Source organism: Orbicella faveolata, unplaced genomic scaffold (assembly GCF_042242905.1).
Source record: "Orbicella faveolata isolate gen_17 unplaced genomic scaffold, um_ofav_v1 contig_1, whole genome shotgun sequence".
NCBI classification, from domain to species: Eukaryota; Metazoa; Cnidaria; class Anthozoa; order Scleractinia; family Merulinidae; genus Orbicella; species Orbicella faveolata.
This window is the reverse complement of record NW_028301536.1, coordinates 4646096-4789512: the sequence shown is the minus strand read 5'-3', so window position 1 is coordinate 4789512 and position 143417 is coordinate 4646096. Positions and strand designations below refer to the sequence as shown.

Sequence of the window (143417 nt, the reverse complement as noted above, 5' to 3'; positions counted from 1 at the left end):
AAACCTGGCTTATTTTCCAGTCCATGTTTTGTGATGTGATTTCCGCAAGCTGTTTTGTTCGGCGGTGCGAATCGCTTGTAATTGTCAATAAGTGTGGTGACAGCCCATATTCAGAACCGCACTGACAATGCGAGCTGATTATCTCTTGGTTTATTACTCTAATTTTAAGAAAATTTTCTATATTTAGGCTTGAAAATACGGATAGCAGTAAAATGTATATGTGATATCGAGCTGGCCATAGAGAGCGGCTGTACTAGAATGAATAGGTGATCGAAAGCAAGAATACTTTGAACACCCATAACTTTGAAACGCATCAAAGCAATGAACTCTAAATTTCGTGACTTCTTTTTCATTTTTTTCTCCAGTTTGGAAGTTGGATCTCGAATAGCGAACTCAGTGAATGGTCAGTGAATACTCGCGGTTACATAATGATAAATAACAAAACGGTTTGACTAAATAAAGGGAAACTATGGCAAAATTGGTAAGGGTTTCAGGCCCGTTTGCACGAGGCATATTTTTTGGGTATTCTGTGTAAAACATCTGTCATCAGATCAGTGACACAAGTGAGCACTGTGATCTTTTTCTTTTTTTTTTTTCCAAATTGTGCCAAGCCTTACAAACTTAAAAGTGCTTCGGAACAAGGCAAAGTTTTGTCAGGTTGGAAAACAAACAGATTCTCCATTAATCAATGTTTATTATATGGCGCGCTCTGATTGGCTAGTTCAAGGGCATTATTCTCCCGTAATGCCCACGCGGAGCCGATTACGGGCCTGCAAAACCAAAGGAAAAAGCCATATAATAAACAACTTATTTACCTCGAACGTTCGGTCTTTACGAACAAATCTCAAACCACGCCCTTGCCGTATTAACCGCGCTATCGCTCGGTCAATACGGCAAGGCCTCAGTTTGAGATTTTCACGTGAAGACCTGACCCTCAGTTAATAAGTATGTTATCATGTTTAATTTACTACACATGCGAAGTTTCATAAGAATCTATTACAAGATTGCTGAAATATGGGACCTCAAAGCCCGGCCTAAAAGTTGCCAATTTTTACAAAGAAATGTATGCCAGGAGGCAAGCGTTGCAACATACATTTCTTTGTAAAAATTGGAAACTTTGAGGTCCCATATTTCCACGAGTTTGTAACGGATTCTTATGAAACTTCGCCTATTTTCTAAATGAGGCATGATAAAACGAACGGTGGGGCTTATTTTTGGTTGGGATGAAAAAGTCGGAACAGCATGGCATCGGCCAAAAAGTCCATTTACACACTAATCAAGTAAATTTGATCTCGATTTGATCTTTCTTTGATCTTTGATTTCGCCGTGTGACATCTTGACACTTTGTGGTCAACAAATATTTTACTTTTTTCTGAGTGCGCACACGATTATCAAATTGAAAATTTGACGGAGACAGTTTTTGTCGAGATTTTTGGTAGAGCCAAACAAATTTTGTCAGCCTGGTGGGTACGATCCTGTGCATTACTCGAAACTCGTTCTAGTTTTTCAAAGGATTTCTTGAACTCTCACGGCGTTTATACCATTGTTACCTCAACAGTCGCTAAAACGTATCTCAGCCAAACAGAAACGAAGTTAATAATGGATTTATCGCCTTACATCTATATATCGGGCCCCAGAGGCGTCCCCAGCAACCGCTATTTCGTGATCCACCATATTCTTTCCATCAGCAGTTTTGGTAAAACCTACAGCACACCAGCCTGTAGTCTTACGAGTCTTTTTGAATATCAACTTGCTGAACTCGAGAGAACAACTTGCTGCCCAAAATAGACAAAAATCCCAGTCAAATTAGTGTGTACGGTTTCTCGAAGGAAAAGGACACCGGTCTCCTGGGAAGCCAGACAGAAATAGACCTTTAAATGAGCGAAAGCAAACCGAACTAGCAAAACATTCTTGGTTAGCATGGTAAATTAAGTAGATTTAGTGCCAACTTTAAAACAGGTCTTAAAATGTGACCTTCGACATGGCATTTGCTACACAACAGTAAAACGGATTTGCTCTCCTTGGAACTCTCCCACAGATCACGACATGTAATGCCCTACCACAGCAATAATGTTAAACAAAATACAGTCGAACCTCCGGTTAAGACCACCTCTCGTAAGCGACCACCTCTCCTCAGCGACCAGTTTTCCAAAATACCAAAAGTTCCCAAGTCAAATTACTATATTTGGAACCTCTTGTCAGCGACCACCTCTCGTAAGCGACTGCGAACACTTTTAGAGCTAAAATTTTGAAAATTTTCTTTCTTTTTAACCTCCCGTTAGCGACCACTTGATAGATAATGGAGCGAAAAATGGATAATAAGATGACATTATCGTAGTTTTGGCTAGTACAAGAATCGGATTATATTCTCGAAATTGACTTTTACATGAATAAAACATTGCATCGACATTGGCACATGGGTTAAGTCTCGGCAGTTACCATATTCTAACGAGAAAAAATTTTGACCCATTATGGTCTAAGCTCTCGTAAGCGACCAACTCCTGTAAGCGGCCATCTAGGCTTGACATTTTGGGTGGTCGCTTACGGGAGGTTCGACTGTAGGTCGAAAACGGAACATGTACAAATGTTACGAGCCGTAGGTATTATGTGGGTCTAGGGAAACGATCTGCCATAATTCTTCACACAATATATAACGTGCTTACAATTACGCATGAGCCGAATATTACTTACCGCAAAAAACATTTAAACGGTATTATGCATGAGCAGAGAAGCAGTTATTTGCAGGTCGCGTGTTAAGCTTTCGGCCAATGAAAGGGTAGAAAACAATGCATCGAATGATAGGTCGATTTATTCTTCGCTTCAGATCTACTTTTTTCACAAAACGCAGCAAAAGATCTTCAAGACCTGGTGTATGTTGTATTAGATCGCGTATCGAAATCATCGGACTTTTCGTTGATTCGATATAATTTCGTGTTACCATGTATGACTGTTTTTCTTCTTTTCTTTCTTTTTTAATTTCAAAGGTAATCCATTGTTCGGGTTTATATTGTTTCTCTGAACAAAAAACGGTGTGAATAAATTGCATTTTTTTGTAGCTCTGTGTGAGACACAGGGTGCTTCTAACGACATAAACTGCAGTTAACAAACGTGCTTTGAATTTTCCACACGAGAATGAGGAACTAAATGCTCTCGTGATTATAAAAAAGTGTTTTTCGGGTAGCGCATGAAGATTATGCGGTCATGTTTTGGAAGAATTTAATCCCAGATTGCATGAATTCTTAACGACCACAAGAAAATGTAAACAATAACAAAAACCGTGTCCTTTCGTGTAAGTTGCGAACATACATCCAGTCGTCAATCCCTTAGTGAGGTATTGCCAATGATAAAACGACATGAGAAGAATTTGACGCTTAATTTTCGACAGAAACTGCAAACGGAAAGAAGAAAAAATGTTGCAAACCACTCTACACCTAACCAAATACCAAAACATTTTTCGCTAAAGGTGAAGACGGTCACATTGGTTCGTCATACGTTCTTAAATTAAAAGTCGAAATTCTTAAATAAACGTCGCCCGGCCGTGTGTTTAAGGCTGAGATTGAATGTTCGAAGCGAGAGGCTTGCTAAAACATCTTACGAAATTACCTCTGCCAAAAACGTATATAAAAACGAAAATACAACTTACATCAATATAACCCGCACTAGAAGCGTACCCAGCAACCGCTATATCGTAATCGACCATGTTTCTTCCTTCAGCAGTGGTGGTGAATCCCACAGCACACCAGCCTGTGGTTTTACAAGTCATCTTGAATATCAACTTGCTGTTGTTGTAGGTCCATTGCAGCTTGAAGTTTCCATCTCCGGAGCTAAGACTTGCATACGAGGTTGCATCGATCTTATTAACAACATCTGAGACTAGGAAGATTATCAAGACCGCATAGACAGACATGACTGTTTTGCCGAGTTGCTGCGAGTGCCGTTTCGAGCGAGAAGTTTGACGGCTTTTCTGCATACTGGCAGGTTCATCACGAATTTACCATACTGATTTGCATAACAATACAGCTAAATATGTTTAAAAATAGAGTAGTGATAGTCAGGAGCTAACATTGTAATATAAGGGTTTCACACTGACTATTTTTTTTTTTAATGTTTTGTTCAAGACGTTTCAGCTGGTGCTTGAGCCTTCATCAGTTGAAATACTAAGCTACTAACGCTAGTACGCGTGATTTACAGCGGTTATCAATCACACGCGACCTCCAGCGCAAAAAAAGTTTAGACAAAACCTAAGTTTTGGTGGACGTCAATCATCTCCGCCTCCTTGCTGACTGTATGCAAAATTTGCCTGAAAAAGTGAAACCTTTACAGCGGTCCACTCGTAAAAATTATCATTTTACTTTCGGTATGTGCTCACTAAATACATTGGCAGTAAATATTTCTTGAAATTTATAACTGAAGACGGGCAGGTCGGGTTTCTCAACGGCTATTCGCGTGCATGAATGACCCCGAGAGCAAGCAAATCTACACGCAAACAAATTATTTCTGCACGTACATTTGTCTTGGCATGGGATTATGGACTGAACAAGACTTAAACGTCTTATAAACCTTGTAATTTTGTAAGGTAATAAGTTATAAGTTTTATAGAATTAAGTATTGTTCAGTCCGTAGCCCTAAGAAGAATACGTGCAGAAATAATTTGTTTGCGTGTAGATTTGCTTGCTCTCGGGGTCGTTCATGCATGCGAATGGCCGTTGAAAAACCCGACAAACGTTTTCACTTATAAATTTCAAGGCTGTAGTTAGTGAGTTAGCCGTACATACTGAAAGTAAAATGTAATTTTTACGAGTGGACCGCTGCAGGGTCTCACTTTCAGGTAAATGAATAAGTTGCCAGTAATCGGATACCCGTGTTTGCGCAAAGAACTCTGGGATCGTCAGGGGGCAAACATTGCAAGTCGCTAGAAGGAAATGTATGGCGAAAAGTTGTTTCGAGGTACAAGAAAACGAGTTTTGAGAGAGATCAACGCTTTTTCGCCGTCATTTTTATCGCGAATGGATTTGGGCAATGTACTGGCAACTCATTCATTTTTCATACAGTCGGCATGGAGGCGGAGATGATTAACGTCCACCAAAACTTAGGTTTTGTCTAGACTTTTTTTTGCGCTGAAGGTCCCGTGTGGTTGATAACCGCTGTAAAAAACAACATGGCGAACACGCGCTAAGGAAAATTCCGCGTGAAGTTTCAAGAAAACGTAGCGCGAGACATATTTGTACACCGCGAGTGTACAAATAAATGTTATTGATAGACTGATTGATTATGGTGATTCTGTGCAGCGTTCCGATGATCTACGACGTGGAAGGACTCCAGAGAAACTGAGAATCTCACTGTATTTCTTGGGGCTAGAGGTTGCATGGTAGACTTAAGTTTAATATCTAAGAGTCGAACATGCAAACGAAGAAAACATAATGTCTGAGGTTGCAAAGTGGTTGAAAGATTTTGTAATGTGAAAATTACAGGGTAGCGATGGTTTTTGGAAGGCAAAGTGATCGAAACGTAGTTTCGTGACTGATCGACTGAGACCGTTAATTTTGTCTGTTTCTTTGTTCTTATTTATTTATTTATTTATTTATTTATTTTCAATTTCATGTATTGTTTTAATTCCAATGGTAATCCATTGTTTTTTTAACAAAGAACCACTGAAAACAGCATCATTGTTTTGTAGCTCCGTGTGCGGAGATGCAAGCTGCTAATGTTACATAAACTGCATTTAACAAACGTGTTTTGAATTTAAGAGTGAGGAACTAAATCCTACAGTACACCAGCCTGTGGTTTTACAAGCCATATTGAATATCAACTTGCTGTTGTTGTAGGTCCATTGTAGCTTGAAGTTTCCATCGCCGGAGCTAAGACTTGCAAACGAGGTTGCATCGATGTTATTTAGAACATCTGAGACCAGGAAGATTATCAAGACCGCATGGACAGACATGACTGCTTTGCCGAGTTGCTGCGCGTGCCGCCGATTCGAGCGGAAAGTTTGACGGCTATTCTGCATACTGGCAGGTTCATCACTAATTTACCATACTGATTTGCATAACAATATAGCTAATTGTCAAAGCAAGCAATTTCTTCACGGCACAATTTGCAAAACATCCCGGTTGCATTGTTTGATGTATTAATGAACGAAAATAGTTTTAAAACGTTTAGCTAAGGTTACTCCCAAGTTACGAAAAAAAAGTTGTATCTGCCTGCTCCAACAACGAAATTGTTAAGTCATAGTTAATCTGTTAATCTGTTTTTTTTTTTTTTTTTTTTTCACGGTCGACTTCTTTTAAATAGTTGTAACATAGCTGAATCATGATGTTTTATAAGCTTGTGGCCGACATTGACTAGTAAAATGAATAATAATAATCTGTATTATCGTGTAACACCTTGTAGTGAGAACTACCTGAAGTTGTAAGTAGTTAATATTTACGAGCAGAATAACTGACTGCCTATGACGGAATAGCCTAGAACAACAATGAGCTCATTGGCAGCCAATAGAGGTTTAGGTTTACTAAGCGAAATAATAGATCACTTGTTTAGAGTCTAGCTTAAGGTCATTCCTCACATTTGCATTGCGCATCCTTACTGCGCATAATTTATGGCGTCATTAGCGCGCGCTTGTGCACGCGCATATTGAAAACATGACGGATTTGCCTTGATATTGAGCTCTGTCAGTTGAAAAATGGCTCTAGCTCATGATCACCAACGAGGATGGGCACCCCAATTTTTTTTCTAGTCATTGTAATTAACTAATCATAAGCTTTGCGTGAGAAAAGACTGATCTAATTTCTATTGCTAAAAATTGAATAAATAAGGAAAACAGCAGATACACTGTGGTCTTTTTATTTTGCAGTCGGTAACCACGTCAAGAAATTTGGTTCAAATTTTTAATCAAGGATTTAGCTTTCTGTCTGAATCAAACTTAAACGTTCATTTGTGTCCGAAACAATGTATTGACTGTAGTTTAATGCGTGTTCTTATGGGCACCCCCCTTTTTATTTCAAAATTGAAGTTATCATATGACAAATATTCAGTGGACAAAGTTTGAACAAAAATCTATCGTCACTTTTATTTCAGAGGAATTACCTTAAATACAGGTGTTTTGTAAATTGTGGTGGATGAGCGCAAGCGTGTCGAGCAGGAAGACATCGAGAAAAAGGTGGGTATTTTCACGTTCTGAATGGTATTCTAGCTAAAACAAGAAATCTAATTTCAAAGAAAGGTTTTCTGGTCGTATCGTGGATTCTTAGACGGTGACGAATCGAATGGTCTCTTCGAGAATGACTTTGCAGCATTCTTCGTGCGAACCAGGACTTTCTTTAATACATATCTCTAAAGAAAAACGAGGGCGACTTGACAGGCTTTAATCATATTAACGTCAGGCCTTCGTGACTCCTGCAATTCCCAAAGTAATTTCTTATTAGGCGCTCAGCTCTTCACGGATACTCTTGAGATTGTGTTTCCGTACATCCTGGGCTCGGCGTTGTCGATTCGCCAGCGCCTAAGAATCCACGATACGACCAGGAAACCTTCTTTGAAATTACATTTCTTGTTTGAGCTAGAATGCCATTCAAACTGTGAAAAATACTCACCTTTTTCTCGATGTCTTCGTGCTCGTCGTCGACACCCTTGCGCTCATCCATCTTTCAGGTTTGAGATGTAACGATGTCACACATGTGGATCTGGGTACGAGATCAGGCTGCCATAGTAACGTGCCAAAGATCAAGGTTGGTTTTTTTTAACTTTTTCATTTATTTACTTATTATTTTACTCGTTTCGGTGGTTTCGGTCGTTTCGTTTCGTTGTTTCGGGTTTTAGTACATGCCTTACAGCTGGTATTTGGTTAACCTAATAACGAAGAGGACTGAACACTGACAAACTACCGTCTTCAGCAGGTCACGTTCTTTCTCAGCAATGATAAAAACATGAACACTCTATCTCATTTTGGTATCACTAAAGCTCGACTACCAGCCGCTGTTCGGGAAAGGAGTCCGCGCTCCTCCCCCTTTATATCACTGTGTAGTAAGTGACTGTAAAAGAAATCGATAATATCATTAATATGTATCTTCATCTTTTGGCATTAAAGAACCCTTGGCTGAGAGCAGTCTTTCTTTTGCAGTCCACGTGGATTAACGAAATATTTATATAATAATCAAACCAATGCGCGCGCTCTGATTGGTCAATCAGCTAAAAGCAGTGTTTATTATCCTTCAGCTACGTTCGCTTTTCGGAACAAATAATGTCCGCGGACAAATATCCGAGCATATTTCCGCACCAAATGGAGGCTATTGTTCATTTAAGCAATAGACCACAAGTTTCTATGGTTTATAAGCTGATAAACCACTTTACTTGGGATGTTGGAAGAACACTCGAGTGCTCTTCCAACATCCCGCTTGGTTTATCAGCTTATAAACCCTAAAAACTTGTGGTCTATTGCTTAAATAAACAATAGCCTCCATTGTGGGAGGCTATTGTTAGTGCGCTCGGCTATGGTTAGTGCGCTCGTCTCCGGATCGAGCGGTCCGGGTTCGAGCCCTGGCCGGGGACATTGTGTTGTGTTCTTGGGCAAGACACTTTACTCTCACAGTGCCTCTCTCCACCCAGGTGTATAAATGGGTACCGGCGAACTTAATGCTGGGGGTAACCCTGCGATGGACTAGCATTCCATCCTGTGGGGAGTAGAAATACTCCTAGTCGCTTCATGCTACAGAAACCAGGATAGCTCCGGCCTGATGGGCCACTTGCAATTGGCTCGCATGCAGACTTTACCTTTACCTCCATCTGGTGAGGAAATATACTCGGATATTTGTCCACCGACACAATCTCGTTCCCAGAGTCTTCGTTCTCCTTGACCAGCGGTCAGAAAACGAGAGCTCTGGGAGCAACCATTTTGATATAACCGAATTCTGGTGATTTCACTGCGTAGTCTGCATCTACGGCGCATGCCTGAAATGGTTGCTCCCAGAGCTCTCGTTTACCGACCGCTGGTCAAGGGGAACGAAGACTCTGGGAACGAGATTGCCGCGGACATTATATGTTCCGAAAAGCGAACGTTTTCCGAGAGCGTAACTGTGAGCTTTGAGGAATAGATTATGTCCAAGGGGAACGAAGACTCTGGGAACGAGATTGCCGCGGACATTATATGTTCCGAAAAGCGAACGTTTTCCGAGAGCGTAACTGTGAGCTTTGGGCAAATATCCGAGCACATTTTCGAGCCAAATGGAGGCTATTGAGTTTATTATCCTTCAAATATTTTTCGCAACACGCATGGTTTTGAAAATTAATGGGGAATATATAAGCAATAGCCTCCATTTGGCGCGAAAATATGCTCAGATTTTTGTCGGCGGACAATATCTGTACCGAGAAGTGAGCAGTTTTCCGAGAGCGTAGTTCGAGGAAGCCTGTGAGCTTTGAGGAACAGAGAATGTTCAGGGACAATATCCGAGCATATTTTGAAAAGTCAGATTTAGGCTATTGTCTTTATTATCCTTCAAATATTTTCCGCAACACGCGCAGTTTAAAATTGGGGCATATTCTCGGATATTCTCCAAGGCCGGGTTGTTCGAAAGCCGGTTAACGCTAACCCAGGAGTAAAAGTTAACCGAAGTATTTATTCTTCTTGCACAAAAATGTTTTCTACTGCTTACGTTTTGTGTAGTTTGAGCTTAGGAAAGCTCAAAACTGAAGGACAAACAGTATAAACAGAAAACCGCACCGAAAATTTACAAACTCAAATCAAACTTCTCGCTAATTCTGGGTTAGGTTAATCGGGCTTTGAACAATCCGGCCCAGAGATTTAGCTGGGAAATATTCGCTCACGTGATGCGTTTAAACCAATTGCAGGCGAGCGAAACTGTATTTAAATGGGTTATAAAACGCGATATTTGAGCGGCGAGTGGAGCGGGCACCGGAAGATTCCTCTCGAATACTCTAAAGCCCTGTCCAAACAAGAAATGTTTGGCGATCGAACACGATAAAAAATTGTTTGGCCGGACCAAGCATTTTCTCGTTTGGATACCATGTTTGATCGCGTTTGCTAAAATTTGCACGACCTGTCTGCGAGCAGAGCCCCTTTTATTTCATTTTTGTACAAAGCAAATGCACCGTAAGAAAAGGCTCTGCTTGCGGGGTAACATTTGATGAAATATTGGAATTATGAAACATTTTTTCGACCCCACCCGCCGGCTCAGCCCCCGTCAAAAAGCATTTTGTTAGATTGCGTGACGCTCCACGTTACGTGACAAACTACGCAGTCCAGTCCCCTTATCCTTCACATCTCTCAAGATGGCGGCTGTCCCAGACAATTTGTATTTTGGCGGAATTGAAGGGTAAGTTTGCCGAGATTAAGAGTTTATGATTAAGCTTAATTATAGCTAAACGATACCAACGCCGGTGTACAAATAAATTTAATTGATTGTAATTGATTATGGTGATTCTGTGCAGCGTTTATCACGATCTACTGTACGAGGTTCTAAGTGTCTCTACAGTCCTTCCACGTCACTGTATTTCTTGGGGCTAGAGGTTGCATGGTCTACTTAAGCTTAATGTCTAAGAGTCCAACTTGCAAACGAAGAAGAAGAAGATTTAGGACCAAAGTTTTGGAGCAAACTGTTTCCTTTGTTATGTTATAAAAGAATGGAGAAATCAGAATCGATAGCAGTGTTTTGACTAGTGAAGGGGTGGGGGGAGGGGAGATAGAGGGGGGGGGGGGACTCCCGGTAATAACGAAAACGAAGACCCCAAACTCCAGAACACGAACACTCGCCATGTCGGGATTTCTAAAATTTTACCTTTGTTTAGAAGTTATTATCTGCTTTGACACGGTTTTCTCCTGGATTTATTATTGACTGATCGACGTAACGTTCCTTTTCGTATTCAGGTCTTTGCTTTCGTGTTTTGGGCTCTTCTCTTTCCTGTTTTGTGTTCTTTGTTTTCGTTTTCAAAGGACTTCATTTTTGTGTTTTGGGGTCTTCAATCTCAGCTCTTCGCTTTCGGTTGGGGGGCCGAGGGGACAGGGGACAGGGGACAGGGGACAGGGGACAGGAACCCGGGAGAATAGGGGTCAGGAACCTGGGAAAATAGGGGGCGGTAGGCACGAATGGAAAAGACAGGAAGCGGGAGAGAAAAGGACAGGAAGTGGGAGTTCTAAGAAGGTGGGAATCATTTATTAAGCGTTAAAATACTTCAAAAACAGGAACCCAAAATGTTATTTGACTTACTTTTAGCCTATTTTGAGACTTCTGGGCTGACAGAAAAACAAAAATTCACCCTTGAGCTAAAAAACTGAGGCTTATTTCCAGTAAAACTGGAAACCCTTTTACGGTACCGGTGTTAACATCTGAGGTCATGAAATGTTGTCTTTTAAGCTGTCAAAAGACGTGAGTAAGAGAGGCAAGGCTGAAAACAAAGGGAAAAAGCAAAAGAAATGCCTAAGGATTGATCAGCTTAATGACTAGGATGTGTTTTGAGTCTCCTTATTTACATGGGACAGGAGCAAGATAGACATGGGTGGGAGTCAGGACATAAAGGTGCGGGAAGCGGGGAGCAGGGTACAGGAAGTGTGAGGGTCTGACCTGCCTGTCTCCCCATTTAATTGCAGGGTCAGTTAGAAAAATGAACTAAAGTGAGTTGTTTTAAATAGTATTCTAAAAGTTACCATGCTATGAGTAGATTTTTAGTAAATAAGTTTTGCGCTTACTACTTGAACTTTGAGGGAATCCGTCATAATTTTTTACCTAAATACTGTATCCCAAAAAACCCTAACAGGGCCTCTTCTGTTTCATATCTCTATAGTGGTGGAACAGGTTCAACAGCAATAATATTATCAAGTGATGGAAAAATTGTAGGCCGCAGTACTGGACAAGGCACAAATCACTGGGTATGATTCCAAAATGTACATGTACATGGGTCATGTAGTCGAAGGCAGATAATTCCTTCGTACAGAGTGCCTATAAATTTGTTATAATAAAATAGCAAATAAATTCAATTAAAATGATAATAATGAAGCAAATTTAGTTTCATCTTCAGGAGTTGTCACACTCCAGAGTTTTCACCACAGACTTAAATGTTTAAACCACCTTGTACAGCATACAGTACCACACGAAATTACTGCTCAGTAGCTTTGTTTTGAATGGTCACACACTGGGTTTTTTATCCACAGATTGAAGAGTTTGAACCACACTGTACAGCATAATAAACATTGCCACTTGGAAGTACAGTTCAGTCAGTTTTAACTTTTGATTTGAACAGTAACACTTAAGGGTTCCACCTACAGACTTAAATTTAGAGCTAACCACACGCTTGCACAGAATTATTGAGCTGACAGGCACATGTGCTTATAACAAATAATGTTTGAGGAAGAAATTTGTTTCCAAAGTAGTTATTTTTTGAACAGTTAATTCATTCACAAATGTTGATTTATCTCACAGCTTATTGGACTAGAAGAGTGTCTTCACAGAGTAAATGAGATGGTGGAAGAAGCTAAAAGATCTGCAGGAATTGATATAAATAAGCCATTGGCTTCTTTGGTAAGCAAGTGCACTTAAGCCTTTTGGAACAATCTGCAGTTCCGGAAAATATTCAAACTTCCCTCACAGAAGGGATTGGAATTTCCTGGGGGGTGGAGGGTTTTCTTAGACAGAAAAATCTAACTTAGAAATGCATTAAGCTTAATTGGAATTTCCAGAGGGGGGTCTTGGAAAAAGTCTCTTCCACTGGGGAGAGGTATGGATATTTTCTGGAACTACACAATAAGCCTTCAGTTGGTATTTCTGTAGCATGATGAACCAGCTAGGGGTATTGCTTCTCACTGGCTAGATGATACATGCTATTGTAACCCATCACGCCTGCCTCCAGTAAGGGTAGGGTTTCCTTATTTAAATATTTTCCTGAGTAGAGATATGCATTTTGACGGAAAAATGACTAACAGTGGCCTAAGAGGATTTGCACTAGGCCATTGCCATGGCCATCAGGCCATGCGCTCAACTCTGGATCAAGCGGTCCAGTTCTGAACCCTAGCGGGGGACACTGTCTTATGTTCTTGCGCAAGACACTTAACTCTCACAGTGTCTCTCTCCACCTAGGTGTGTAAATGGGTACCTTGGGTTCCGGGAAATTTTAATGCTGGGCCAGGGGGCAACCCAGCAAATGGACTAGCATCTCATTCAGGGGGGAGTGGAAATACCCCTAGATGCCTCATGCTACAGAAATCGGAGATAAGCATTGGCCTGATGGGCCACTTGGCTCGTATGCAGACATGGTTAGTCCAGCATTTGTCCATCACAATGCAAGGAATTGGACCACGAATTGAGATTCATAGATGTACTCAACACTTATTCATACACCTGGTTCTCTCTTTTTTAGGGACTTTCACTGAGTGGCCTGGAGAAGGAAGAAATTCAACAGAAAGCTATTTCCATGATGACATCAAAGTACCCCAGCTGTAGTAACATGTATCACATGTGTTGTGACACTGTTGGTGCTATTGCAACTGGTTCTGACCAAGGTTGTTACTTGTTAGTTATTAAGCATTCTGTTGCTCAGAATGAATTGTCAGTGAATTTATCAAAATAATAGTATTGAGAAGAAGGCAATTGAAAAATTGGATACAATTTTAGTCAGCCATTTGAATGTTGAATTTCCTGCTTACAATGTCCATTTTGAAATGCATGATGTTGTATCTTTAGTTTTATCTTTTGTTATACAGTTGATCTATTGCTAAAAGACACCTCTGTAATGGACGGACACCTATCTTAAGCAGTCACTTCGTCATGCTCCCAGACACATACACTATGTCGTTACAAAGCACTTCATTATCTCTATAAATTACTGTATACACTCAACGGGTGAACAGACACTTATCCTGGTCCCTAAGGCATTCCCTTATGGAAGCAGCATGCATAGAAAGTCATATCTGATAGCCTTATTCAGGGCCTATTGGATCTTGCAGTCAGGCTACTAAGTGGATTCTGTCCCTCGCGCTGCCTATTGATTTAGTCACTCTTTGGCTTATCGAGGAGAGATGCATTGGTGGATCTAGGGGAGGAGCCCATGGGACCCCCCACCCCCACCCCGTGCCCTTCTCTTATGGGTGCAAATACTTAAGGGCACAAGAGCCAAAAAATTTTTTGGCCGTCGCTTTAATTTAAGGGTTGCCTCCTTACAAAGATGTCTTGATATGCCATTAAGATGTTCTTCTTTTTAGATTCTAGCAACTTACATTTTTCTCAAAAACAACAAACAATTTGTTTGAAAGCTACATTTATCATGGAATTTCTAGGAAATGATGATGATGATGATGACGATGATGATGACGATGATGATGATGATGATGGTGATGATGATGATGACGACGATGACGACGACGATGATGATGATGATAATGATGATGATGATGATGTCACTAGTTAACTGATCCCATTTTTGTGAATTCATTTCTTAGGTGGCATAGTGTTAATATCAGGGACTGGCTCCAACTGCCAAATGCTAATGCCAAATGGTAAAACATTCAACTGTGGTGGCTGGGGTCACATGATGGGCGATGAAGGATCAGGTGTGCTAATATTAATAATTATTTTACATGTGTTACAATGTATTTAGTCATGACTAGAAATAAAAATGGTACAACACATGTATGTTTAATATTTCACTGAACCATGACACCAGCAACTAGAAGTGATTTTGATAATAGACGTATTCGGCTAACGTGTTTACATCCTTGCTGCCATCCAATTCACATCACGTGATGATTCATTTGGGAGGTTTCAATTGTTCTGTTTGTACATACTACCATGTACTCAGCTGCGAACTGTGACAATTTGCTCAATTGTAACCTCCCAAATGAATCATCTTGTGGTCTGGATTGGATGGCAACAAGGATGTGAACACGTTAACCGAATCCGTGTCAGGGAGAGGAAGAAAAATTGAAATGAACGAATGGAAATGAGGCCCATCAAGACATTGTAGCCCTCTAGAACGTTACATAAATTCTTGTGGAGAAGATTAAGCCCTGTTAAAGTGACTTCAACTGATCATACTGCCTTTTATATGCGCTATACAAATCTATTATTATTATTATTATTATTATTATTATTATTATTACTGTGACTATGACTATGTCTATGACTATGTCTATGACTATGACTATGACTATGACTATTAGTATTACTACTACTATTATTATTATTATTACTATTATTATTATTATTATTATTATTATTAGCCTGTTATAAGTGTTTTTTGAGGGAATCTAACGAGCTTTGATTCTTTTAGCGTGGTGGATATCAAACAAAGCCATCAAAACAGTGTTCGATACCGAAGATGGATTAGTCTCTTCACAACACGACATCACTTATGTAAAGAAAGCCGTTTTTGAACATTTCAAGGTATTTTAAATTACTGATTACTAACTGAATTATTAAGTATTTTTTGGAGGCAATGACTCAAAGTCTAAGCTATAACACAGCCACATATGTAGTACATTTCTTGTAATATACTAAATTACGAACGATACTCTTCGCCCCAGTAATAATAAAATATATGGAAAAGAACCTCGATACAACGAGACCTCGTTATAGCAAACATATTTTGCCAGTTCCCTGGCCTTTCGTTATATCGAGGCTTCAGTGTAATAGCAAATTTTACCAAACAGCAAGAAGGATGGCTTAAAATTGAATGGCTTTGTGAACATGAGAAAAGTGTTAATTCATACTTAGTAAAATGTATATTTCCGTTTTTAATAAGAAAATTTTCTTTTTATTTTTTTTTTTAACACCAGATAGACAACTTGTTTGGGATGTTGGATCACCTGTACGCCAAATTTGACAAGGCTTATTATGCGGGGCTGTGTAAAACTATAGCAGTTGGTGAGATAACTACTTATTTCTTAGACTTTCTCAAAGTCCTTCTCGGTCGAGCTTGCGCTCCTTCAGTTCTTCGCACCCTTTGCGTTTTGATTGTCGTAGAAATTTTTCTCCTTCCAAACTCAGCTTGTGGTGGTCTCTTACGGAGACGCTCTTTGGGCTCGTCACGAAATCCTTCTCTCACATATGGGGGAGAAGGATTGCGTTACGAGCCCAAAGAGTGTCTGCGAAAGAAGCTAGGCTTGTGGGCAATTCCTCTCATTTATGTGCTTCTATTCGGTGAATTCAGCTATGCAGAATGTGGGAATAACGTAGAACGACGTCAAAATTCGTCTATAGTCAGGCGCGCGAGAATTACTAACCTCCCCCAAGTGTTCATTTAGTTGGAGAGCAGCGCGAAAATTTAATGGCGCACTAGAAAATAAGGGAGAGGCGGGGGGCGGAAAGGTACCAAGCAGGGCGGAAAAAGGCCCTAGCTGGCCTGGCACCAAGCCTCCCTCTCCCTTTTTCGCGCTGCGCCCCAACTGACTGAACGCCTCGAGGAGGCCTTAAAATTACAGACTTGTGTGTTTCCATTGCAACCTCGCTCTCAGAATCCCTGAGGTTTTCTTGCATTCACACTTAAGATTGCAGACGAACAGTGGCAATTGTCGTAGTTTTGGTGAGAAAACGTCTTTGTTCAGCTTTTACACGGCTACTATTCCTATTTCTTTACAAGTTCCTGTTCTTTTGGTATTTCTTACAGGTGCAAAAGAAGCCAAGGATCCTTTATGTCAACACCTGTTTTTCCAGGCTGGGGAAATTTTAGGGACACATGTCAGAGCTGTTGTTCAACATATGGATAAGGTACGGCCCTGACCACATGATAAAAGAGAGTTTAAGAAAACTACGACGGCAATGGCAATGAGAACGTTAAACAAAAGATGTAATGAGCAAGAGAATGGCTGTGTACGTTCGTTATAATTCTTGGTACATTTCCTTGCCGTCCTCTGCAAAACAACGACGTGAAATGACCAAATTCTGCGTTGTCTGGAGAACGTAAACCACGACGCTAATTTTTTAAATTACTATTCCAAATTTATCGCTGTGTCCCGGATTCAGTTTTGTGATACTTTTGACAGTGATAACTAAAGTAAATTACCTTAGAGTACTACGAGATTCGTAGGTAAAATATAAAATTTATTCATTTTTTAATCGACGTTGTCTTGAGCGTTGCGTCGTGGCTACTTAAACTCCCTAACGCCTTTTGGAAACGATGCGCTTTCGGGCAAGCATCTATAGAGCGCCTTTTTGTACTGAAAACGCATCAAAATGTTCGCGTCCACACTGCCGTTTTTTAAGCATTTTCCTCGTCCACACTAAAAGACAGAAAAACGTTGCTATCCTAAAAACACACCACAATCGTCATACGCGTGTGTCCATGTTATTGAATGACGTCACTGCGTTCGCTTTTGCTGTCTTTTCTGATACGACAGGGCCATTTTATCAAATGTCTCCACTCTAAACAACGCTTTTAAATCTATGAGTTTTCGATGGATTTAATGTGAACGATAGAAGAAAACGTATCAGAAAGTATGCGTTTTCAAACGAAAACACGTAACTGTGGCCCAAGTGTTTCTCGAAACCAAACCGAACCGACGATAAAATGACATTTTAAAAAGCCTTATGATAGGTCAACATACTAGCCGTCCAGTGTACTTATGCTTATTGATACGAATCTTTTTCTGAAAGCATGTTTAATGTTTTCCAAAACCCGACCGTCTTCGGGTCGTTTTTAGTCGTCGACATGCAGCGACCGCGCATGCGGTGTAGCTCTCTCTGAGTCACGTAGTTTTAGCCCTTACGAGAGATGACGAGCGTAATATATTCGTCGGTACCTCATAGCGATACGCCTTCCGTCTCTTTTTTCCTTCAGGCTCTGCTTTCTGTTTTCACTTCTCTTACTCTTTATTGAGAGGATATTTTCATTCTACAGGAATGTCAGGACGCTTTGTTGAATGGTGAAAAAGGACTAAAGATTATTTGTGTCGGTGCCGTGTGGCAAAGCTGGAATCTGCTAAAAGATGGTGAGGAACTGGTTCGCGTTGATAAATGAACGATCTTGACCAAAATAAGATCTGTTTTTTTTTTTCCTGGCGAGGACGCCCCCAAGAAGGATCTACCCGTAAAATTTCCAGATACGTCCAGGATTGCACGCTAATGACTCGCGCATGCATGCTCCTTACGATAGGCATCACAAGGTGTCCTTAATCGTAAAAAGTCACCAAAGCTCTGGCAAATTTGAAGTAACATGAAAATGACACTTTGTGATGCTTAACATGAGGAACATAATCCTGTACATAAGGGAAAATCCCACCTGCAATTAATCACGTGGCATTAGCAAAATGGCATATTCAGTAGAATTGCAAAAAAGTGATGACGACAGCTAATTTCAAATTACATTTTAATCTGCCCACCATCGTGGCACAACATTTTGATTAGAAAAAAATGAATAATACCAACTCCCTCCCTCCCTCCCCCTCCCCCCTCCAACGTCACATTTAATTCGCTCTTTCATTTTTATTTTCTTCGTAGGATTTGTAACAGGCATTCGGTGTTCTAGCAATGCCGCTGTCCAAGTGAAGCGCTTTTCACTTGTTAAGTTGCGTGAAAGTTCTGCCGTGGGTGCGGCTGCTCTGGGAGCAAAAACCGCTGACCACCCGCTTCCTGTAGATTATGGTTCGATGGTAGATGAATTTTTCAGTCACGAATTTTAAATAATATATGAAAAACGCGAACTAACTAACGATTGTTCTATCCGAAAGACTAACAATATGAACTTCACCCTTCCCCGAAGCTTAGAGATAACTTTGTGATAACTTCGACTTCCTAATGAAATTACACCACGGATAACGATGCCATCTTTCAAAATCCGCCTCGTTCGATTCTTCTCCGGTCTTCTCGTCCCTTGCCTTGATTGTCGTAAAGGGAAACTATAAAATTGTTGCCAAGAAAGAGTAACATTTTTTATAGCCTACCTTAAGGCGGGACTTAACCTAAAATTCTGAAAAAAATTCGAAGTTTTGTCTTTTACGGAACTCGAATCTTAAGGTATTGAAGTTTTATTTTGACAAGTACTGTTACTGTAAGTTTAAAGCTCGTTTTCTCAAAACGAGTTATTTTCGCCTTCTAGAAAAGATATCTTGAGAAGGATTTATTCAATTGAGCTAAAATTTTCAGGATTTGTTGTTTTTAGTACGTTCTGTGGGTATAGAACTTTTCCATCCAGTGCATTCTGTCAAAGTTATGTATTGAAACGTATGCTAGACTTTCTGTATCAGATTTAACTGGTCATCATTTCACGTGCTTTTAACTTTTCAAAAATCTCTATGCTTATCCCAGCAAGTTGTCTGTCTTCTTTTGTAAAATGTAAAAATTATTCCTTTTGATCAGTTCTAGTAGGAGTTATCTTTTCTCAAGTAAGCCCTGGCATTCCCCAGCAGGTGGCAGATTTAATCAGTCGGTGTCAGGTTACAATACAGTTATAGGGTACACAAATATTTTTTTCATAATCTTTGCTCTTTGAGCTTTTTAAGAATGTATACTTTGCCATGGTTTGGAGTTGATTCTTAGCTACGAAAAAATGTTTGAAACATGGTGTGTTTTTAACTGTTTTTAGGTTAAGTCCCACCTTAAATTGGTCTTTTTTGCATGGGAAATATTTCACCAAGTTGTTAAAGTGCCTATATGGCCAACAGGGTTTTTGTAGTTTTGGTATCTCTATAATGTGTAGAAAGGTATTCTAAGAGAAAAAAAATTGGATTCCGACATTTTAATGCCGTAAAATCTAGCTTTAAAGTTCCCGCTTCAGCCACGCCCAATGAAGTTGACCGTGAGTCAGTGCAAACATAGAGTCTGGGTTTCTGAATGGGTCGTGACATCAAGTCAGGAATCGCCAAATCCTGCTAGTTCAGGTCACTGTTGTTTCAGTAGTGGTGAGGAGTTTTCGTCGACAAGAAAGAAACAAACTGAAGTTGGTGAAACAATGCGGTTGTCAGGCAAGCAAAATAAAAGCATGAAGCTTTGAGACGTTCCTGAAGTGACGTCATTCGTCACCAATCTTTCATTACGCGGTCAACTTTATTGGGCGTGGCCGAAGCGGGAAATTTAAAGCTTGATTTCATGGCAAAAAAAGCATCGGAATTAATTTTTTTGTTTTTTTTTTTGGTTTGAATACATTTTTAGATGTTATAGAGATACCAAAACCACAAAAACCCTGCAGGTCGTATGGACACTTTTAAGGTCATTAGAATTACTACAAGACTCTAAATTAAAAGATCTTCACAAACATATAATTTGTGTCATGAGAAATTTCGTCCGAAACCCGCTGAAAAAAGCCATAAATAAAAGGGCTGCTTAATCACTGGAAAAAACATAAAAGTTGTTTATCACGGTTATCAATATTTTTGTCCTTAAATTAGATTCTTTTGTGCAGGGGTTTTTAACGACAAGAAAAAAATACTCTGTCTCTCTAGCTGCTGATTTTTAATTCCGAAATCAATTAATGTGTAGCACATACAAAATACTGTAGCTTTCAGTTATTGTCATTAAATAAACAGTTTATAAACGAGGTTTTTGAAACTGTTCACGATATTTGAAAATATGGAAGCAATCGTTAATTTATTAGATATGATAATATGTTAGAAAATATTTTCCTTTTTTGTCTCGTTTATTTTTATAAAAAAATATAGAAATGATAACTGGCGAAATCTTAAACGAGTCAGCCAATCAGATCGCTAGGGAGGGGCCAGATATATTTCTAGATTATTATCCTTGGTAATCCTTACACAAGCAGTATTTCCGTAAATCAGGCCTTTTATCCACAATGCATCTGGGCTGCTCACCATACAGGTTTATCCTGCTTATATCACCCGTGATCCGGTATTTACCATCTTGGAAATTCACCGAAGCTTCGTATAACCCGTTTCCGGGGACAGTCTGAAGCTGTACTTGGTATAAGCATTCATCAACTGTGCCAGAACCCGTGGAAAACATTGGCTTTCTTCCGTGTATGTCAGACGACCCGATGAATTGTGCAACTTTTAAGTTTGGAAGTTTTTGATAGGCTGCCGAGATTTCGTGTAGCTGTAAACGAGAGCAAAGGTTTAAGCCCAGTGGGTCTGACGCAGTTAAGTTGTTCACGTGATCAACAACCGCCTGAGCTGCACGCTGCACGTGACTTGAGCGTGTGTTAATTTCTTTCCATTGTACGCATGGGCAGTAATGCTCGGCCACCCCAGCTCTCTCGCAGTGACGTGATTTATTAATATAGCTTAACAGACTCTCTCCTCTTAATAAGTCAACGGGAGGCTGGGGATAAGTGAGCATGTGTTTGAAAGTGGCATGTAAATCAAAAGGGGAGGTTACAATGTTGCTGTTTTCTTTGATAGTCTCCATGAGATCGTAATGTTGCTGTTGAAACCATTTTGGAAATGTCAGAGACATAAACGGAAGCCTTTCTTCGAATCTGCCTTGAAACGTAGCCCTTGTCTGGCCGTAGCGAAAGCCATGATCCGACATAACAATAAGTAACGTGTCGTTTAAAACGTTCCCATCAGATAAACCTCTTAACAATGCGAGAAAGTCACTACTGCACGCATAAATAGATTGCAAGTTGTTGTGCGAGATGTCTGTGAGGAAAAACAAGCCGAACTTGGGCTGCTGTCTGTAAGCCTCAAAGAACGACTTGATGTAATCAAAGTGAATTTGGTGCTGAGGTTGGCTGCGAACACAATGAGCTGACGTCACACCAGCTGCTTGCCAGAAATAGCGCGAGAAATGATCCGTAGGAGGCTCTGTGAAACCGTGCAGTCGGTAGTTAAATGCCCCAAACGCCGGGCAGTCCTCGCTGAATAGTGTTGAGTAACCGTGTTCCTTGAAGTCCTTGAAAATATGCGGCCAGCGGTCGAGAGGTGCTGCACCAGGAAATTGCCGACGGGCTTCGGGAAGCTCCGATTCAAATTTACCTACAGAGGAAGAGATGAAAAACCATTGGCGTAGTGTTACAAGTTGTGAAAAGAATTTTAAACCAGTCAACTGCTTAAATTATAACCTGTAAAAGATGGAGTCCGTCCCAATACTTAAGATCAATGTAAGGTTGCTAATTGGCAGGTGCTATTCTCCGATTACCCAAAATCCCCCCCCCCCCCGGTTGGAATGCTAAACCAATATTGGCTAGCTACCCTATAGCCTTATGTTTACAGATCTGTTTTATTCACATATTAATATGAACAAAGTTTCTCTTCATACAAGGAGTTCCAGGCGTGTACACCTCTCCGTTTTTAGATACAGACGAGCCAAAAATGGCTTTGCGGGCCCGAAAAGTTTCCGGGGCTTTCGAGAAACGGGTCCCTGGCAGGGCCGGGTTGATCGAAAGCCGGTTAACGCTAACCCAGGATTAAAAGTAAACCAAAGTATCAATTTTTCTTGTATAGAAGTGTTTTTCATAGCTTATTTATTGTGCAGTTTAAGATTATTCAAATTCAAAACTGAAGGACAAACAATATAAACAGAAAACCTCACCGAAAAGTTACAAAATTGAAATCAGACTTCTCGCTAATCCTGGGTAAGCTTAATCGGGCTTTGAACAACCCGGCCCAGAGGGGGAGAGAGGCACTGTGAGAGCAAAGTGTCTTGCCCTAAAACTTTACAAAAGTCAACGGCTTTGGTCAACATCGCAAATCTTGATTAATAGAGTAAATCTCTAAACCCGTTCCCCGCACGCCAAGCTTTGCGCCACCCACGGCTCCCAGCAAACCATAACATGGATTATTTTCATTATCAAACTTATATTATTATTTTTTCATTCAATAACAAGTAAGAGTGAGAAGATATCAGTAACATTACATAAGTGAAAAGTAATAATCTTTAGTGCGAGTCTTTTAGGGTAGTGATCTTTGCGCTGGATTGCAAAGCTTTGTTTTGTTCCTAACCCCTTCCCCCCTCAATAGAAAACGTATCATGCGTGAGGAAAGCGTCTCGGGCCGGCTCTGATTACTGACCTGTCATCAATGCCGTTAGAGCAGGCGTAGTGCCATCTCCAACTATGGAATAACCTTTAAGAAACACCGAGTTTAACTCGTCTGTCATAAACTTATATACTTCTGGTAGAGCTCTTTGGAAATGAACTGCTGAGAGGGAGTCAAACCCTATGATGACAACACTCAATGGGAGTCCTGCTTTGCTATTGGCCTGCTCCGGGGCTCTGGGAATGATTTGGGCGTGGTATTCTACGTGTTTGGCGCCCTCTGAAGTGGCCAGTTGCACGCGGATGAATTCTGACTGAAGTTCGAATTTGCGCTCTTGTGCTTGCAGGCTGATCTCCTTTCCCAGCTCAAATCCCCAGTCTCTCTGTTTAGGGCGGTATATAGGCTGATACATCATGGATACAATATTTCCAGCTACAAAAATAGAGGGAAAAACCACAGGCAAAATAAATTAATGAATGAGTAACCAAATAGCGAACGTCGGGTTGAATGAAAATAACAATGGAAATGAACATACACCTTTTCCCGGGCGCCTTTATAATACAGACTCCTCAATAATAGGGACACTCGTGTCTGTCGTGTTAGTGTCCATATTTCACGTTCAACTGTCCTAACATCCATCTACATCTTTGCTTTGATGTCTGTGTGTCCCTTCAATCTTTGCATAAGTAATGACTGAAGGAACAAACGAATCAAGGAACGAATGATTGGTCCAGCGACCGGCCAACCGTCTGATCGACCCACCGACCCACCCACCCGCCCACCGACCGATCAACCGACAAACCGGACCGGGCCGGCCGGACTGACTGACTGACTGACTGTCGACGACTCTACTGATAATGAACGATAACCACGACTTTTATCCATGATTCCCAGGAGAGATAACTATATCCCACCTTTATTTGCCTCTTCAGTTAGCTCCAAGATTCCTCCCCGGTAACGCGTTAGCTGGACACCTGGGCACTGAAGTGGTGTTGGTTGCCCTATAAGCTTTTTTACGTCCTCGTCGTTCGGATCCATTTCAGGAAGGCGGCATTCGCCAGCGGAGGACTGGAACTGGTTCAATGCTACTGCGCAGGTCTCATGTTGCCCTCGATAAAAGGCTTTCTTTATAAACAGCGAGTGAGCAGGTGAAGATATCATTTTACCCGTCAATTCTTGTTTAAGGCACATTCTTCCTGTCTGTAATGTATAAACAAATCCTTTACAGCGTGAACCAAAGGAATTACAGATAATTTTCGCCTGCTCTGTGCTCGAAGGTGGAAAATCACGACAAGTTTCTTCTCCACTACACTGGATGTCCCCACCGAAAAGATCCATTTGTTTCTCCTGGATAAAAAAAAAAGATGTTAAGCATATATAATAAAGTGAAACAAGATGTTAAAAACATGGGAAATGATGCTAACGAAAGAGTAAGAAGAAAAGACAGAGAAGAAGCGAACGGAGAAGACAACTAAAATTCAAACGAAAAACTTCTGATGGACTTTGTTTCTCTGCGCAAGCGCAGGACGCTCCGGCTGCTCACCAGTCCTGTTCCCTAAGTCCGCGTTACCCTTGTCCAGCGGAACGGGAAACGCTAAATAAGACAATAGTAATTTGTAACCTTTTCTTACATGAAAATTCATTTTAAACTTTTTCATATCCAGTCCTATTTAGACAACTTGAAATCTCAGCGATTCATCGTTACATTACCTCAATGTATAAAATCTCTTCTTCGCTGCTCTGTGATGATTTTACTTCTTGCGTCGTCTTTCTCGATTCGTCCTATCACAAAATCAAATTCAACAGAGTGGTTCAGTTGAAGCACGTTAAAAAAGCTACGGTCTGGGGAACCTGAAAAGTTTAGCCTACATTTTTCAAGTTCGTCGCTTGAAATCCGTGTTAGTCTTCTCAATCCTCAATTAACCATCCTTGTTCCTTTATGTATTATCTATTATCACTGTGGTGTTTTTCTATCTTCTTAAGCCACTCTTTTCAGGTTTTCTTCAATTTAAAGGTAATTTTGTACGTCGCCAAAAAAAACCCTCAAAATATCGTGACTGAGCTCCTCTAAGTTCATGCAGGATAAGAAAGGGAAAATAATATGTTTTTTGAACGCTTGTAACTTTAAAAAAATCGAAGTGATAAAAAATCCAAATTTGGAGACCTGGGAAACGATTTTTGGAAACAATTTAGCATGACATGGCATTACTCACTGAACCTGAAGTTACCATGACAGCCGTACCTTCAAATTTGCCTTTTCTCATTTTGCAATAAATTTTACCCTTTTTACATCAGTTCTGCTTTCTTCGTCGGCTTTAACTGAGTCAGTTTTGTAAAGATTCGAGATCCAAGATGGCGGAACAAAGATGGCGGCTGTTGGAAAATAATGAGGACACTTTTTCGTCATATGACTCACTTCGTATTTGTGAGTTTCACTGTCTTGTGACATGAACAGATCTATAAAGGCCATGCGGAATAATCACTTGCCTTATTAATTTCGCTGGCTCCATGGGGCTTAACGAATCCAGTTAAACCCTTGGCTTCATCAAGTTCCTGTTGAAACAAATGATCAAAGAACTCCTTATTTTATTTGTCTGACTAGCTGAAGCACGGTATAACTATTATGCAGTTTGTTTCGTTTCGGTTTAGTCGTAAAAAAACCTCACAGAATGCCTGTTTTTCAATTGAAGATACGAAGACAGATATTGTGTTGTTTGCCTGTTTCTGCTGCTATTGCTGTTGTTGTTGTTTTTTCTGTTATCGTGTAAGAAAAACTTCGCACAACACCTTGCGGTAAAGTGAAGATACAAATGACAATCTCCAGCAAGAGAATAGTACAAAATTATCCGTCGCAATATAGGCTGAACTGATCGTTCTTCCAGATTCGTAACGTTTGTTACAATACGATACATGATTTTATATGGCGCTCATTTCCAAAGCTCAGTGGTGCTTTCGTGGTCGCGAAAATTTGGAGTCATAAGCCTGCTTTGTTCACTGCTTAATGTAACTATGATCTACTCCGCGGGTACGATTGAGCCCTTTTGTAATTATAACTAGTAGTAATCAGAGATTATGAGAGTGCGTTCGACGCTCTCACTTTAATATATAATTATATATCGTAAATAAATGATTTCACTAGCCGACTTTCAACCTTTGTCTATTGCTAAAATCAACATTTTTTCAGCAGCAACCGAGGTTTTACAGTCAGATATGCATAGTGTCAAAGTCCATGCTAGTGAAGAGGTCACGATTTGTTGATACGTTGCGTGACGCTGCCAGTTTCTGTAGTCTCTCAAGTTTCATAGAAGATTTAAATTACGTGCATTATTCTAAGCTAGCATTTGCAGTCGCGTGCTCGTTTCGCGACTAATTCGAGTATTTCCCCTGATGAATAAAGTAGTCTTATGGATCTTGCCTTCAGAGTACTTTTCCACCGATTCCAAACAATAAAATTTCGACCGGATAAAGACTGAGCTATCTGTCGCGACTGGAACTAATCAACAAATGCAATCAAAATGTAGCTGTTCCCACGGTTATCATCCCAAAGCCAAGTCGTGTTAATAAACAAGGACAATTCCCTCAGATTGCGATAAATGCTGCCGTCGAAGCGTTTAAATTCGCCAAAATCTAACGCTGAGAGCACATAATAGCGAGGCGTACGGCGACTGAATGGAAAGAAGTCAAAAAAAAAGATCCATCGAAAAGACGAGCTCACATAGCCTGCTCACATACTCACATGTTCGCCACATGTCTTATCACATGTCTTAGCATTAAACGGTACCAGTTTACTGGCCTTGACATGCCCCTGCAAAAATCAAGCGGGGTGGCCATTTTGGTGTCCTTACAGGAATGTGGTTTTTTTTTTCAGCCTAGAACCGTGCACAGGGAGACCAACTCTGAAAAGCCACAGGTCAAAATTAGGTTTGCGTTCCACTTCGTCGAACGCAATTATTTTTAAAAGTAATACAATACTTACCTTATTGTGAAATCGTGGATACTCGACAGGGAAAGATACCGAAGTGAAGATGTATAACATGACAGCCACCAAACAGATTAAATTAAAGACGGAATGACGGCACAAAAGCCGCATAAAACAGCGCTTTAAAATCATCATTCTGAGGAAAAAATATAATATACATATTTAGCGTAGCTCCCATAAAACACTTATCAATTATTTACTCGAAACAATAAATTTTATAAAGAAAATTCCCCAATAAACATTGCGCCTAATCGAATTATTAAATTGAATTACAAATGACAAACCGAGGAAATCTCCCATCACTGATATGCAAAAATCCCACGGGCGAGAGTCACTTAGAAAATCCTGCGCGGTTTGATTATAAAAGTCTCAACCAAAGGAGGCCGAATGAAAACATCTTGAAGACGCCTCGTTTGAGATTCATTATCATTCAAGATAAAGCCAAGAAATGCATTTAGAAGCTGAAAAGCTTTCACAATTTCAAAGACGTGCGCATGCAGCTTTATTTACTATGTTCGAGTTAATGGCCGTTTTTATACTAAAAACGTATTATCCGTTTGGACGAACTTGGGCAAACATTTGTTCGTCTGGTTATGCGTCTCTAGTGTAAAGACGGGCACGAGGACGTATTATGCGTCTAGACGAACTATCTCTCCTAGTTCGTCTTTCAAGACGAATTTCGAAGTATAGTTCTTCTAGATGCATAATACGTCTCGTGCCCGTCTTTATACTAGAGACGCATAACCAGACGAGCTGCTAATGTTTGCCCAAGTTCGTCCAGACGGATAATGCGTCTTTAGTATAAAAACGGCGAGGACGCATTATCCTTCTGGACGGAGGATGCGTGCTCTAGTGTAAAAACGGCTAATTACTCGACGTTGAATATTTCATTTACCCAAGGCTTTGCAGTGATGTTATCGGCCTTCGCTTTGCCAGTCCTTAACTAAAGTCGAATCCAATTCGAAGCAATACTGTATGTTACAATCTTGTTTTCTCTTGTCTCAAAAGCTGTATTAAATCGGCGATCTGTATTCCAAACACAGGCGAACGCGCATGTCTTTGCGGCCGTTGTTATGAACCAAAACCACACCTTGACTCATTGACACCTGGAGATTTTTGGCAAAAACCTATTTTTAACCCGGAGATTGCATAAGCAATCTAAATGATGCAGATTATGCAAATGATATGCAAATGATGTCCTTCCATAATCTGTTAACGTTTTGGAATAATTCCGCTGACCAGTAGACAAAGCTCCTTAAATCACTGTATTCGTCAATATTGCGGGCACGTGTATCGTTTTACATTACTAGGTCTAGCTGCGATTGTTGCACTAAAAATGGAAACTTGTCTTGTTTGCTTTCTGGGTATAGTTCATTATACCCAGAAAATCTAATCTTAGATTAACAGTTAATTCTAAATAAGTCCAAATGTTGTCTTTTGTAATACGCAATGGGAACGTTTTAGGTGGCAGAGGTGAAGTTGCTGGAAGCTGCTATTGTAAATTTCCGGTTCGAAGTTTGAAGTTTAGGAAAGATTTACAAGAAGAAATCCGCTCTACATATTGATGGTACTACTACTGGATGGTTGAGCTCCTGCAATTAAATTTCGGAAATCAAAGCCAGCAATTCCGTTCAGGCCACCGTAGCATTTGTCGAAAAAGTCTCTAATAAGGAACACCGCGGTCTTGCGAGCCTCTAGAAGGCTCGTGATTACGCCAGATTATAAGTTTCAACCACGGGCGTGGAATCCACTGTGAGAAAATCCTGCTCAGCCTTGAGGACAAACTCACATAAGTCGCATTGGAAGAGGAATCCCGCATAGCAGGAGCGAGGAGATTTAGATAGAACTTCACGAACTGAAATGCAATCCGAACATTAAAATTTTGCCCAAAGACAAAAATTTTGGGGCTTGTTCAAGCTGATACTCTTTGACACTTAAATAGGCTGACGAGTTATCACATCGCAAAGTCACACAACAGTTCTCGCGAAAAGCTTTATATGTCTATTTGTGGTAGATTTAATCATCGCAACACGATCGCATTTGCACAGTTTGGCTTTGAGGTCATTTGAATTAACAAAAAATTGATTCGCGCTACAACTGTACTGCGAATTTAACTGGAAAATAGGACAAACAGGACTCCTCTGTTCCCTGTGTACTAGCCACACTAAAACTAGTTTGAAGTTTAAGAGACTATCAGTCGCATATTTGTTAGCTATAATTCGCATATTTGCTGGTCAATTTGAGATAAGGCTGAAGTACTTTGTATCTTTCCCCCTTGAAGCAAGGTTTCTTACGTGTTACTATGGTTAGCACCCACATTCCAATATAGTGGACCAGAGTTAGATTCCGGGAATTGTCGGCTTTTTTTTCCGTTTGTTTTTTTAAGGCACTGGTGTTTTTCTTTTATTGTTCAACCCTTTTTTTGGTGAAGGATATCCACAAGTGGCCACATGTACTTATTTCAAGCTTGGAACCAATAAGAACACGGTTTTTGATGTTACGCGACCTTGCTGTTTCGCATAAATCGACCTCAAATTGCATCCGATGGTTTAGATGTTGTGCGTTTGTAATTCGTGATAAAAAAAAAAAACACTCGATTTCCCTGAAGTTCTTTCGCAGCTACACTGCGAGCAGAGACGCTTCGATCTTATTCCCAACCTATTCGCCTTCGATCTAAACGGCGCTGAGTTGCGTAAAGCAGACTACGCTTTCGTCTTCAGGCGGGATGAAAAGTATGTTGGGAAAGGCGACGAGAGGTTTACAAGGTAGAGTGGCTCAATCAAGAAGGAGTAAATCCGTTGGAGCAATGCAGCTCGTGTAGTGGTTTGCCAGTTCTTGTACTCCATGTAGTATAGACGAAAAGTTATTCTTTTTTAAAACAAAAAAAAGTTGTTACTACTGTTATAACAAGTATAGCCAGAAGTCAATATGGTAATTCGTATAACTAGAATAACCCGTAAGCCACACATGTCAAACACCATCCATTGGGAAATCGACGGGTTTGCTCATAAAGCACTTTGATTTTTTTACACACTTTTGACATTTTTAGCATGAATATGAGCTAATTGACATTTTTGCTCGGGCATGCGCGCAAATCAAAATTTTAGTTGAATGAAATACTCGTGAAATTGCACGACAATGGACCCGTACGCAGTTCGCTCACTCCTCGGATGGTACGTCAATGGTCCCCCTCTATACTTCGCAACAGAGTGGCAACATTACTTACGTTGGCGAGTAACTAACGACCCCTCGAGGATATGTAGTCTCGCAGAGAATGGTGAAGGAGTAGATAACCCCACAGGCAGTGAGACAGATGTTCGAGTTGGACTTCTCTGAACGAGAAAAGGGGACAGCAACGTCTCGTGAAGATACCAAGTTCTGTGAAACGGTGAAGAGTGGTATCGTTCATTTTGAAGACCTGCATTATGAGATGCCCATCCCGTTTAAGTATCACAACATTCAGCTTCCTAACAACTATGCACAAGCAGAGAAGCGTCTGACTGGCCTAAAAAAGCGTTTGAAGGCCGAGGACAGATGTTATGCGGATTGCTGCAGTTTTATATCTGACATCATCTCCAAAGGATATCATTGCTCGCAAGGTGGATGAGGAGTTCATAGATGAAGTTGGAAGAACCTGGTACCTACCTCACCATGATATCTATCACCAGCAAAAGTCGAAAATACGAGTGCTGATCGATTGTTCGGCCACATTTGAAGGACACTCCTTGAATGACAAACTTCTTCAGGGACCAGATCTTACTAGTAACGTGCTCGGCGTCCTTACCAGATTCCGGCAGGAGCAGCACGCCTTTATGGCGGACATGGAGAAGATGTTCTTTCAAGGGAGAGTTAGAAAGGAAGATCAAAGTTTCCTCAGATTTTTGTGGTGGCCAAATGGAGACTTGGAGCAGAAAGCCGAAGATTATTGTATGACCGTGCACCTGTTCGGTGCAGTATCATCCCCTGCATGTGCTAACTGCGCACTTCAGCGTACAGGAGACGACAACGAAGACAACTATGGAACCGAGGTAGCCAACACCCTTCGAAGGAACTTCTATGTGGATGATGTTCTAAAATCTGCAAGCACCGAAGGCAAAACTATTGAACTTGCGAAGGACGTCAAGGCCGTTTGCGGAAATGGAGGATTTAACTTGATTAAGTTTGTGGGTAACACGGAACGTATCATTAACTTGGTTCCTTACGAACACAGAACGGAAAATGTGAAGAACCCGATACTTGGCCAAGATACGTTACCCACTGAGAGAGCACTAGGAATCATTTGGTGCATCAAATCAGATACGTTCAACTTCAGGATTGAACTTAAGGATAAGCCTTGCACACGTAGAGGCATCCTTTCGACGATTAGTTCTATCTACGACCCCTTAGGTTTCATCGCCCCGGTAGTACTTGTTGGAAAGAAGATATTACAAGACATCTGTCCTTCTAACAGGGATGAACCAGTTGACAATGCAACCAGAAGTAGATGGAAAAATGGCGGAACAAACTTTGAAGTTTAAAACCCGCGGAATTTGGAAAGGTTGTGTCTGCGCAGGTCCGATGCCTCAACATATGGGTATGGACAGTGCTCATATTTGAGACTCGAGGACGAAAGCGGGAAAGTACATGTGTCGTTTGTTATGGGAAAGACCTGCGTAACACCGAAGAAGACAGTCAGTATCCCGAGATTGGAATTAGCCGCTGCCGCGATTTTTGTCAATATCGGTGACAAGTTGAAGAATGAATTGGAGTATTAGGACATTAAGGACCACTATTGGACGGACAGTAAAATCGTTTTAAGCTTTACAAGTAATGAATCTCGTCGTTTTCATACCTACGTAGCCAACAGAGTTCAGCTTATTCACGAGCACTCCACCCTTTCACAAAAGCACTATGTGGAAACTACATTGAATACTGCTGACGAAGGATCAAGAGGTATGTCACCAAAGGACGTCGTGGTGAAATCAGAATGGATCAAGGGTCCTGACTTACTGAAAGAACCTGTAGAGAGCTGGCTGATAGAAGAAACATATGAAGAACAAGTGGATGAAGATTCTCTGGAGGTCAGAAACGTCAAGGTTAAAGTGCCAGTTCGATCAAATTTTCCGAATTTTATGTTTTTGCATTTTTCGAAAGTTTATGTAGCGGTTACTTTCCAGGCCAAGCCGTTTTCCAACCCAAGTACTGGAAGTCCGTTTTTTTCACGGTATTTCTCGCAATTTTGCGTCCGCCATTAATCGGCCATGTTCCTACCGGCATAGGCCGTAGTGACGTCATACTCGTATCGAAAACCTTCACATGGCTAATATGCATAAGTTCACTGGTGAATCGCAAAACTCCGGCAAGCTGTTTCTAATCTTTTTGTACCAGTGTTAGGTAAATGTTGAGTTAAAAAAAAATGCCGGGAAAAAGATGTGTTGTGCATGGTTGTAGCAATATTGCTGATCACAAAACTGGAGTATCTCCAGTACTAGAGAACGTGCGCGATAAGTGGGTGGGATTTGCAAAAACTCGCCGCACTAACCTTAATCCTGCCGGCGATTTTGCGATCTGCTCTAATCACTACGAAGTGTCTTGCTTTGAGCGACCACTATACATGCCTGGCTCTAGAAGGAAACTCCTACCAGGGTCAGGTCCGATACAGTATATATTAGATAGTTCTGAATCTTAATTTATTTAAACAGGAGCCATAATCGGGGACGGAGACCGTAAGCGCGCCATTTCTAGTATTGGGGTTGTCCCCATGATGTGGGACAATAATTCTATTTTTAGAACAAATTGCCCCATCGCCTGCAGCACACGCGCGTAGATGCTGCGAGGATTTTTGCGGATGTCGCGCGGGGAAATGGCGTCCGAAATTCCCGAAATGTTTCATATTTTTGGCCCACAACTCAACGCGTTTACGTCTGTTGGAATTTTGCTTAAGTATTTTCGTCGTAAGCTGCTCCAGTTTGAGTGAAGTAAGACAGTGTCGAATTTAGGTGTGTTCCGTTGTAAGCTCATATTTATCGCTGACCAAGTTGTGTTCCGACGGATGCATGTACATTACTCCACTTTAAATTTCACATATGTTGAAGATTAACAGCTTTTCCATTACACAGCAAAAAACTAGCTGGATATATTTAGGTATAGCAGAGCTTCAGGACTTCATAGTTTCTTAGCTTCTCTTGCCACGCGCTTGCGAGGAATTTGTCAGTCTATCGCGACCGAAAAGTAAAACAAAATAATTGCTAGTTTGAGTTTCGGTTGAATTGTAAGCAACGCTTGATGTTTCATCAAGGTCCAATAACTTTACGTCCGTAGATACTGCTCAGTTTTATTCGTGTAAAAATCCAGTAAATTTTCTGTTGTCGATGAATGAGAGCGCCCACCGATGCGTGTTTTGTACAGTCAGTAAACATGACAAATTGTACTTCCGCCGCACTTTCGTGTGAAAGCGTACATCGAACTTAAACAATAACTCTATAGTTTTTAAATATCTTTAAGATTGATAAATGTTTGAGAACATATTAAAAGCTAAGCTGAAAATATGTGAATAAAGCAGAAATAATCAGCAAAGTTACGATGACGCTTTCTTTAATCAACTTGGAATAACGATTTCGATTTTGTTGATCGAGCTATCAAAACTCCTTGTCTATTTTCATTTTCGCAGTGTAAAACTTCACTATGCTTATGTTGAAGAAACACACATGATGTTAGTAGCCTTTTTTGCGTTCGTTAAATTTGTTACAGCATCTCAGCACAAAAGATAACGAAAGAAATCTTTGTCAAGATTTGTTGACAATCGAAAACACCGACTCGGACTTGAAAATGAACGAGCTGCACTATGCAAATGAGCTAATTGTATGCGTCAGACTTTCCTTTCAAAAACGTTTGCAAACTCACCAAACAAGCAGAAACAATAAGAAACCGTCAAAACAGGTTTTGGTTATGATTAAGCATTGTCTGAGAAACTCACAAATTAACTCGATACCAGAGTAGAGAGTTTTCTTGCAATATTCTTAAGTCAGAACAAACGCAAAAACATACGCGCAAGCTTACAACTAACGTGAGCAGATCTTATTATTCATTCCCAGCGCGAGATTGAAGTCTTGTATTCGACCCTGAAAAACTCACCTTTTCCGTTAGCTCAGAGCATAAAACTACATATAAGCGCCCTGGTTCGTATTCCCTGCCTTATTCCCGGCCATCGCTGTGAAAAATACGCAAGAGAATCTCTCAACTCTCACCAGTTGATCACGCAACGTGACAACATCCACGCGAGAGCCCCCGACATGTGCGTGAATCCGCGCGGATATATGACGTCAGGATGGCGCAATTTGTTCTATAAATAGAAAAATTGTCCCATATCATAGGTGCGCGCGAATCCCGAGACTTACGGTCTCCGTCCCCGATTATGGCTCCTGATTTAAATTGATATACCTTGATAAGGCTCTTATAATTTCTTTTTTCTGTTTTTTTCGTAGCGTACCTGTAAACTGGCTTTTTCGCTAAGCGTACCGACCACGTTAAATATATTGATTGATTGATTGATTGATTGATTGATTGATTGATTGATTGATTGATTGAATATGGAGAGATAGAGAAGAAAAACCAATTTCAGCACGAAGACGTCGAAAAGTAAGCTTGCATAATTTTAGATTTCACTATTTTATTTTTGTTCTGTATTTTCAGTGACACATTCTTGTGTTTTCTTTAAAAAGATATAATGGAGTCTATAAACATAAAATAGTCTTCTTTAGGTTGTCCGAGAATTACGTTTTGCTGGTAATTTAGGAAATCCGGTGGGAAATGTGAACCAAGTTCGAAATCAAGTGAAGAGGATCGCAAACAACGAGTAAGCCATTTAAAGACAGGACGGGAAAAATGAATATTCAATATTGGCTATAGTCGAAATATTGAATAGTAGCTTATAACAGAAACGGTATTGGGAAAATAAATACTCAGAAGAGAGAAAAGAAGATTAACAGTGAGTGAAATGCGATCGTACGATTTATATTCACGAGCTGAGTAGACGAAGGGAATTAAACAAGCGAGCGTAGCAAAGACGAGTCAATTTTCCGAACTTACAGAGCATTTTCGAGGGTGTAATTTATTTATCTTATTGAGATTCTTTCTTGTAATGATTACTATGAAAAGGCGAAAATACTCAAAACAACTAAGAAGCGAAAATGATTCGAAGTCGAATATTTTTTTTTGTTCATTTAGTGTGTCTAGATACCCGGCAGCCGGGAAGTGCTTTCAAAAAACTAGATCCCAGCAGTGTGAAATTATTCGAGAATTACCTCGGAAAAACTAATTCAATTCCTCTTAGAACAGTAGATCTTTGTTTAGAAATGTCAAGTGATTTCAAGTATTATTTTGGCTTTGTAGTAAGATTCTTATAAGATTAAATTTGGAAATACAGTTAACAATAAAGATTAGCGAAAAAACTGAGCAACGACGTTTCGGTGTCATCCTGGCACCATTTTCAAGTTAAAAAATATTTGTGCGAAAAGTAAACTAATTTATACCAATGGTAGAGGTGCGAAATTGAATAAATTAAGATTAAGATAGCTGTTCAATGTTCATGTTCATTCCAATGAGGTGTCAAACACTGGTAATGAGTTCAGTGTCTGTTCAAAGCCTAAACAAATACTTTTGGGCGAATGGAGTCTGACTGTGTGTTAAGGCTCGGTTTCTTCTTGTGAATCCACAACATTTCGTGGATCAAGCAATCGAACTTTCCCTGACATTTCTTTAGGATCTTAAAGTTGTTAGTCAGGTCACCAACTGTATCAACTCGGTGTTCATTTTGAAGGTGTTTTCCGATGGCGGTAAATCGGTGTTCCTCAATGCGCTTGTAAAGATGACGGCTAGTGTAACCGACGTATTCTGCATCACACAGACCACATATATAGTTATAAACAACGCACTGTTGATTGATCAAAGGTGGTTTTGGCTCTTGTACTTTGAGATCATCGCCAATTTTACGGCTTCTGAACACCGGCTGTAGTTTGTGATCAAGTTTATTACTCAAGTCCGAGAGATGTTTCTTTACTATGTCCGCTGATTTCTGTTCTTTAAAAGGCAGGACAATGCGGTAGATATTCTCTGTTGGAGGCGTCGATCTTGTGTCTGGTGACATCACTGAATTAACGAAACGGGTGCTGGTGGAGTTCACAAGAGAATCTGAGTACTTGAGGTTAGAAAAGATCAGTTTAAGGCGTTCGCATTCTGTTGAGAATAGTTCCCATGTTGAGGACAAGCGGTAAGCACGGTTTAACATGGTTTTAACTAAAGATCTTTTATAGCGGTTGTCGACATGACTTTGGTGGTGTAAGAGGAGACCAGTGTTTGTGGGTTTACGGTAAACACTTGTTACCAGCTTGCAGCCCTTCTTGCATATTTCAATGCCGACAAATGGTAGCTTACCGTTAGATGCGATCTCCATGGTGAAGGATATGGATCGATGACAGTTGTTCAAAGTCTTCAGAAAGGCTTCTGCGGTTGGTATGTCTTTCATTGTGGCTAGTGTATCGTCCACGTAGCGTCTGTAGAAGTCTGGCAACTTGTTCTCGTTTTGTAGCTTTTCCTCGATAGAACAAAGAAAAGTATTGGCCATTAGGGGACCCAAGGGAGAGCCCATCGCTACTCCATCAATTTGTTGGTAGAGTTGACCGTTAAATTGAAATAGCTGGTCCTTTGTTGCTACTGACAACAGTTCAATTAGATCAGCTTTGCTGATGTTTAGATGGTGTGTTTTGTTGAACCAGTTGTCAACAAAAGCTCTATCAGCAAGGATCTCGATGGTTTCTTGTAGTGGGACGTTCGTAAATAGCGAAGAGACATCATAAGTCTTTGAACAACTGTCATCCATCCATATCCTTCACCATGGAGATCGCATCTAACGGTAAGCTACCATTTGTCGGCATTGAAATATGCAAGAAGGGCTGCAAGCTGGTAACAAGTGTTTACCGTAAACCCACAAACACTGGTCTCCTCTTACACCACCAAAGTCATGTCGACAACCGCTATAAAAGATCTTTAGTTAAAACCATGTTAAACCGTGCTTACCGCTTGTCCTCAACATGGGAACTATTCTCAACAGAATGCGAACGCCTTAAACTGATCTTTTCTAACCTCAAGTACTCAGATTCTCTTGTGAACTCCACCAGCACCCGTTTCGTTAATTCAGTGATGTCACCAGACACAAGATCGACGCCTCCAACAGAGAATATCTACCGCATTGTCCTGCCTTTAAAGAACAGAAATCAGCGGACATAGTAAAGAAACATCTCTCGGACTTGAGTAATAAACTTGATCACAAACTACAGCCGGTGTTCAGAAGCCGTAAAATTGGCGATGATCTCAAAGTACAAGAGCCAAAACCACCTTTGATCAATCAACAGTGCGTTGTTTATAACTATATATGTGGTCTGTGTGATGCAGAATACGTCGGTTACACTAGCCGTCATCTTTACAAGCGCATTGAGGAACACCGATTTACCGCCATCGGAAAACACCTTCAAAATGAACACCGAGTTGATACAGTTGGTGACCTGACTAACAACTTTAAGATCCTAAAGAAATGTCAGGGAAAGTTCGATTGCTTGATCCACGAAATGTTGTGGATTCACAAGAAGAAACCGAGCCTTAACACACAGTCAGACTCCATTCGCCCAAAAGTATTTGTTTAGGCTTTGAACAGACACTGAACTCATTACCAGTGTTTGACACCTCATTGGAATGAACATGAACATTGAACAGCTATCTTAATCTTAATTTATTCAATTTCGCACCTCTACCATTGGTATAAATTAGTTTACTTTTCGCACAAATATTTTTTAACTTGAAAATGGTGCCAGGATGACACCGAAACGTCGTTGCTCAGTTTTTTCGCTAATCTTTATTGTTAACTGTATTTGTAGTAAGAGCTTGGACATACTATAAAATCTCCATGTTTTGACACTTAGAAAATATCGCACTCCGAGACGGAGTCAACTCTCATAGAATTTGAACCTCTCTGAGAGTTCTCGATATTTGGTCAGAAATGCCAAGCGATTCCAAATAATGTTTTGGTTTCGTAGTGGACGAGTTCTCTTAGCTTTGGCATACTAGAAAAATCTCGACTCACGGGTATCTAGTTTTTTGAAAACACTTTCCGGCTGCCGGGTATCTAGACACGATGTTTTTTTGTTTGAAGTCTGAACAAATTGATCACATAACAAAATAAATCCGTGAAATTGTACTTAATATTAGCGTAGAGCGTCTTCCAAAGCACCAGCAGAGACTTTCTGGATGCTAGAAAAACGAGTCACATGAAATCATCGTATGAATCACTGTGTAAGGGTCGTCTTAAGGTCTGATTCGTCTCCATCGATAACTTGGCCGCTGAATTGTTTATGCGGAATGTGGCCCGGACATTTATGGATTGTTTAGCGTTGAGTATTACGGTAGACATGTGAAAATAACGGGAAAAAATCCCGCCTTGAATGAGTTATACGCTAACTTTTGCAAATAATGTCATAGTGTACTCACCAGTACACCAGTAAACTTTTCAGCGAAGTGGACTTGGATCTATTGCCAGCAGTACGACCCGACACGACCGTATTCGTTAGAGAAGCTCCACAGCGGGATGTCTTCGCTTCTTTGGATCAATCTTTGTTTTCAAGTAGCTTTCCAAAGATTTCAAACGTATTCGTGGTTTATACAGAGCCTTTTTTGTTTTCTTCTAGGGATATTAACTCTTTCTCACTCGGTATTCATGTGCCGTGCAGTTTCTTCAAACTGAAGCACGTGCGTTTGGTGCAACGGCTTGTAAGTTCATTCAAAGTAAATTTCAACGTTCTCGTTACTGATTGGGCGAACGATGTTTCCTTACTAGAAACGTTTTGTCGTCGGTCACGGCCGAACACTGAAGACGTACGGCCGAACACCGAAGACGTACGGCCGAACACCGAAGACGTACGGCCGAACACCGAAGACGTACGTAACTCGGCATTATAAATATCAAGCACAATAGGATTCTATACAATGATATTATTTCTGTATAGCATCAAGTGCTGTAAATTTATCGTTTATAAGCTCTCTTGGCAGCTCTAAGATTTGGTGGTGGCCCCTAATTTGGGAGCTTCCAAGAGAGCTTGCTCACAGGCTAATCGTGTACCAACAAAATGATTCTTGGTACTTCTATCCGTAGCCCTCTGCAAAACCCGAAAGAAAGCTATCGAAGAGATATATGAGAAGATTAGAGCGGAACTCCTCAAGGCCAACATCGATTGGATTAAGAATCCAGCATGTGCCAGCAGCCTTGGAGGTGTCTGGGAGAGACAGATCAGGTCCATCAGAAGCGTTATGAACAGTCTTATCAGAGAACATGGCAATCGTTTGGACGAAGATTCGCTGAGGACGTTCCTATGTGAAGCTGAGTACACAATCAACACAAGCCCTTCGACAGTGTAGACTCTCATGATCAATGACCCACTTTCAGCCCCACCATTATCGCTAGGCATACTACTAACAGGAAAGACACGGCTTGTACTGCCCCCGCCGGGAGAGTTTAAAAAAGAAGACCTGTATTATAGAAAGAGATGGAGGCGTACACAGCACTTGGCACAAGAGTTCCGGTCAAGGTAGAGCTAAGAATATCTGCAGTAGTTGCAAGCAAGAAACAAATGGACTCGGCCACGAAAAAATTTCAAGATTGGAGATGTCGTCCTGTTAAAAGAAAACCAGTCTCCTAGAAACAGATGGCCCATGGCTAAGGTGACAGACACCCATTCCGCCCGATGATCAGGGTCAAGTCCGATCAGTGACAGTGTTGACAAGTAATGGTTCCGAACTGGAAAGACCTGTCAACAAGCTCGTCTTGCTCGTAGAAGCGCAGTAAAGACCGGGAAGTTCCCCGACGAGGAGCCTGAACTTTGCCAAGGAAAAACATTATATCCGTAATCGTGTTAGAGTTATGGCTTTTGTTGTATGTGTGTAGAAAATGGAAGACAAGGCTTACATTTTGGGGAGTCATGTTACTGCTGGGTTCCCTGTCAATCTTTCAAGATATATTTAGGTTTGCGCGTGCCTGGAGGTAGCCTCTTGGAACGGTGACCACGAGGCCACCGAGTTAAAACCTAAGTTATGTCAAGTTTTCCTCGGTTTTTAGGTCAGTTTTAGTTCAAATTGTCAGTGTTTTTTGAGAATTCTAAGCGCGGTTGTAATGCCGTGGCATCACTGTGAGTTATTCTCATGGCCTGTCGTGAATTGGTTTGTCGCCGTTCGCAGCAACAGAGGGAAATTTTCCTCCGAGTGCTTCACTCAAATTCCTAAGCATTTTGGTGCATATTTCACGCTCGTCACTCTGATCTGGCTATCATTGAAAAGATCTTTTCCTCCTGCAGAACTTGAGTATAAGTGATGCCAATTTTGGTCAAAGTTGATGATGTCAGGAGTGGAAAAAAAGCCAACGCTCGTCATGGGTGGTTGCGGGTGGCAATAGGTAAAGAGAAGCATGGAAAATTGTACCGCAACGCGCCATTATGCCTGGTATAATGGAGCAGTTCCCACTGGTTTACATTTGGTTTACATGATCGGCTTATCCGCATGGAGCTCCGCTTTTAGTAAAAGTGATATTTCAATCCTTAGTTTTACAGTTGGCAAGAATTCTACCCTCTTCCTGGCGTTCAGTTAGTTGTGCGCAGCGTGAAAACCGACCAGGGAAAAAATAGGGGAAAAGCGCGGTGAGAGAAAGCTTTCTCTCGCCGCCCTTCTAGCCTATTTTTTCGCTCGCCGTTCTTCGCGATGCGCCCCAACTAACTGAACGCCCGGAAGAGAGGACAAGAATTCAAGCCCTCGCGCTTAATTTGAGCTGAAATCCTCAAACGCCGACTTTTCTCCGCTCTCGCACGTTTTGCCCGGTTGTAATAAAAATCGTTTGACTAGAGCACCTCACAGATTCTATTAAAAATATGTTGTTAAACCATGTCTGGCTACAACCAAATATTTTCACCTAACAGATGTAAACGGATTTTAAAAAGGAGAAGAAGAAAAACTGAAGTAAAATTCTGGCCAACGTCTTCTCTTGAACATTTTCCCTGTATGCCAGTTTTAAAATTCTTGGAGATTTTAGTAGTTGTAATCAAACGGGTCAATCATTTCGAAACCACTGGTTATTTTGGGAAAGTAAACGAGCATTGAATTAGTGAAAATCTTAATCCAAAATCTAACCAATCAAAGAAGCACCGCAGGGTAGAACCCAGTCTACACTAGGCAGCCAGCAGTGGTCAGTTTGGATTTGTTCTTGAAGAAAACTAGCGCTGCGAAATCACATGATTATCCTAATGCCATCATTTTCGAAAAGCTTCGTTTTCAAAATGTTTTTCTGTCCTCACTAAAACGCAAAGCCGGCGTTTTCAAATTCTTACCGTTTAAAAGGCGTTTTCGAAAAGCCCATACAAACATACTGCTGTTCAGACCGGGGGCCCGTTTCTCGAAAGCCCTGGAAACTTTTCGGGCCCGCAAAGCCACTTTTATTTAATCGGTATTTAAAGACAGAGAGGTGTATACGCCTGAAACCTCTTGTATGAAGAGAACCTCTGTTTATATTAAGAATGTGTGCATAAAACAGCTCTGAAGTCATAAGGTTTGAGATTTTGCTACGGCTTTTCGATTCGGGTGCGAAAACTTTTCGGAACCTTCGAGAAACGGGCCCCTGGAACCTTTCAGACATATACGCAAAAAAATTCTAGTTGAGCGTTATTACGACCAGTGCACTGCAAAACTAAATCTTGAGTTACTTTTCCATTTACTTGCCCCGATTAGCAATCATCATTTCAAGATATAAATCGCTTCAATCTAATCATTTAATACCGTAATTGATAGTTTAATCTAATTGCAGACCACGTCACGTCAACTGGTCACAACGTACACGTCAAATGGGACCACTTTGATATATTAGCAAAAGGCCGGACAGATGCACATTGCAAGATAAAAGAGACTCTGCTAATACGGGAATTAAAACCCGCCCTAAATGATAATGTAAGCAACGAAAAGCTTTATCTTTATTAGTTTGCATTGTTTATATGCAAATTTTTCTCAGCTTCTGTCATTGTAATTGCTAACTGGTTACTTATTTTAAATTGAAATTTAGTTGTTACAGTACTTCTATTCCTAACGCTCGCTTCTCGGAAGATGTATGTTGAAACATACGAAACGTCGAGTAAATGAACTTTGTTTTTTAACATGCGTTTTATTGTCATGTTTACCACCGTAGTTTGCGCGTTATTTCTTTTGGTATAGGTTTGCTCATTGTCAACTAACATCATGAAAGCCATGAGTTCGGGCCAAACTCAGTTCAAATTGAACACGTCATAGCTTATGATCGTCTTACTCCAGAAAGCTTCTTCGGAAGCTTAACTCAACATTCTAATAGCTAACGTTAGCCTCTTGCCGTGACTGTGTCAAATTACGTTCGTGGAAATGCAAATCAGTTGTCCATCGATGTTTATCCACTATTCGCGTAAATTTAGAGGAAAAAACGCCCACGAAGGTAAACGTCAAAAAACTTTTTTTCGTTTTCAACTAAGATCATTGTTTCAAAAATTACATTTACTATTAACAATCCATCTATCGCATAGAGTTGTTGTAGAGCTGGAGAGAAGGAAGCTTTCGGACAATTCATGAAATCTTTCAGGTTTGGACCAGTAAATCCGTTTACACCCTTGTAACTTGCGATTCCATCAGAATCATAATGCCAATTTTTTTCACTTTTCTAAAAAGTAGCTGGTTAAAAGATTAGGCACATACTAAGGGCTTTAAATTTGTTCGAACAAGCATTACCTATATACATTACGAATACGTACCTGGATCTTTTCACCGTGTTTATAATCGCTACGCAAAACGCTCAGCTGAACAAACGAAGCGACTAGGGGATATGGCATCGAGTGAATGGAACAACACTGTCTCGCTAGGAATATATATGCTTACAAGGAATTGTCTGTGTTTTTTTTATTCAAATTTCCTGACCATCTTTGTTCCCGCAGCCAATAGTACATTAGTTAATAACGTGACGTTCTCCATATCTGCGCTTTAAAAACCCTTCTTAACTGCTGTTTTACTGGATAAATGGCCATCCTGTGGGCAAGTATTGACAAAACAAACTGCATTATCCAACAGATAGTATTTAATCCAGTGGATATCGTTATTAACCCTTTGAACAACTACAGCCTGGTCGATATGCAAATGAAGAAGTCAACAAACAAGTGTAAAGGGTGGGCAAGGCAACCGAACGAACTTCAGAGATATGCCACCGCTTAATATAATAACATAAAGTGTAGCAGACCAAAAGTCATTCTAGGGTCGCATCAAGGTCCATTTCTTTATCACTTATTCCATTTTTGTACCCAAAGTCGTGGCAAATTTAACAGATTTGATCCCAAAACAAGTTAACGAAGTCTCGCGGTGCCCCATTAGCAGACCATTCAATTTCTTCCATTGCATGTTTGGCACGGATATAAATAGTAAAATACGTGATGACGAATACAATACGGAATAGCATAGCATAGTCTTTAGAAAACTATAATTCCCCCGGAAATTTTGGATCTTCCCAGCCTTATCCCAAACCTATATAGCAATGGAAGTCGGAAAATGAAAATTAGTACATGTAGTGGCCAAATCGAGCCAAAGCTGCACAACAACTCAGAAATTCGTATTTTCATGCATGGAGAAAATCCACACATTTCTTGAAAGCCGTACTAGTAATATAACCACAAGTCAGGCACGGCAAACTATACCGCGACTTGTTATCTACAAATATTTCGTATTTTTTACAATGTTTACAAATGCGAAATGAGTAATGTAAGGTGGCGTATTTTAACCAAGCTACGTCCTCCAAACTTGGTGAATACAATCGTCTACCTAGTATTTTAACGTTGCGATTCACAAATTGTGTAAAATTCAATTTAGGAGAAAGTTGTTTGCCATCGGATTCCCATACAAACACTGTAATTTCTGACCGCTTTGCCTACCCGTCAAGATGGTGAGGAAAACGGTGATAAGGTCTATTATGCCTCATACGGTTATACAGTTTTCGTTTTTTACGTGGAGCCTTTTATAAAAACGCCTTAGGTTCGACAATACTTAATTCATTGACAAATTTTTCCGTTCGTTCGTTGACATATTAAGCCTGGTCTGGGTATTATTTTTGATGTACGAGCATTTTCGCTGGGCTTTGCCTGCGCGATCAGTGTTTTGTGCTTCAGTCAAGTCTTCATTGATACAGGTTTTGACAAAGAAGCCTACAGGACAGATTCTTGCTGAATATATTCTACGCTGAAAACAAAGCAAAACGAAACCAAATACGGTCCGAGGGAATATTCTAGCTTAAGAGATATTCGCTTCTTCATCCGTTCATTCTAAGCTTATATATCTAAAGAAAAGGGTGTTTTCGTTGGGGAATATTGGCCCTCGATCATTTTTGTACGGAAAGCGAAGACATTTCAATGTTTAATCCGTGACGGGTCGAATTGCCGAGACTGGATCTGCAAATGTTGAATATAATTTTGCAGAATAACTTCTTAGGGCCTCTTCACATGGACCATATGAGCCCATTCAACCGGGCTGGCTCGGTTTCCGAGATCTCGCCTCGCCACTTTTTCCTTCGTAAAACTTTCGACGTGTTCATATGAGAGGCCGGGCTGGCCCGGTTACCGAGATCTCGGATTTTGCGACCGAGATTTCGGTGACCGGGATGTATGACCGGGATGAAAATTTTCTCATATGAACACTCCAGCCCGGGTGACCGGGACGAAACTATAATTTTTGGACAAAATCGCTTCGCTTTCGCAACATAGCGGCCAAAATGGCACAATTTTTGTCGTGTATGTATTTCCACTTCAAGAGCATGCGAGTTAGCTTTATCAGTAAAGTTACAAGAGTCCACAAAGCTACGACAGTCGCGAACAATACAAGTTTATGTTCCACCATTTTGGTTGTGTTCCTTGATTTCATCCCGGTCGACCGGGCTGAAATTTCCCATATGAACAGACCACAATATTAGTCCCAGCCTGGTTACCGGGCTCATATGAAGGGAACCTTATTACTCTTGTTTTCATACCTGTGTTTGCTATGAGAAGACGGCCTTTTTCTGCGAATGATTTCCGATGCCCATTGGATGATGCGAAGTTTTTCCCCACCCAAAGTGAAGACATCCAGTGTTTAATTCAGGCTGGTTGTTGCTCCATCGCTTTAATTCGTCCTTATGTCTTTAGGGTACAACAGGCAACTCTTGTCTTCATAGCAGCCATGTTTGATGAAGTAAGACCTTTGCTGTCATGCAAGACGAAAGCGCAAACAATTTGCGCGACGACTAGATTAGATCTTACATTGTAAATTTTTTAATTCTTATTTTGTAATTATTCTCTATTGTTTATTTACACACGACCCCACAAGCTGCAAGCTTAATTGCTTATCGTGTTTAAATAAAGGTTACTTACTTCCGCGTTTAAATTAAACTTGGGAGCTGGGGAAAGATTTTGCAAAGATTTGTCGTGTCAATAAACATGTGTGGGAGATGGAGGTAAGCTCGACCAGTTCAACGGTGCGATCATGATGCGAAAAGCGATATAAGAAAAAACTTTGCAAAAGACGCTAAAATTTTGTGCTTGTTTGGTTTCGTGGAAGCTTAACAAATTGACATCAGTTTTTAATGCGTCTGTCCTGTCAATGATCATGAATTTCGTCATAACGTTGTCAAAGTAGCTGTGGATCCACGAGGCGATAGCCGAGCAGATCCGCAGACTATTTTGACAATGTTGTGACGAAATTCATTGTCAATAACAGGACAGACGCATAAAAAACTGACGTTAATTGGTTTTTTGCGATAACAAATTGTCAAGTTGCCTGCTCTCGCTCGTTGAAGCATCGCATAAATTATAAATTCAGGTGTTTTTCCGCTTATTCACAATGAAAATTAGCCAATGAGCGCGTGAGAATTTCTGCAGTTATCGTAGAAAAAGAAATTTAGAGACTCGAGGGAATGTTCGGATTGTGTTCAAAATAATTGGGCAAAGAGTTGCCTCCTTTGTCAATGTTATATGTAAAAACAAAAAATTTGCAGAGCGCGAAAAGGACTAGGTAGGAGTTTACGCAGGACTTGTAGGTAGCGGTTTTCCCTGTAAGATCGCGTACGGAATGACAACAGGAGACAACAGTAAACTTTACTTACGCTCTTCTACTCAGCAAGATTGTGTGCTCCCTGTACTCGCAGGTAGTCAAAAGCTCTACAAGTTTCCATGTAGCAGGACCCAACAGTTTATCACGTGAAATTGTAGCTGATTGAAGCTACGTTCTGACTGCCTCTTTTATTAAAATAACCTCGGCAGTAACCATGAGTGACAAACGGTCATGAGAATGCATTCGGCGCCTTTACTGAAATAGCCTTTTTAAATTAACATAACTATTTCATTAACTGACTTTCAACTCCTGTCAATTGCTAAATTCAATACCCTTTTAATATGAACAACCGAGGTTTTATAGGCAAAGATCTTATAATGACGAAGTACGTGCACTATTTTCCTGTGGATTTTATTTCCCTGCTTTATGGTTAGTGGTATAAAGTGCACTCTATAATCTTCGATTTGTTGACATGTTGAAGACCTTTAAGGACGGTGCCAGGTTAGGACCACGCGGAAAAAAGTAGATCTTTGTAAGGGCTGTTGGAATCCCCCCAAAAAACTGGAGGTAACCACTCATTTTTTTCGAGAATCTCAACAAAAAATGCTGACATCAGCATTTTTCTGAAAAAAGAAGGAAAGGATATATCTTCACAGATTTCCTTAGAAGTTGCCTTTATATACAGAAAAGCAAGCACATTTATAAATCTTAAAACTGCATGGTAAATGGTAACATAAAAACCGTTTTTGATATGTTTATAATAACAAAATCGTTGCAACAGCGCTGTTAGCGTCTCTAACAGCCTTTCTCTGGTTCAGCTAAAATACAGTCTAAATACTTTTGGCACAACCAGAAACTAATCACGTGTTGAATAGGTTTGCCACTTCCATTTCATAACATAAAATGTAGGGGCAACCACGCGTTTTTTAAAGTTATTCATCTTTTTTTTTTAACTTTTACGGTGCCTGTTACAATTTTTTTCTGTCGCCTCCTCAGTAAGTAAAACATTTGCGTATCTCGCACTTGTTTTGCGCGCTCTCTACGGCATCTGCGGGTACATGTTTACAATTGGATTTGAGTATTATATTCGACAGATAACAGCTAGTTTTTGAGCTTGAAGACGCTAACAGTTAGTGCATGGTTAGCGATATGCTGCTATTCTGGTGTTCCTGGTTTAAGTACAACTTTATTGAACTTGATTTGGTCACAGCAGGAATATTTTGTTTCCGTTTTAGTCGCGCACTGGTAGCGTAGTTGTCTGCGTCAGTGTCAACCCTAGCGCGCGCGTTGCGCTTAAGGTGGTTCCCTAGAGTATAGTGTTATAAAGCAAGTGTTAGAAAAGGAAACTTAGCTAATTTCTCTTTAACTTTTCCCTGTAGAAATTTACCCCTTAAAACAAGGTTATCTTTTGGTTGTCAATTTTTGGATTAAGGCCATTACCATGGCAACATCTCATTTAATGACAGGCAGATATATCCCTCATTTTGGCCTAAACTCCTAAATATTTATACTTTCCTTCGGTGAAATTTTTTCATACTTTGCCACATCATGGAAATGAAATTGCGTGGCATTTTGAATTGGTAAAAAGTCAAGGTTGTTCAGACGGTTTTTCCAATATTCTGCAATGTATCATTCTTCTAAATATATTAGATTAGCTCTGACAAATTTTAACAAAAATAGGGTATTTTATAGAAATTGTATGTGGTTACAACTAAGCCAAATTTAAAAAATATTCACGGAAGGAAACGCGAGAAAATTCACTGTCAGTTTTGCTTTTTGTGCTGAAGTTGACGTCATGAAAATCGAAAAACACTAACATTTTGCTTTGAGCGCGCGCAGATTACTTGAGCTTTCGTCCTATGCTGGAATTATTTTTACATACACTATTCTAAGCTGGGAGCACGAATATTTGCTAACACTGTCCACATTCGCGTTCTCGTTAATCGTAAGCAAATCATACTCAGAGCTCGAACATTTCCGTTCCGTGGTTCAGGCTCTTCTTTATACTCTTACTACTGGATCTTGGCTTCAGAGTACTTTTCCATCTATTCCAAACAACTTCGACCTTGTTTAGAACAGGCTGAGCATTTGTCGCCACTGGAACTAATCAACAAATGTAACCAAAATACAGCCAATGAAATCTTCTTTGATAGCTGTTTCCACGGTGAACATCCCAAGGCGATTCAAAGCCATGTTCGTGTGCATGGAGAAGTTTTGTGTTTTGTGTTAATTTGTACGGCCCAGAATCATAACTATAAGGCACTCAGTTCACACTTGGTCCTCGAACCATGGCGCCTGGTCACCGGCCGACAAAATAGTGCTGCGTTCAGGCTGAGTACTCCAAAATTTAAACCCGAGTCCAAGGTGGAGACCCTGTACCCGGGCACTGTGCCCGGGTACGGGGCGTGAGGACGTTGAAAGAAAGGTGTGTTCACATTAGTGCCCGGCCACAATCGGATGTTGCTAAAACGAGGAACGGGGAACGGGGAACGGGGAACGGGGAACGGGGAACGGGGAACGGGGAACGGAGAACTGGGAACGGGAGTCTGGGAACGAGTTTACACCGGTAACCCGCCTAAGAAGTCAACATGGCGGACAAAGGAGATGCTACCCCAATCGGTCAGTACAATCGGTCAGTACAAAATGCAAACTGGGTACAAAATGCAGACTGCAGACTGGGTAAAAAACACAGACAGAGACTAAAGACTGTCGTTCGCCTGATACGTGACAACGTGTCATCTAAAATCATACCGAGTGTCACGCAGTAGTTTTTCTTTCCGCGGTCATCTTTCACCAACATTAGCATTATTGTGGAATATTCCTTGTTCGTTTCCTCATACATTTTGTCTTTTGCAAAGCGGCCAGGCCACAGGTTATTGCTCACCTGATTTGCCAGCTGACTTGCCGATGTCGGAAAGGCCGCCATGCTACCGAATGCGAAGACAGCGGAGGATTCACGTTCAAAGATGGTCATGTGTTATGTTACTTGTCCTCGATATCATATTGCGTGTTGCTGTTTTTAAATATTGATATGACAGCTCGCACACAGAGTGGGAAGATATGACAAGACTGTGAAGGCTTGAAATTCTATTTAAGAACGACTGTGGCCTTACCGATTGGGGTAGCATGTGATAATACCGATTCGATTTTCAACCCAGGCGCCATTACATGCGCGAGTATCCAATCGGATTCTGCTCTAACAGGAACGTGCTGGGCACATGATCTGGGGTAGATACTCACGTTTACAACCGTAACACCTCTTCGCATTTCCCCAATTTGTTCCCTCCTCCTTTCCTTTGTCCGCCATGTTGAATACTCAGGCGGGTTACCGCGGCTGTACACTCGTTTCCAGACTCCCGTTCCCCGTTCCCCGTTCCCCGTTCCCCGTTCCCCGTTCCCCGTTCCCCGTTCCCCGCTACCAGTTTTAGTAACATCCGGCCAGAATCGTGCTCGAGCACCGTGCTCGACCACCAAGAGCAATTTATATTTACACTGGTCTTACGGACACAGACTTTCATGCCAACTGCAATAACCATACCTAAACTCTCTGATATATACCACTTAAACGATAGCAGACCAGTTCTCGCGTTGAACTTGTACTAAATCTTTTCCTTAAGGAAATCCCCAGGCCGAGATAATTTTGAACGATTTTGCGAGTTTCGTCATCAGCCACAGCAGCCAACAAACATGTTGTTTTGTGAAACGCCTCCGGGCAGTGGTTAAGGACGGCAAAAGGTCCGCCTTTTCCTATCGGGTAGCCAATAGGAACGCAGCATTTGTTTCATGCCTTCGTGAGGATTTCGACTGCACGTGAGCTTTCGTCGTTTTAATTTGACTAGAAGTTAACTCAGGAAAACTATTCAGTATGGGAAAGCCAAACGAATGACCCTTGATAATTATAAATGAAAAACATCTCGCATAGTTAGCTATGCATCTCGAGACATCACCAATGCAAATCATCTGTAATTCGTTCAACTTTATTTTGCTCTGTATAATTTCATTTCAAAAGCGATGGCTATGGCTTTAATATGGAAGAAAGTCTTTAAAATTATTCCTCTATTTAATCTATTATTGATTTTCATTGCAATAAGTTTACAATAGAATGTTACATATCACCGCATTTCATAGTATAATAATTTGATTTTACTTTGCTTTCATGATTTTAATAATAACTCTAACTCAATAATATATTCATTATCATTAAGAAATGGCACCCATCTGCTGCCCAAGATTAATATATCGTGTTTTACTTTAGAACTATCCCTTGCTGAACCTCTGCGAAGCATAGGAAGAAAATAATATTCTATGATAATACTTTGTCAATAACATATGAATAATCTAGAATAATAATTATTTCAAGGACTTCAGGAGGTTGCAAGCTGCAAGACCCAAGACAGACTAGCGTAATTTTATCACACAGACCACTGCAGCTTGCTGTAAGCAAAACTGACCTCAAATTTCTTTTATATACTACTACAACCACAAAGTCAATGAAGATCAGTAAGCTAACATCTTTATAATAAACAATTAAAAGTTAGTTGAAAGCAGCTTTTATACTCCTTTTTAACCGTACGGTTCGAAACTAACGACCCTGGTTACCTTGGGACTAAGAAACTTTTTCCCGTCGCTACTCTAAGAGGGTCGCTTCTTCCGGGGTGGAGTGGGGAGTAAGAACCTAGAGAGGGGGAACTTCCGGGGCCTCTCTACTTTCCGGTAGGTAAAATGTGTGCCGCACAACATTTGAGGACAGATTCACCTTACGGAAAAAAGAAACAGCCGTTTTCATCTTGTTGTATCAGTTATTTCTAATGTCAAATTCGGTCGCTACTTTCGTGAAGAACATTTGGGATTTACTGACAGTCATGAAATTTTAGCGTCGTTACCTCCAAAGCTGGCCTTAATCATTGTTTTTTTTTTTTTTCCTCCTTCTCAAAGCAATCCCTGAAAAGAGGAATCTGATAAATTCCATGCTGCGTCATAAAACTATTCTCCCTTACTTAAAATTAAATATGCTGTGTCTAATCAGTTGTATATGGTCGTATGTGGATACGGGGTTGCAAACACACTATCCAAAGCCTGGTTTTAACTGCGACATAGGCACAAGCCCAAGTCTAAGCAAAGGACACCCACAACACAAGCACGAGCAGAACAATATTTTCCGTTGTCTTGTGCTCTTGCTAATGCTTACGCAAATTGAAAACGCCCTACTGTAAGCATAAGCATAAACATCATCCGCCATCTTGTTTTACTTCTTCGCAGAGGTATGAAATCGAAAATAAGGTAATTATCCATTCATAGCTTATCAACGTGTTTATGCTTGTGTTGTGGGCGTCCTCACTACCTTTATCCTTATGCTTGTGCTTAAGTCGTAGTGAAAACCAGGTTTAATAAAAACACTAAAAGTGGTTAAAAATCATGCCTGCCTAAACAGGGAAGAACGAAATTAACTTAATTTTGTTAAAATGAGAAATCAGTTCTACTCAGATCCACCATCTACTTCCACCGGGTTACGAGGCCGGGTAGACACAAGAGAGGATTAGGGTGGGAGAGTTCACCCCCCCCCCCCCCCCCCGCCCCCTGTATAGACCTTACCGTTATTCCCAAGGCAATCCCTCTCACGCTATTTTTAGAACACTTCTGCTTTCGGAAATCCCAGGGTCTAGAAATAACCAATCATGTGACGCGAATTTTACGTGGACAGCCCAAGCGACTTCACGCGCATTTTCAGCCTCCACGAAAAAATCCACGTAATGCGCTTGTCAACATTATCCGTGGAAGAACTGGGTACCATGTCAAAAAATAACTTGCCAGGGTTGCCTTGGAAATAAGGTCTCTCTCTCACTCTTCATCCTCTCCTGATATACATTATTTCATGTCTTAGTTCAAATGTCAGCGACGCTTAGAAGGAAATTGTTTTGTGTGTGAGTGTGTGAAGTTTTTACGACACACTGAGTACAGAATTTTCTTCGCCAAATAAAAACAGAGAGCTGGCGGGGTCGTTAGGTTCTTCCACTACATAGTATGGTATTTAGTGGTATTTAGCTTCTTTAATTAAGTAGATCACATGGCCCACAAGGCTCAAAATCGGACGACCGGTTCATTAAAATAACAAAACTTCTTTCTTTTTAAATCCCTGTTTCCAAGTCGGTAGCTTGTTAAACTCATCTCTTGTCATTTTGAACACTTCAGAGAACTCTTGATCCGTTAGATACGTCTAACAAGACAACAAAAACACAATAAAAGTCTCAATACAAAGCAAATAAAATCAAACAATTTGCAGGCAGTGTTGTTTTTCCACAAAGGTGTGGGTTAATTGCCCAATGAGAAACAATTCACCACAACTTCCCAAAGTTACAAACACAAAATGATTTTTGTAACAATTTTAAGGGCTATTGGAAAACTTTGTGTGGCTTAAGAATGAAAGCTATCATTTAAGGTTAAAAGTACGGTATCTACCTCGAGTTTAGTCTTATCCGCCCCTCGCGGCAACTTGTAGTTTGTTGTCTTTAGGTCTTTGTATGCGAAAATCTACAAATAAAAATGAAAACAAATTACAAGGAATCTAGAGACAGCAGTGGACTACAAGCAGGCATTTCTGACCTGTACATGACACGGAAATTACTTGCAGTCTTACAGCAAAGCCTGAGAAAGGTGGGAAAGACCTATAATTTTCTTCAGGCACAGTACTTCTTAGCCAGCGCGCAGGCTCACCTTTGAGTCATGCGCGCGAGCGGAAAAGAGCAAAGCGATCCGGCGGGAAGGAGTCTGGTGAAGAGGCGCCAAGAAAGTGAGCCGGCTCACTATCTCGTCTCGCGACTTCGCCGCTCGATTTCGCGCTCGCGGCTACGCCGCGCGCTTTTGTGCTGCAGCGTGAGTTCTTAAAGCAGTTATCCCAAATTTTAGGCGAACAACTTCACATTATAAATGTCATTTAGGTCAAGTTAGACTCGAGCCAATGCTAGTCAGCGGCCTTTCCACTCTGCACTACTTACCCCTCGACTCACCCTACCCTACTTACCATGGGTTTCTGGTCAACTTCTCTATCGTATTCCTGCAAGTCTAAGGGAGCTCTCGAACCTACAAAAGGCAGCAAAAAGCATAAGAGAAACACGTTTTCAAGTACAATTAAGAACTAAGCACTTGCTGACGTACATCAGTTGCTCAAATTAATGATCTATGCAGGGTTTTAAAAATCAATGTATAAAGAAATAATTATTCTAACATAATATTAACAACAAGAACACCCAAACAAAATTTAATATTACAATAAATAGAAAGTAAATGTGCGCAGTGACCAAAGTAGCTAAGGCTTTCGGCTTGGTCATTACCACGTTAAGTTAACTAGCATAGACAATATGCTTATGTAACTAAAAACAGTGCAAAGTGTATTATGTAAATTACTTATTAGATAGATGATTATGTAAACAAAATAATAGGGCGTGTAATCAAACAAATTGTTCTTAAGAAACAGCTTGAGAATCTAACAGGTACAGTCTGTATTTCTTGTAGAAATGGGTATAAGATAGTTATTTAGCTCAGTTGGAGTGGTTTCCCATAGTTTTGATGTTACTGTAACGAAGGAAAAAGCAGCACCACCATAATTATTATTTATTTGTGACCTGTAAAAGGTGAGGTTCGTAAAAAATCTGGTGTTAAAGCTATGGACTTCAGAAACAAAAGTTAGTGTTCCAGAGAATATCGCCGGGATGCTTTTTGAATCATATTTAATTTTTTTGTGTAAAGAGACCTACTTTAAATTTGTAAATATTTTCGAGTTTGAAAATTTCTTAAAGATTATAATAAGGAGTAGCATTATCCCTGCTATGAGCAACAAATATGGAACGGATGCAATTATTTTACTTCATGAAAATCCTAAGCAATTTAGTTTTACACGCACTACCCCAGCTTGTGATGCCTACAAAAACGGACATCTGTAAGTTCCAATATGATCAGGCATGCCAGGACCACAGTTTGTCAGTCGCGAGGAAGTAAAACAAAGTACATGTACCTTTTGAGGCAGTTGTTAGGAGACTTCATGTAAGGAACAACGAACAGTCAATACTTGCCTATTTCTCGTGGGGCCTCAATCAGACTTTCCTTCAAATAAAAACAGGTGAAATGAAAATATATGTCACAAAACGAAACATAAACGTAAAAGTAACATAATGGAAACTAAGTGTCAAATCAGCACTTGTCACGCAGCGCATTTGGCAAGGCAGAAGCGTTGTGTGACAACACAACAAATTGCTGCAAACACTGCAGCATCAAAAGAAAAAGAACACAAAAAACGTGATGGAATTATCAATGAAATTCCCCACCTCTTTTCTTGCAGTGATCTCTCTGTATGAACCACTGTTATCTGACCATAGAAGAAAAACGTGTGTACTTTTAAAGAATGGCCGAGCAGAAACAAAACTAAATCTTTCCCATGGGGTCAGTAAAATTTTAGAATAATTTTTTTTTTAAGCGTGTGTTTTTCCACTCAAATGAAAGACATTATTTTGCTGCTCAATGTCTCAAGAGTCATGACGTCATCATGTCTGGGTGTTGTTTCAGGATGTAATAGGCTTTGATGTCAAAACAAGTCAGCATGAAACCATTCATATGAAAATATGTTCCCTGACAGGTTCATTTTCTTGTGAATCAAACTCATTTTCACATAAAGCTTTTGCTTGAAGACTCATTTTGAAACAGAGGTACAAGGTAATTTGGAAATGGTCTGCAGTTACAGTTTTGGTTCCCTAGAGGGCACAAGAGAGCTTTTAAGAAATACAATGTATAGAACACATTAACCATGTTTCTGTTAAGTCATTGAAACAACAATGGAAGCTTAGGAGAGCTAGCAAGAGCCAAAACGCCAAAAACACAACGGTGCAACAAAAAACTAGGCAGTGACAGTTAACCTTGAGTAAAACACCAGGAATAATAGAAGCTTTTATTATTGCCAAAAAAGTGAGAATATTTTACTGAACACTTACATGACTCTGTATGTAAATTATATCTTGGCTGATAGGCAGACTGCTCGTCCTGTTAAAAAGGACAATTTCAGTTTTAATTAATATTCCTAACTTTCTGCCTAAGTAAGTTACACAAACATTATTTTAATGAAGCACTAAGAATGTTCCAAATAAATAGAGTCATATTTTACAAACAACTCACTTGAATGATATCTTGTTTGTAAACTCCTTAGGTCTCCCCACTCATCCCCCCAAACACCCCCCCCCCCCCCCCACGACCCATCACTCAACCATGATGTAATCAAAAGTGATTATTCACAACACTCATAATGATATGCAAAGTTGAAATACATAACAACAATGCCGTTTTCTTGACTAGGTGGGTATTCTTCACACAAGTTATGTAATAGCTCTGCAATAAAATAACACTGAGACAACTTGTTCACTCCATTTCGTGCTCGGTTTTCCACCAGGTTTTCTAGCAGAGCGCGAATCAGGGAATGGCCCACCCTCCCCACCCTCATTGTGTGGGTCATGCTGCTAAACTCAATCTCCCCTAAGCCAAGTTGTTCCATCTTGGCTTAGTCCACTGGTCAATCGTTACTCTCATGTAATGACATTTATTTCAACTGAGTGTGAATGGGAGTGTTGTGAAACAGAATACTTTTTGAGACTGAAAATGAGTTTTCTCGTTATCAAAGTCCATTGTTACCCCGTTTTCTTTTGGTAGGAGAGTATTTCATTTGTCTCGACCATTCAATGACTGCTGGTAAAACTAAGGGGTCACATTTTTGTGCTCTTCATGACAAAACCTAATTTTTATCTCACTGGTAAATTTGTAAGGACTTGCTAAGACCTCTGCACACTTTAACTATCCATTAGGCCATTAATCACCCCACCCCCCGACCTCTGTTTGTGCACACTGTACCACACAAGTGAATAGTACGAACCATACTTCAGTTCTGATTGGTTAACTCGGAGGTAGACAAAGAGAAATTTCCCACCATTTATCAGTTTATTCTCAGAAATAAAGTAATCTTTTAGTTCTGCTCATTATTGTTTGTGTGGTATGTACTTAAACAGTTGTCCACCTGGTAACGTCGGTGAAAGTGGTAGATATTTATTGAGCTGCGAAGTGGCAAGGTAAATAACCACCACTATTAACCTCCATTTCGGTTGTTAATCAAACTTAATGACAATGAATAAATCAGCTTCATTTAAATATCTACACTGTAGTTTCCCACCTCGCCTCCTCTCCAAGGCTGTGTCAGCCTGTATGTTTCCTCTTCTTTCTGAGGTGAATACTTCACTTTCCAATCTGTTGTACGACTTGCTGAGGTTCTGGTGGGAGGGGAGGGACGGTGGCCATCCTCTTCTGCTGTCCACAAAAAAAAAAAAATTACGATGGTCTATGACTCTCACAAACTATAGAAAAAATCCCATACTTGTAACTGTTCAGAATGTTGTGGTTAAACAACTTTTATTGTTTAGCTTGAACTTCAATGAAGTTCATATAATGATTATGATTTCAACTATAGAGTCTAAGAAATAATCTCAAACTCTATCACAAACTTTGCAGTCAAAAAAAAAATGTAGACAAGAAGAATAAAGTACATCTAGGCTAAAAGTTCCAAACTGTAATATGGAAAATCAGCAATAACAATATCCGCTCTCTTACTGGAATTCTGATATCCATCCCTTGGAGCTGCCTGGAAAGCACAAATATATAACAAATCAGTAAGTAACAAACACAAATGTGCGTAACATTTGTGAGGAGAGTGGTTGGCACAACATGGTGCAATACAGATGCTACATATTACATACCATTCTTGTGCTTGTAAGGCTACACTGCTAGCAGTCAGACTGTTTTTTTTTTCTTGAGAATCAGGGAGTTTGGGGGATGGGAGAAAATATCTATACTCTCCCCACAGAAGGGATTGGAATTTCCTGGGGGTGGGGGGTTCTCTAAGACCAAAACATTTAAAGAAATGTATCAAGTTTAATTGGAATTTCCAGAGGGGTGGGGAGTCTGTGGGGGAGGTATGGATATTTTCTGGAACTACACATTTGTGTTACATGTAAGTTTATGATAATAAAGTAATTGATCCTAAGAGAAAGGGCTGATTGCAGGCAGTCCTCTCTTAACCCTTTGGCTTCATTTTTATGCCTTTGAGACTCATTTCAGACTACAATAACAGGTTTTGAAAGAAAACACAAACGTTTCAGTTTACCAACAAAAAAGAGATTAATGACTTACTGAGTGTGTGTCAAGTTCACCATTCTGTGCTGCTGCAAAACTACAATCAGGGTGCCAAATTTCAGAGCCTACAAAGAATGTACAGTACATGGCAAAAGAGTGCTTTAGATTGAATGAACAAAATCTGGAGCCGAGCACATGAAGCTCACAACGAACTTAACACCATTTTGTTTTTGTCAAGATGATGTACTCCATTAATTTGCCCAAAGTTCAGCTGCCGTTCACACTCAAGGTTTGAGAGAGGTATTTGACGAGTCAACTGTTTTATTCAAGAACACACAGACCTCAAATTGATATAAAGAGAGACTCGACTCTGGACCACTCAATCTAGATACCATGGGTGTTTTCCACTATGCCAAACCGACCGGTAAGAGTCCTGAAGAAAATGGAATGGGATTTTCTGATAAACTGGGCCAACCAAGAGGAATGGCTCTTACCATTTTTTTATTCTTTTTCTGAATTCCCTACATAAGTGAAAAGAAGTAGGGTAATGAAACAGTTTGTCCACATGGAACAACAAATTTTGGCTGAAATATTCTGACTGGAATAAGTGGACCCCTCCAGAGGTGATCCCGAATATTCCAGTCGGAAGGAACCGAAACCGATCTTTCTATTTGACTTCCGACCAAAATTTCCAGAATCTTTGGCATAATGAAAGCACCACATGGCACTAAACATAAGGCTTGTGTGCCTCGCCTGAAGATTGCCATTGGATCCTTTTTCACCAAGAATACAAAAATCAGTTTCTGAATTGCAGCATACATGTACATGTAAAACTCCTTACCCTGTAGAAACATCTCTTGACCCTCACCAAACACTCCATGACACCTTGCACATCTTGAACATTGAGGATGATAATGTTTCTCACCTGCCTGACAAGACAAATATGCAGTATTTGTCAATTATCCATTTGTAAATTTATTTATTGCTTTTAAAAGAAGAAAACAAAATAATAACTACTTAATAACCAAGAGTGAGGTCGTTATGGGAAAATCTCAAACTGAGGTCTTGCCATATTGACCTCGCTGTCGCTCGGTCAATACGGAAGGCCGAGGTTTGAGATTTTCCCGTAATGACCGAACGGTCGAGGTTATTAAGTTGTTTATTATATGGCTCACGAATTGAATAAAAAAAAATTATTCAAGCGGAAGTCGTCAATTTACATCCGGCGATGCGCGCGTTTACGGATTCATTCATCGTCTCAAACCCAGGGCAAAACTACACAGTCAGTGAACTTCACTACTGTAATTCTTTACTGGAAAAATGATTGCCACAGCCCTCAAAAAGGTATTTTAGTACCGTGGAGCCACAACTTGATGAGGGAGATTTTCCAACTTTTGTGGCGAAATGTCAACACATATAGAAAAGACATAAAGTGCTTCAAACTGGTCCAAACCAACGGTCTTTCGGTGAAAGAAAATACTAATGCTTCAGAATGCACTGCTCAGAATAACTCGATTTTGGCATTCGTTTTCGACAACATATCTTGGCCTTCTTCATTCTGGGACTTATGAATGAACTTTTCAAGCCTTGTGAGCGTCTAAAACTTCCTGCAGGTACCAGAAACACTGCTACCGACAGAAACCGCCCGATTGTTTACATCTGATGATCCTGGAAGCTGATTTTCACTTGCTTGTGTTGAAGCGAGGGAATCTATTTGATGAGAACTGGAACGGAGTTCAATATTTCGGTAATTATTGTGACTAAGATGATAACTTATAAGTTTCTTCATGGTTTTCTGCTCAGGATACGTGACACATCTGCCGATGGTGTTTTTCACTTAGCGATTTTAGCTTTACTCAACACTTGGCAAACTTTGATTGCTTTTCACTAGTGCTTGCCAAGGTTACCGGTAAGTCAAAAACGACTTCTATATAAATTTTATCAAGGAAAAATCCCTAAACTTTTAGCTACTCGGAATTAAATTTACTTCTCTTACTGTTTTTAATCGGCTTTCATCATTTCAATGCGCTTGAATTTTCCGAGCCGGGCTCTTCCTAATTTGCATAATCCATAATCGGCCCATGGGCATTACGGCTGCATAATGACCGCTCAGATCTCACTCTTAGCCAATCAGAGTGCACGTTATATCGGCCACAAGCCAAAGCCATATAATAATAATTATTATTAGCAGTACTTTATTTACCTGAAGAACCTTTCCAATGATATAGCCACCACAACCAGCGCAAGTCACACCAAACTCAGCTTGATAATCTTTCTCACAGTATGGTTTCGCGTCCCTGAAAAACAAATTAAACTGGCCACTCAAATCAATCAGTAATGTCGATGTTGGCAACTTTCCTCTTTTTGGTTCTATCCATTTCAATGGAACTCTGAAGTGATACACCAGGTATATGTTCAGATTTGTTTTGGACCCAAATGTCAGACACTTGACAAGATACATCGTACACATACATATAAATCAGTTTCTTCAAGCTAAACTTATATTCGATGCTTATATACATATTAGGTACATGTATGCAACGCTTTCGAGTGGTATACTGTGGAATATCCCACAAGTCAATTGCAACGTATTTTCTCGGTAAACAAACAAGCCTTTAAGCAAGTGTATATACCAAGAAAATACAAGTGACACATGGGATATCCCACGGTATACCACTCAAAAGCATTACATAACTATTTTATACCATCCCATAGAAAATACAGTGGCCAACACAATCAATGCAACCTTCGTGCAGTGGGTCGGGCGTAACAAACTAAGGTTTACAACCCAAATATTGCTGTATTTTCTATGGCATGGTGTAAGGTTAGCTATTAAACTGACCTGCCCATGTATTCTCCAGCAAGCAAACAGCCACATTTTGTGCAAGTAAAACACCATAGATGCCACTGTTTCTCCAGTGCTAGCAAGGACTGACCACTGCGAATATCCTCTCCACAGCCAGCACACTCTAAACAGGAAAAGGGAAAATGCCAATTAACCCACATGTGTGTCTCAATTGTTAATTTGTTTTCAGGCTAGCCTGGGTTGTTTCAATTAAATTGACTGTTTTTGATGGTTGTTTTTGATGGCCAAGGGAAGTGGTCTACTATTTTTTTAATGCAGTTAAATGCAATTTAATGGAGTTAACAACAAAGGGGGCACCTACATTCCCATAGATGTCAGCTGTGTCTATTAAATGTGCATGCACAAAGATCCATGTATTCTTGGACTGAGACATGTTGACAGCCTTCACAGTGATAGCATTTATAGTGAGCGTTATTTTGCACAGGAGCACATCTTCTAGCCTGCAGTACAGGCGGATTAGCGGGCTCTAGTGATACACTAACACGCGCGAAGCACGAGAATGAGCGCAAAGCATGAGGCGAGAAAAATCCGCCTGTAGTCACACCATTGTTTATGTTCTTCCAACTGTTCGCCTGGCGAACGGTTTTTGTTGATTGGTTTCTTTAAGCCACATGACGTCAGACGCAAGAAAAAACAAAATGTGTTTGACTCAGGTTACAGGCCTACACGGACTCCTACAGCTCGTGACATTTCTATATTTGCCATTCTCTCATAAATTCCAGCCTCTCAACCTTTTATTTTGCTCTCCACTTGTTTTTGAAGGGCACTTAATGTTGTGTTATCAGGATGATTTTTTTAAAAGTAGAGTAGAGCCGATAGACTGTTAGAGGTCAGAGTTCTGCATAGTTTCAGCTGTTATCTATCGCTTTGTAGAGTTTGACACCTCTATAATTTGCCATGTGCCGAATAGTGTGGTTTGTCTTGCCTCATTTCTATTGCAGAAATGTATCTCTAATTATTCGCTCCAGAGGGACAAAGTCGGTGAGCATCAATGTTGACTACTTGCATTCTATATTGTGATGCCGTGCCCGGTTGTTACATTAAAACTGTGTTAAGCTATATGGCTTTTCACCACGGATCATATTTAGCTTTATCCGGCATCGCCAGAGACTGCTGTAGTCTTTGAGACCCGCTCTGTGTCATCAAAGTTATGTTTCTTCCATCCTGAATTTGTTCGAGCTTTTCATCTCCTGAGCTCGATGTTTAGGTTTATACCTCCTTTGTTCATTTTGGCACAACATGATTTAAATTTAGCTAAATTTAGATGTTCATGTCTGTTGACTGTATTGTGTCATGTATACATTTGTAAATTGGTTATTTGAGACATTTTTTCATGCCAGTAAATTGAATTGCTTTGTTCTCTCTCATTCTTTCATGCCAATCATTTCAACGGGCGGTAGAGCATAAACACTGGTGTGACGACAGGCGGATTTTTCTCGCCTCGCACTTCGCGTGCGTTCATGTATCACGCTAGAGCCCGCTAATCCGTATCATGCTAGAGCCCGCTAATCCACCTGTACTGTAGGCTACACATCTTCAAGCATTACCCTCCCTCTTTCCACTGTTAGTTCAGTGTGACGAGTGCCTGTCTCCTGTTCCACATAGGAGCTAATAGCCCGGTTTCCAGGATTTGCCAGCCATGGGAGCAGTCTTCATCTAGGAGCTGGCTGCCAACAGTGGAAGCTCCTGGATGTCTCAGGCACCCAACCTCCATTTTAGCGATGCAGTTGTTAACAAAAAGCATGGTTACAATTAGACGTGAGCAAAATATTATTTGCAGCAAAACACAATTAAGACAGTACTACACATGAGCAGACCATTATATTTTAGGCAGTTATTTGCAGATCACATGGTGGGTTCTCTACCAATGGAAAAGTAGAAAAAATAAATCGAATGATAACAAGTAGTGGTGTTACAAAACGTCATGTAGGAGGTCTGAAATTACTCTTACTCTCAAGTTTGGGTCCTCTAATATCACTGCTTGTCTCCTTTGCACTACACTGTTGACACACATATTGACTACCTTTTGACACAACCTTTTCTCCTGGAGGAAATGGATTTCTGAAACAAACAAACAAACACCAGTGTTAAATACTGAGTCAACTGCCATTATCAAGTCTTGAGTAATCAGAAATGTTTTGTTTTGGTTTGGTTGGGTGATTCTTGCAAGAATTGAGTATCAAGAATCAAGTGAAGTCTCAAGTGAGTTGGGGCTCTTATTACTCCGTCAGTCAATACTTGTGGGGCCATACTTCATAAAATGTACTCAGAACTAGATTCTCGCAGCATGTAATGTCAACTTACATTTCTCTTGTAATCGTCATGTGTAACAGCAACACGTACATGTATAATAATTGATATCTGATTATTTCCCCAGAGTAAAATGTGTGTACTAAGTAAATGTTCTTAATCTAAAGAGTCTCCAGGTTTTGTAAAATTTAACACTTATCTGGTCTTAAAACAAACTAAGGTTTACAACCCAAACCACAGTTTCACAGTCTGATGTGTTTCAGATCCAGTTTGAACAGCATTAATTGAATCTTCAGTAGCCATTAATTGTAAGAGAGTAGCGGCTGCCATCAATTGTAAGGGACATTCCATAGGATACCACAAAAGAGCATTGCATTGCTATTTCATACCATGCCATAGAAAATACATTTAAAGTGGCCAACACAACCAATGCAACACACTCATGGCGTATGATCGGGAGGTTGGACTTCATGTACATGTAGTAAACTAATCCAAAAAAAAAAACTTTGACTACTCACCCACAAGTGGTACAAACAAAGCATCTCAAATGGTAGGCATTTCCACCAATATTAATCCCTTCACCTTCCACAAACAGATGACAAACAATGCATTTCGTGCCAAAACGTTCTTGGAAATCGTCAGGACAAAAATACTGGTTGTTTTGCTCAAAGAATCCCACATTTGCTAAGTCTGTGCCACACACTGGTGAAAAGAAAAACAGGATCATTAACTTTGAATCTAGGCGCAGACCTGTACAAATCCTACATACACGAAGAAAACCAGTTGATATGGAACCTGAAAACTGTGCATGGCTGAACTAATTGAAAAAGTACACATATCAATTCTTGACAATTTTATCTTCTTTTTCAGATCATAAAAATTTCAATGAATATTATGAGTTGATTTTTAAGGCATGATGAAATAAAAACTCATTCATGTGATTCATGTTCTGTAGTTACAAAAAACTGGTAAATGAATATGGGTGTACAATTTGCAGGGCTGTCAATAAGGATCGTAGCCCGTAACACCTGTTACAGCTGAGTATATTATGTGCCCTTGATGTTACAGGTGAATTTGCCAGTTGTTGATGCAATTCAACCATAAAGTAACACTTTTGTTATGGATGTGAAGATCAAGGATATTAGGTGGATCAAAACTTATCGACAGTCGGTGAGTCAATTATAATTCTTTTCCAGTGTCATTCAGTAGAGAACACACATTTTTTTTTAACACAATTTATTTTTCATTTTTTCAAAACAATTATTTTTTTGCAAGCAGGATCTTATCAAAAACAGCAGTGCCACAGATCTATGCAATCAGGTAGTGGGACATGAAGAACGACAGTCCGTAGCACCTGAGGAGGTTTTGGTTTGCTATATTTTTCAACATTTATATTGGCCATTTTGGGAGCATCTGTCAACACTGTCCAGATTATTACTGCTACATTACTACACTGAAATAGAAGGGAATTGGGATTTATACCAAATTGTAAAATGATTTAGGCAATATTAGCTTTGCATAGTTGGGAAATATTACAGACCCTTGTACATGTACATGGTAAATGTGGTAACCCCCCCCCCCTGGCCCCCCTCCACCCCAAGCCATGCCTGTAAAATTTCCTGACTTCACTATTTGGCAAGATATGCTTCTCAAACATGGGAGGTTGTTCCAGCCACCTCGTTAGATTTATAATTTGCTACTTAGCGAATATCATATAACGGAAAATCATGAAAGCCCATTAACTGTGATTAAGGACAACTCAATCAATCAACTTTGATTGAAGTGTCAATCTTCAAAGTGTGGGTTAATTTCTCACAATATTCCAGCACTGATAGGAGTAAAATATTTATTTGTTTTGTTAACAGTGCCTGATGTTATCAGGTGGTACTTTGCACTACTGTTTCATAAGCACTTTGGCTTAAATTTTCACCAATACAAACGTAAATTTTTAAAATTCCAGGAGTGTGCTTTTCAAGACAACTCAACATTATCGGGCTGAATGCAAATCTAAAACATGAAAGAGCAATCAAGCATAAACAACTGTTTTAAGCATCGATCAATTTATTGATTTACTTCATTCATTCTAAAGGAGACGTGGAACAACAGTCTTAAGTTAGGTAAAGACAAAGGTAAAGACTAAAGTCACGCTGAGAGTTACTACAAATAATTACACTGCATTTAATTATGTTTAATTGCATCGGACAATATCTGAAGCGTTATTTTGTTAGTTAAAAGGGCAGAAATATAAACAACGTCTTAAAAGGGCGCATCTCATGAATAATAATTTAAGCTTAAGACAAAGCTGTCTGTGGCCACAATGAATGAAAAGTGAAAGATGAAAGGGCTTACACGTCTTTGGATATTAGGATCGCGAAAGAAAAACGCCACTGAGTTATCCAGTAATCAGATTAAAACGAATTGATAGTCTGTCGCTAAGGCGGTTCATTATTTATTCAAACATCAATTTGCGATACAAAACCATTTAAATCATTTTAGTTTAAAAGCGAGTCGACATGTCAAGACTGTTGTGGATTGGCGGGTTAACCTATCGCTGACAAACTCCAAATGTAAATTATCAAGCTTTACTGCGGCTGCATACGTTTTTGCAAAATCACATCAAGAATTTTAAAACGACGGCTAATCTCGATAAATCAACGGAAGTAACCCATTTTCACGGGCAGAATTTGTCCTTCTTTTCAGACAAAAGTATGACCTGAATTTCAAACATGTAATTTTCTGTGCCGAAAGAAAATTGATGAATGACACGCGATACGAAATGGTAGACAAAAACTGAGATTAAAATATGCATACACTTCGGATACATACCCAGGCAAACCAGGCAGTTAGCATGAAAAAGCTGATCGTTGAATCGTAGTATTTCTCCAGTACAAACTTTCATGCATCGAGCGCACCGAACGGTAGATTCCCTGTCTGAAAATTCAAGCACTTTTTGTAAAGAAAACAGATCAAACGAACCACACTTACTTTAAAAATCATGTTGGTTTTAGCATGCTAAAAAATTTATAACCGGCTCCAATGTGTAAAGTTACATACCCATTGATGTTCCAGAGGTAGGACTCCACTTCAGGGCAAATCCTGTGTATTTTTATGAGCACAATAAAGTGTTATTAAACAAAGACAGCATGCACGAGCGAGCGCCAGTAATCACATTCAAATCCACCCCCAAACACGCACCCACAATGCGTTGCCGGCTACAGAGAGGAAATTATTTCTTTTTCTTTTGTTTTCATTTTTCTAGCTTTCTCATTCATTTACACCGAGCAACCGAGAACGAAACAGCAAAACGGGCAAACAAGAGAAAATAAAATAACCAAGTCGATGAAGAAGAAACAAAAGATAATTTATACTTGCTTTGATTTCCGTTGAGATTCAAGCTACAAGTGAAAAAAATGATTTTTAAAACAAAATATGTTTCAGCGACCTAAAACACGAAATAGCGAAATGACGAAATGGCACTACGAGTGAGAGTCAGTGTGGGATAAGGATGTCTGCAAGCGTTAACTCGCGCTATTTACGGCTGATCAGAGCGCTATTTAAGCTAACCTGACCTGGGCGCTATATTTATAAGCTAACCAAAACGCTATTTGGGCTAATCTAATTTAACCTGAGCGGTGGTTTGATCTTTAAAAGAAAAAAGCGGTATACAATACCAAGATAAAAAACCGCACAAGCTCAGGCGAAGCCTGTTCTTTGTTCTTGTGTGTGTGCTTTTTTTATCATGAATATTATTATTATTATTATTATTATTATTATTATTATTATTATTATTATTATTATTATTATTATTATTATTATTATTATATATCATACCAGCACGAAGTAAGATATGACTTTGATGAACCACACGATGTTTTTGAATTTCATTATTTAATGAAAAAAATACATGTTTCGGATGAGACATCATCCATCGTCAGTTGTTCAGTGAGAAATAAAATGAAACTATGCATTAAATAGCGTGACAAAGTGAGATATTAATAAGAATAATAATTAAGGATTAAGGTGCTAACGATGGATGATGTCTCATCCGAAACATGAATTTTCTCCATTAAATAATGAACTTCAAAAACATCGTGTGGTTCATCAAAGCCATATTATAATTATTATTTTTACTAGTCAGTTACTTTTGATGTTGTTGCTATTTTTTAGAAAACTGCAAGAAAAACGACTGGACTAAGATAACTAATGTGATTCCAACGACACGAATCAGAAGCGTGTAGAAAAACAAGCATATTCTGGTTGCTTTTACATTAAACTTGCGTCTTTGGTCATTTACTATAGCGGCAACATTTTATTTGTTGCCAATAATTTAGTACCCATGCTTCACGCTTCTTTCATGGCGTGACGTTATACAAAGTGATGATACAATCCGTTGTCATAACAACTAACGACATTTTAAAATCAAACATTTCTGATCGTGTGCTTTTGTACTTGCAAGCTTTAGTACATTGCAAACATGACGACTTTGTGTTTACCGGTTAATTCAAGCGCAGAATTCAGAATTACATTTTAAAATCGCACCCAAGAGGAGAAGAGACTGAAGAAACTTGCGATTCGCGGAATTTTCTTTCTGAAAAATTGTGGTCGCTTGATATCCATGCATATTTCCTGAGCCGTTTGATGCTTCACTCGGGGCGCAAATCACCCATGGCTAGAGAGGTGAGCATTAACTTTTATTTCATTTTATTCAGTATTTTTCAGGTATTTTGTTTTCGCTCTTTCTCTTTTCAGATCTACTAAGTCAAAGACGAGAAAAAAAGCGAAAACAAAGAAAAGCTACTTTGAAAACAAATTGAACTAACGTTTCAACACATGTTTCAAAACCGCGCACTTATGTTTCAAGACTTTGTACGCTCGTTTCATTTCCTTGAAGTTTGCAGTTTTTAGAAGGTATGCAACTTGGTTTAAAGTGAACATGACAATGAACAATTTTGCCTGTTTTTCTCACAAATCGCAGTTTCAACCAGTCGACAAGAGAATCTACAAAAATGCGCGCGGAATCGAAGTGCGCTTCAGTTGGGACACAATTTCCCTATTTCAACCAAAAAAAAAGTCGAGATATCACTGTCCCAATTTCCTAACTTTGCCCCTAAAATGACTGACGAGGTAACAATACAAATACACGTTCATGCGGTCATCTGCAGAATGAATTTCATATAAATCTCTTTGATTTTAATCACAGTTAATTGTTAATATAAAGTATATAAAAATTCAGTTGTTTGTAAATATTTTGCCAATTCAAATTTGAATTCAACAAAAAATGACAGCAATTTCTTTTTGTCACTATAACACCGACCTTTGCGTAAATTTTTGCTTTTTCCCCAGTTGAAAATAATTGAACTAAAGATGTTAATAATAATAATAATAATAGTGATGATGATGATGATGATGATAATAACAACAAATTTTATTGAGTACTTTTTCATACAAACTTGAATCCTGCATGTAACTGAATAATAATAATAATAATAATAATAATAATAATACTTTATGTAAATAGCGCTATTTCCCTTTTGCTCAATAGCGCTTTACAATAATTACAGTTCAAAGTTTACAATTACAAATTTTACCGTTACAGTAGAAGCTAAAAACGTTACAAATTTAAATATTTCTTAGTTACTCTAATAATAATAACGCTTCCGTTTACTTTAGGGAGTGAATAAAAAAGATTTTGGTGTAGGCAAGTTTTAAATACGCTGTCTGCTAGTCCAAGCTCTCCAAACGCGTTTGCTTTAATTCGGTTTTACAAACTGATAGTTAATTTAAAAAAAAAAAAACTTTGCTAAACTTGCAAACAGAATTTTATTAGTTGCGATGCCCAAACTGAAATGAAATTCTTTTCTTGTTGAAATTAAATGTTTGATGTTGTTATTCTTATTGCTGTGAGTTAAGCTTTTCCACAAAGCCCCTTGAACCAGACGCTCTAGATTCACAGAGTTGTCTTTTTGAAAAAGACAGTTCATGATTTCTGGAAGGGTCTTGTTCAACATGCTTCTCCAAAATTTGCCACAAATACAGAAAATTGTGCACAAATTCACGTTAGATGGCTAACGAAAGATTGCCTTGGGGGTGGCGAAGTCAAAAGCCCTTTCTTAAGCAGGGTAACCCTTTCAGCACTAGGCTGGTATCTGCAGGCTAGGGGCCCTTCGTAACGCAAGCGTTCAGTTCCAAATAATAAATACGAAAAATTAGCCACCGTCGTTTGCGTTCTCCAAAATTCGCAGAACTTAGTCATTTCACGTTTTTATGCCTCCCAACTCAATTTCGTTTTCCGACTGGAGGAGAACGTGTCACGTGTCATGGGTCAAAACTCACTACTCTTCTGGGCAGACCTTGCACTCCCTAACTCTCTAGTGTCACTGTTTTTCTTGGGGCCAGTCATCAAGTTCTTACGTCAACGAAATGTACAAAGATTTATAACGCAAGTACACAGCCTTTGTTCTACTCATTAAACTTTTCGTTTGGTGGCGTTGTCGTTGCCGTTGCGGTCGTGGTTTGCTTTATGAGCTCTCTTGTTTAGTTTAGTTATATGGTTACATTTTAAACAAGTCCCTGGTAGTCCCTGTTTTTTTTCCTAATCACTTGTGCAATAAACAGGCATCTGTTACTGTTTGAAAATTTATTTTTTTGCAAACTATTTCCAGCACGTTAATGATCCTTTTAACTTTCGCCGCAATTTTCCAGAACTCGTTTCGATCCCAGCTTGTGCGCAAGAAGTTTAATTTATAAGTAACAAAACGGAAAGCAAGATGAAATGCTCTCAAAAAAATTCTTGTCGCTGGAATACCTAAACTGTTTTCGCGGTTTATGATTTATTAGCAACAAAAATAAAACATAGGCACGCAAGGCGTGCAAGAGTTACTTTTTTGTATTAATTAAAGTGTCGGAGATAGGAGCATTCATGGAGCTGTTTACATGCAGTAACGATTTGGTTGATTTGACAAGTGTTTTTTTGGTTGTGATGTACAGCAAGAAACAAACTGGAAATTTATGATCTACATGCGATGTTACATCGGTCATGGTAAGATAGCTAAATAGTAAGCCATAAAATGTTTGACTGAACAAACTACAATAATCTGACACGTCTCCAGATTAATGCAGATACCATCTTATTTTCTAACAGGCAATTTGATTCGTTCTTTGATACAATCCGCACTGTGATTGGTGCGACACGCGCACATGCATAACTCTCTCACTCACCGACTACATAACCCTTCCAACCCCCAAGAGGAATTTTTGCTCAAAAATGCTCAAGTTAATTTAGAGACTTTTTCGCATTTTATACGAGTCGTAAGTTTACCCTTTTTACACAACACAACACACCACAACTTCACCGAAAATAGAAAGAAAGAGAAAAAAACCTCTGACACGTTGAAAGTCTCATTTAATTAAATTGTACTTTAACTTGGTGCCGCGCAGTCTTCAAAGAACATTTGAACAGTTTTCATACTTTTTACCCTTAAAAATATCGGACTGAAATGAATGTCATCAAATTAAACTATTAAACTGCTACTGCAGAGCCGTAAAAACCGTCCAGAAATGAAAGCTTTTTTTGTTTAATATCTTGGGAAAAATAGCCGATAACTTGTGTGCTCTAATTGAATTTTCTCCCATTTTAAAAAACAAAAGTGTTAAGTTATCATTTGTTACTAAAGATGGCAAATATCTCGTGGGAAGGAGTGGTGACGATTCGTCCGCTCTAATTGAATTTACTCCCTTGTGAAAAACAAGGGTGTCAAATTACACTTTGTAACTAAAAAACAAAAATATCTCGTTATATTTGCTTGCAACAAGAACAAAACAATCGTTACCCGAAATTACTATTGTAAACGTTAGAACTGTTTCATATCTGAAGTCTCGTCCCCTCTAAAACATGTCCTAAGAACTAGGCGCGACGATTTGTGACCTCTAATTGAATTTACTCCTTGTGAAAAACAAAAGTATCAAGTTACCTTTGTAACTAAAAATGAAAATATCCCGTTCAATTTGCATACTACTAACTCACGAACTGTTTCAAACCTCAAGGCTCATCTCGTTCAACCTAACCCACAGAAAATGTCGAAGTAAACCCAATATATGAAAACTTCCTCCTCTTTTATAGAAGAATAAATATTGCCGTTCTGAACTCTATCGGGATCAAATCTTCTCACATACCATTTACCTTTACAACAAGAAATTTGATTGGCGTGACATACATACATCTCTCACTCACTCACTCACTCACTCACTCACTCACTCACTCACTCATCCATTGACCCGTCCATAACATACCCGACGCGCCGACTAAGAGGTTTTTTTTTTTTACAAAAAAATAACTCAAACACATGCAAATAAATTTCGGTGTCAGATCTGAGCCAAATTCGTTTTGGTTCCTTTTTGTGAGCAAGAAATTTAGATTGTTGGTAACGATATAGTAAACAAAAAAAGATGGGATGGTCCCAAACAAATTCTCGTACCTTGCATACAAAAACGCACGACCTGTTTAATTACTGTTTTCGCACTTTATTATTCGCTGGCAGAAAGGGCGTGCAAAACAATTCCCGTGTCGGATTCCTATGCCGTGATTGCTAGCGATTGGCTTGAATTTCTAATCAATATTCATGGCAATTGCAGAGTTTTGCACAGTGTAAACTGTTTGTTGATGAGTGAAGAGGTGTTGTCCGGCTGAGGGCCAATTTTACTCGTGAATGAAGAAGATGCTTGATGCTGGAATGACCAAACGCTTGGAAAAACTTCCTGTTTCTATTCTAGTCAAAGGTAAGCGCTGTTGTTAGAAAACATTCCCTTTGGTTTGCTCAGAAGGCCACACGAGTGCGAAATTGTTACCCAAGCGAATGAACACGTGGACTCGGTCGCTGTTCGCTTTGAAGTTCTTTGAGCGTCGTTTCATCTTGAAATAGGGGGCAGCAAAACAAAATCTAAAATGTAAAATTTCAAGGGCAGCCAGTGTAAAGGGTACTGCGGCAAAAACTAATATTTTGTGATAATCAACAGAAATATTTCGAGTGTTTGGTGGTCTGATGGGCTTGAAACAAACGTTCAAATCAAGATTCGAGATTTAGAAATCAGGACTGATTCAGGAGTCTAGCGACTAAAAAAAAATTTTTCCTGTTTATAGTCAAAACGTGGCCACAAAAATTATAATTGTAGCCATATGTATTTCTTAAGGTCATTTCAAAAAGTTATTCTACTAACTGAAGGCTCAAATTTTGGCTTTTGTTATTTGCCAGTTTCGTAGCCTCTTCAGTATTTGTAGTGTCAGTTGAAGCTTTTAGATATGCACTACTTTAGAACACTTCTGCATTTACTGATTTTGGAGGTTTTAATTTTCTTTCTGGGAATGAAGAAAGCTAACTCTGGTATGGAGGAAGATGGAGACGTGGACAAGCTTAAATCGCTAAACAAGGAGGGATTCTTCAAAGATAAGAACTTTTAAATTGTCAGATAGCTAGTTAAAATGGTGGCTGAACAACGTCTAAATTTGGTAAGGAATAACTGCACGATGATTGTCTGGAACAGATAAAAATGATATTATTTAGAGAATGGAAAATGGTAGAACCTACTCTAATTTGCAATGGAAAATTGCTCCTGGTTCATCAATCGCACACCAATTGTCTGGAGCGGAGAAAAAAAACCTCAATTAGAGATTGGGAAATGGAAAAAGGTACTGTCATTTGCAGGAAACATCACTCTTGGTTCATCAAATCGCACAATAATTGTCTGGACGGGAAGAAAAAATGCATTAATTAGGGACTGAGATATGGAACAAAGTACTTTTTTCTCTCAAACGGTTTAAAGATCAGCCACCATTTGCCGATTCTTTTGCAGACATTACTGCGAACTTAATAGCGTTCACTTATTTATTCATTTATTTTTCTCGACTGCTGATAATTTTGATTTAGTTCATCTCGTGCGGATAAAATTGTTACATGAATTGTCTTGATACATGGTACAATTTCATAAATTACTGAACCTCAAATAATGAAATATTTTGCAATTTCTTCGATTGTTTGAGCTTTTTGAAAAAAGTGTCTTAGATTGTTTAGCATTGTTTACTCAAGATCTTCTCGTCATGTCTGCAAAATAGTCGGTTCTTAAGATGTTATTATAACTGTGCAATGTAGTTGACAAGAGAATATGGGCCTTCTTGATACAAAAAAAATAGATTTTTCCAAATCGGTAGCACGTCGTACGTAGTTTTTAATTTTTTTTTTTTCTTTTCTTTTTTTTTGGTGGAGCCCTGACTAACTAACTGAACACCAACGCACGTCACGAACTGAAAAAATCGATGATTTAATAATCATAATTACTTTGCTCAAAGCGTTGATTACTAGTACAAATTACTCGTAGCAACTCACTCTGAAACGAAAAGCTCGTTCACTAACTTAACAGCCACCGTCAAGTTGTAAACGAATTACTCCTACCACAAAACCAACCAACGAACTTGACTTGAAACAGAACCTACTCGTGTTTCGTAACTGTATACGAATCAAAACTGACATTACTGACTATTAAATCACTGTTTCCATTCATCAAGCGAGAGAGGCAATGAAGGCAATGGTGAAATTAAATATACCAAACATTTCGACAAATAACTTTACATTTCGCTGACACCAGGGTTCCAACCATTTTGAAAAGTAAAATAATTAAGTCGTTTCAATTTCGGCTTGTTTTTGTTTGGTAAACATCCGGGCGGAGACCGTTCATAGATGCCTATGTTCTCTTATCATTTCTTGAGTGCTTGTTATAAAACCCTAATGCCTGACTCGGTGAATATTGAGATTAAGAGGTCTAGATAAAGTCGGTATTTCCCGTTTCCGAGTTATACGGACCACAAGATCACACAAAAACAATCGAATCAACCACATCGTTTGCATCAAAACATTTTTAGATTTTCCAAGAAACAAACAAGATGCAATTAAGTCAGTTGTGTAATTGTCTGGTTTGATGTGAAAATAAAGTAAGGATTTTCAATTTTCGAAATTTTAGAAATCTAAACAAAACTCCTGGAACAATAATCTGAAAACATATCGACTTTTCTCGCTGTTATCTTTTCAATTTGTTTGAAAGTAAAAACCTGCAATTGTTAACTTGGCACCACAATTTTTTTGTTTATCTTAAAGATTTGAAATCAAAATTGCTTTCTTGTATTAACGTAGTCAAAATAGAGAACTTTGAATTATTTTCTGATCTGATTTAAAAAGGTTTTGTTTTCATTTCGTTTTCAAATCAGCATGCTTGGAAAAAAAAATGCAATGATTAATATAATTTGGCCTCGCAATTGTCTTGTTTACCTTCAAAATGTTTAAGATTTCTTGTGCTATGCATGGCCAAAATAAAGAACTTTGAATTATTTTCTGATTTGATTTTAAAAAGTTCTGTTTTCGTTTCGTTTGCAAATCAACAGTGTTGGAGAAACCTAACTTGGTTTCACAATTGTCTTATTTATCTTCAAAATTTTAAATCAAAATTGCTTTCCTGTATTTTACATAGCCAAAATAGGGAACTTTGACTTGTTTTCTGATTCGATTTTAAAAAATTCTGTTTTCATGCATTCCGTCTGCAAATCAAAAGTGTTGGAGAAACGTAACTTGGTTTCACAATTTTCTTGTTTATCTTGAAAATTTTAAATCAAAATTGCTTTCTTGTGCCAACATAACCAAAATAAAGAACGTTAAATTACTTTCCGATCTGATTTAAAAACGTTTTGCTTTCATTTCGTTTGCAAATCAAGTCTTGGAAACAACATGCAATGATTAATTTGGCTTCAGATTCCTTTCGTGTGCTATACGTAACCAAATTAAAGAGCTGAGAATTATTTTCCGACCTGATTTAAAATAGTTCTCTTTTCATTTTGTTTGCAAATCAAGTCTTTTGGAAGAGATTTGCAACGAATAACTTGGATTTACAATTTTAAATTATGATGCAATTTGAGAACATGTTTTCCGAGCAAACAAGATTACATCATAAATTTCAACCAGTTACGTTTCGCCTTCATTTCGTTGTGTTCATCGTGGTCCGTATAACATTTATTATTTTATATTAATCAAATGTTCGAGTTTTATAAGGGTGGGTTAAACTTGCAGAACATAATCGCGTCTCTTTGATCAGGCAATTGGGTTTTATAAGTTAGTTTTTAGAGAAATTTATCTGTAAGCAGATGGACCTTTCGCTACCAGAGCTCGTTGTAACACAGGACATTGCGTTAATACGAATTAAAAATGTATATATGACTTAAAATTACATTGAGCTGATTTCTATAATGAACAGCAGTTCAAATTGTTTATTTTACCCCAAAACTTCATATTCATTAGGACGAGTACATTTCTCGACGTTCTCAGGAAAACAACAATTGAAATTGTCTGTATTACTCCAAAACTTCGTAACTGTTGTTACAGATTGTTTAGGACGGGTACATTTCTTGACGCTTTTGGTTTTATTTGTCCTGTTACAAACGAGAATAGGTGGAAAAAGGTTGTCATCCGAAACATCATCTGGTGCAAAAGAGTTTGAAAAACTTTAATGTTTCGGAGAGATTTCGTCGCTTAGAAGAGAGGTTAAAATTTCTTTTTCGGATTTTTTTACGGGTAGGAAACAAATTGGCGTTTTACTTTCAACTTTTGTGCACCAGGTAATGTTCAAATAATTTTTGGTGGGAAATTGTAAGGGAAGCCATTTTGAATTTTTTGCTGAGAAAGTTGTAAGGGGAAACGCTGTGCAAATTTCTCCAAATTTTCCCGCCAAAAGTCTTAGTATATATAGGGCAAATTTTTTGATGACACCTAATTAACTTATAATTAGAGAATACTTGAGGAGAATAAAAGTGATTTTCACTCTTAATACTTGATTGTTATTATTGAAATATTTTATTAATGATAATAAAGATTATAATGTAAACTGTTTGTTCACTTATTATATTGAGTAATAAACAACATGAAATAGAGTAGACACAAAGCAAAATTATATTTTATTGTTAATTACTCCTTTAAGTTTAAAACTAGCAATTAAAAATAAATCAAACGGCGCATGCGTATTTTGGGCGCCCGTATTTTTCCTAAGTTTTTTGGCGGGAAAAATAACTTTTAAACAGAAGTTACTTACAGCAACTATAGTGAAAAAATAAAAAAAACGGCGCATGCGTATTTTGAGCGCCTGTATTTTTTCTAAGTCTTTTGGCGGGAAAATTGAGCACGGTCAAACCGATGTTAACAAGGAAACAACTACGAAAAAAATGACAACACTGGCTTAGAAAATGTTTTTACTGTTACAATAAACTTCAGTTCACAAACAATGTGTAATCGCAATAAAGATTGCACTTGAGATACGGTTTAACAAAGTCTTGATTCCACAGAATTGTCAGTGTTCTTGCAAAAGCGATTTGAAAATAAATATCTCGAGAAATTTTGAATTCCCAGACAATTGAAAATGCAAAAAAAAAAGATTGCTCCGTCCTTGTACGAAAGAAAGATCCGTACAGCAGTAAAAAGAAACGAAAATAAAAAGCTGAACTGGTACAAAGTAAAAGCTACAATTTTGCATCAAATACTTACTCAAGTTGTCAGAAACCTGGCAAGCGTATGTTACAATATTATAACTTCTACTTTGTACTAGTCCAGCTTCTAACTTCAACCCTTTGCACCTCCTTCATACTACCGTACGGATCAGTCTTACTGTCTATATTTTAATACTGATAGTAATATTGCCCGTCAATTTTGCACCTCCCAGAAAATAGAAAATTGAAAATGGTAATAGAAGGAAGGTGCTCGACATACGAAACTGACTGAATCTTGAACAGAAAAGGATTTTTTAGCCTCGATTCTTAAATAATTTTGAAGCAAAGTCTTGTCAAGTCTACCTCTAACTAAGTCTTGGATGACTGTCTTTCTTGGCTGTCAATCCTGACTTGCAGCAGGATGTGTAGCATCGTAGCCATTCAGCAACCTGCAAGAAAATAAAGCAAAACGAAAATCAAAACGTGCAGTTGCAAAAAAAAAGATGGCTACACAATAAGAATATCAACTTTTTCCTCGGAAAAATGAAAAGTTGCGGTCGACAGGACAGCATTACGTAACGATCAAGATAACGCAGCGTGACGATCAAGATAACGCAGCGTGACGATCAAGGTAACGCAGCGTGACGATCAAGGTAACGCACCGTGTCAAACAAAGTAAAGCAGCGTGACAGCAAAGTAAAGCAGCGTGACAGCAAAGTAAAGCAGCGTAACAGCAAAGTAAAGCAGCGTGACAACAAAGTAACGCAGCGCGATAGTCAAAGTAAACAAAGCATGACACTGAAGGCTACAGTAGCTTACTTGAAACAAAATTATAAAAAAATAATAATAAATAAACACTACAGGCAGGTTTACAAACGTCCTGGCGCAATAAACAAGGAAATGACTAGGTTAATACATGTAAGGAAAAAAAAGTGGTTTAAATAGGGTTTTTGGCTAAATTTTGTCCCAGATACTGCACAGTGCAACACGAAAAGAGATCAATCCATAGTTTATGATTGCACCATTTGATTTTGGATGTAAACGTCGGTTTCCATGTGGAGAAAAACTGAAACTGTAGGTGCTCTTTAAAATTAATAGTCAATTGAAATCTTAATGAGCAATTTTTTGGCATGCTTATACCTAACCCCTTATTTTGTTTTGCCGGCTACGGCAACTTTTTGTCCTTAAGTTTTCTGCCAAGATTTTTTGCAATTAGTTCAATCTTCGTCTTTCTGTGTCCTTGTGAAACAATTTTGTAGAAAATCAACAAAACTGATACAGCCATTTTTGTAAAAAGAGCCCAGTAGCTACATGTATAATTGTCACAAGGGCAAAGTCGAGAACCCGGGCAAGTTTGCATTTTTTCACACATTTCCTTTACGACAGTACATGCAGGTGCATAATAAAAATTATACAAGAACCAGCTACAGACAGAAGCTAAGTAAACACAAAGTACAACGCATATCTTCAATACAAATATGACCTCCATGGAAAAACTATTCTGTCTATATGAATGAAAGAAGGAAGCTATTAATCTGATAAGAAACTCTCGTAATAAGTGATTGGAGCGATTGTCAGAAAGGAACCGTCATCTGCTATAAAACGCTCACGTACTTGTGTGATGGGTATGGTTTGGATTTTACTTTCACCTCTAAGGTGTACTGATAAGGTTAACGTATGTCATGCTATATTTGTCCTGTCAATATCTTAAAAACAGTGTACACGCATAACAGCTTTATAAAATTTAAGGTGGCCATTTTAGATTTTAATCCATAGAAAGAATGGCAATTTAATTACGTCGCAGCAATTTTTTGTCTTTCTTGATAAACAGTACTTTCAATTCCAAAGTGCACTCTCGAGACTGCAGTAATTTGAATCAGTCTAAACCGCTTTTTTTTCCTGGCGTTATGATGTCACTGTGATGTAACAAATAATAATTATGCTTTGATTGAATCGTATCGTTGAGAGAATTCTATTGAGCATGTCATGATGAATTAATATTGTACTACACGTTTGATTCTACTTTTTAACCCTTTCAGTTCAAAACATCTAAAGTTCAAAAGCTTACTATTTTTTCACTAAGGACCAGCTGGCACCAGGAAAACTGATTGGCTGTGAGAAAGATTTTGCCTGCCTGGTTTGACCATCGAGCGGAAAGTTTTTGTTATAAAAATGTTCAGTTCAAATAGTTTAGTCCCTCAGTGAAAACTAGTCATCCACCTGCTAATGTTAATGAAACTGCTGGTATTACTGATGGTAAGCATACACAGTTATTTTGAAGTCAGTTGCAATAACTTGGTTGTACATCAAGACAATATCACTTAAAGTAAATGATTTTCAATACTGTTTAACTGTCACCTTTGTGCTTGATAATGTGTCGGTATTGCTTAACCAGGAATTAGATATTAGGATTAATTTACTTCAATCTATCTCAAAACTTTTTGACGGCTGTCTAATGGCAAAGCCAATTAATTTAGAAGAAATTAATTGACCATGCGTGATTTATTCTCTATACAGGGTTCCCAAGCTAACAGTCTGCTAGCTGCTACAGGAGAAACATTTCTGCAGTTACATGTAACGTTGGAAAAGGTTTCAAACTATGGGACTTGTAAGAGTCAGAGATTTAACTTGGTTTAGGATTCGGCTTAGATTCGGGAAGAAGTTTTAGCCTAAAATGTGCACGACACATGCAGCTGCTGGGGTTCTCTTACAGTTCAAACTTCTGAAATGTGGTGAAGGGAAAGACATAATGTCAATATCGGCAGATGTCTGATCACTACAGAGCCCCAGTAGTAAGAATTTGCTGTAGAAAGTTTGTGATAGAAAAGGAACTAAAGAGAAACAATTAAATGTCACTAATAATAAGCATTTCTGTTGGTTTGATGCCATAAAGTTCACTCTCCCTAGAAACAACTAATTTTACATTGTGCCCCCTGAAATTCAATTCCTACAGGGCATAGAAAATCACCCACACTTAGCTGTAATCCAGCAAGAATGAGTGCATGGTGCTGCACACTGTGGGCAAATAATGTTATTTTGGATTACCTAATGTCTAGTAGATACAGTAGTCATCACCAATAGTGGTGTAACGATTAATTGATTAATCACGATTTTGACCGTTTGGTTCGATTCACGATTCTTTGATTCCACGTTTCAATTTTGGTTCGATATTTTGCATACCTTTCTCAGAGTGCCCTCAATGAGTTATTATATTGCGAAATCAAAATCCAGAACTCTTTAAAATGTGCATTTTTGATTGAGAGTAAAGACGTTCGCAGTTCATGCGCCATTTTGTGTTGCGTGGTAAAAATGTTGCCCTTCTAACACCCCTTGAGAATTTCCAAATAAGGCAAACCATATGCGACACGCTCATTGTACCCTAAAATTGAGGGTTTAGGGTTGTAGGTTGTTTACATTGTGTATCATGTTGTAAGAATAAAAAAAAAAACACTAATATTTTGCATAATCGCATCGAAATAATCGAAATCGAAAGGCAATAATCAAAATTGAATCGAGTCGCGAGGAATATGAATCGTCACACCCCTAATCACCAGTAAGAATTTTCTTTGTCACTTAACCTAAGGAAAGATTTGCATTTATTTATAGGAGAGTCATAAATTACAGATTCAAAAACTCTCTATCATCATCTATTGTCATGCAAGCAAAGTCAGCACAAGGGAAACCTGTCACACTGCAATTTGTGTCTGACAGAAAAAATTACTCAGCATTCTATCTGCAGACAAATCTATGCATCTAAATAAAAGATCTAAACTTCCAACAAAATGCAAGCATGAGAACATTCTATGCAACCAATCAAAAACAGGATCACTCCACACCCCTCTATGAGTCAGTTTAACTTTTGTTCCAACCGCCTCTATGGGCACAGTCTGATGATCACTTTAAACATGAAACTCAAGTAACTGTAGCTTCTATCTTAATTTGTAACAAGATGTTTATTGAAGGACAGTTGTTTACAAGAGCAATCGTGATATACCCCAGCAGTATACATGTATGTTGACATCAACTAATTTAGACCAGTCATAAAATTTGGCCCTACCTCAGTTAATATGGCCACCCTGCTAATACGACCAAATTTTCATGGCTTACTAGCGATTGTGTTAACAGAGCATCACTGTACAATGCGGGTAAAAAACTATCATGTTCATTCAAGAATTTTCTGCTACAAGCCAATTCAACAGAGGTGATATGCTTCTGCTACAAATTATTAACTAAAAGCACATTTGTCACACCTGGAAGTATTGTGAAATAGTTTAAACAGTGACTTTGAATGTTTATTTCGTTTCTATTCATTTAGTCTCCTATTTGTTAATTTCGAATGATTTCTGGTCAGCTGTCATTACTGTATTTAAGTCTCATCATTGCTTACGTCATTACTCGGGAAAGTACTAAACACGTTTTTTGTTCCCACTCGCTAACTCGCTCAACATGACTGCCATGTTTGTAACGCTGTCGAACTGAAGTGAAATATAGTTGAGTTCCTATCACTGTTGTATTTCTTGCTTCCCCATAATTATCAGTACCACATGTAGTGTAATTGTAGCTATTATCGGTCTAGAAAACACAGTCTACATGTAGCTGTTTCATGAACAGAATCATTGTCTGAGTAAAGCAAATCATTTGACAAGTAAATCATGTTACATGTACATGGAAATGTATATGTACTTCCACCTCAACAATTGCAATTGGAATACTTATTAGTGACTGCTTACTCTGTTCAGCATTGAAACAATTAACGTAGACTAACTGATGCACAAGTAACTACCACAGCCTCATGTATTGGTTAGCAAATTTGAAAAGAAAAGTCCATTGATCAGGAAGTGATGGAGGGACAGGATCAAAGGAGTGAACACTTAACAACACGAAAATCCAGTTAAGAATGAACTTTACCCACAACTTTAAAAAGGATTCTGGTACTTCAAAGGGGTGTTTTTTCAAAATTTCGGACCAGCATGGAGTCCTATTAAACTGATAAGTTCCCCTACTTGGGCCGAATGCTTCTAAGGAATGTTAAAATCACAAATAATCAACTAACCTTGTCAACATGTCATCTGAAGCCGTCCCAGCCTTCTCTCCCAAACACAGTTTGTTAATTTTAGCTTTTTCAATTCCATGCTTGATATTTCTCTGAAGAAGGAAAGATGCGAAATGTAAATATATGCCAGTAAAGATCACAGTATTTTGTCATTCATCACTTTCTCCAGACATCCATGTAAACTTAGTAAACTGTACAATTCAAAAAACAAAAGTGCAGGTCACAATCATCGAGGTCTTCTTTATTCTTGTTTCATGGTTTTGCTTCCAGGCTTACAATGTACTTGGGCATTGAATGGATGTTTTCCCTGTGATAATTTGATGTGCCCAAGTTACTTGGTTTCTAGGAGTTGAGGGATTTTTGTGCCTTGGGCATTTGAAGAGGTGGTCTCATCTTGACCTGAATTAATGTACATTTTATACATGTTCACTGCACCTTAACACTACAGTAACTGTAGAAGTAGTTTTTCTTCTTTTTTAATCGAAGTAATGTAAAAACAGCTATTTCTATGACACTTTCAATCAGGTCAGCCAAACTCTTGCCAAACACTAACATTCCCATTCATGAATAAATGCTAGAAAATTGATCCCTTCAAGGGCAAGCTGTTCCAGTTATGCATCTATCAATGTTAAGCCCAAGGGATGGGGAGGGGGGACCCCGAGCATATGTGGGGCATTTGACTTTTCAGTTATAATAATGGCAATTTTCTTACACTATGACATACCAATGTAGCACTAATCTCTTATTGTAATATCCATTTGGTCTCAGTAGGTGATTGTTACAAACAAAGGGAAAGGGATCTTCTATTCATTTCAACCAACTTTCATTGGGGACTGGAGTGCGTGACATGACAAACGAACGTTTTATCTCCATTGATGTTTCAAAATGATTGTTGTTGGCATAGTCATTTTAATCGTACATTTGTTTTCCCTTTCCAGTTAAAACTGTACTGTCTAATGGTAAAAATCATAACATGTACTGTCAATATAATCCCCCATAACTTGCAAAAAATTTTGAACAATTTCTGTTTTGAACAGTACATGTATTTTTAAGCATCCGAAATTAAATAGGCATCCATAATATTTAAACAACTACAGTATTATAGCTGTTAAGTGGTTCCTGCATGCTCTTTCATGTACATGTAGTTTCCTTTACATGTAGCAAGCAAACTCTGGTTGAGGTATTGCTTGGGTTACCTAGATGCAACAACTTGATAGAATTTGATACAATTTCTCTTTGGTGCATTGGTAAAACTTTGACTTTGCAGTAAAACTATCATTTTCACAGATGTTGCATCAGTCTAATTTGTGTTGTGTAGGTGCAATTTGCCAAAAATATATTCCTGAAATAGTCTCTGAAATAGTTGTCTAAAAATGGTCCAAACTAAGGTAAAGGTGTCTGACTGAAATTTTAAATTCAAAATGTTTTGCTAGTTACAATGATTGTAGTCTATATGCACAAGAAATCTATTTCACAGAAAAACTGAACTTACCAGAAAATTGCCACTGGATTGTTTTTATGGGAGAGAGGTGTCCTGCACAAAGTTCTGATGATGGGACATCAGTCAAGACATCTGTGAGAAGAACAGTTGCATACAATGTTAGCACCAACAGTTCTAATTTTCCAATTTTCTTATTTTCCTGTTCCATTTTTCTTTTGTATTTGCTCTATCTGGCAAAAAAAAAATTGTCCTGCAGTGTATTAAAGGTCAGGTTTTGTTTACAAGCAGGTAGGGTAACCCTAGTGCTAGCGTTACCCTAGCAAGAGGGTCAACGATAGCCCGCCTTTACAAGCAAAATATTTCAGGTACACTGTAGGGTTACCCTTCTACCCGGGACAACTTTGGCTTTAGTTAACCTGGTGTAAGTAACATGCAACTGACAATAATTTTATTGTCTAAACCTATTTTTCACTTGAATTACATGGTTTATCAGTTTTGCTGAAATTGCTTCAATTTCTAAGCTCACTTAAGATCCCAGACAGTAAATTTTTCTTTAGTTTGGGAAAAATGTCATGGCAAAACTGTAAACAATAGGCCATTTACAAGTTAACTCGAGTCTCTGTTTCAAAACGACTTTTCATGTGAAATCTTTCATATGAAAATGAGTTTGATTTGAATGACAATGAACCTGTAGGGGAAACTCGTTTTGACACAGAGGCACAAGCGAAGTTGGAATTGGCCTATTCTGCAGTTGAATATTTTAGTGACAGCAGTCAAAAACATTATTGTGAAAATATAGTTCCAAAAAGCTGTTATAATTTTGATTTTTTTCATATCCAAAGCAAACTAAAACAAACTGTGAATTAATGAGATCTTCCTTTAGTCATAATACCATTGTTTTGCAGGTACTTTTGTCATATTTCCATTTCTGGAGCCCTAATAAGGTTGTCCCGGGTAGGTGTTTTAATCAAGTATACTCACACATTTCGTTTTTTTTTTTTCTTTCATGGACGTGTTTACAAAGCAGTTAGGGTCACGCTGGCACAAGTGTAATCTTAGCTGAGCACTAGGGTTACCATAGCGCCAGGCTAACCCTACCCGCCTTGTAAACACTCTGCTAGAAACAACTCGCCTGGGTTTTAAATTTGCCGCCAATTCACTGCTAAATCTAAATCGAACAAACTTTATAGAAGTTTTCTCTAGCAAATTACAACAGAAAGCGATACAAGAAATACCACGAGAAGATATGCCCAGCGAAATTTAAATTAGCTCGAGTCAAATCAGTAATACATGTACAAGACCAGCCTACCTATGAAAAACAATATGGCGGTTTCGGCGGCGACTTCTCGATATTCCTCTACTCCATTCTTTTTCTGTGATCTAGAATTGAGAAAAAGCCACCAAATTACAATATTCCCTACATACGTTCGTAAAATCTCCATAAAATGGGATAAATAAGCTGATTTAGTGACCAAGAAGTTGAGAATCATAGTCAAAAATCTCGTTCGAAGCAAGCACGTGCGAAAAAATTCCCTAGTCGAACGATCGACAGGCATTGTGGGATATTTCTCCTTTACGGTCCCCTCCCCTCCTTCACTAGCTCCACCCCATATGAGGGGGTGGGGGGGGGGGGGGGTGGGGGCAACTAGAACGCGTGTATTAGCTAACCTAAAACACAAAACCTGGGTGAAGTTGTTTTGATAGACAATTCTCCAATTCTGGGTAAAAAAAACTGAGCGCGTTAACTGGACAAGTCAATTCATGCAATCTTTCATCAACAATGAACATGATGTTCATTGTGAAAGGTGAATCAATGGACTTAAAACACACTCTAACCTCCGGTTGCGACCACCTCTCCTCAGCGACCAGTTTTGCAAAACACCAAAGCTTTTCAAGTCAAATCACTATATTTGGAACCTCTTGTGGCTACTTAACAATTAGACCCGTAGCCCGCAAGGGCTACGGGTCAATAGCCCATGAGGCGAAGCCGAATAGGCTATTGACCCGTGGCCCTTGAGGGCGAAGGGTCTAATTGTTTTGGTATCACCCAACTGGTCGGACAGAAAAGGCAATAATAAAGTTAGCAAACCCAAGTTGAAGAAATATTTATTTGGGAATAAAACGAAAGAAAGCGTCGCGCTCGTCGCGCCAATTTCTCTACTCGAGGACTATTACTAATAGTCCTCTAGTAGCATAACCAACTAAAATGCAGGATTTTCATTAGTCCGGCTTTGCCGGCGTTTTTAGTGTGAACGGAAACTTCAGAAAGACCGGTGATTGTCGCGGTTTTTCAAATTTATCCGGATAAGTGTGGACAGAAAACAAGAGATGCTTTTTCAGAGTGAAACCTCCGATCAGTTTTCAAATTTCCCCAGCGTAGTGTGGACCTCCAGCCTCACTTGCATTCATAGGCTAGGTAACGGATGAGCCCACAACTACAGGTAGGTAATCTTTGTTTAGCTAGGTACGCAATCTTTATTTAAACACGGTTAAAATTTCGTCAGCTAAAACTTCTAATAACTTATAGTAAAAAATAATTAAATAAAAAAAAGCTGCTTTCCACGAATGCCGTGCCTTATACATTTCTTTTAGGAAGGCGTTTAAATTGCCTCAGGGACACTGCTTCTTTTAAGTCACAAGGAAGACTGTTCCAAAGAATGGCGCCACTATAGCTAAAGCTATTTTTATAAACGTTTGAGTGCGGCAATGGAACATTCAGTTTTTTTAATTTGCTGCTGGCTTGTTAGATTTTTCCACCCGAGAAGTTTGAACAGGTGACCAGCATCTACATCATAGTTTGAGTAGGTCAAAACACGGGCTGCTCTATTTTGTAGTTTTTTGTAACTTATTTCGTAAAGTACAGTTATCCCACAGTTTCCCCAAACCATGTTGCAATAGTCAAAGTGTGGCTGTATCAGAGCTTGATATATTAGATATAAGGTCGCTTGAGGGACAAGGCACCTTATTCGTTTTATGGCCCCAATGCCAGAAGCGACTTTCTTCGTTACTTTTACGATGTCGCCACTCCAATCAAGTTTGACGTCATCGATGGTTCACTCTAAGAGATTTTGCGGTGGTGACCAGGCTAACTTGAAGTTCATTGATTGCAAGTGTCGAGTATTCTGTGAGAATACTTAACCTCTGCCGAGATCCAAGAAGTATGCATTTGGTTTTAGTCATATTTAGCGTGAGTTTGTTTGCTATCAGCCTACTATGAACATTTTCCAAATCTTGGTTTAGATGCACCTGAATATTGTCTGCATTGTCACCTGCATATGTAAGATGGGTATCATCAGCGTATATCCTCGGTTCACAATTTGATAGACAGTTTGGAAGATCGTTGATATATAATAGAAATAGTTATGGCCCTAAGACAACTTTTAAAGAGCGACCCGTTGATGGAGCACATTTGAGTACGATTCTCTAAATATGACTGAAACCATTGTGCGCGTTTCCATATAGGCCATAGTCTCTTAATTTCGACAAGAGGATCTCGTGGTCAACTGTGTCGGAGGCCTTTTTTAGGTCTAAGAAAACAACGGCATTAATTTTACCACGGTCAATGCCCGGGGGGAGGGGTTACTCTCTTATATGAGCTATATAGGTATGTGCGGCCCCAAAGGGTATGGTTTTTCAGCCGTTTTGGTCATAAATAGGGTATTGATTTTGGTCATTTTGGTCTTGAATAGGGTATCGCTTTAGCACTTAAGTCTTGAATTGGATATGATTCTTAGAAAAAGCTACTTTTTCATCATAATAAATAAAACCGTCAACAAAAGCTCTTCATAACTTAATTTTAGGGCAACTGTTCCGGTAGCAACGGTCATAAATAGGGTATCGAATTTTTGGCCAAGCCATAAATAGGGTAGCATAAATCGCAGATTTTGGTCATAAATAGGGTAGTTCATTTCCAAGGTTACCTTGTACCTCGGTGTCAAAACGAGTCATAAAATTGGGTTAAAAGTTCTCCACGCGAAAGACTTTAGTCTCGAAAATAAAGGTATCTTGATACAGATGTTTCTGGAACATACCAAGTATTCTCAATCGCCTTTATTTTCATACGAAAGGTTTCGCACGTAGCTTTAGACTCGTTTTGAAACAGAAGCACAAGGTAACTCGTAAATGACCTATGGCATATTGCGTGACTGGCGAATTGTTGGCATAACTTATTTTAAGTAGAAATACCTGTACAAATATGTGCACTAGTTTATTTTCCTGTGTTTGCCACTTACGTCGGTAATTATAAGGCTATTGCGTGTGACATTTTGAGAATTTATTTTTCTCTGACTTTGGAGATCACCAGAATATTATGGTACTTTCCATCTAAGAGACCAGCCTCAAGAGCTCCTCATGGGCCCGATAAGGATGAGTGAGTGAGTGTTACATCTAAGAGACAAGAAGTAGGTGCATCCCATAGGAAAGTGGCTGGGGTTACAATTCATTCACTCAAGCTAAAAAAGGATTCCAAGCAACTATATTTATTGTTCTTAAAAACTGTGAAATGCCAGTTACGTTTATGTTGAGTTTGCGTGTTATTTCTTGTTAAGCTACGATGGCCAAAGAAAAAGAGTATTTACAAATTGTAATCTCTTATTTAATGTTAACACGACCACGCCCACAAAAAGAGATTCTGGTACATTGTTGTAGTCACTTTCAACAATAACCCCCTTCACTTTCGTATGGAAGTTCCCAAGGGGTCTTATAGCTCTTTTAAAGTCAAGGATTGTTTGGGATTACAAACGCTCTGAGTTCAATCCCGTCCCCGGGTGGGTTAGGATTCATAGCATTATCGTTACCACAAAACAGCTTCTTTAAGAACGCTCGGAAATCCTTCATCTGTACCACGTATATGATAAAATTAATTGCGCCGTTTGAATAAAGCAGCCCAGCGCTAAGATACCTTGTTGTAAAATCTGTCTTAAAATCAAGAGAAGGCTTAGCCAACATAACATAGGTTGCATAATAAAGTAACGCTGAATATGGAATGATGGAAGCAAACGTCATAGCGATAAGAAGATATGTTCCACGGAGTTTAGTTGCTATCAAGTTGGCCCTGATGGCGTTGTTCCTCTGAATATCTATTCTTTTCTTTTGTTCTGGCCGTAAAGTTTTTGCAACGGAAATATTAAGATAACTTAAAATAACACAGGGTATAAGGTGCTGTACTAAGGCATAACATACGGCTATTATTCTGAACGGTAGATAACTGTTATCGTATTTACAAACTACTGTATAATGTGTATCGTTAAGATCACATCTTATCCCTTTGAACGTTGCTGTTGGCCCTAAAACGACAATAAAACCAGCAAGCCATGCGGTAAAAACAAGCTTGCGAACACTAGAGACACTGAACGAGCGGGGAACGGCACGAGTTGCCAAATACCTCTCCACACTTATTACCATTAAATTATTCATTGTTATAGAGGGTAGCAGTATGCCGATAAACCGAACAATTCTGCATGCCCAGTCATGTTGGAACACATCGACCATAATCTGAATACATATCAAGGGAAGTGAAATCATATTACTCATTATATCTGACAGTGCTAAGCTCTTAATGTAAGAGTTGAAATTTCGCAGAAATGGATTGTACTGCATATAAGAGACGACCTTTCTCTTAAACGACATAAAGTAATAAATTAGAACGTTGCCTACTAATCCTACTGTACCAACAGACGCAAAAACAAAGACAAGAGCGAGTTTAGTGGTAAAGCCTGCTGGTGTGAATACGTAGACTCGATTCTTCATTTCTGTGGCGTTGAGGACATCAGACTCATTATTGACAGAGAGGTTGAACATCATTTGCAACTCTTCCATGTTGACTGTTTAAAGAGATAAATTATACATGCCATAAAGAACAATAACAACAAAAACCACCACCTTCACAGCATCAATAAGCGACGAACCATTATTTTTCGACGGAGGTGGTAAGGACTGAGCAGTTTCCCCGCCCCCCCCCCCAAAAAAAAAAGCCCGCACAGCAAAAACTGCTAAAAAAAAATTCGTGCAAGGTGAGTCATGTGGAAAAAACTCGAGCAAGTGCATTCATCCAGGTCCTGTTTTTCACTTAAAATAATTCTTGCGCAAGTTATTTCACTGCCCACCAAAATAACTCATGCTCAACCTGCTAAAGGTGAGAAAAAATTTCATCCCCCAGAAAATTGTCCAGCCCCCCTACCCACCACCACCCTCAAGAAGAGATGGTCAATCCCTGACAATCAACCAGACGAAGAATAAAAATAATATTACGCAATATAAAAAATACGAAAAACCAAACGCATTTTCAAATAAAGAAAAATAAGATGCTTCAAGTGTTCAACTACAGGACGTCGTGACGCCTTTTCACTTTTGTTTTCTTCCAAGGCCCACAGTGACACATTCAAAATTACCTTTAAATTGAAGAAAACCTGAAAAAAGTAGCCCAAGTTTACTCAGGTAGAAAAAAACCGATAAGATAATAATAAACTATAAAGGAGCAAGGGTGTTTAAAGATGGAGAAGATTAACATGAATTGCAAATGACAAACTTGAAAAATCTAGGCTAACTTTTCAAGACGCACAATCAGTAACGTAGCTTCTTTAAATATATCTGGCTTCTTGCTTGCACGCAAATGCGGTACTGCAATTCCTAAAATGATAAATGACTGGCGGCTGGATTTGGATTCTGAAAAGGTGACAGGCGCTGTTTGCAATAGATTTATCCAGGGGATTTGACTCGAGATGCGGCCCTATGCCCTACTGGGGGCTATAAGAAATGATGATGAAGTCATTATTACTCTCCACACTACGTGCCTACGGAGTCAGTGGTGAAGCAACGAATCTCTCGCATTCTTATTTGTCGGATTGAAAGCTAAAGAGTGAGAGTACATGGTGTTCTTTCTCACTGGCTACCCATGCATTGTAGTGTTCCTCAAGGCAGTCTTTTAGGACTACTCTTGTTCAACATATTTCTCGTCCTTGCGACTCTAAGTAACTCTAAGTAATGACACCACAACGCAATGTACTGTTTGAACATTCAAAGCTATGCTTAAACGTGCCAGTGTTTGGCATTACTCATTAACAGCGTCTGGTAATCGAGCCGACATATGTGCTTGCAGGGCTGATATTTCAAATTAAAAGGCTTCTTAAGCTAACTCGTGATATCCATGAATAGAAAACATGGCCAGTAAAACAAGTTATTTACTGGGGAAATTGAGAGATTTTCAGCGATAAAGTAAAACAAGTCATCTGCTGAGCAAAGTCAATTATTTCCAGCAGAAAACAACTGCAATTTGAGTCCGTAACCTACATGTGCGAACGTAAAACCAGCCCTCGCACCTGATTTTTGGCATCGCTTTGGTCGAAGGCTGTCAATGCTATCGATCTGTAATTATAAGTTGTACTCAATAGCGTTTTGAAGATTTTACCTGACTGAGTACTCAACGGTTCTTCTACAAATGTATCGAGACCCAGTTTAGAACGAAATGAAAAATTTGGCCTGCTTTAAGCTAATGCTTCTTAACATTGCAGTAGTGCCGTAGTAATATCTGCCTGGTACACTGTGACTAGCGGCCTAATCTGATTTCCTTTTAATATAATAAAACCTATATAACATTCAATTCTTACCTTAATTGTTTAAAATTCTGGAGAAAACCCACTTGTTTCCAGTAGACGAGTTTTGAATGTCGCTAATAAATGCATTCAGAACTTCCTCAGGTTCTGCCACTTCCAAGCAAATATCTGAATACCAAAGAACAAAACTCTTTCATTTAGAACAACAAAACATTTCCGATTCCAGCATATCGTTTCTAGATATGAGAAGGAATTTGGTGGTCGGTTTCAAAATTTCGGGGCTATGTTTTCGCTATCGATATTGTAGCAGTTAGACATCTAACCCTCGGGTCACAAGGGCGTGGGAGGAGGAGTTTTTAAAGACTTTCCAAGCGAGGAAACTTTCAGTAGCCGTTATTCATTCCTTGAAACATTTTGATGCGTCGACTGTTTCTTTATGTTATTTGATATTATTATCAATATACGCGGCCAAATTGAAAACCGCCCTCTTGAAAACACGCGCTTTGCGGGCCGCAAATGACTCCTAGCGGGCCGTTAATGTATTAACGGCCCTGCAGCTGATTGGTTCTCGGTTCATCATCCGATGAATATTAACCAATCAGGTTACGTTTATTGACGCGGGAAAACCATTCAGGTGCGAACAGCTTGCGTAGTGAACGTTTGCCGTTTGGAAATTTCATTTTAAAATGGAAGAACTCCCAAATTTTCAGCTTTTTTCTAGTCAAAACTCGGACTTAGACAACGAGCAACTGGATGAGATTGAGCAAAAAGCTCAAGCGAAAAACACCAAGAGAGCAACTGAGTGGGGAGTAAAAAAGTTCGAGAAATGGTGCGAGAAAAGAAAAATTACAGTGGATCTCAAAACAGTAAGTCCAACGGACTTGAGTGAGATTCTGCGAAAGTTCTTCGCTGAAGTGAAAACAGAGAAAGGCTAAGCATTACTCCAAGTGCATTGACTGGAATTAGAGCGGCCATTCATCGCCATCTAACCTGTGCTCCACTCACGCCGAAACATAGACATTTTGCAAAACAGCGGATTCATGTCTACCAACAAAATGTTTGAAGCGAAGGCCAAGCTATTTACGAAAGAAAACGAGGCGAAACCAGAACACAAATCATCTATTCAGTCAGGAGACAGGTAGAAATTTAATCGATACCTCATGGAAGGGCAGAACACGGACGGCGTTTGGAAAGATGCGGAGAAGTGAGTTGAGTTTACTTGGTTTTCGTTGTAATTTCATTTTGTTCGCCGCGGCAGAGAGGAATGGCGGGAGCTTAGAAGGCAGTCATTTGATTTTTGCTAATCATTGTCATTAATCTTTTTAAAACTAGATAATATTTGACTTTTATTGTAAACAGAAAGGAATTTTATTTGGCTCTTGTTTAGCTGATCGTATTGTGGCAACAACTTTTCATATCATAATTTCATGCTACACCTCTGTCAAACATTTTTTTCTTATTAAATGAATTTGTACGATTTGGCCTTGTGTATTGATAATAATGATAATCGCATGACTTTTGTCGGTCATATAGTTTATTTGTGTCCCTCGTAGCATCATTTGCGCCCTTGCGCTTCGCGCTCGGGCGCAAATGATGCTACTCGGGCCACAAATAAACTATATGCCCTCCAAAAGTCATGTGATTGTCCTATTGTCAGGCCAAGCGTGTTTTGACAGGCAGGTTAAGCCGAACTGATCGCCTTTTTGCAATTGACAGCATTCTTCATTTATTTACTTTTATTATTATAATTTTTTTTTTTTGTACTACACCTGTATAATGTTGACTCAATTTTCCATCAATTTACTGTATTTTCTGACTTTCCTTAAAATAGAGAAATCGAAGATACACTTGACTTGGCACCGCACTTGACATCAAAGGGCGTGCACGCGCGAATATAAACAAATCTTTGTCAGATGATGATAAAATTAGCTCATATCACTGTGCCTGATCTCATCAAAGATCGATTCCGAGTTTAAACGCTTTTGTGATTCATGGCTCCCAAAAGATACCAAACCAACCTAATTTTTTCCTTCTTGCCATAAAGCCCTGAACAACAGTAAGTCTTTTGCTTTAATTACAAATATATAATAGAGTTTCGCGAGACTGAAATTCTAATATAAGTCCGGATGCATTGTTCTCGTCGAGAAAATATCGTCGATTAAACTAACGTAAGTTTATTCCTGGTACTAGTGTAACAAATGACCATCTCTTACCTTGGTATCTAAGAAATGTGTTTTCTATCACCGAAGCGTCGTTCCCGATGAATAGTGCAAAGCTCAAAACTGTAAAAGTTTGAAAAATTCAACTGAGAATAATTTAAAAAGAAAATATTTACTTTATTCCGAGTGTATGAGCAAAAGGGCTAAAAGTTTTAGATTTTCCATATTATAAGCAACACTCTTTTATATAGTAGGAATAGAGTTAACGGATTGGAAAATGTCCTTAGATTTTCAATTTTCATCAAGAGGTGATATTCCAGCAAATCATTTCAAATCACTTTTCAGAGCGAGAGGCATTTCAGTTTTGTGTTCAATTTCATCAAGGGTCAAAGAACGTTAAAATGTTCTTCTTTTTCTCCTTGGATTGTTTAAATAAGACTGATTCTGTTCTGGCTCACCGTAATAACGACTGACTGATTTTCTTATCGCTAATCGCTAACCGAGGATTAATTGCTACCGTGAAATCGTGCAAAGCTGAAAAATAGTTATTATTTTTTTTTATATATAAATATCTTTGAAAAGCTAATTAATTCAAGAAAATCGTTAAAATTCGACAACTCACCTCACCTTGCCCTCCAGGAACTTCATGCAAAGAACTGCTTCAGGCAATGATATTTTGGGTGAAAGAACCAGTTTTGATTTCTGGCGAAAACGAGTTGTCTAATATATATGGAAGTCACGTTCACTTTCAAATGAAAGGTTTTGTAGCAGGCCCTATTTGAAAAACTCGGAAATAACCTGAATTGAGTAGGCGTTGGTAAAACTGTTAATAAAGACCTTTGGAGAACTACAATATCTATGGGAAAGATATAGATAATTAGAAAGTTGTGATTAGCAATGTTAGAAATGTTTGGTAATACTGTTATAGGCCTTTGTAGAAGTACAATATGAGAAAGCTATAGATAACAAGAATCGAAAGTTGTGACTAGTAACGTTAGAAACTTAAGCTACTTGGAAAAACAGCTTATTTATTAACGTCAACTCTTTAATTAAGGTTCAGCCAAAAAATTTTAGAAACATTTCATTGAATACACAGTGTATATCATTTCCTGGACAGTTAAAAGGCATTGTGGTCTATTCACTAAGATTCATCTCCGGCATTCCATCTAGAGAATAGCATGTATGGGAGAGAAATATACTCGCCAGCTGGTGTATCTATCATAAAATTTGATTTTTCTTGTCGTATGTCGTGTCCAAAATATCAAGTTCTAAGCTTTCACCTTCTACCTAGAATTCAGTCGCCAGAGTCTCGAAATTGTACCTTAATTTCAGTTACTATATATATAGTATAATATAATAGAGAAAATATTACTTTAAAAGTAATATTTTCTCTATTAGTCTCTTGTTTTGACTGGTATATTTTCCATGAATACTTTGGAAAAACAAGCTATTTGTAAATAGGGCACTTTGATTAAGGTTTAACACTAGTCATAGAGATATCTCATTGAATCCACAATATATGATATTTCGTGGACAGTTATAAAAAGCTGTTGTGTTCGATTCACTAAGATTCATCTCCGGCATTCAGTCTAGAATGATCAGTAGTATGTATGGAGAGGAATATACTCAACAGTCGGTGGATTAATAATAAAAGTTACAGTTCTGAAGCAAGTTAGTAAAAACCTTCTTCCTGACAAATTTTCAGAAAATCGATTTTTTTTCTACCTTGCATAGCTATAGGTGACCGATACAGCAAGTCGCTCTTAAGTCTCAAAAATTAGCGATGAATCCTTGTCATATGTCGTGTACAATGTATCATGTTCAGATAGAAACTGTGGTTTCTGACGCCCAAGACTGTGAGGCAGTAAAACTAAAATTGCTATTGTGTTCGAATAGGTCCAACAGTCGGTGGATTAATCATAAAAATGTGGGGAAAATATTCTCCACGCGAAATGCTTAAGTCTCAAAAATTAGCAATGTATTGTTATCATATGTCGTGTACAATATATCATGTTTAGATAGAAACTGTGGTTTCTAACGCCCCAGACCATAAGGCAGTAAAACTCAAATTAAATAGCCCTAACAACAAAAGAGGCCCAGGATTATGGAAATTTAACAACTCTCTCTTAGATGACGAAGGTTGTGTAACTTTAATTAGAGAAAATTATTCTTCCATTAGTGAAAAATATTCCGGACAAGAAGATAAAAGGCTTAAATGGGAATTAGTTAAAATGGAGCTGAGGAGTCTTACAACCCTTATGCAAAACATAAAGCCAAAAATATTCGTAGAAGAGGGAGAGATCTCCAAAAGAGACTAAGCGATCTAGACCAACTCATTTCCAGTGCTAGCGGTGTCGACAGCCCTCAGGCAAATCACTTAGAAGCTGAACACAACAAGTTGAAACAGGAACTTTGCCTCATCTATGAAAACAGGGGAAAGGGCTTAATTGTTCATTCCAAAACAAGATGGATTGAGCAGGGTGAAAAACCGACCAAATATTTCTTCAACCTAGAGGAACGAAATTACAGTCATAAAACAATAAAGGAGTTGAAGCATCCGGATGGTAAGTCAGTGACCAAAGAAGAAGAAATACTAGAGGAAATACAAATATTTTATAAAGAACTCTATACTTCTATCACTAGCGTTGAAAATGCTTCATTTTCAAGTTTCATCAAAAATTTAGAACTACCCAGACTTGAAGAGTCGGTGAGTAGTGAGTTAGAAGGAGAAATCACTCTTAAGGAGTGTAAAAGTACTTTATGCACATTTAGTAGAGGTAAATCACCAAGCGAGGATGGATTTACTTGGGAATTTTGCAAATAAAAAAACTGAACTATAAAACTTCTATAAAACTGCGTCAAAAGTTATTACCAAGAGATTGAAAAAGGTCTTAACTCTTCTTATCAACCCCGACCAAACAAGTTTTATAAAAGGTACATACATCGGACAAAACATTAGGCTAATTAATGACATTCTTGAACAAACAAAGCTTCGCAACATTCCTGGTATACTTTTACAGCTTGATTTTCGAAAAGCCTTTGATACAATTGAATGTGAATTTATACAAAGAACCATTGCGCCATATTTAATTTTGGGGAAAGCATTCAACGCTGGATTTCTATAGTTCATGTCAACACATGTACATGTACAGAAAGTGCAGTTCTAAACAATGGTTTCTGCACAAACTATTTTCGCTTGTCAAGAGGAGTGAGACAAGGTTGCCCTCTGTCTCCATGTCTATTTATCTTGGCTGCAGAATTACTATAGAGTGCAAAACCAGGCAGGATAAAGAAATTCAGGGTATAAACATTTTCGGTAAGGAATTAAAATTAAGCCAGTTTGCTGATGATACCACTCTCCTTAACAGTAACTGCAATTTGGTTAACAAGGCGATCGCTGTATTGGACAATTTTGGTGATATTTCTGGCCTGAAATTGAACCCGTCGAAAACTGAAGCTCTGTGGCTGGGATCGTGGAGACATAGACACGACAAACCCTTTGGATTTCAATGGCCAGACAGAAAAAAAAACAATTCGCGTGCTGGGCTCTTATAATATGAGAAAGAAAATGAAAAATACAACTTTACGTTAAAATTGCAAAAATTGAAGACCATCCTATCCTTGACATATGGAACTGTCGGAATCTCACATTATTTGGAAGGTGTCTAATGACTAGAAGTCTTCTCACAACTGGTACCTTGATGTTCCTCTCGAATACCGTGGCGCTGTGAATTCGGCCATATCTAAATTCATTTGGAAAAATAAAAAGGGTAAAATTAAGCGTAAAGTGATGTTTTTAGATTATGACCAAGGAGGTCTACGAGCACCTAGAATAGATGTTTTATCAAAATGATTGAAGTTAGCTTGGATCCCGACCAGACTGTTAGCTGATGAACATAAGAGCGATGAATCTTGGAAGGCGATTCGTAACTATATTTTCGAAAAATACGGGGGTCTAAACTTCATATTACGATGCAATTATGACAAGAAATTTCTCGATCAGATTGGGCTACCTCAGTTCTACAAAAAAATTAATTGATTCTCCTGTATTTCTTGAAATTAAAAGAATCTTTTCCAACCAGTCTGGCCAAGAACAATTTTTATTCAACCACAAAGATATTTTAATCCACGGTCACAGTATTTTTTACAGGAACTGGTTTGATCGCGGCATCTATCTGGTACATGATCTTCTCCAAGCAGATCGGAAATTCTTTCTTACTCAGAATTCATCTAAAAATATTTGCAAGTCGTTTCTGCTATTCCTAGACACTTTGCACAAAGTGTGAGGGTGCGGAAACCCCACGGACAGATCAGATCTGCTGTTAAGTGGTATGTTTCAGCTTTCCCCAGAGATCTCCATAAATTTAACTAAAATGAAAAATAGACTATTATCGGCTCCTCATAAACAAAGAGCCAATTGAACTGAAGGCTGATTCTAAATGGGAAAGAGACCTGGAAATTAATCAAACATCTCTGAAACCTATTTTTAGACGCGTGAAAAGTGTATGTAAAGATAACAAACTCAGGGTATTTTATTTCAAACTTTGACATAGAATAGTAGTCACCAAAAAGGAGTTTTTCCTCTTTGGTAAGGCCGAGGACACAAAGTGTCCATATTGTGGAACGAATAATTCCATAATTCACACTTTCCATAACTGTAATTGGAGCCATTTTTTTTTTCGAGGTGATAAAATGGTTCAACAAAGAAAATGTCACCTCCTTCAGTCTTTCAACGACTGAATTAATTGTTGGTATGAAAGTTGACACCTCAAAAATTCTTTGCGTAGCCGTAGTAATAATGTTGATAGGAATGTAAAGCATTTGTTACAGAGCAAATCATTTGTACATGTCAAGTTAGTTATTTCTCTTCCCCATTTCTCTCTTCATTCAAAGAGGGAAAAAGCAAGTGCTTAATTGAAACTAATAGTTTCGCGCAAATAGAGTCCTATGAGTGTCCAGTTCCAGACTTTTCTTTCTAATTATGAGCATCGCAAAAATTAAACACTCAAGTTTGCCCCGGCATTCCTTAGGAATGTTGAAAATCTCACGAAGGTTCACCGGCGGTTTTACATTATGTCGGTCCTTGAATTTTTTTTCCTTCTGATCCTGTACACGTTGATGGAGGTAGCGCCACATGTAGCCGATATATTTTGTATCTCACAGTTCACACTTAAATTCCTTTTTTTTTTTTTTTTTTTTTTCTAATCTTTTTGCTTCTAAATTTAGGGCTGCAAATCATGGTTGTTTTGTTTTCTTCTAAGGTCGTGAAGCTGTCTGTGGACCATGTCGGCAGATTTCTGATCCTTGTAAGGCATACTGATCTGTAAAGGACTGTCCTATGGCATATGACTCAAGTCTGGAGATTACTGGAGACCGTTGATGTTCGAGGCGATGAGTTTCTCGAGTATTTTAGTTTCAAAAACATCCCTTAGAATTTGGTCTACAGACAAACGCGTCGCACGATCTAACATAGTTCTTAAACACGGTGACCGTTCGCACCTGCCATCAAAGGCCTTTTGTAGTAGATGGGGGTTGAGGAGCGATTGTTCGTATTTTTTTCTGTAAACACAGTTTTCAAGATAGCGATCTGTTTTGATTAAGAAAGATTGAAAGGTTGTAGGGAAAAAAAGAAACGCTACAAAGCAAAGAAATATCTTCATGATGCGTGAGCCAGATTTGACCAGATAACTTGGACTGTCAACTACAAGGCTAGTCAGAAATGTAGAAGTTAGTGGTATTGTTTTGATAGCAAAGCGGTCGACTGCAGCCACTTTCTACCGTTATGTCTGACGTCATGTGACCAAATAGTAACCCGAAGAACCGTTAAAGCTGACGATATAATTGACCGCTGACGTCACGCAAAGGCAAATCCAGCAAAACTAGCCTTTATAAATGTAGTTAACTGTGTTGATGTGACCGCGTAGTCGACTGCAGTCATGCTCCACTGTAAATTCTAACGTCATGTTTCAAAAGGCTGCCACCGCACCTAGTGATCATTATCATACACGGCATGTATGCAAACACTCAAAAACGGACACACTTTCTTCCATGGTACATGCTATATGTTATTTGCCGGCTGGGAGGTCCGTGTAGTGAAAAACTGTGACTGAGGTCTTGAAAATGCTGCACAAGGCCGCAGGCCGAGGGCAGCACTTTCAAGCCCGAGGTCACAGTTTTTTATGGAGTTCCATCCCCGCCAAAAACCAGAGTTGATCACAACATTCAACTTGACAGTCTAACAATTAACTTAGCAAACATCAACATCATATTTCACTCCTCAACTTTGTACTTTGTATCACAATCATTGAAACTTTAAACATCAACTTTCAAAGTGACAGTTCAACGTTCAACTTTATCCATCAACATTCATGTTAACATGTCAACAATGATCTTGACATTTGGGCTGTCAGCAAAAGATGAAGTTTGAATCTCCAAGTCGAATGTTGAGTCACCAAAGGCGCACCAATCCCGCCAAAATTCAACTTGAGAATTCGACTTTCAAGTTGATAATTCAACTTGAATTGTTACGTGTCAATATCCGTGTTTAGCAATGAACATTGCTATTGCTGATGACGCAAATATGTTCACCATGACGTAATGCTCTCTCTCTTCCTCCCTCGAGAAAGTACCCTGGTTGTGGCTGGTCACGTGTCTGCTAGATTTTTCCAGATTCCAGAAAAATGATTGGAGGGAGGGGCAGGACAGTTAAAATTTGTCTCCACTGAGCTCACCTCCTGAGCCCAGTATGGAGTGGAATTTGTAACCTCGGCCGAACTCACAGCGAAGGCATTGACACATTCGATATTGGAGTTCAATGGATCAAAGTTCGGCTTAAAGGTTAGCCCTGCATTTGGCTGAATTTTCCCATCGATAGTTGGACGGTCTTTGGAATTTGCGGTGGTGAAAATAATTGACAAAGAACTTGGAAATGACGACCACAACAATAAATGAACCGCGCGGTGAATTTAATTTCATTTTTCATCCGGCAAAATCACAACGTAGGTATTTACTCATTCGCTTAGAGTTAAATACGTTGTTTGTTCGCCCACAAAGGTAGTTTTGAATTTCATTGAATTACTCCCATCGACAGTTTGGCGGTCATTCCATTCTCTTGCGGCGAAAACAAATTACGAAGAACTTGACATCAACTGCATTAACGACTGAGTGCTGAACACCAATAACTTGATTAAGCAGCTTATATTTTTCGATCGAAAAAATCACAACGGAGACATTGATGCCTTCGTGTAGAGTTTGATATTTCCAGTGTATGGCCAAGAGACTAGCTTTGAATTTGATTGAATTTATCCAATCGACAGTTTGACGGTCATTCGGTTCTCTTGTTGTGAGAAATTTTATGAAGAACTTGACAACAGCGACATCGGTCGCGCGTTTGCAAAATCCAATGGCTTTCGTTTTAAAACTGTTTTAGCGGTAAGTCCAATTTTCGGCCAAGAAACTAGCTTCTCATTTAGCTGAATGCATCCCGTCGATAATTTGGCGGTTACTTAATTCTTTTGCTGTGAAAAACTGATTAAACTGATCCGAAGCAGGTTGTTGACGGTTTTTAAAAAAGCACTGAAAAATAAGCAAAGTTCCCTCTCAATTAGCGTCTCATACTCATAGAAGTTCAGATCATAGCGACGAAGCATTGGTCAGAGAGGAGCTCTGACAAACAACTTGCTTCACTTTCAAAATAAATAACGTCTGTATAGCAGCGAAAACATTCACCTCCCTAGACAGTGTTGACTAAATTTAAGTTGAGGACCCACCCTCTGTGCGGCTTTGATTGGCATACTTAGACACGTGACCAACCGCAACCAGGGTACTTTCTCGAGGGAGGAAGAGAGAGAGCATTACGTCATGGTGAACATATTTGCGTCATCAGCAATAGCAATGTTCATTGCTAAACACGGATATTGACACGTAACAATTCATGTTGAATTATCAACTTGAAAGTCGAATTCTCAAGTTGAATTTTGGCGGGATTGATGCGCCTTTGGTGACTCAACATTCGACTTGGAGATTCAAACTTCATCTATTGCTGACAGCCCAAGTGTCAAGATCATTGTTGACGTGTTAACATGAATGTTGATGGTTAAAGTTGAACGTTGAACTGTCACTTTGAAAGTTGATGTTTAAAGTTTCAATGATTGTGATACAAAGTATAAAGTTGAGGAGTGAAATATGATGTTGATGTTCGCCAAGTTAATTGTTAGACTGTCAAGTTGAATGTTGTAATCAACTTTGATTTTTGGCGGGGATGGAACTCCATAGTTTTTCACTGTACGGACCGACTCTAAGCTGGCAAATAACCTTTTTTTTTTCCTGCGGTAAATTGGGTTACGAGCAGGTTTGTTTACGCAACTTTGTCATTGACTTGGCTTACGTGCGGTGCACAAACTACTGCAAAAAATCGAACGATTGAACGAGCAAGAGATTCTAGACAAAGAAACATGTATTAAAGAACAAATTAATTTCGAACTACTTTATGTTAGTTGCATCTAGTTCACCAGTTACGTTCTCCAAAATTGTTTTCCCGGTGTGCAATTTCGAGAAAAGTTAAGTTGTACCACAAAAACAGTTTCTTAGAGTCGTTGCGAATCACTCGAAATCGGACTTTTTTACTGTAAATTGAGTAGCAGAAAGCGAGGAAATTCGTTAAGAAATTCTCTTAAATACATAGCAACGGTCAAAGCGGTAAACTGGACTGCAATTGACTTTTTTTCATTAAAATTGTGCAGCGAGAGAAACACAGGATTACGCGCCATTACAGCGCCGAGCAACAAACAACCAAACAAACTCTCACAACGTCAAAATACTCAATTGAATTTACTTGCAGTGACTTTCCTTGCCATTTAAAAGTGAATAGAGCTAAACTTCCGTTGATTAATCATCGATGGAAGTGTAAAAAGGGCGAAAGATTGACGATTACTGTCGGCCAGTTCACTCAGGAAAATTGACCAAACGACAATTTCACCCGCGCTGTTTCCCGCCGTTACTGTGACCGTGGTCAGAGATAGGAAAATCCGGACCGTGCTAAGAACCAATCAAATTGAAGGATTCGTTACCGTGCCCTCTTGGGGAAAAAAAAATTATACGCAGGTGATCATATATTCATACAACCTGCGCAATATATATAGTACCTATTTTTGGGAGGAAATACTAATGTCCGACGCGAGATGCTCCTCAGGCAGACTGGATGGCTAGATGGCAGGTTGTTCAAGCTATGCAAAATGATCTACTGAGGGGAGTGGGGTTGGGTAATTGTGACGAAAAAAAATCAACCAAGCTGCTTTTAGACAAAAAACAATACATACTAACATAACGAGAAAAGAAAATCATAAAGGGTTGAAAAAGATATATTTTGAGCGTTCAGTGACCATAAATAAATTTAATTCATGCTTAACTCGAATCACTCACCCTTCCCTCGTAAACCCCTGAAAGTTTAAAGGGTTGCCCCCTAAGAATGTGGTGTAGCTGTAGGCTTTTGTACATTATACTAGCTTTTTTTAGAGCATTTTAGTTTTCCACAGAAATAATTTTTTTTACTAGAAAATAAAGACTTAACTCGAAATGGAAAAAAATATATATCAAATGCCACCCTAACAGAGCCGAATGGAGACTGAAGAGAAGTAAGTGGTAGTCAAATCAAATTAAAGGCGGTCAGGTTTCTTCAGTCATCTTGGTGCAAAACCCCTATGTATGATCATTAACCGAGCATTTTGGTGATTTTTTTTTTTTTTTTTGGAGGGGGGGGGGGGGGGGGACCGATTATTTTAATGGAAAAAAATGGAGGGCTAAATTGGATTATTTTAGTGGGGGAAGAAAAGCATAATGTACAAAGGCCTATGTAGCTGTTTACGAGCAAGTTCTAGCTGCGTGTTGCGTAGCTGTTTACCAGAAAGTTCTGTGTGTGTGTGTGGCGTAGCCTTTTTACCAGAACAAACGTAACCGTGAGTATTTCTTATTCGTTTTAATTTGATTACAACATGTAAACACATCGCATCAGAGCGGGGATCGATACTCAAGTCAATATGGCTGACTTCGATGGCGGGCGTGATTGCACGATTGGGTGACTTTCAGATAACCTTGAAGCATTCTTGAGCAAACCTGAGCAAACCAAGTATAATACCTTAAGCTAATCGAGAATTACGTTGATTATTTCCTGGAGAATTGTTTCACTGGAACTTCGAATTAATTTTGAGCACCTTAATCTGCACTTAATTTAGGCAAAACAAAGCTGAAATGGGGAAAAGTTTACAACAATACGTAAAGACTTGTAGTTGGCATGCAAAGCGTTTATTTAGCTCTCAGGGAGTATCGAGGATGCTTTAAGGAAAAATTCTGGTGTTGTATGCTGCTTTCGTTTTACCTCGCATCAATTAATTTATCAGTACTAAGAAGTGTGTTTCGTTATTTCAAAATAACGAAAATCAGTCGTCTCTGGGTTACACAGCTATTTTTGTATAATTTCAAATTTGATTTGCCGGCGATGTTGACTGCGTTGAGACAAACCCAGGCCCAGTTGTGACTGACTCTGATGTCAGTTAAACTATTTCTGCTCCTTAGTCACAGGGAAGGACTATGTAGCAAACCCTCTAATTTTCATTGTTTACCGACACCATAGGCTGATTTCCATTGAGCTGCTGATATGGCTCAGATCTTACACATATGATATTCTTTATACAGTTTGCTCCCAAAGTGCACTCGGCAAACGTTTTTCGCTTCTGTGTGAATTACCACAGAACGCGTCCGCATTTGAACATTTATTTTCAAATTAAATGACGAAGGATCACTGCAAAACGTATCACCCTTGATAAGGTAATAGGCATGTGTTGCATGTCCGACCATGTACGCACTGCGTACCTATTTTTGTTATATATTGCACTGAATCACTCCAACTAAGTCCTCTCGAACAAAATTTTCTTAATTGACCAGTTGCGTTTGCACGTGAAAACCGCAGAAATAGTCACATTCACAGTGGCTGCGGAAGCCATGAAACTTCAAAAAAAGCAGTTTTCATTTGTGGTAACCTGTGATCATTCGAACAGTGGCCAGTCGAATAATTAAATTATATATATGACTGAATTTATGAAAACCGTGTTAAGGCTTTGCACAAAAACAGCCATATGCACTTTGGTTTCACAACTCTAAAAGGCCTTAAAATAACTCCAAAGATGGAGAAGAATAGAGAGAGGAGAGCAAGAAAAGGGAGATAAGAGAGTGGAGGAAAAAAAAGACTTTTTTTATATCGTCTAAAATAAAATGCTTGATTTCTTTAACTCTGCTTTCATAAATCCAGACATATACAGTGCACATATATCAGACAAGCAATTGGACAATCGGGTTATTGGATTATTTTAGTTTGGCCCTCTAAACGTAGTTAGGTCTGTAACAAAAATTCGTGGCGGCTATCACTACAGCTATTACAGTCACAAGCTCTTTTCCATCAGTTATTGATCGCCAAAAAAACAGTTAGAAGAGGAGTTTGGTTTAAAAGGCAGATCACCGATAGTGAAAAGCAAAAGTAACTCCTTATGTCAGAAGACACCTGCATCTATGAGTTAAATCAGTTAACATATCTTTGCTGTTGATTTCTAACCTCTGAACTCTTGATGCAATCAAAAGCTAAAATCGAGATTGTATTTGTTGGTAATGAATAAAGCTCTCGGATCCGGGTAACTTGTGCTGTTCATCGCCACCAGCAGCGATCGTCCATCTTTTTCGCAACCCAGGTAAGTTTTGTACTTCACGTTTCTAAAAACTGTAAAACTCCAGTAGTAGATTGGCCTGAATCTCATTGACGACTCTGTTCGGCTGTCCGTGCTGTATTCCTTAAGGATAATGATGAGAAGCATTCAACATTAACTAATCACTTTCTTTTTCCGACAGCATGAAATTCGTTTCCTTTAGTAAAGCCACATAGAGTTTCGTTACACGACAGTTGGCGAAAAAGCGCTTGAAATTAAATGAGAGTGACCCAGTTCTAGTTAGCCATTATTGTGAGGCAAGGATAAGTCTGTGTAAAGATAAGTTTTTGTAAGGGTGTGGCTTATCTCCGGTTTCTGAAGCCAGTGGCGGATCCAGAACTTGAGCCAAGTGGGCAGCCGGTTTTTTTTTTTTTTTTGCTTGTCCTGGCGGCTTTTCTTCCTTCTGTGATACTTTTTTTTTTTTTTTTTTTTTTTCACTCAAGATCCCAAGTTCCACCACTGGATGCACCACTGGAAGCATGAATCGATTTAGTCTAACAGTTTTTCTGCTGCTCCCTGGTCCATTACCTTCCCCATTATCCATTTGTACACCTCGGTGGGAAATACATTACGCTTACCATTCCCCCCCGCCCCCCACCCCCACCCCCACTCTCACCACTGACATAGACCTTCAATGCTTATGTAAAAGTGATCTAACTACATTAAAACCGTTAAAATCGTTTAAAAGTGCCATACGAAACATTTGACCCCAGGCGCTGAGCTTCATAACCTAGCACTACCGATTCTACTCAGGTTCTCACGACATTATATTGTTATCAGCTCCAAAACATATTGCTTTTGCAACTCTAAGAGCTTTTGTTTGCCGTGCCATTTTTTGGTGTTGTTGGCTGCGAACCAAACAAATTAGACAACAAGCTTCGTTTGGATAAACATGAGCGGTAGCCATGCTTACTGAGAAATTGTCTATCTAATGATCATTACTAAATACTTACCGCGGCTACCATGATCTCCCCTTTATTTGTGGCATTTATAACGTAAGTCTTCGACCCCAATGTGTCTTCAAAGAAAAAGGAAAATCCTGTTCTACTTACGCCCTTTGTTTTGGCAACAGCTACAAATAAATCAAGGGAAAACTGTTTAAAAGTTGTTAGCAGAAATTGACATACATTTCTGTAGCTTGGAACAAGTGAACGTTATAAAGCAGCTCCGCATTTGATATGGCGGTTTAGTTTCGCAATTTTGTGACTTTGACTCATAGAGCATTTTTCAATTGAGTGTCGGAAAACCAAAACCAAAGAAATCACTCTAACCAATCACAAATGGCACAGACAAAACAGTGAGCGAATCAAAACAAGAAGTAATTCCATGTAGCTGACGCAAAGCGCGGGAAAACGAGTGCGAGTGAGTCGCGACTGGTTTTGATTTTTCTTCAGATTGGATGAAAAAGTGGCGCGAGTTTTTTAAGCCAAGTCGGTGTAGCGTAGTTGATGCAAAACCAATTACTTTTCGACACTCAAATGAAAACCGCTCTAAATAAGATCACACTAAAAAAAAAAACATCACTGTTTTCTATTTGTATAACCATCTTGTATACTAGAGGGCATGCACGTTAAACAAAATAAGTCACATTCTCGCGTAATGAGCTATCCTGTAGATTATAGGAATGACGTTTTAAAATGACTCTGGCAGGCTGCAGTCGAAGTAAGAGTTGAACGTCAATTTCGAACATTTTATCAGGGTCTTGTTTCTATCATCTGAATGCAGAACGTAGGAGTGTCGCGGGAATTTTTTTTTTTCCATGATAGTATAAACAAAGAACTATTGGCGACTTGGAGGGAACATTCAATGAAGAAATATAGGGGAAAGACCAAGCAAAAACCGCGCCGACTTTATTTTTATTCAATTAATAAACCGATATTATTTTTACTCAATAAGAAACGAAGTTTTGACCTATGCTGCATACTTACTACCGTAATCCATGTCCGTAAAAGTGCCATTGCAACTGATGATATTGTTAGACTCTCGTTGAAGCAAGGAGGTGGTTGCTGGGTTCCAAAGTCGATAGGAAGTGTCTTTCCTCACTCGATGATACAGTTCCGGTCCCTTGGTACCATACAATACAATAATTTTAATAAATTATAGTAAAGATTTAAAAATAGATGAGTAACCAGGATAAGACATTTGGAAAAATAGGAAAACGATCTCTGGTTAAAAATTTGTTTAAAACGAGCTTTCGACTACCAGTCTGTAGTCTTTAACGAGTAAACTCGTTAAAGACTACAGACTGGTCGCTCGTTTTAAACAATTTTTTAACCAGAGATCGTTTTTCTATTTTTCCAAATATAGTTAAGATGTCCGATCGATCTGGCTCAGTTGAGGCATGGATTTCACTCATTACTTGTGCACTAATTCTACAATTAAAACCAGTTCGATCAGATTGCGGACGAGTGCGATCACTTAACACGATAATTCCGCATGAACTAGGCATCGCTGCCACCAAAGCTAGCGCTTCCGCTCGAGACATCGCAAGGTTTTTGCAATAGTGAGCTTCTTAGTATATTGTATCAACTTTTAGAGTGTGTTGGATTGACAGGAATATAAGGCCTCGCTTTTTAAATTTCCAAATTACAGTTTGAATGTGATCCGGTTTCTGCGTGTTCCATCCAAGTGTACGATATATATAGGCCCGGAGGGGTGGGGTTGTCCCTTATTTGGGCTATATAGGTATGTGCGGCCCCAAAGGGTAGGGTTTTTCAGCCGTTTTGGTCATAAATAGGGTATCGATTTTGGCCATTTTGGACTTAAATAGGGTATGGTTTTAGCACTCTAGTCTTGAATTGGCTATGTTTCTTAGACCAAGCTGCTTTTTCATCATTAATCAATAAGACCGTCAACAAAAGCCTTTCATAACTTATGTTTAGGGCAACTGTGCCAGCCGCAACGGTCATAAATAGAGTATCAAATTTTTGGCCAGGTCATAAATAGGGTAGGGAAAATTGCAGATTTTAGTCATAAATAGGGTAAGGGTTTTGGGAAGTGCGCCGCACACCCCCCACCCAACTTTTCTGGAATTACTTCCCCTCCCCCCCCCCCCTCTCCCGGGTTGTGGGTGTCGTTAAAATCCCTCTCCCGGATCTCTTAATTCGAACTCATTGTTTTTAAAAGTCGGTTAAGCACATCATCAAGATAGATCGCAGTGTATAGGTAAAAGCCGCGTTTGCAGTTGTATTTTTTTCCGTGTGTGTGTGTCTGTGCAGAAAGTTTCTCTTGGTCCAACAGATTGTGGTTTTAGTATAGGTACTTGAATGTCTTGCAACACACAAGAAATAAGCGAAATCTCTATTTCAAGCCAGATCTACCACACCGCTTTTACATGGAGACTTTTACATGGACACTTTTAACTGATAGGTTATTTTATCCTTAGTTAACAATAGTAATAAAAAAAATACCACTTTTATAATAGTTAACATAGTTATCAACACTTCACTTAGAGTTAATCACACTCACGATTTAGTTCAAGCTGATACGGCTTTAAATTCCTTGAATGTCTTACAAACCATATGGTAGCACTACAAATGAACGATATTTGGCCTGCAAACGCATTTTTATTTAGTTTGATTATGCTAACGCAGACGTTTAGATATCCCGCTTGTTTAGCGTACAATTTACAACTCATACCCCACCCTGGTAAAGAGGGGGTGAGAACTCCTCTCTTGGGTTCTCGTTGTAATCATACAGATAAAATTCGTTTCTGTTTAATGGAAATCCTAAGGCTTGGTATTCAAGCTTATTAAGGACGAGTATTTTGTTCGTTCGTCATGACGTCATGTGACGTCACATAACGACTTTAAGTGCGCATTTTGGATTTCGCTATTTTCTCAGAAAGAAAATAACGGAAAACATGGAAGATTAATTCAAAACATATATAGATATAAGACAGTACACTTCACCTCGTCTTCTGTAAGCTCCACTTTAACGTTTATATCTTTCTCAAGTATTGTATCAAGAGGCAGAGGGACATAATCCCGATCACCTTCATCGTACTTGAGTAACTCTACGTGGGCTGGAGGCAATTTATCTAAACCTACATCGGCAAAAGCTACCATGATAAGGTAACGTAGTTCCAGAACCTCGTCGCCTTTTTCGAAAGATACACTGCGCTTGATTCCTTTGAAATCCACTTGGGCTTTGAGCACCACAGGATTGTTCGACCTGTTTGGGAAAACACTAAGTCAGGCTAACTTCAGGCAAACTAACCTTAAACCAGCATTAACCCTATTCGTACCGGGATATTTTAGGTCTGCTAGGGCCGAACGAAGGGGGGGGGGGGGGGGGGCTTTTCAGGCCCTCTCTCTGTAACTCTTAGACAATGAAACTTTAGCGCGTCCAAAAATATTTCTTTGAGGTCAATAACATAGATGTCATATGACGTAAAAATGAGACCGGCATTTTCATTTCGATCCGGCATCTTGGATCCGGCAGAAATTAAAAGCCGCCGAAAATGGCTCAAAAATAGTCAAAACCAGTAAAGCACATCATAACTAACAAAGGGAAAGTAAATACAAGAAAACTGTTCCTTTTTATTTATTTAGTTTTTTTTTTATTTTCTTTTCTTAATTTAAAGCAACAATATTCAAAATTGGAAGAACAAGCCTTTCATGTTATTTAGGGTGACGTCGCCAAATTTGGACCTTATAGCTTTCATACCCCCTCTCACCCCCTCCCCCACAGACTGAATAGATCTAGAGTCCTCTGGATATGAGAACCTGGGCCATTGCAGGAGCTACCCACCCCCCGTACAGCGGTAATTCGCCAGTGTCCTTTCGGTAATCCATTTAAACTTTGACACCGGGCATTTTAGCAGCTCGTGAAATTTGGTAAGTGGTGTATACTAGAGTCGCGTGCACCCATAACAATCCGAGGAAATTCCTGTCATTTACGACGGGTGTAAGGTCAATAATAGTAATCATCACATCCGGTCAGAAGCGTGTAAGCACCTTCTTGCTTGATTATTAATGTGCGTTTTATTTACAATGAACCTTCCATTTCTTTTATCCACGAGCAATTATAAGAACTGTAGCGTGTCTTAATTGCAATCATCTTTATCTAAATGATGTTCAGTGTAACAACGGGGCCTCTAATGTCGCTAATAAATCAGATTATTATTTGCTTCTTGCAGGCATTGATCTACCCTGTGTGCAAAGGGTTTTCGGTTGCGGCTTGTCGCCGATCACAGTCGCAGCTTGGCCACGAAAACAAAAAAAAGGAAAAAACCCTCTGCCACCCCGGTAGCATTAATCGCGATTCAAAACTGTTTAATTTTAGAATTCATCAAACCGCATACCGTGAGTTTTGTACAGAAGAGTTGCAACGTGACTATAAAGCGAACTAATAACTTGAACTCACCTGTTAAGTAAGAAAAATATCGTTATTACTGACAAGAACATTAAAATCTTCGGGTGCAGTAGGATTCTCAGGATGATACCCAGAAAAGACCACATCTTAGGCAGATTCAGCATGTCGCTAGTGGAGAGATCACTTGTCTCAGAGCATATTATAGCAAGCGGGCAGGAAATACACTGTCCAAAAGAACTGAAGGTACTTATAATCCACAACCTTTGACAAGTCAGAACACAGAAGTGGAACAACAAAGAATATGTCTGGTCAAGTCAAATAATCTCTTAAGCTTGATTCGGCTTCCGGTCACGAGCTGAATCTTTTGGATTATTGTTTTGTGCATGTATATCGTGTGTGCCTGATTTTTCCAGAGTGTTTTGTTATTTTCCTTAGTGGTTAGCATGCTCTCTACATCTAATGGAATTTTCTTTTCTGCATAGCCTGACACACATTAGTATTTGATCCTCATCGCCCGAGACAAGACCACAATCAGTCTGCATTTAGATATCTGCTTTGTACATGTAGGCACCTGTGCAGTTCCAGCCATTAGTGGTCATTATAATGTCATTATATCGTGTACCAAACTTACAATTGTAAGACGGCCAAAACGGTCGACGTAGTTACGACAGATACGAGTGTACGCTTTACGAGTTTATTGACAAACAGCGAAGACAATAACAAATAAACGGGAACGAGTAACACTGAAATACAATAAACAAGCTAAAATAAGCCTAATGCTAGTAAAGAGTAAAACAAGCTAACTTAGCTAAGAAATAACAAAGTAATTTGGTGTAAATAACAAGACAATTGCAATAGGAAGATTGCATGACAAAAATAAAGAAACAGGAAACTGTGTGACAAAAAAACTGTCAACAGTTGTTGAGTATTACATGAAATGCAAAACTAAAAAGGTTCAAGTTACAGGATTACACAATAGTGCTAAGCTGTGTACAAGCCAGTCACACAAGTAATTAGAGTGATAAAAACAGGCTACAAAACGTATAAAGGAACAGAAATGAATTTGGATTTGTGCAAGCAATCACAAGTAATCAACAAGGATATGTGGTAAGCGAAAAATACAATATTTACTAGCAAAAACTATAAAACAAAGGAACAGAGATAAAGCTACATGCTGTGCTGACTAAAGGTCAAGAAAACTAAAGGAATAATACTACACAAAAACACAAAACTAGTAAAGGCAACTAAAAGCGACTGCTAACTGAACTAATGAAATAAAAGAAACGAACTAACCAAAAGCCGGAAAGAAAAGTACAAATAAAACGAAATAATGCACTACATACCAAGGGTTATTGAGAATATAGCATTCGAACTAAACCAGTGCTTGACTTGAGAACTTGAGTATAGCTCAGAATAAACCAACTGAATCAACTGAATTTGCTGAACAAATGGTTGCCAATTTATAACAGATTTGAGGAAACTGTAGGAATAACTCTAAACCAAATAAGGCTAGGGAGTGTATTTGTTGCCCACGAATACAGGATTTACCTAAGGGAACTAGGAGGTAACTTCTCCTACACAACAGGATTTAGCTAAGAGAAGTGTGTGGGAATGAATCACCAACACATACCAAAATAAGATGTGTAGGGAAACCAAACTAACGTAGGAAAATAACCCAAATAGTAAGAAGAAAAATAACACAACACTAATAAAAAAGTTTGAGAATTAGAACTGAAAATGAGCTAAAGTGACCTTGTCACACAATGTTTTCATTTTGTCTCTGCCAAAGGTCATGTTCGATGATGAACGTATGTAAGACGCATTTACAAACTGAAATATCTGTAAATCAATTCGTAAGTCGTCAATACTCCAACGAATGAGGAGGCTAAAAATCATTTTCTAAAACCCAAAACTAAGGAGCCACTAAAGTTTGTATCCTCATCAGGCATAAGAGGCGGTAAATTTATATCTGTTTACAATTTTACAGCTCAATACCGTTTGGAAACTGGCGCATTTTGAATTTCAGAGTTATGGCAGTGTGTGACAAAAGGATACCATCGCGTTTGTCGGAAAATATATGCTCATCTCATGATTTTCAGCCTTTCAGAGAAGTTAAAGCATTGGGAAAAGAGTTTATGTAAATGTTTTGTTGTTCAGTACAGATAATCAGTCGTCTAGATAGCAATATTGGTGTACCATTGAGATACACAACATTTATTTATTTATTTTGTCTTTTTTGCTCGACAGTCATTTGGCGCTAAACGACTGCATCGATCAGCACCCTCTAAGGGAAAGCTCAAGTCGGATTTATTGATGGCAAGATTCGTCAAGCGAAGTAAGCACATGCTCTGCAAATGCAAGCGCGGCCTGGAGCGATGACAGTCACACAACATGAGGCGCTTTTCCACGCGTAGGCTACAATCATACAACGTTTCTAGGACAGAAAGAGATTAATTAAATCGTATTAACTTTCAAAGCTTTTTTTTTTTGGCGATATCACAATTGGCCAAGTTAATTTTAAAATACCACGTTGAAAACATAAAAATAGAATAATGAATTCCCGGGGGTACTCTAAGAAAAGTTTGGGTGGAGGGGTGCGGCCCGCTTCCCAAAACCCTTACCCTATTTATGACCAAAATCTGCGTCATTCCCTACCCTATTTACGACCCGACTAAATATTCGATACAATATTTATGACCTGACCATTAAATCAAAACCCTGTTTCAGACCTGCGCTATAATACGTTCCCTAGTTCAGACCAATGTTAAATTACCGTGGACATAATTTGTGGAGGGCTTTTGTTAATTTTCGTTTCGATAATGGTGAAAAAGTGGCATCTTAAAAACATACCGATATCAAGGCTAGAGTGCAAAAACCATACCCTATTAATGACCAAAATGGCCAAAATAGGCTAAAATCGATACCCTATTTATGACCAAAACGGATGAAAAACCATACTCTTTGGGGCCGCACATACCTAGATAGCTCATAGTACCCCCTCCGGGAATGAGTTAAAGCATTCGACAAGAAGGATTAAAAGTATTTTTAATCCTCCATACTGGAATGCAACCATTTCGAACTCAACTTGTGAATAACAACTTTGACATTTTAGTGTTAAAAAATCATTTTCATTCCTGAGAATAAGAATGACGCTTGATGCATCGAAACGTCGTTTAACAATACTTTTAATCTTCCTTGAAAAATAGAAAATGCCCAACAATTTAAGTTCAAGTTTTTTGATCCCCTTCTCCGTAAAAACTATGAACTGAAGATCAACAGAACAACGACAAAAAAAGAACCGATGATTAAGATTGGGAAACTGTAACATGGGTAAAAAAAAAGACTTGTTTCATGCTGCGACACCTAAGACAGAACAGAAAAAAACGAATGCTACAGCGATTTTGGCACGCGAAATGATCTACTCCGCTTAATAATCGTTACGAAAGTAATAAATTCAGAAACAAGGAAAATATGGAAAATATGGCTCACCCGGCAGGACAAAATTAACGTTCCCCATGGTTATACGGGTACCTCGATAATAAAAATTGTTCAATCGGGGAAATAACTGGTATTCAGTAATTTCAAGGTTGACATGCAGCGACAAATATGACTTGCTTGTTATAGTTTCATTATTTGTTGATTTTTTGGCTTTGATTCCTGTAATCGCATCAGCTTTTATTATCAGTTACTTGGTTGACGTCCAACGTTTGCGGCTTAACTATTGTTAGTTAGACAAAACATGCTTTAGCTTTTGACCCTAAAGCCCAATTATCTGAGGCAATCTGCCAAGCTACTTGAAAGCAGGGTTGAACTGGTCTGTGTCACGTGAGGGCAAAGGAACTTTTTCGCTTTCCTTCGTTCAAAAATATTCCTTGACGATGCCTGAACAAATATGGTGAACACAGTTTTCTTTTAGTAAAAATTCATTAACAAAAGGTCACCGTGGTTTAATTTCTTTAACTACCATTTGTCTGCTTTAGTAGTTTGGTTAATCAGATGAATACAGCAGTTCCATATTTCGTGGCCTTTTTTATATATTCTTCTAAGCCACAGCGTCAACGAAAAGATGAACGTGTCTGCAAAAAGGTTTACACTGTATATCGTAGAGCGCATTTTATTCTTCAATTCAACGACAACATATATAAGTGCACTACAATATTGATATACTGTCTATATCATTTACATTCAATACAACTAAAGTGACGTGACAGAGGTCTTAAGGTAAGCAATGACACAGATAAATCACCAACCCTGAACAAGACCTAGGCAGTATACACTGAAAAGATCGCGAAATCCTTTCCTTCGTAAAGAGGAAGGAAAAACAAAATAAATGACCCTGTGAACAGGCTCCCGCTGGAAGGAGCTGAAAGGTTCTGACCGCGGCTGCAAAAGTCGAGAAGAAACCGGGTGAGAGTGAAGTGGCCGATAGGGGAATGGGGTGGAATAAATGATGTCAGAATAAACCAACAAGATAACAACTGGGACAGTTACCATGGGATTACTGAAATGGATTAACAACAACTAGCTTAAACTAAGAGCGAAGCTTTTTCAATATGCCTCCATCCTGTAGCTTCTTTATTACTGCAAATTAACATTGCCCACAGGTTGGCTAATTTCCTTACCATCACCGAAGTTTGCAGCGGTTTTCCGGGATCATGAAACGACTAGAAGAAGATGTATGAGTATTCCTTTGTTCCCTCATGATTGAAATGCTAAATTATCGTACTCATGAAAGCTTTCGTCAACATACACTTGATGGTACCTTATGGACCTTTCCGGCGCAACGGCGAACATTTTGAATTCTATTGTTTGAAATAGCCATTATGGGATGCTTAGGGGGGCAAATACATACTAATTGACCCCCCTGAGCACCGCACGATAGCTATTTGAAACAACAGAGTTCAAAATGGCTGCCGTATCGCCGAAAGGGTCCATTATAGTCTTAGGTGCCTGGAGAGAGCATAAAATCAAACTCTTGCATGTAAACGAAAACAAAGGTGTGGCTGACTAAGGCCCTTTCCTCTTCGTAGTTTACATTAAGTAGACAGTCTCGGTGCCATGTTAGAATTGTTATATATCAAACGCGGGCTTCATAAGAAAAAGGCCAGTCTGCCCTGTCAGAACCGCTCTACTCGAAGTTAAATATTCTACACCACAAAGTAACCATATTGCGCGCCCTCCACGAGTCAAATTACTTGACCGTCTGTGAGTTCTATCTGTTTAGTTTTCCTTCCACTCATGGATCACAAGAAAAACCACAATCTCATACACTTGATTTAAACTTAACAGCTCAATTCGTTTAATTAAATTAATTATCTAATAGACCAGTTTACAGTTGTCTGCTCAGTGACCTAGCCATTGGATGGCAGCGAGGCTGGAGTTGACCTTGTTTTGATACAGACCTCACTGCTTTTGTCATGTAAATACACCTAGTTAGCATCAGAACAACTTGTTTTACACAACAAAAGCAGTGAGGTCTGTATCAAAACAAGGTCAACTCCAGCCTCGCTGCCATCCAAAGGCCAGGTCACTGGGCAGACAACTCTAAAATGGTCTATTCTTATACCTGATAACACCCATTTTACCGGATCATAATCTCTTGCCTTTTGCGCAATACTTGACTAACACAGCGTTTCGTATTGCATTGGGAAAGTCGCTAGAGGTGCTCAGAGTTTAAAGCCAACGTATAAACTACTTAACTACATATTTAAAAGAAAGAACATGTATATATGTACAAGTAAACAACTGAGACAACTACATATATTGACCTCGCTTTGCAATGTTGCTAAAACTTAAAGTTACAAGTACGTGTACCAGCACCGAATAGCTGCAGCTTTACTTAAAAGGCATTTAATTTACATAAAAAGTTAGATGGTGTACAGGTAATCAACTCAGAAAACTACATCCATTGACCTCGCTTTGCCGCGATTTTTTTTTTAAACTTAAGATGCCATGCATGATCACCGGAAAGCCCTCAGCCTTAGTCCATCCATTACTTTTCCGGATGATGTGGTCTATAAAGGGGGGTTATACTTATTGACAATGAACAAAGCCTGTGGGTCTGGATAATGAGGATCTTCCATTGTTACTAGCGTTGTATTCTTATTGCCGTCAGTTCCCAAATACAGCGTGGTACAGGGTTTGCTTTTGAACATTGTGTGGCCCCAGTAATAGTCGGGTACAAAAATGGAACCGCTTGTTGGAGTCGACTAAAATGAAAGAAAAAACAACAACAAAAATATTACAAGCTTAATTAGTCAGAGGTCAGCACCCATGAAACATGAAAAGAGCAAAATACTGAATAAGGATAAAAAAAGGAAATAAAAGTTCTAACCCCAGACATGTCAAAATCGTGTACTATCCATGTCCTGCATGTCATATGCATCTTTATTGTAAAACGAATGAATTGTCAGAAGAAATTTGGTCTTTTGGTCTTTCTTAAAATTAAGGCCTTCAAGTAAATTCTATAAACGTTTTCAAGATCGGTTAAGGTGCACGGAAGAAACGTTATCGGTACTAACTTCACTAAAAAATCTTGGGAGTTGTGACGCCTCAAACTTTATCACACTGGGGGAAGAGATGCATGGAGCAAGCCAGATTACAGTATCCTGGTTCAATAGGAGAACAGCAAGACTTTTCCTAATCCTAGTCGCCTCAAGTGAAACGACTTTTTTTAAATTATAATTACTTACGCTGACAATGACTTTTTGACCTTCCCCCTTTGAAGTTATGTAGAGGTATTTGTCTTTTGGCCCGTCACCATTGTACACTAAGTAAAACTAATTATTCCCTACCGAGTCTGCTTGTATCATCGCTGAAAGAAAACACATTTATTACGTACCATACTTATTTATTTGTTAGTGTTCCAAGTTTAGGACATAATTTAGCTGTCGCTGGAAGTAAATCACGGGCCGGGTTGCAGACTAGCGAGAGTGTTGATTTCAGCGTTTGTCACTTTTCCGTGAGTTTTTCTGATTGTACTGTTTGTCCTTCAGTTTAGAGCTTGAGTAATCTCACAAAACACAAAACACTATAATAAGCGCTAGCCATCCTTCAGGTATTGCGTTTACCAGCCTTCGGACAACGCGGCCCAGAAAGATTAGAATTACGTAAGGGTACTGGTGTAGAAGCCGCAACTAATGTTAGACTAATTCAAGAGTGAAAGAATGTGAAAGAAAGAAGGTGTCCCTTTTTAAAACTTCTAAAGATACTGCGTGCAACCCCCGTGAGCTATTCCAGCAGTGTCACACAGAGTAAGTACCCAGAGTGGTTATTATTGATGCCATCAGGACCCAGGCTCCCTTGTCTCGGCTTCTCATTAAAAAAAAATAATAAAATAAAATAAATAATAATAATAATAATAATAACAATAATAATAATAATAATAATAATAATAATAATAATAATAATAATAATTATCGAACTCTTACTCACTATCCTGGCTATCAATGCCACCATTGCAAGTTACTTTCTTGTCAGTAGGCCAGATCGGTTTATGTTAATGCTACCTGGTCTCAGCTCCTTTCTCGCAGCTTCTCACAGCAAAATTGAATGTTTCAAAAAATTTACTCACTATCGCTGCTAGAAAAGCCACCACTGCAAGTTACTTGCTGGCCAACTTTCTGCATCAAGCCGTTGCTGACAGGGTTCCAGAAGCGATAAGGAACTTCTTTCTTGATGGTGTGAGGTTTCAAATCCGGAGGAGTTGGTCCCTGTGATCCCGTTATCGGATACCAAGGAATCACAACGTGACATGGATGGATATGAGAACAGCCAGCCTCTGCATGGCAGTTGCTGTATACCTGCAATTTCACAAGTATATAAGACACAAAGCATCGTATTTCAAAGCCCCTTCAAAGCACTTAGAGGGATTTTCTAAGATCTTTTACGGTAAAAGTTTTTTAAAGCTCTAACGTGTTTTCCTTAAATCCATTGTAGATTGTGCTCCGCAATTTTAACCCCACATCTGATCTAACAGTAGCCTAAGGCCAGGTTTTAGTTCTCTGTAAATAGCTCTCTCTCTCTCTCTCTCTCTCTCTCTCTCTCTCTCTCTCTCTCTGTTGTTGTTGTTGTTGTTATTGGTTTTGTTGTTGCAATATTCTTCAAATAATCGAATGCCTGAAACAGGCTAATCTGATGGAAGTACAAACCAGCCAATTTTTTGCTAGCATGGCATATCTAAGAGAGGGTGGTAGGTGTTGTTTGGAAGAAAGTATAACAAAATAGTTTTGCTTTTAATAGATAGCCCTCGGTTTGCTCTCAACAAAAAGGCATATTTTGTAATGGTTTTGACATCATCAAACGTCATCAAATTGCTACTCTGGATCTTGGCCTTCATTAAGTCAGCAAATAGTGCAAACTGATGAAGATTTAGCACACGAAGATGAACGAATCTTCAAACGGCACTAACTTGCACGCGAAGACTTCACAAAAATAAGAATTCAGTCAAAAAGCCTAAGTTTGGCTGCTATCTCAATATCAAATGACAAATTTTCAGTTTCACTCTCTGTTTCAGCTTCACAGCTTCTGCAGAAAACTCTGCAAGACGAGGGGCTGGCACCGTACAGTCGAACTGGCTAACCCTCGGACGTACCGGCAAACTCGTACCCACTGTAATACAAGGGGGGATGGAACTCTTCCCCTGGGATTTCGTTCTCTGATTAAGGCACAGCGAAATAAATATACACTGAATAAATAGCCCTGTGCATGTTCTACAGGATGACACCATTTGGTTGATTATGACGTCATATGACGTCAAATGACAGCATTTGACCCGCCAGCTTGCATTTTACTATTTTCTTAAAACATTCAGGAAATAACGGGGGGGGGGGACTAAAAAAAAATCGAGCCTAATTGCAAATGAAATTTAAACATTCATGAATTTCTGCAATTTGATGAAAAAAAACTGCGAAAAATAGAAAATTATGTCAAAAAAAGTTGATTCTTAATAAGACCTACATGAAATTTGCGGTTACCATGGCAACATCAAAAATCATGGACACACAATTGACATATCAAAATATTTGCGGAGAGCGAATGAACAGCTACTGGAAGTTTCAGCCTCTTAAAGTAAAACTTTGAAAAAACCTTCTGGGGAGGGCTGGCATTCACTCCCACTCCTCCCCCCCCCCTCGCCCACCCTCTTTTTACTTCTGATGGTTAAAACGTCCTCATGCATTATCAGTTGTATCGTAATGAGTCTGCTCTCAACAGAGTCCCGACAGTGTCGCCAAATAACTCACCTGTTTTTCTTTTGTAACAACAGTTATCGCCTTTATTTGGGCATTTTCCTCTAGTTGTTGGTCGTTTCCAAGGTCTACGTAATCTTTAAAGGTTTTATCAAGTACTTGGAATTTGACATTCGCTGGTGAGATATCATCTGCCAACACATCAGAGAACTCCGAGAGGAAAAGTGAACGTAATTCCTTGACTTCCACGCCTTTCTCGTAGCTCATGATGCGCTTGGAGTCACCGAAAGTCACATGCACCTTCCTTGATTTCTTGGACGCCATCATCAAATGCCGTTACTCCGTAAAATAAGTACGTTATTTCAGAATCTGGATCCTGAGTACTGAAACCTCGCGAATAAAAACCCACGGGGTCACCTTTTATAATTTCAGGTAATATTCCTGTTTACATATTTTAGGGTAAAGCTCATCTGTTCTACTTTAATTTTGATTCGGCGCAGCACAGGAAGATTTGAGCACATGGCTACTGAAGCAGAACAGCTTAAGATTAGTAATGGATAACACGATATGAGTTCAGGTATATCACTTGCCAAAGTCTGAAATGTGCATGAAAATCCAGTAGATTAACATTACTTTTACTACAGTTTAAATATATTTGAGGCACGTTTGTTCGTTTCTTTGCTTGTTTCTTTTAGGTTTTGTTTTTCTTCTCTCTCTTTTTTGTTCCCTGGGCTCTTTGGTGGAATGTATTTCACTGACCTTCCTAGGTTTAAAACAGGAAATTTCACAAAAGGCAATATTACTAAGGTAATAAAAACGCACAAAACTCTGTGATCTGGCTGGTTAAAGATTACTCTCACCAGACAAATTTCACGCCAGATGAACGACGATAAGTTCACAAAAATATTATTCATTCTGCTATCCCATTAACGGTTTATAATCTCTTTTTTTTTTTTCTTTTACTGAATTCCATTTTCTGAGGAAAGACGCCAGCCATAATTACATCAGCCTAAATACACCACTCCCCCCTTCATCGTCTATCCAGCAATCTCTTTCCTCAAACGTCATAGCTGAATTGACTGACAGACAACTGGGGAATTAGAAGTACTGGAGATAATTATTCGATCGTTCGTTTCCTTTCGTATTTCCTATCTTTCCAAGAAGCTTAGAAACTTCCGCTTACCTACAAGTTACTATTAATCGACAACTCTACCAACATTAAGTAACATGCTATTGCTTAGGCGTGTTTAAAACACGAAATGGCAAAATGGCGAAATGGCACTTTGATTACATATTTTCGGTTAAAGTTCATCTGTTCTGTTTTTAATTTGACTAGGCGCAGCACAGGAAGTTTTAAGGTCATGGCTACTGAAGCAGAACAACTTAAGATTAGCAGTGGCTAGCACGACATGAGTTCAGGTATATCACTTGATAAAGTCTGAAATGTACATGAAAATCCAGTAGATTAACATAACTTTTACTACAGTTTAAATATATTTGAGACACGTTTGTATGTTTCTTTGCTAGTTTCTTTTAGGTTTTGTTTTTCTTTTCTCGCTCTCTCTCTCTCTCTCTATGTTTTTTTTTTTTTTTTTTTTTTTTTTTTTTTTTTGCTGTTCTTTTTCTTGCACCATCCAATTATTGCGTAATCTTTTCCTTGTTTTATCTGCCAATTAAGAGTGAATGCCTATAAAAACGGACCTAAATCGCCTATCAATGGCACAAGTCGAAAAATTGATTTCGCTTGTATTTCGTCCATAGATAGGTCCTAGTAAGAATAGAAACGGATCATAGTTAGTTTCTGCTAATACAGCTTTCTTTGGTAGAAATATGCCAAAAACGATTTCGACCCGATTGGGCTCAAAATCTACTTCCGGTTTTGCTGAATTTTCCGAATATTTGATTGCTTCGCGCTCCGCAGAACAGCTACTTGAGAATCCTTCAATGGATTTTATATTCAGTTCAGGTCTTCATGCTATGACTGAGCGAAAAATAAAATAAATCAAAGTTAGTTTTGAACCCGAAAAGAGATCAAACTGACACGCAAAATTTTACAATGTGTCGCAAGAGAATTATTGCATAAAAACATCGCCATATTTTTCTATGGGCTATAACTTTAAATACCATAAAAACACTTTCTACGGGTTAACTATACACCCACCTGTTAAGATATCAAAAAATATCTCTGGGCAAATGGTTTCAAGTCGCCCCCCTTGGCCTGTGTTTCTCATAGATTTTGCCCAAAATCCGCCGTTGGAATGTAAACAATTGCGTGACGCGGATAGCCACTCTCGATTAAATATTCGTTTCCAGCAATCCGATGAAAGCAATTTTTGAAACGTTGTTTGGATAAAATAAAGGAATTTTTTTGTTTCTTTGTTTTTTTTTTGTTTAAGTTAGTATTTTTCATTTGCATTGCAACACCCACGACATCCCCGATAAAGAACGTTACTACGGTACTCCGGGAAATGATTTTAACACTTGTTTATTTTATTGATTTCACTGATAACTTACAATACAGTGGCAGTTTTAAAGATACACTTAACCAATCCTCTTTGGTTTATGGCAATTGAATCATTGACTGACAAATAAAGTCAAGTGGAAATACCATAAATTCTATAAACTACTAACTGCGTGACCGCATCTCAGCTCTTCTAGCTGTGTAGAAAATTTGTACTACACAATATGCTCAAACTCAGCTAGAAAACGCGGAATTTCTTGAATTGAATTAGCCGAGGAAGAAATTGCGTTTAAGTTTCAATCATACTGGGAAAAAAATCCATCTTTTCTACTTTGGTTGTTTGAGCAATTAACTGAAATTTGCAGATCATAACACTGGTAGACAAATAAACATTACAGTGGTCGATCTAGGACTAGGTTTACACTAAAGGAGTTTTTTTGGATTCGTAAAAGTTCCCGGATTCATCAATTTTAGAGTATTTGGATTATTAGGAGTTTACAGTGAAAGGTTATTCGGATTCTTAACCGTTTACATACGACGATAACCCCGGGAACATCCATGATGGAATGGTTAACAAGCAGTTTGTTGCCTCGACAACGAGAAACAAAATGCCTCCGAAAATAAGGCTAGGGGTAGGTTGAGACAGTCTGAAGTTTTCTTTCAACTCGCTGACCACGGTACTGTTGTCCATCATGTCAGGTCCCTCCAGGTATTTATTCTGGTCTTTACTTAATATCTAGAACCGTCGAGGTTTTCGATCGTGCCATCGTCGTCATCTGCGCAGTAAAGTATAAATTGGGTTTCTGAGGAATATGGCATTACCCATTATAAAGGTGATTACCTACACCTGAAACAGCACGAGGTAATCACCCAGCGACCACCATCAAATGGCCATCAATGAGCCTACGACTCGACTACGACTGGATCATGTAATCCGCCATTTCGTTCCACCGCAAACTCAAAAGATCACGGGCGGAAAAATATCCGGATTCGAGAGAAAATCGTTTACACGACAAAACTCTCTGGATTCAAAAGTTTTCGGATTCAAAGTTCCCATTTTAAATTCCGGATTCAAAATCTCCGGAGACACTACCAAACCGGGGAGTTTTTATTTCGGATTCGTCCACTTTTGTGTAAACGGCAAAATCAATCCGGCACTAAAGCGTTCCGGATTCATCACGAATCCGGAACAATTTCCTCTGGTGTAAACCTACAATCCTGGCCATAAGTTGTTGGGACCCCTCCCCTTTTTGCGCGCTAAAACCCACGATTTCAACTACGTCCTCAACGATTTAGAACAAAAGATGAATAGAAGCAAGTACAATTGACCCCCTCCCCCTCCCCCCCCCCCCCGCCCAGCAATGTTGCAAGAAAATGAAACTATTCTGAAGATCGGATGTGGCAGAAAAGGAAAAAGGGAAAATAGAAAGTGGTTAGACAGTTGTGTTGGAACCGAACCCGATTGCTGAAAAATCGTTGTTATTGGAATAAGACGTGAATATCTATCTTATCGTCTCTTTAGTTCGAGAATACTGTTCTATAATAATAATAATAACAATACATAATATTTAAGAGGAAGCCTCCAATCACCATAAGGTGGTTTTCAGGAGGGTCCTACAAGAGGCGAACAAGAGGGTCCTACAGGAGGCGAACAATTCTTGAAACGTGGCTATTCTGAAGCTATTGTCGAGGATTTTTTTGCTTCAAGATTTTTATCAACATTGATAGGGGGGAGGGGAGTAGGCGGGCTTGCGCGGTTTTGGTCTTAAGAGAGGCTGCCTGTGAAGTCATCTGCCGTAACTGTCCCAACACTTTTGACCAGGATTGTAGTCTTATATGAACAGCGAACATCCATCTTGTTTTGTTCGCGGAAGTCGGTCACGAAAGAGCGAATTTCAATGAAATATATATATAATTTGATTGACCAATTAGCGAGAAATAGGTTGGCCACCAAAACAGTTTAGGTTTTAGCCAAACTCTAACCCTAAGTTTTAAGACTGAAGAAAAAAGAAAAAAAGCATTGAGCATTTCAGTTGTTTGAAACAGAAACATTCGCGCACAATGAACTATATGTATAGTACGTGCGTAACCTGGAAAGCAATCCGTCCAGCACAGTAATTGTTCAAATTAACAGCTTACCGAGACACGCGCACTGTTGATGCCTCTTATTTATGATTTAAACTTTTAGGATTTGTTTACTTTACTTTTTCCGACTTTTTAGCAGGAGAAAAGGCACTAAATGTGCTGGTACAAATAAAAAGGTTTAACCGAAAATCGATCCGTCGAAATCAACAAATACAAATTTAATCACTGTAGCGTTCCTTCAGATCACGTAAGGCTACAAACCAACAATATCAACTTGTCATTACGCTTAACAAATGAACTTAGAACGATTTTCTTTCTAGAACTCGTTCTTGTATTTAAAATGATCAAAGAAAGAACGACAGCTTAAAACGACATAGCAATAACACCCGAACTCCAAGTAAATTGCTTTTAATTGGCGTTTTTAATTAACGAAATTTCCAAAGCGATGACTTTCAAAATATTAAAATTAAAAGTGGTCCATTGTGTTTTTCCTTTTTTCACCCAAATGTTTTAAGATAGCCATCTGCGTTACGTTTGTTGGAAACGAATTATGTATTCAGGGTGACCGCCCGCGTCACGCAATTGTTTACATTCTCACGGCGGTTCAGGGAAAAATTTATGAGAAGCACAGGCCAAGGCAGGCAACTTAAAACCATTTGCCCAGAGATGTTTTTGATTTTCAAACAGGTGGGTGTACAGTTAAACCGTAGAAAGTGTTTTCATGGTATTTAAAGTTATAGCCCACAGAAAAATATGGCGATATTTTAGTGCAACACATCGTAATATTTTGCGTTTCTGTTCGATCTCGTTTCGGGCTCAAAAGAAACCTCGATTTATTTTATTTTTCGCTCAGTCATACCATGAAGACCTGAGCTGAATGTAAAGACCATTGAAAGATTCTCAAGTAGCTGCTGAGCGACGCGCAAAGCAATCAAATTTTCAGAAAATTTAGCTTAACAGGAAGTAGATTTTGAGCTCAATCGGGGCGAAATCGTTTTTCGCAAATTTCTCCCCAAAAAAGCTGCATTAGCAGAAACTAACTATGGTCCGTTTGTTTACTAGCTAGGGCCAACCTATGGGCAAAAAATGAGCAAAATCGATTTTCGACTTGTGCCGTTGTTTGGTCCATATTTGGGTATTTTTGCATGGCAGATGAATTTATAGCCAATCTTAAATGTAAGTAAACTCTTGACCAATTTTTGTATAGCTAATAGCAAAGTAAATAGGATTGTAAAGTAGGAGTTATAGCCCCAGTTAATTGTGCATTTAATTTCGTTATTTGTTCTGTTTGTTTGTTTCCTGTGTAACAGAACGTAATAAATAAATAAGTAAATAAATTAAGAAGGTAAAAAAGTACTGAACGCCTGGAAGAGGCTAGTATTTAATTATAAGTAGAATATTGCACACTTATTAGTGAAAATAACCTGTTGAGTAGGCAATAAAAATAGGGTATAAATTGCATGGGAGTAGTATTGCAAGGATTGTAAATAGTGTACTGTAAATCGATTATTGCAATGTGAGTGATGAAAATAATGTAATTTTGTAAAGAAAGTATGTAAGTGTGTATTGAATGCATATAAGTTATCAATTAGAAAAAAAATCATGTTGTAAGCATTCTCTTTGTATTCAGAGTTCAGTCGTCAAATTTCCGAAATTGTGCCAGTCAGTCATTCTAAATTAATCTTTACACCTCTCTCAGGGGTCTCAATAAAAGCCGGTTACCGGCGGTCTACCGCCGCCTGTAGGACCTCTTGCCGCCGTCTGTTTGGATTTCATTAATGAAAATAAAAATGATATTAATAAAAAAAAAAACAAAAAAAAGCAAATACAGCAACAACGGCGACCACTGAAATTTTTAAATGCTACAAAAAAGCGGGCAAACTAAACGTTCCAAAGAAATAGCGTACATGTTGTTTGTAGCCGCCGATCAGTGTTATCACGGTTCATCTCAGGATACCTAAGACATCTGAATGATTTAATTGTATGATTTAATTTTTCATTATTTTATGATTATTAAATACCTTAATAATGAACCGTGGGAGAATCAATGAAAAGTTGAAAATGAGGTTTGGTTTTGTAAGAATATTAGTAGAGAGAATTTTGTTGTAAAGTTTATCTCATTTCATTTTTTTCTGAAGAGTTAAAAATCAGTTTGTTTTCATGTTGGTATATTTGAATGAGTAGCAGTGAAGTTGTACTTGTTTTAAGAAAGGACTTCAAAGAAATTACTGCCTAAGTGGATATCAAGTGTCACTGAGAGATATCTGCCTAGAAAGGTATTCAAAATGCACCTCTTTGCATCAAAAAATTATTAGTTTGTCAAAAAACATCCTGCTTTGTGGTCAATAAAATACCCATCAACAGCACGCTTTTTGATGCCCAGAACGTTGGAAATCGCATTTCCAAGTTTCTAGATTTCAAATTTTTCTGGGGGAGCAAGCCCCCAGACCCCCCTACGGGAAAGGCGCCTTACGGGCCCTTTTGTGGTCACAGCTGCCTATTACACTTTCAGTGGCCGCTTACAACTAATATCATTGAAACCCCTGCCCTGTAGAGCGTCCCTGTTAACTTAGACAGTGCAGTCGTGCCAAGGCCATTTTATCGATTCCCTACTACCGTTCTATTTCCGTCTCCTTTGAGTTCAAAGGTCTCTTGAATTGTTTCAGTTTTTTCAAATGGAAACTTTCTGATCCGTGCTCGTACTTTTCTGCGTTTTATCTTTTGTGATCTCGATAGCGTTCACTTTTATGTGAAATTCTTTTCTCTTTTTTCCTATTCATACGAAACATGTTCTTTTTCATAAACAAAAAATGTTGCAGTATGTTCTGTATGTTTGTGTTGTTTTGTTTATTTATGATGTTACCCTTATCGTGCATGTGCAAAATTGAATACTGGCTTATACACGCGAGACTAACTTGTTAGAGATATCCATTAAACTGAGTTAGCATCCTATGGGAAAGTAGTTCGATCACTTGACCAATAGACTATAGTCTCTTGACTTGACTGTTGTATTTTCCATGAATACCTTAGGAAAACAAGCTATTCGGTAAAAGACTTATTAATTAAGGTTTACCACTAGTTCTAGAAACATCTCATTTAATAAACAATGTATGATATTTCCTGGACAGTATTTTTGTGTTCGATTCACTATAATATTCATATCTGACATCCAGTCTAAAGAACGATAAAGAATAGCTTGTATGGGAGAGAAAGTTACTCAGCAGCTGATGTAATCAATCATAAAATTGGGTTAAAAATTCTCCACGCGAAAGACTTTAGTCTCAAAATTTAAGGTGTCTCGATACAGATGATTCTGGAACACACCAAGCATTTTCAATCGGCTTCATTTTTATATGAAAGGTCTTGCGCGTAGCTTTAGACTCGTTTTGAAACAGAGACACAAGGTAACTCGGAAATGGCCTGTTGTATATTGTGTGACTGCCGAATTGTTGGCATAACTTATTTTAAGTCAAACTCCTGTACAAATATGTTTTAAAATCTGCACTAGTTTATTTTCCTGTGTTTGCCACTTACGTCGGTATATATTCTATCGCGTGTGACATTTGGAAAATTATTTGTTTGGCTTTGGGGATCACCTAGGCTCAGTCTCCAGCCGTGGGTGTTCCGGTGCGCCCTGGATTCTCTCCGCGTGGAGAGGATCGCGTTAGCGCACCGGCCGAAACACCCACGGCCAGGGACTGAGCCTAAGAATCACCAGAATATCTTGTTACTTTGCATCTAAGAGACGAGAAGTAGATGCATCCCAAAGGAAAGTGGCTGGGGTTACAATTCATTCATTCAAGTTGAAAATCATTGCAAGCACTGATTATATTTATTGTTCTTAAAAACTGTAAAAGTGCCAGTTACGTTTATGTTGAGTTTACGTCTTATTTCTTGTTAAGCTACGGTGGCCGGAAAAAAGGGTATTTACAAATAGTAATCTCTTATGTAATGTTAACACGACCACGCCCACAAAAAGTGATTTTGCTACATTGTTGTGGTCACTTTCAACAATAACCCCCTTCACTTTCATATGGAAGTTCCCAAGGGGTCTTATAGCTCTTATAAAGTCAAGGATTGTTTGGGATTACAAACGCTCTCAGTTGAATCCTGTCCCCGGGTGGCTTAAGATTCGTAGCATTATCTTTACCACAAAACAGCTTCTTTAAGAAGGCTCGGAAATCCTTCATCTGTACCACGTATATGATAAAATTAATTACGCCGTTTGAATAAAGCAGCCCAGCGCTAAGATACCTTGTTATAAAATCTGTCTTAAAATCAAGAGAAGGCTTAGCCAACATAACATAGGTTGCATAATAAAGCAACGCTGAATATGGAATGATGAAAGCAAACGTCATAGCGACAAGAAGATATGTTCCACGGAGTTTAGTTGCTATCAAGTTGGCCCTGATGGCGTTGTTCCTCTGAACATCTATTCTTTTTCTTTGTTTTGTCCATAAAGTTTTTGCAACGGAAATATTAAGATAGGTTAAAATAACACTCGGTATAAGGTGCTGTACTAAGGCATAACATACGGTTATTATTCTAAAAGGTAGATAACTGTTATCGTATTTACAAATTACTGTATAATGTGTATCGTTAAGATTATATCTTATCCCGTTGAACGTTGCTGTTGGCCCTAAAACGACAATAAAACCTACAAGCCATGCGGTATAAACAAGCTTGCGAACAGTAGAGACACTGAACGAGAGGGGAACGGCACGAGTTGCCAAATACCTCTCCAAGCTTATTATTATTAAATTATTCATCGTTATTGAAGGTAGCAGTATGCCGATAAATCGAACAATTCTGCATGCCCAGTCATGTTGGAACACATCGACCATAATCTGAATACATATCAAGGGAAGTGAAATTATATTACTCAGTATATCTGACAGAGCTAAGCTCTTGATGTAAAAGTTGAAATTTCGCAGAAATGGAGTGTACTGCATATAAGAGACGACCTTTTTCTTAAACGATATAAAGTAATAAATTAGAACGTTGCCTACAAATCCTACTGCACCAACAGACGCAAAAACTAAGACAAGAGCGAGTTTAGTGGTGAAGCCTGCTGGTGTGAACACGTAGACTGCAGTTTTCATTTCTGTGGTGTGGACGAGAGCAGAGTGATTACTGACAGAGAGGTTGGACTTCATCTGCGAAATACAAATATACTATGCTTAAAAATAATTCTTGCAAAAGTTATTGCATTGCCCACCAAAATAACTCATGCACAACCTGCAAAAAGGGAAAAAAATTTCATCCCCCAAAAAATTGTTCAGCACCCCTACCCATCACCACCGTCAAAAAAAAAAATGATCCCTCCCTGACAATCAACCAGATGAACAATAAAAATAATAATAGACATACGGAGAAGCAAACGCATTTTTAAATGAAGAAAAATAAAATTCTTCCAGTGTCTAACTACAAAAAGTCGTTACGCCTTTTAACCTTTGTTTTCTCTAAAGGGGCTCAGTCATAGTAGTTTGTGTTATTTTAAAAACATTCAAAATTATCCTTGAATTGAAGGAAACCTGAAAATAGTAGCCTGAATTTACTCAGGAAGAAAAACACCGAGGAGATAATAATAAAGCCTAAAGGAACAAGGGTGTTTAAGGATGGAGAAGATTAACACGAATTGCAAGTGCCAAACTTGAAAAAAATCTAGGCTAACTTTTCAAGACGCCCAATCAGTAACGTAGCTTCTTCAATAAAATTATAAACATATCTGGGTTCTTGCGTGGACACAAATGCAGTACTGCACTTGCTAAAATGATAGATGACCGGCGCTTGGCTTTAAAAGGTGGCAGGCTCTATTTGCAATTAATTTAACGAGAGGATTTGACTCGATATGTCATAATTACCCTGCGGCCCCATGCCTCACTGGGGGCTATAAGGAATGGTGATGAAGTCATAATCACTCTCGATCCACACTACGTGCTTACGGCATTAGTGGTGAAGCAACGAATTTCTTGCATCTTTATTTGTCGGATCGAAAGCTAAAGAGTGAGAGTAAATGGTTTTCTTTCTGACTGATTACCCATGCATTGTAGTGTTCCTCAAGGCAGTGTCTTGGGACCACTCTTGTTCAACATATTTATCAATTATCTCAATGTTGTCATTTAGCTCTCCTTCCGACTCTAAGTAACTCCAAGTAATGACACCACAACCCAATGTAGTGTTTGAACATTCAAAGGTATGCTTAAAAGTGTCACTGTTTGGCGTTACCCATTAACAGCGTCTGGTAATCGAGCCTACATATGTACTTGCAGGGCTGATATTTCACATCAAAAGGAAAATATTTCAAATCAAACGGCTTTTTAAGCCAACTCGTGATATCCAAGCCGAATAGAAAACATGGCCAGTAAAACAACTCATTTGCTGGGCAAATTGAGAGATGTTCATCACTAAGTAAAAGAACTCATTTGCTGAGAAAAGTGAATTATTTCCAGCAGAAAACAACTGCAATTTGAATTCGTAGCCTACATGTGCGAGCGTAAAGCCCTCCTACACGATTTTCGGAATCGCTTCGGTCAAAGGCTGTCAGTGCTATTATTAAGTTGTACTCAATAGCGTTTTGAAGATTTTACCTGACTGAGTACTCCGATTATTCAAGAAGTGTATCGAGACCTAGTTTAGAACGAAATGAAATATTTTGGCCTGCTTTAACCTAATTATTCTCAACATTTGAGTAGTGCAGTAGTATCATCTGCCTAGTGCGCTGTTCAGGAAAAAACCCACTTCTTTCCACTAGACAAGTTTTGAATGTTGCCATTAAAAGCGTTCAGACCTTCTTCAGGTTCTGCCACTTACAAGCAAATACCTGAATAGCAAAGAAAAAACTCTTTCATTTAGAACAACACAACATTTTCCGATGCCAGCATATCGTTTCTAGATACGAGTGGGAATTTTGTGGTCGGTTTTAAAATTTCGGGGCTATGTTTTGCGTATCGCTATTGAAGCAGCTAGTCATTTAACCCTCAGGTTCACAGAGGGGGACTGGAGGGGAACTTTTTAAAGACTTTCCAAGCGAGGAAATTTTTAGTAGCTGTTATTCATTCCTTGAACCATTTTGATGCGTCGACTGTTTCTTTAGGGCATTTGCGGATATTATCAGGCCAAAAGTGTTTTGACAAGCAGGTTAAGCTGAACTGATCGCCTTTTTAACAGCATTATTCATTTGTTTATTTGTTTTTATTATTTTGATTTTTTTACTACACCTGTATAATGTTGACTCAATTTTACATCAATTTACTGTATTTTCTGACTTTCTTTAAAATAGAGAAATCCAATAGACACTTGGCATCGCAACTTGACATCAAAGGGTGTGTATGCGCGAATATAAACAAATCTTCGTCAGACAAAGACAAAATTACACGCATTTGTGATTCATGGCTCCCAAAACATACCAAACCAACCTACTTTCTTCCTTCTCGCCCTAAAGCTCTAAACAAGAGTAAGTCTTTTGTTTCCATTACAAAGATATATTAGAGTTTCGCGAGACTGTCCAGATGCACTTTTTTCGTCGTGAAAATATCATCGATTAAACTAACGTAAGTTTATTGCTGGTACTAGTGTAACAAATGACTGTTTCTCACCTTGGAAGAAATGTGTTTTCTATCACCGAATTGTTGTTCCCGATGAATGTATAGTGCAAAGCTCAAAACTGTACCAGTTTAATAAACTTAACTGAAAATAATTGCAAAAGAAAATATTTACTTTATTCAGTGTATGAGCAAAACGGCTAAAGTTTTAGATTTTTTATATTATAAGCTGCCTTCTTTTGTAATTATAGTACGAATTGACTTAATGGATTGGAAAATGTCCTTAGGTTTTCAATTTTCATCAAGAGGTGATATTCCAACAAATCATTTCAAATCACTTTCCAAAGCGAGAGGCAGTTCAGTTTTGTGTTCAATTTCAGGAACAGTTAAAGCACGTTAAAATGTTCCTTTTTTTCCCCTTTGGATTGTTTAAATAAGACTGATTCTGTCTCGCCGTATGACGATTGACTGACTTTCTTATCGCTAATCGCTAACCAGAGATTAATTGATGCCGTGAAATCGTGCAAAGCTGAACGAAAAAAGTTATTTTTATAAATATCTATGAAAAGCTAATTAATTTGAAGAAAATGTTCAAATTCGGTAACTCACCTCACATCGCCCTCCAGAACTTCATGCAAAGAACTGCATCAGGCAATGATATTTTACCTGAAAGAATCAGTTTTGCTTTCTTGCGAAATTAAGCAAGTCATCCAATATATATACGTGCAAGTCACGTCCATTTTCAAATGAAAGGTTTTGCAGCAAGCCCTATTTGAAAAACTCGGAAATAACCTGAATTGAGTAGGCGTTTTCCTTTGGTAAAACTGTTAAAGACCTTTGCAGAAATACAATATACATGAGAAAGATATAGATAAATAGAAAGTTGTGATAATGTTAGAAATGTTTGGTAATACTGTTATAGACCTTTGTAGAAGTACAATATGAGAAGGCTTTAGATAGATAGAAAGTTGTTACTAGTAACGTTAGAAACATAAGCTACTTGGAAAAGCAACTTATTTATTAACGTCAACTCTAGAAACATTTCATTGAGTCCACAGTGTATATCATTTCCTGAACATTTAAAAGGTATTGTGGTCCATTCACTAAGATTCATCTCCGGCATTTAATTTAGAGAATATAGCATGTATGGGAGAGAAATACACTCGTCAGCTGGTGTATCTACTAGAATAAAATTTGATTCAAAAAATCTCCACGCGATGCACTCTTTTCGTATGTCGTGTACAATATATCAAGTTCTAAACATTCACTTTCTACCCAGAATACAGTCGTCAGTCTCGAGATTGTGCTTTAATTCCAGTTACTGTAAATTAATGTTTACTCTATTAGTCTCTTGGCTTGATGGGTATATTTTCCATGAATACCTTGGGAAAACAAGCTATTTGAAACAGAGCAAATTGATTAAGGTTGACACTAGTTATAGAGACATCTCGTTGAATCCACAATGTATGATATTTCGTGGACTGTTACAAAAAGCTATTGTGTTCGATTCACTAAGATTCATCTCCGGCTTTCAGTCTGGAATGACATATGTATGGGAGAGGAATATACTCAATAACTGGTGGATTAATCATAAATAAAATATGGAACAAATATTTTCCACGCGAAAGACTTTAGTCTCAAAAATTAGCGATATATTCTTGTCATATGTCTTGTACAATATATCATGTTCTAAACATCCTCTTTGTATCCAGAGTTCAGTGGTCAAAGTCCCGAAATTGCGCCTTAATTCAAGTCGTTCTAAATTAATCGTTACACCTCTCTAGAGCGTTCCCGTTAAATTAGACAGTGCACCCAGGCCAGGGACATTTTATCGAGTGCCTACTACACATTCTATTTGCGTCTCCTTTGAGTTCAAGGGTCTCGTGAATTGTTTCATTTTTTTTCAGGTGGAAACTTTCTGATCCGTGCTCGTATTTTTCTGTGTTTAATCTATGTCCCGGCTATATTTCGTGACCTCGATGGCTTTCACTTTCATGTAAAATTCTTCTCTCTTTTTTTCTATTCATGCGAAACATGTTCTTTTTCACAAATAAAAGATCTTGCAGTATGTTCTCTATGTTTGTGTTGTTTTGTTTGTTTATGGTGTTGCCCATATCGTGTATGTGCAAATTTGAATACTAGCTTATACACGCAAGGTTAATTGGTTAGAGATATCCACTAAACTGAGTTAGCATCCTATGGGAAATCACAGCACGAAGTAGCAAATTTACTGTTCCGTAAAGCTGCCGTAAAGCTGCCGTAAAGCTGCCGTAAAGCTCGTATTTACGGAACTTTACGGATCTTTACGAAATCGTAAAGTTGAACTTTAAGCGTCTTTACGGGGCTCTGTAAAGACGCATTAGGGGATACATTACTCCATTTACGGAACTTTATCGCATCGTAAAGTTGCGTAGGGCTCTTTACCTTACTATGTCCATAAAGTTTTCTTAAAGCACTGTAAACGCATCCTTTCATACGGCTTGATGGACATCAAAGCCACGTAAATGCAAGCCCAATATCGTCCGCATTTGTTCTGTTCAGCACTCCACTAAGCTCAAGCACTTTTTTTTTGAAATGAAGTACTCTTGCAACTTTAGTTAAAGTAGTATAGCAAGCCGGTAAGTAGTTACATAGCTGAACATTTCTCTTTCAACTCGTATCTTCTCCAGTGATAAAATTAAACGCAAGCCACAAGTTACAGTCTTGTAATCATTTATTGTAAAATGTAATAAAACAGACTCAACAAGATACATGTAGTTTCTTGGCACTGTAGATGCTAAGTACAGTTTACGAAAATACAGTCATCAATGTATAAGTTTAAAATTGAACAGCAACTCGTTGCATCTAACTTAGGGAAAATGTGTTAATTGTAAAAGTACTCTTCATTCAGACTTTTCAAGTCAGCTAAAGCAACTATTAATATAACCAATCGATACCTCTGCAGATACACTTCTGACAAAAACACCACTTTGTTGTTAAAAGATTATCACCCTTTAAAAATTGAAGAAACTTGGCCAGGATGTAAAACTAACCCATTAATATCAGTATAAAAGCTTTCTCTGACAAATTACCAAAAATCTTTGAACTTTCAAGTCTAATGTATTGGGTTCTAACATAGTCAGAGGCAGACATCAATTTAACACTATTCACCATAGTTCGATCACTTGACCAACAGACTATAATCTCTTGGCTTGACTTGTATTTTCCATGAATACCTTGGGGAAACGAGCTATTCAGTAAAAGACTTATTATTTAAAGTTTACCACTAGTTCTAGAAACATCTCATTGAATGCACATATGATGTGTATGATATATGAAAGGTTTTGTAGCAGGCCCTATTTGAAAAACTCGGAAATAGCCTGAATTGAATAGGCGTTGGTAAAACTGTTAATAAAGACCTTTGGAGAACTACAATATCTATGAGAAAGATATAGATAATTAGAAAGTTGTCACTAGCAGTGTTAGAAATGTTTGGTAATGCTGCTATAGGCCTTTGTAGAAATACAATATAAGAAAGCTATAGATAGAAAGAATCGAAAGTTGTGACTAGTAACGTTAGAAACATAAGCTACTTGGAAAAACAGCTTATTTATTAACGTCAACTCTTTAATTAAGGTTCAGCACAAATTTAGAAACATTTCATTGAATCTACAGTGTATATCATTTCCTGGACAGTTAAAAGGTATTGTGGTCTATTCACTAAGATTCATCTCCGGCATTCCACCTAGAGAATAGCATGTATGGGAGAGAAATATACTCGCCAGCTGGTTTATGTCTATCATAAAATTTGATTTTTCTTGTCATATGTCGTGTACAATATATCAAATTCTAAGCTTTCACTTTCTACCTAGAATTCAGTCGTCAGAGTCTCGAAATTGTGCCTTAATTCCAGTTACTCTAAATTAATATTTACTTTATCAGTCTCTTGGCTTGCCTGGTATATTTTCCATGAATACCTTGTAAAAACAAGCTATTTGTAAAAAGGGCACAATGATTAAGGTTAAACAATAGTTATAGAGACATCTCATTGAATCCACAATATATAATATTTCGTGGACAGTTATAAAAAGCTATTGTGTTCGAATATGTCCAACAGTCGGTGGATTAATCATAAAAATGTGGGGAAAATATTCTCCACGCGAAATGCTTAAGTCTCAAAAATTAGCAATGTATTGTTATCATATGTCGTGTACAATATATCATGTTTAGATAGAAACTGTGGTTTCTAACGCCCCAGACCATATGGCAGTAAAACTCAAATTAAATAGCCCTAACAACAAAAGAGGCCCAGGATTATGGAAATTTAACAACTCTCTCTTAGATGACGAAGGTTGTGTAACTTTAATTAGAGAAAATTATTCTTCCATTAGTGAAAAATATTCTGGACAAGAAGATAAAAGGCTTAAATGGGAATTAGTTAAAATGGAGCTGAGAAGTCTTACAATCCCTTATGCAAAAATATTCCTAGAAAAGAGAGAGATCTCCAAAAGAGACTGAGCGATCTAGGCCAACTCATTTCCAGTGCTAGCGGTGTCGACAGCCCTCGGGCAAATCACTTAGAAGCTGAACACAACAAGTTTAAACAGGAACTTTGCCTCATCTATGAAAACAGGGGAAAGGGCTTAATTGTTCATTCCAAAACAAGATGGATTGAGCAGGGTGAAAAACCGACCAAATATTTCTTCAACCTAGAGGAACGAAATTACAATCATAAAACAATAAAGGAGTTGAAGCATCCGGATGGTAAGTCAGTGACCAAAGAAGAAGAAATACTAGAGGAAATACAAATATTTTATAAAGAGCTCTATAGTTCTATCACTAGCGTTGAAAATGCTTCATTTTCAAGTTTCATCGAAAATTTAGAACTACCCAGACTTGAAGAGTCGGTGAGTAGTGAGTTAGAAGGAGAAATCACTCTTAAGGAGTGTAAAGGTACTTTATGCACATTTAGTAGAGGTAAATCACCAAGCGAGGATGGATTTACTTGGGAATTTTGCAACTGCTTTCTTGATTTATTGCTTCAGGACTTTGTTGACAGTTTTAACGCTTCGTACAGAGCGCGTGAAATGGCACCCTCACAACGGAGAGGCCTAATTACACTTGTACCCAAAGAGGACTCCGACCTCTCTACCCTTGCTAATTGGCGCCCGATAACGCTATTAAACATAGACTATAAAACTGCGTCAAAAGTTATTACCAAGAGATTGAAAAAGGTCTTAACTCTTCTTATCAACCCCGACCAAACAGGTTTTATAAAAGGTACATACATCGGACAAAACATTAGGCTAATTAATGACATTCTTGAACAAACAAAGCTTCGCAACATTCCTGGTATACTTTTACAGCTTGATTTTCGAAAAGCCTTTGATACAATTGAATGTGAATTTATACAAAGAACCATTGCGCCATATTTAATTTTGGGGAAAGCATTCAACGCTGGATTTCTATAGTTCATGTCAACACATGCACATGTACAGAAAGTGCAGTTCTAAACAATGGTTTCTGCACAAACTATTTTCGCTTGTCAAGAGGAGTGAGACAAGGTTGCCCTCTGTCTCCATGTCTATTTATCTTGGCTGCAGAATTACTATAGAGTGCAAAACCAGGCAGGATAAAGAAATTCAGGGTATAAACATTTTCGGTAAGGAATTAAAATTAAGCCAGTTTGCTGATGATACCACTCTCCTTAACAGTAACTGCAATTTGGTTAACAAGGCGATCGCTGTATTGGACAATTTTGGTGATATTTCTGGCCTGAAATTGAACCCGTCGAAAACTGAAGCTCTGTGGCTGGGATCGTGGAGACATAGACACGACAAACCCTTTGGATTTCAATGGCCAGACAGAAAAAAAAACAATTCGCGTGCTGGGCTCTTATAATATGAGAAAGAAAATGAAAAATACAACTTTACGTTAAAATTGCAAAAATTGAAGACCATCCTATCCTTGACATATGGAGCTGTCGGAATCTCACATTATTTGGAAGGTGTCCAATGACTAGAAGTCTTCTCACAACTGGTACCTTGATGTTCCTCTCGAATACCGTGGCGCTGTGAATTCGGCCATATCTAAATTCATTTGGAAAAATAAAAAGGATAAAATTAAGCGTAAAGTGATGTTTTTAGATTATGACCAAGGAGGTCTACGAGCACCTAGAATAGATGTTTTATCAAAATGATTGAAGTTAGCTTGGATCCCGACCAGACTGTTAGCTGATGAACATAAGAGCGATGAATCTTGGAAGGCGATTCGTAACTATATTTTCGAAAAATACGGGGGTCTAAACTTCATATTACGATGCAATTATGACAAGAAATTTCTCGATCAGATTGGGCTACCTCAGTTATACAAAAAAATTAATTGATTCTCCTGTATTTCTTGAAATTAAAAGAATCTTTTCCAACCAGTCTGGCCAAGAACAATTTTTATTCAACCACAAAGATATTTTAATCCACGGTCACAGTATTTTTTACAGGAACTGGTTTGATCGCGGCATCTATCTGGTACATGATCTTCTCCAAGCAGATCGGAAATTCTTTCTTACTCAGAATTCATCCAAAAATATTTGCAAGTCGTTTCTGCTATTCCTAGACACTTTTCACAAAGTGCGAGGGTGCGGAAACCCCACGGACAGATCAGATCTGCTGTTAGGTGGTATGTTTCAGCTTTCCCCAGAGATCTCCATAAATTTAACTAAAATGAAAAATAGACTATTATCGGCTCCTCATAAACAAAGAGCCAATTGAACTGGAGGCTGATTCTAAATGGGAAAGAGACCTGCAAATTAATCAAACATCTCTGAAACCTATTTTTAGACGCGTGAAAAGTGTATGTAAAGATAACAAACTCAGGGTATTTTATTTCAAACTTTGACATAGAATAGTAGTCACCAAAAAGGAGTTTTTCCTCTTTGGTAAGGCCGAGGACACAAAGTGTCCATATTGTGGAACGAATAATTCCATAATTCACACTTTCCATAACTGTAATTGGAGCTATTTTTTTTTTTCGAGGTGATAAAATGGTTCAACAAAGAAAATGTCACCTCATTCAGTCTTTCAACGACTGAATTAATTGTTGGTATGAAAGTTGACACCTCAAAAATTCTTTGCGTAGCCGTAGTAATAATGTTGATAGGAATGTAAAGCATTTGTTACAGAGCAAATCATTTGTACATGTCAAGTTAGTTATTTCTCTTCCCCATTTCTCTCTTCATTCAAAGAGGGAAAAAGCAAGTGCTTAATTGAAACTAATAGTTTCGCGCAAATAGAGTCCTATGAGTGTCCAGTTCCAGACTTTTCTTTCTAATTATGAGCATCGCAAAAATTAAACACTCAAGTTTGCCCCGGCATTCCTTAGGAATGTTGAAAATCTCACGAAGGTTCACCGGCGGTTTTACATTATGTCGGTCCTTGAATTTTTTTTCCTTCTGATCCTGTACACGTTGATGGAGGTAGCGCCACATGTAGCCGATATATTTTGCATCTCACAGTTCACACTTAAATTCCTCTTTCTTTTTTTTTTTTTTTCTAATCTTTTTGCTTCTAAATTTAGGGCTGCAAATCATGGTTGTTTTGTTTTCTTCTAAGGTCGTGAAGCTGTCTGTGGACCATGTCGGCAGATTTCTGATCCTTGTAAGGCATACTGATCTGTAAAGGACTGTCCTATGGCATATGACTCAAGTCTGGAGATTACTGGAGACCGTTGATGTTCGAGGCGATGAGTTTCTCGGGTATTTTAGTTTCAAAAACATCCCTTAGAATTTGGTCTACAGACAAACGCGTCGCACGATCTAACATAGTTCTTAAACACGGTGACCGTTCGCACCTGCCATCAAAGGCCTTTTGTAGTAGATGGGGGTTGAGGAGCGATTGTTCGTATTTTTTTCTGTAAACACAGTTTTCAAGATAGCGATCTGTTTTGATTAAGAAAGATTGAAAGGTTGTAGGGAAAAAAAGAAACGCTACAAAGCAAAGAAATATCTTCATGATGCGTGAGCCAGATTTGACCAGATAACTTGGACTGTCAACTACAAGGCTAGTCAGAAATGTAGAAGTTAGTGGTATTGTTTTGATAGCAAAGCGGTCAACTGCAGCCACTTTCTACCGTTATGTCTGACGTCATGTGACCAAATAGTAACCCGAAGAACCGTTAAAGCTGACGATATAATTGACCGCTGACGTCACGCAAAGGCAAGTCCAGCAAAACTAGCCTTTATAAATGTAGTTAACTGTGTTGATGTGACCGTGTAGTCGACTACAGTCATGCTCCACTGTAAATTCTAACGTCATGTTTCAAAAGGCTGCCACCGCACCCAGTGATCATTATCATACACGGCATGTATGCAAACACTCAAAAACGGACACACTTTCTTCCATGGTACATGCTATATGTTATTTGCCGGCTGGGAGGTCCGTGTAGTGAAAAACTGTGACTGAGGTCTTGAAAATGCTGCACAAGGCCGCAGGCCGAGGGCAGCACTTTCAAGCCCGAGGTCACAGTTTTTTATGGAGTTCCATCCCCGCCAAAAACCAGAGTTGATCACAACATTCAACTTGACAGTCTAACAATTAACTTAGCAAACATCAACATCATATTTCACTCCTCAACTTTGTACTTTGTATCACAATCATTGAAACTTTAAACATCAACTTTCAAAGTGACAGTTCAACGTTCAACTTTATCCATCAACATTCATGTTAACATGTCAACAATGATCTTGACATTTGGGCTGTCAGCAAAAGATGAAGTTTGAATCTCCAAGTCGAATGTTGAGTCACCAAAGGCGCACCAATCCCGCCAAAATTCAACTTGAGAATTCGACTTTCAAGTTGATAATTCAACATGAATTGTTATGTGTCAATATCCGTGTTTAGCAATGAACATTGCTATTGCTGATGACGCAAATATGTTCACCATGACGTAATGCTCTCTCTCTTCCTCCCTCGAGAAAGTACCCTGGTTGTGGCTGGTCACGTGTCTGCTAGATTTTTCCAGATTCCAGAAAAATGATTGGAGGGAAGGGCAGGACAGTTAAAATTTGTCTCCACTGAGCTCACCTCCTGAGCCCAGTATGGAGTGGAATTTGTAACCTCGGCCGAACTCACAGCGAAGGCATTGACACATTCGATATTGGAGTTCAATGCATCAAAGTTCGGCTTAAAGGTTAGCTCTGCATTTGGCTGAATTTTCACATCGATAGTTGGACGGTCTTTGGAATTTGCGGTGGTGAAAATAATTGACAAAGAACTTGGAAATGACGACCACAACAATAAATGAACCGCGCGGTGAATTTAATTTCATTTTTCATCCGGCAAAATCACAACGTAGGTATTTCCTCATTCGCTTAGAGTTAAATACGTTGTTTGTTCGCCCACAAAGGTAGTTTTGAATTTCATTGAATTACTCCCATCGACAGTTTGGCGGTCATTCCATTCTCTTGCGGCGAAAACAAATTACGAAGAACTTGACATCAACTGCATTAACGACTGAGTGCTGAACACCAATAACTTGATTAAGCAGCTTATATTTTTCGATCGAAAAAATCACAACGGAGACGTTGATGCCTTCGTGTAGAGTTTGATATTTCCAGTGTATGGCCAAGAGACTAGCTTTGAATTTGATTGAATTTATCCAATCGACAGTTTGACGGTCATTCGGTTCTCTTGTTGTAAGAAATTTTATGAAGAACTTGACAACAGCGACATCGGTCGCGCGTTTGCAAAATCCAATGGCTTTCGTTTTAAAACTGTTTTAGCGGTAAGTCCAATTTTCGGCCAAGAAACTAGCTTCTCATTTAGCTGAATGCATCCCGTCGATAATTTGGCGGTTACTTAATTCTTTTGCTGTGAAAAACTGATTAAACTGATCCGAAGCAGGTTGTTGACGGTTTTTAAAAAAGCACTGAAAAATAAGCAAAGTTCCCTCTCAATTAACATCTCATACTCATAGAAGTTCAGATCATAGCGACGAAGCATTGGTCAGAGAGGAGCTCTGACAAACAACTTGCTTCACTTTCAAAATAAATAACGTCTGTATAGCAGCGAAAACATTCACCTCCCTAGACAGTGTTGACTAAATTTAAGTTGAGGACCCACCCTCTGTGCGGCTTTGATTGGCATACTTAGACACGTGACCAACCGCAACCAGGGTACTTTCTCGAGGGAGGAAGAGAGAGAGCATTACGTCATGGTGAACATATTTGCGTCATCAGCAATAGCAATGTTCATTGCTAAACACGGATATTGACACGTAACAATTCATGTTGAATTATCAACTTGAAAGTCGAATTCTCAAGTTGAATTTTGGCGGGATTGATGCGCCTTTGGTGACTCAACATTCGACTTGGAGATTCAAACTTCATCTATTGCTGACAGCCCAAGTGTCAAGATCATTGTTGACGTGTTAACATGAATGTTGATGGTTAAAGTTGAACGTTGAACTGTCACTTTGAAAGTTGATGTTTAAAGTTTCAATGATTGTGATACAAAGTATAAAGTTGAGGAGTGAAATATGATGTTGATGTTCGCCAAGTTAATTGTTAGACTGTCAAGTTGAATGTTGTAATCAACTTTGATTTTTGGCGGGGATGGAACTCCATAGTTTTTCACTGTACGGACCGACTCTAAGCTGGCAAATAACCTTTTTTTTTTCCTGCGGTAAATTGGGTTACGAGCAGGTTTGTTTACGCAACTTTGTCATTGACTTGGCTTACGTGCGGTGCACAAACTACTGCAAAAAATCGAACGATTGAACGAGCAAGAGATACTAGACAAAGAAACATGTATTAAAGAACAAATTAATTTCGAACTACTTTATGTTAGTTGCATCTAGTTCACCAGTTACGTTCTCCAAAATTGTTTTCCCGGTGTGCAATTTCGAGAAAAGTTAAGTTGTACCACAAAAATAGTTTCTTAGAGTCGTTGCGAATCACTCGAAATCGGACTTTTTTACTGTAAATTGAGTAGCAGAAAGCGAGGAAATTCGTTAAGAAATTCTCTTAAATACATAGCAACGGTCAAAGCGGTAAACTGGACTGCAATTGACTTTTTTTCATTAAAATTGTGCAGCGAGAGAAACACAGGATTACGCGCCATTACAGCGCCGAGCAACAAACAACCAAACAAACTCTCACAACGTCAAAATACTCAATTGAATTTACTTGCAGTGACTTTCCTTGCCATTTAAAAGTGAATAGAGCTAAACTTCCGTTGATTAATCATCGATGGAAGTGTAAAAAGGGCGAAAGATTGACGATTACTGTCGGCCAGTTCACTCAGGAAAATTGACCAAACGACAATTTCACCCGCGCTGTTTCCCGCCGTTACTGTGACCGTGGTCAGAGATAGGAAAATCAGGACCGTGCTAAGAACCAATCAAATTCAAGGATTCGTTACCGTGCCCTCTTGGGGAAAAAAAAAATTATACGCAGGTGATCATATATTCATACAACCTGCGCAATATATATAGTACCTATTTTTGGGAGGAAATACTAATGTCCGACGCGAGATGCTCCTCAGGCAGACTGGATGGCTAGATGGCAGGTTGTTCAAGCTATGCAAAATGATCTACTGAGGGGAGTGGGGTTGGGTAATTGTGACGAAAAAAAATCAACCAAGCTGCTTTTAGACAAAAAAAAATACATACTAACATAACGAGAAACGAAAATCATAAAGGGTTGAAAAAGATATATTTTGAGCGTTCAGTGACCATAAATAAATTTAATTCATGCTTAACTCGAATCACTCACCCTTCCCTCGTAAACCCCTGAAAGTTTAAAGGGTTGCCCCCTAAGAATGTGGTGTAGCTGTAGGCTTTTGTACATTATACTAACTTTTTTTAGAGCATTTTAGTGACACAAAAGCATTAAGTATTATTCGAGCATTTTAGTGGCATTTTCTCGGAAAATTAAATTTTTCCACAGAAATGATTTTTTTTACTAGAAAATAAAGACTTAACTCGAAATGGACAAAAATATATATCAAATGCCACCCTAACAGAGCCGAATGGAGACTGAAGAGAAGTAAGTGGTAGTCAAATCAAATTAAAGGCGGTCAGGTTTCTTCAGTCACCTTGGTGCAAAACCCCTATGTATGATCATTAACCGAGCATTTTGGTGATATTTTTTTTTTTTGGGGGGGGGGGGGGACCGATTATTTTAATGGAAAAAAATGGAGGGTTAAATTGGATTATTTTAGTGGGGGAAGAAAAGCATAACGTACAAAAGCCTATGTAGTTGTTTACGAGCAAGTTCTAGCTGCGTGTTGCGTAGCTGTTTACCAGAAAGTTCTGTGTGTGTGTGTGTGGCGTAGCCTTTTTACCAGAACAAACGTAACCGTGAGTATTTCTTATTCGTTTTAATTTGATTACAACATGTAAACACATCGCATCAGAGCGGGGATCGATACTCAAGTCAATATGGCTGACTTCGATAGCGGGCGTGACCGCACGATTGGGTGACTTTCAGATAACCTTGAAGCATTCTTGAGCAAACCTGAGCAAACCAAGTATAATACCTTAAGCTAATCGAGAATTACGTTGATTATTTCCTGGAGAATTGTTTCACTGGAACTTCGAATTAATTTTGAGCACCTTAATCTGCACTTAGTTTAGGCAAAACAAAGCTGAAATGGGGAAAAGTTTACAACAATACGTAAAGACTTGTAGTTGGCATGCAAAGCGTTTATTTAGCTCTCAGGGAGTATCGAGGATGCTTTAAGGAAAAATTCTGGTGTTGTATGCTGCTTTCGTTTTACCTCGCATCAATTAATTTATCAGTACTAAGAAGTGTGTTTCGTTATTTCAAAATAACGAAAATCAGTCGTCTCTGGGTTACACAGCTATTTTTGTATAATTTCAAATTTGATTTGCCGGCGATGTTGACTGCGTTGAGACAAACCCAGGCCCAGTTGTGACTGACTCTGATGTCAGTTAAACTATTTCTGCTCCTTAGTCACAGGGAAGGACTATGTAGCAAACCCTCTAATTTTCATTGTTTACCGACACCATAGGCTGATTTCCATTGAGCTGCTGATATGGCTCAGATCTTACACATATGGTATTCTTTATACAGTTTGCTCCCAAAGTGCACTCGGCAAACGTTTT

At 38.7% G+C, this 143417-nt stretch overlaps 10 protein-coding genes and 2 long non-coding RNA genes across 20 annotated transcripts in view; 2 read left to right on the top strand and 10 right to left on the bottom strand.

The window, feature by feature from the left end:
* LOC110061984 (uncharacterized) overlaps positions 1–3984 on the bottom strand; it is a 32405-nt gene extending 28421 nt beyond the window's left edge. For both annotated transcript variants that reach the window (XM_089296857.1, XM_089296898.1), the window contains exon 1: positions 3644–3984. In XM_089296857.1, the coding sequence (XP_089152983.1) occupies positions 3644–3970 (327 nt within the window). In that variant the 5' untranslated portion in view covers positions 3971–3984. The remainder of the gene's footprint in view (positions 1–3643) is intronic.
* A 6276-nt stretch (positions 3985–10260) lies between these two features.
* On the top strand, positions 10261–20466 carry LOC110061949 (N-acetyl-D-glucosamine kinase-like). Of its 2 annotated transcripts, XM_020768813.2 has the most exons (10): positions 10261–10325; positions 11791–11875; positions 12426–12524; positions 13360–13501; positions 14438–14548; positions 15268–15380; positions 15773–15860; positions 16603–16703; positions 17833–17923; positions 18432–20466. In XM_020768813.2, exons 1-10 carry the CDS (start codon positions 10282–10284, stop codon positions 18611–18613), a joined length of 1056 nt encoding a protein of 351 aa, XP_020624472.2. In that variant the 5' UTR covers positions 10261–10281; the 3' UTR covers positions 18614–20466. The 2 variants fall into 2 exon arrangements, with proteins under 2 accessions (XP_020624472.2, XP_089142282.1); XM_089286156.1 differs by lacking the exons at positions 16603–16703; positions 17833–17923; positions 18432–20466 and having other exon boundaries at positions 15773–16255.
* Positions 20365–45520, bottom strand: LOC110061959 (uncharacterized). 2 transcript variants are annotated; one of them, XM_089286140.1, is made up of 8 exons: positions 44929–45520; positions 42677–42947; positions 26841–26979; positions 25352–25417; positions 24575–24646; positions 23779–24211; positions 22898–23296; positions 20365–21862 (listed from the first exon to the last, which is right to left on the bottom strand). In XM_089286140.1, the coding sequence occupies exons 3-8, from the start codon at positions 26976–26978 to the stop codon at positions 20664–20666; spliced, it is 2307 nt and encodes a 768-aa protein (XP_089142266.1). In that variant the 5' UTR covers position 26979; positions 42677–42947; positions 44929–45520; the 3' UTR covers positions 20365–20663. The 2 variants fall into 2 exon arrangements, with proteins under 2 accessions (XP_089142266.1, XP_089142273.1); XM_089286147.1 differs by lacking the exons at positions 42677–42947; positions 44929–45520 and adding an exon at positions 38361–38935.
* Positions 45521–49944: 4424 nt separating this feature from the next.
* LOC110061985 (actin-binding LIM protein 1-like) lies at positions 49945–65462 on the bottom strand. Of its 2 annotated transcripts, none has more exons than XM_089286127.1 (16): positions 65314–65462; positions 65086–65190; positions 62778–62961; positions 61961–62070; positions 59986–60112; positions 59347–59440; positions 57985–58072; positions 57201–57268; positions 56622–56652; positions 56188–56321; positions 54965–55013; positions 54305–54345; positions 54053–54083; positions 53005–53063; positions 52443–52514; positions 49945–52200 (listed from the first exon to the last, which is right to left on the bottom strand). In XM_089286127.1, exons 1-16 carry the CDS (start codon positions 65315–65317, stop codon positions 52087–52089), a joined length of 1311 nt encoding a protein of 436 aa, XP_089142253.1. In that variant the 5' UTR covers positions 65318–65462; the 3' UTR covers positions 49945–52086. The 2 variants fall into 2 exon arrangements, with proteins under 2 accessions (XP_089142253.1, XP_089142258.1); XM_089286132.1 differs by having other exon boundaries at positions 56188–56318.
* A 10444-nt stretch (positions 65463–75906) lies between these two features.
* On the bottom strand, positions 75907–83824 carry LOC149117786 (uncharacterized). Of its 2 annotated transcripts, XR_016206301.1 has the most exons (5): positions 83736–83791; positions 83573–83643; positions 82315–82395; positions 80823–80914; positions 75907–76218 (listed from the first exon to the last, which is right to left on the bottom strand). XR_016206301.1 is itself a non-coding variant. In XM_089286121.1 (4 exons), the coding sequence occupies exons 1-3, from the start codon at positions 83817–83819 to the stop codon at positions 80892–80894; spliced, it is 351 nt and encodes a 116-aa protein (XP_089142247.1). In that variant the 5' UTR covers positions 83820–83824; the 3' UTR covers positions 76089–76218; positions 80823–80891. The 2 variants fall into 2 exon arrangements, 1 of the variants encoding a protein (XP_089142247.1); XM_089286121.1 differs by having other exon boundaries at positions 76089–76218; positions 83573–83824.
* Positions 83825–86521: 2697 nt separating this feature from the next.
* LOC149117785 (adenosine receptor A3-like) lies at positions 86522–88216 on the bottom strand. The gene has a single exon (XM_089286113.1). It carries the CDS (start codon positions 88078–88080, stop codon positions 86980–86982), a length of 1101 nt encoding a protein of 366 aa, XP_089142239.1. The 5' UTR covers positions 88081–88216; the 3' UTR covers positions 86522–86979.
* Positions 88217–101930: 13714 nt separating this feature from the next.
* Positions 101931–110663, bottom strand: LOC110061970 (uncharacterized). 2 transcript variants are annotated; one of them, XM_089286092.1, is made up of 6 exons: positions 110382–110663; positions 109090–109299; positions 107634–107895; positions 105651–105786; positions 104676–104794; positions 101931–103806 (listed from the first exon to the last, which is right to left on the bottom strand). In XM_089286092.1, exons 2-6 carry the CDS (start codon positions 109200–109202, stop codon positions 103594–103596), a joined length of 843 nt encoding a protein of 280 aa, XP_089142218.1. In that variant the 5' UTR covers positions 109203–109299; positions 110382–110663; the 3' UTR covers positions 101931–103593. The 2 variants fall into 2 exon arrangements, with proteins under 2 accessions (XP_089142218.1, XP_089142222.1); XM_089286096.1 differs by having other exon boundaries at positions 109090–109206.
* Positions 109589–111514, top strand: LOC149117784 (uncharacterized). Its single transcript, XR_016206290.1, has 2 exons — positions 109589–110145; positions 111286–111514. It is a non-coding gene; the product is annotated as an uncharacterized LOC149117784 (long non-coding RNA).
* On the bottom strand, positions 111218–112624 carry LOC149117783 (uncharacterized). The gene is made up of 2 exons (XR_016206293.1): positions 112528–112624; positions 111218–111472 (listed from the first exon to the last, which is right to left on the bottom strand). It is a non-coding gene; the product is annotated as an uncharacterized LOC149117783 (long non-coding RNA).
* Positions 112625–114744: 2120 nt separating this feature from the next.
* Positions 114745–118629, bottom strand: LOC149117782 (uncharacterized). The gene is made up of 4 exons (XM_089276300.1): positions 118281–118629; positions 116612–116840; positions 115833–115852; positions 114745–115247 (listed from the first exon to the last, which is right to left on the bottom strand). The coding sequence occupies exons 1-4, from the start codon at positions 118551–118553 to the stop codon at positions 115053–115055; spliced, it is 717 nt and encodes a 238-aa protein (XP_089132426.1). The 5' UTR covers positions 118554–118629; the 3' UTR covers positions 114745–115052.
* A 7953-nt stretch (positions 118630–126582) lies between these two features.
* LOC149117781 (allatostatin-A receptor-like) lies at positions 126583–128061 on the bottom strand. The gene has a single exon (XM_089286089.1). The coding sequence runs from the start codon at positions 127926–127928 to the stop codon at positions 126843–126845; it is 1086 nt and encodes a 361-aa protein (XP_089142215.1). The 5' UTR covers positions 127929–128061; the 3' UTR covers positions 126583–126842.
* Positions 128062–142654: 14593 nt separating this feature from the next.
* LOC110061969 (uncharacterized) overlaps positions 142655–143417 on the bottom strand; it is an 8789-nt gene continuing 8026 nt past the window's right edge. For all 3 annotated transcript variants that reach the window (XM_089286074.1, XM_089286077.1, XM_089286081.1), the window contains exon 6: positions 142655–143417. This exon is cut by the window's right edge and continues 1113 nt beyond it. The gene's annotated coding sequence lies outside the window, so the exon portion shown is untranslated.

Coding starts and splice junctions, on each gene's coding strand:
- LOC110061949 (XM_089286156.1), top strand. CDS start 10,282: ATGGCGGCTGTCCCAGACAATTTGTATTTTGGCGGAATTGAAGG. Junction 10,326..11,790: donor TATTTTGGCGGAATTGAAGG/GTAAGTTTGCCG, acceptor ATATCTCTATAG/TGGTGGAACAGGTTCAACAG. Junction 12,525..13,359: donor ATAAGCCATTGGCTTCTTTG/GTAAGCAAGTGC, acceptor TCTCTTTTTTAG/GGACTTTCACTGAGTGGCCT.
- LOC110061959 (XM_089286140.1), bottom strand. CDS start 26,978: ATGATGATTTTAAAGCGCTGTTTTATGCGGCTTTTGTGCCGTCATTCC. Junction 24,212..24,574: donor AAGAGATTTTATACATTGAG/GTAATGTAACGA, acceptor TTTTTTATCCAG/GAGAAACAAATGGATCTTTT. Junction 21,863..22,897: donor TCTAACGGCATTGATGACAG/GTCAGTAATCAG, acceptor CTTCCTCTGTAG/GTAAATTTGAATCGGAGCTT.
- LOC110061985 (XM_089286127.1), bottom strand. Junction 56,322..56,621: donor GGATGGATATCAGAATTCCA/GTAAGAGAGCGG, acceptor TTTTGTGGACAG/CAGAAGAGGATGGCCACCGT. Junction 52,201..52,442: donor CGGATAAGACTAAACTCGAG/GTAGATACCGTA, acceptor TTGTCTTGTTAG/ACGTATCTAACGGATCAAGA.
- LOC149117786 (XM_089286121.1), bottom strand. CDS start 83,819: ATGCCTGTCGATCGTTCGACTAGGGAATTTTTTCGCACGTGCTTGCTT. Junction 82,396..83,572: donor CGCCATATTGTTTTTCATAG/GTAGGCTGGTCT, acceptor TTCTTCTCACAG/ATGTCTTGACTGATGTCCCA. Junction 80,915..82,314: donor AATCCAGTGGCAATTTTCTG/GTAAGTTCAGTT, acceptor TTCCTTCTTCAG/AGAAATATCAAGCATGGAAT.
- LOC149117785 (XM_089286113.1), bottom strand. CDS start 88,080: ATGGAAGAGTTGCAAATGATGTTCAACCTCTCTGTCAATAATGAGTCT.
- LOC110061970 (XM_089286092.1), bottom strand. CDS start 109,202: ATGCTGAATCTGCCTAAGATGTGGTCTTTTCTGGGTATCATCCTGAGA. Junction 107,896..109,089: donor ATATTTTTCTTACTTAACAG/GTGAGTTCAAGT, acceptor TTTCCCAAACAG/GTCGAACAATCCTGTGGTGC. Junction 103,807..104,675: donor GGGAGATCATGGTAGCCGCG/GTAAGTATTTAG, acceptor ATTATCCTTAAG/GAATACAGCACGGACAGCCG.
- LOC149117782 (XM_089276300.1), bottom strand. CDS start 118,553: ATGATGGCGTCCAAGAAATCAAGGAAGGTGCATGTGACTTTCGGTGAC. Junction 116,841..118,280: donor TTGTTACAAAAGAAAAACAG/GTGAGTTATTTG, acceptor GTGAAATTGCAG/GTATACAGCAACTGCCATGC. Junction 115,853..116,611: donor TGGCTTTTCTAGCAGCGATA/GTGAGTAAATTT, acceptor GTTTTCTTTCAG/CGATGATACAAGCAGACTCG.
- LOC149117781 (XM_089286089.1), bottom strand. CDS start 127,928: ATGAAGTCCAACCTCTCTGTCAGTAATCACTCTGCTCTCGTCCACACC.